General features: G+C 46.1%; 3 protein-coding genes across 3 annotated transcripts; 1 reads left to right on the plus strand and 2 right to left on the minus strand.

The window, feature by feature from the left end:
• Nucleotides 1–16,099: 16,099 nt before the first annotated feature.
• Nucleotides 16,100–18,829, plus strand: SERTAD2 (SERTA domain containing 2; the record flags this gene model as incomplete). The annotated part of the gene is made up of 1 exon (XM_082480526.1): nucleotides 16,100–18,829. The coding sequence occupies one exon, from the start codon at nucleotides 16,100–16,102 to the stop codon at nucleotides 17,042–17,044; it is 945 nt and encodes a 314-aa protein (XP_082336652.1). The 3' UTR covers nucleotides 17,045–18,829.
• Nucleotides 18,830–40,951: 22,122 nt separating this feature from the next.
• AFTPH (aftiphilin) lies at nucleotides 40,952–88,971 on the minus strand. Its single transcript, XM_082480802.1, has 10 exons — nucleotides 88,716–88,971; nucleotides 74,891–76,691; nucleotides 63,743–63,894; nucleotides 63,101–63,227; nucleotides 62,724–62,780; nucleotides 60,327–60,449; nucleotides 53,841–53,901; nucleotides 52,089–52,172; nucleotides 48,064–48,187; nucleotides 40,952–42,181 (listed from the first exon to the last, which is right to left on the minus strand). The coding sequence occupies exons 2-10, from the start codon at nucleotides 76,658–76,660 to the stop codon at nucleotides 42,037–42,039; spliced, it is 2,643 nt and encodes an 880-aa protein (XP_082336928.1). The 5' UTR covers nucleotides 76,661–76,691; nucleotides 88,716–88,971; the 3' UTR covers nucleotides 40,952–42,036.
• A 22,869-nt stretch (nucleotides 88,972–111,840) lies between these two features.
• Nucleotides 111,841–118,161, minus strand: LGALSL (galectin like). The gene is made up of 5 exons (XM_082480549.1): nucleotides 118,091–118,161; nucleotides 117,851–117,922; nucleotides 117,573–117,661; nucleotides 116,937–117,114; nucleotides 111,841–114,257 (listed from the first exon to the last, which is right to left on the minus strand). Exons 1-5 carry the CDS (start codon nucleotides 118,121–118,123, stop codon nucleotides 114,114–114,116), a joined length of 516 nt encoding a protein of 171 aa, XP_082336675.1. The 5' UTR covers nucleotides 118,124–118,161; the 3' UTR covers nucleotides 111,841–114,113.
• Between the last annotated feature and the right edge of the window lie 25,551 nt (nucleotides 118,162–143,712).

Raw genomic sequence — 143,712 nt, forward strand, 5'->3', positions numbered from 1 at the left:
CTCGGGAGGCTATAGCCTCCCTCCGTTTTCCCAGCAAGAGAGGGGGACTTCAGGGTGCCCCTAAGAGTGCTAGGAGAGCTAAAAAGGGGGAGAGTTTCACTCGGCTGGAGCAAAGCTGACATATGGCTGTGCAGGACCCGCTTGGCTGGACCTTTCCAGGCAGGGGTTTGGTGTTAGGGATTAGCCTGTCTTTTCCCTGAGCAATACTCGGGGCTTCCTTGGGAGCATCGCCAGCAGGGTGATACAGGCGCCTGGAGGGGGGGGGGGAGGGTGGCTCTTATGAGCAGCAGGGTGGTTCATTTTTTGGAAGGGACAATGAAAAAAAACCAAAACTGTTTATTGGGATTTCCTTCAGGGTGGGGGAACGCTTGGGGGAAAAAAATCCTTTTGCGATGCTGCTTTGATGATTTAGAGCATTTGCTGCTTTACTTTGTCAGGATCTGGAAAGATAAGTTCTCCTTCAGCCTGAAAATAGGAGTGCAGTTACCTGCTGTCATTCTTGCGTTTTGTGAAGCACATCTGGAAAACCCAGGGCCACTCTTGTTGAAAATCTATGGAGGGGTTCATGTGCTCTCCCCTGGGACCCTCACTGGCTGATTTACAGCTACGGGTCAGCTGCCGATGTAAAATAAAGCGAATCTGCCCATTTCATCTCCATCTGGGGGGGGGGGGGGGCTGTCAGTCCTTTACCCGAACTTCAACGCAGCACGCCAATGCTGTTGCGTGTGGCAGTCTGTGTTGAGACAAATCCAGAGCTCTGGGGATCAGGAAAGTCCAGGCTTTTTCAGCTAGTGCCCAGTGAAGTCAGCAGCGGGGTGGCTCTCACTGCTGTCAGTGGGTGCTGGATTTGGCCACCACAGAAATATGCTTATTGCTCAAACAATGGTGGTAGAGGGCTTGGCTGCCCCCTAACATCAGTTTTATGCTCATGTCTCTCAAATGGAGTTAACAGTTTCTATTTGTGTGAGTCGCAATGACACTTGCTTTTAATCCTGATTTTTTTAGGGGTTCACCTGCATAAAATACTCAAGCCAAACGAAGGTGACTGTGCCTTACGGGCTTCTCACAGGGTACAAAATTGACAGAGGCACTTCAGTTTCCATCTAAGCGCATGGGAAGCTTTCACGTGGTAAAGCAAACCATAGAAACGAATGCTGTTTCCTTAAAAGTTGCTGCTGCTTGTACTTATATTGCCGTAGAAATGAAGCAGTTGATTAAGCAGGGTAAGCTGAAAGTAGCCCTTTCTACTTGAAGTTAAAAATGCATGCATTTTTACATAATAAGATGGTATCTTTGGAATCTGATTTAACATAATGAGCGAGTGGTGGTGGTAGAGATAGGAGGAGGATTAGCAGTTTGTGCTGCCAGACAGGTACCTGATGGAGTGTTCTAGGGAATACTTCCATTGTCCAAGCAAGTATTGCAGCATGGAACGTAACAGCTGTAGCTCTTCCTCCTTTCATGACTGATCCTACTTCCATTTAAGTTAGTAGCAAAAACCACCCACTCCTTTTCTGCAGGAACTGGATTGGACTGCTAACGAATGAAGCTAGACTTTGTGCATATTAAAAGACCGCTTTGATTTTCGTGTCGAGCTGATTTCTTTCTCTGAAGCTGATTAAAAACAAACAAAAAGAAACTCGCTCGCTGTAGGTACTTCAGGTTTTGTCTGTAGATGAAGCAGTCTTAAAGAGCATTAAATATGTCTGTAGGTGCTGAGTTATTAAGAGATGTAATTGCATTCCTTTATACACCTGCTTCTTTTAATGGAAAAGATGAAATAACGACAGTTTCTCAGTGTTTTGGTGGAAATAATAATATAAATAATCCAAGCACTCGAATTGTCTGCCTGAGAGGCATCAAGGAGTTTGAGATAATGTCCTAATATCGAGGAAAACCTCAAATTTCGTATTCTAATTTTTTGGTTCTTTAGCTTCCGTGAAGTACAACAGATCTTATGCAGTATCTAGTTTGAAGGATTTTACCATCATTTACACAAGCTGCTTTTACTTTTCCAATAAATAATTCATAGGGAAAAAAATATATTTTTTTTTTTTTTTTAGGAACTCTGACTTTTTTCACACTGATGTAAACCACTCCTGGCACAGTTTATCTCTGGCAGTGCTAACGCTAGACAGGTGATCCAAAATACTTATGACTATTTTTGCTTTTATGTAACATCTTGAAGTGTAATCTGTCAAGCAAGGAGAATGCAGTACTTTGAAAGTGTAAGTAGTCTTCAGGTGATCTACTTTTTATAAGGGCTGGGTAGCAAGAGAGACACTGTCTTTTAACTCAGTTTTATATGTGTAACCGGTTCATGAGGAGACGGCTCCAGTTGCAACGGTTCCTTAACATGCACACACACACATACACACAGATCTGTGCCAGAAATGGCAGCTTTCAGTTACCAAGTCCAAAGATCAGGAGCGTTCCAAAGGAGAGAGCAAGGTCCAGCTTACATTTAAGCAGGTTGGCAGTAAGCACGGATCTCTAGTGCAGATGAATCTTTTGCTAATTAATAGTTTGGCAAATGCCATTTTCTACAATCTGAGAACAGAGCTCATTTTCTTCAGGGGGATATAATTGCGTGTTTTCTGCCGCTTGTTTTATTTCTAAACTTCCATCGGTCAGAGAAACTGTGCCCTCAAGAAGAAGTGCCTGTTTTCTGTAAACGGAGAGAGACCCTCAACACGTGTTAGTTCTTCAATTCTTTTATAAACAAAGTCAATTTTTGTGTTTGCTGTAGTGCAGGCTTCAGGTTTGTTCAGCATTACCAATGCAAACACTATAACAAAAAACAAGATAACAATGCTGACTGTTCAACACAAGCGGGGAAAGAAAACCCCGTAAATGCAGTGCTGACTTTGCCGTTGAGTGTGCTGAAGTCGAGCAAAACGGAGTCCAAAGCAAACCTGTGGCTGGGAGACGGCAGAGATTTTGTGGAAGAAATAGGCCTGTATGTCCTGCGGCTGTATGGCACTGATCACAGCAGGGTCCCCACCCTCTGTCTCACGGCTGTATGGGTATTCAACGGTGTGTCATTGTGCAGAATAGAAACCACAGGCGATGTTGGCTTCACTGATGGCTCCCGATGACTGTGTCAGATGCTCAGTGTCATTGTGAAGTGCCCAGGAGGAGCTGTGAAGATGTGCTAGACCTGCAGCTGGGACATTCCTCCGGCACAAAGGGGAATTCCTGGGTGGGGAAGAGCTGATCTGAGGGGCATTTCCAAAGGAGAGCAGGGCTGGTCTCCAGGGGCATTGGGCGGTTGGCGGTACAGCCTCATTGGTCTTCAGAAATAGCCTTAAGTTGTGATGAGGAGCAAGGTGGTTTGAAAGGACAGAAGAAGCTGTCAAGTCACCAGAGCGCCGGTTTTTGGTTTTCACGTGTTCCATCTTTGAGGGTGGAGGCTCAGCTAGCTCAAGTGACACAGCAGCCACCACCACATCAGAGTGACTGTGGATTCAGGCTGCTGCAGTGATATTAAAACCGTACTCAAGAGTCCTGCGTTAGGCGAGTTCAAACCATTATTCTTCCAAATAAGGGGCCGGGTTCAGAACTCTGCTTTGCTTGTTGTGTAAAACCGTAGGTGTTGCCATATAATGTCTGAAGTTCCCAACCTATATAACGTGATCAGTGTTTTGAGGAGCAGTGGGCTTAAAGTCGAATTTCTCATTAACATGGCTCTGGAATTGAGTTTTAAGTGGCGTTGAATGACACAAGTCTCAGTCTGTGTAATTATTAGGAGCCAAAGCCTGTTTACTTTGCTTTCACACCAGTCAGATGTATTGGATTTCATCTGACAGCTTCTGCTTTCAGTGAAGTCAGAATAAAAATTGTATTCTTAAAATAGTAGAATACAACGAGAAAAGTGCAAATGGGGTTGTTTTCTTCTAACGTTACTTTTAAAACTGGGTGGTATATGGAAGTAACAGAAGAAAGAAGTTCCCTTTTCAAAGGAACCCAAAGTTGGTGTAAAGAGCTAAACTCTCCCTAAAACTCGCTTGGATGATCTGTAACAAATGAAACTGTTTTCTTCATCCCAGATTTTTCCATCCCCTTGGGAAACCCTTGTGCTGTTTGAGCCACGTGCACCTTAATTATCAGCTGTTTTCTTACAGTTTCTTATAGTAGCCCGTACCATTAGTTGTGGAAAAAAACCCCTCCTGTCGTGCCAGACAGGCAATAAGGTTGAGTGAACTGTGCTATAGAAAAGAACCACCCATGATCGGAGGTAAACTATGCGGATATATGTTGGGGTGGAGCTTGGAAGGAGTGTGGAGGGCATATTTGAAGCAGACTGTGCAACTGCTACAGCAGGTCTGACTAGTTTGAGATGCCTAAAGGCAGCTTTGTCTTAACTTCAGGTAGCTGCAAAATGAAGTTTTAAAACCTAATTCAGGAATACATCATCATCTTCCAGTGCCTCCACAAACTCTTTACTTTTCATGTGTTTTTACAGGCAGTCTTTCACCCTTGGAAGCAGCGTTTAATAGATACATGTACACGTGTGTGCATATCATTTGCGTATTTTTAAAATACACATTTCATCAAGATAGGAGACTGGTGTTCGTGCACAAACCACAGTGTTTTTTTTAAACAGTGGTAACATTTTGCTTTCTTACCACTCTGTGTATGTATGTGAGAGAGAAGCCGCTCTATTGAAGCATTTTTATTTTTTTCTTATAGCATGATTTGGTGCCGGTGGGTTTTTGTGCCTTCATCTGTCCCTGTGTAGGAGGAGTAACTTATACTTTATTAGTCTGTGCTGCGGTTGGGGGGGTTTTTGGCCAGTGCTACTTTCATGCTGGCTGTCCCAGGGGTACAATAACCTGCTTAGGTTACCCTCCTGTGATCTAGCTCACGGTCTCCCTTACCCTCCTACTCCATCTGTTTGGCCAAATTGGCTCTTCTAAACAACCCTTCCCCTTTCCTCCCCCAACTAAAGTATTCACAAATAACTTGCGAATGAATAGGAGGGAGAGAATATTTTCTGTGTGTGTAACATGCAGGGTAAGGCTTCCTGTTGCTGCTGCGCTTCCCCTCACCGGCAGTGGAACATACGTGATACATATGTGCTCTGATGTGTGTTTTGGCTTTGTTTTTGGGTTTGGGTTTTGTTTTTTTTTTTTTTGGTGTTAATTGTGGGGAAAATCAGTGTAATACTATCTGGGGTGAGGCGAATGGGTTGTGCCTGACTGAAGATGAAATGAAGTTTAGGACATTTAGTTCAGTTTCCTGATCTCTTCTCCTTCTGTATTTTCTACTCCCAATTTCCAAAGACTTAGTTTGTGGTTAAGTTTGTTTGTTCCATGTTAATTGACCTGTACTAAGCCCGCCTTAAGATGCGGGTTTAATACACGTGCTTTTAAAATATGCTATATAAAAAGGTGTCCCTGTATAAGTTTAAATGATTTATTTGAGTTTTAAATTACTACACATAAAAGTTATGTGGATCCCACAGTGCCTGTTTTAAAGGGGATTGCTTTAGTGTAGTAGTTTTTATTGTGAAATCAAGCAGGTGCCACAAAAAAAGGGATCTCTTTCATCTCCCAACTTGTAGCTGTTACAGGTTGAGAATAGTTCAAGGCTGGCCAAAGTTCCCTCTATCAGTTTTCAGAAGGCTTCTTCGCTGGATGTGAAAACACATGCTGTATTTCAACAGCCACAAGAGCTTTAGTACACTGGACTGAAAGGCCAACAGTTATCATCTTGTCTAACATCACTTAACACCATCTTAGCAAACTTTCATGTCAAACTTTAACTACCCTTTTTTTTTTTTTTTCTTGTTTTGTTTTGTTTTCACTGGTGGTGGAGAAATGTCCAACAGCTTTTCTACCTCGCTAAGAGAAACTTGGGGGTGGGTGGGTGGTTTTTTTTTTCACAGAATATACTTGTTTGAAGGGCTGCGTTCATTTCATTTAAGCAAAAATGTTGAAAACAACTCATGCTGCTTTTCAAAATGCCAGGGAAATACCTTCTTTCTTTTCTCCCCTTTAACTTTCTGTAGCGAGAAACTGGTTAGCAAATAAAACCTGCAGGCCAGAAACGAAAATGACTTGTCATTGCTGGGATGTATGTTGCGTTTTGCAGTGTATATTTCTTTAGAGGTGTTTTTATTTTTTTTTCTCTCCTCTTCTTCCCCTCCCCGCCATTTGCTGCTTTTCAGTTTGACTGCGATAATTTATTCAACAGTGTTTTCAGAGCAATAACCTACTTTTTGGCAAACCATTCAGTTCTTTCCACAGTAGCGTGGGTATTTTTTTCCCCCATGTGTTTTATTAAGGGTCTGCGACAAGGGGGAAAAACAAGGTATCTTTGGGGAAAAGATGCTCCAATACACTTGAAAGCAAGGATTCGATCCAAGTAATTATACATATATGAGAAAAACTCTCTCATTATACACAAAGGGGTTTTGTCTCTCTTGGATGCACGCACAATTCTCATTAACCTTTGTAGGAATTATACACATCCAGTGAAGATGGGTCTACAATACTCAGTACCTACATACGCTAAAAATATCAGTGAGACCGTGACGTGCGTGTGCCGATAGAGATGTCTTGTATAAGACAATGTTGCCGTAATCTATTGTTCAGAGCGACATTGCAGGGGAGGAGGGATGTATAGCCGGTCTTGCTATTTCATCATTCTCCCTTAGAGTCTGACCAGTAGCATCTTGTCATTATGGGCGTGTAGTTTTAGCAGTGAAAAGGCAGCGTGTGTTTGCTAGTCTGTGTCACTTTTCTGGTGGCCATGCTAGCTCTTTCAGATTGTTTTGAATTTAATTTACAAGTGAGGTGCCTCTTTTTAGCCGGCGCTTTCACTCTGGCCGATGCCTGCTGGCTCTGCAGTGGGAAGAAAGGGAAGGCAGTCAGCCCTTGGCTGATTTGGGCCCTGAAGCCGTATACAGCCATCTTAATTGCTGCTGTTCCACTTGGAGAGATTATGGCCTTGGTTCTCCCAGCACAGAGCTGTGCGCACCAGCTCCTTGCCCACTGGTGGGTAGATTTCGTCGTGCCGTGGTCCTGCTTTTGGGACAGGCATCTGCTTCCAGGCAAGGAAGCCCAACAGTGCTGGACTTGTGAAAAGAAACTGTGATTGAGGAGCAGGGGGAGCTTCTTGGCTGGTCCCTGGGAGGCTTGTGCGTAGAAGCCCTTGCATATTTTTCGGGTGACAACAAGCAGAGTCTGCTGAATAATCAGCTGATCATGGAGTAAAGTCGGAGGAGCTGGCCTAGTGCTGCGCCTGGCTTTACTTACTCCGGCTCTGATGCCTAGGTGTGTGGTGCAGCTCCTCGTTCTTCAGCTTTTGGGTGGTGGCAGCAGAGTTGCTCAGCCCGTGTGTACGCAGCATAGTATAATTTGATTCATACTCAGCAGGCCTGGCCGCTTCCTTAACGCTGCCACGTGGAGACCCGAACTTCAGAATTGCCTCCTCCCAACTCTTTGGGGTGGCTCTTTGAAGGTGAGAGTCTCAGCTGAGCGGAACCCTGGTGAGGAGGCTCCCCCCGCGGTGGCTGCTGTGAGGAGACGGTGCCTTCAGCCATCCCGGGGAAGGACGTAAAGAGGATTCTGGGTGGAGGTCACCCATGGAGAGGGGCAGCTTTCCTGAAAATCCCTCTCCCCGCTGTGACTAACCCTAATGAAACAACTCCTGGTAGTGGGAAGGAGGGAATACTGCACCCTGGTTGGGCTCAGAGCAGGTACCGCTGGGGCTGGAGGTCAGCGGGGCTGCATCTGTCTGCGCCAGGCCTGCGAAGGGCTGGGGTGGCGTTAGCAGTCGTAGAAAGCTCGTTTCATAAAACTTCCAGTTAAGGGCAAGACCAAAAAAGGGCAGGCTGGGGTCGTGTTTGCATCTGCTGGGCGCTGTTGTAAGGATGCTGATGGGAAGTCCTGTCTTGAAGCAGAACATGTGAGAATTGACATTTTGGCTGTGTTGAGACCTTTGAGATAGAAATGACTTCTGCTGGGCAATCCAAACCTGTTCTTTTTTCCAGTAAGGAGAACTGCCTTCCTATAAGTGAATAGAAATGTATTTTGAATAAATGCTTCCCAGCTTCAGTATGTTACAGAGCTATGGTTCCCCTCTTGCTTCGTTCTGGAAAGAAGTTGTCGGAGTCACTCAGAGCTTTTGCTCTTGACTTCAGCCTCGCCACTGGTTTGAAATACCCCTAGCTAGCTTTCCACGCACAGGACCTGTGCGGTCTTGTTCACCTTCTAATTCTGCCAGGGTAGTCTTTAATGGTTTAACGAGCTAACAAGTGCTCATCTGATTTAAACTTGCATTACATTCTGCTACCCTGATAGAATTCCTAATATTATAAACACCCTTAATAACACAGCTATAATCGAGAAAACCTGCTCTCCTTTTTCCAAACAATTACTTAATGAGGCAGTAATTTATTCTAAGCTATATTTATTGGAGCCCATTCCAGCTTTTATCAGACATACTCTGTTTGGTGTGTGCAGTTAGTCAAAAACATTAAAACTGCTCCACTTCTTCCAAGGGAACATGTTACATTTAGCAAACTGACAGCATTAGAAACTGTTTCCAATTTAATAGAAGCATATGTTTCCTGCAAGACTTAACACACTACAGAGTCGGAGATTGCCTTAGACTGCGGCTTTGCCTTTTTTTAGTGTGGTAAAAAGGAGCTGGAAACCGAAGGCAGAAGTGGAGTTCGTAGTCGTGTTTTGGGTTGGTTTTGCTGGATTTTGTTTTTCAGAGAGCCTTCTAAGCAGAGCTTCGATGAGCTGCAAGTTTAAGAAACTATCAAGAAAGCAGTGTGGGCGGCGCGCGGAGAGCTCTCGCTCCAAACACAGTTTCTGATCATTAGCAAACAGCGAGAGCTTGCTTTGCCCTCTGGGCCTCAAATAGTACAGTATGCAACAAGGGAGAGCAGGCAAGGCACGAGGATGGAAACAGTAGGATCAGATTACAGTTTCAAAATATCGCTGGAACACTTTGGCTGGCGTTACGCTATTGACTTGCTTTATAATTGCATTGCTTATTTGTCGGAGAAGGCTTCACCTTACTTTGTGATTAACGTGGAGGCTCATTCAGGGAGGGGGGGCCTGGGGATGCCAAAGTTGAGCCCCACGAGAGCTGCGTGACTTCAGATGCTCCTCAAACCGGGAGGAGGTCTCGCCTCTGCTTGCTTCTGGAAGAGCTGAGGTTCACCCATCCGCCACAGGAGATGGAAAGAGTTTAGGTCCCTATAAAATGTATGTAAGAAATACCTGCCGCTTACAGTTACTGCTGGCACCACCAGCCTTGCAGCGAAGGCTTGCGAACATAAAAACAATTCCCTCTACTCTCTGGAAGCACAGAGCTACCTAGGAGGCCAATTTTTTGACATAGCTCTAAAGGAGAGTTTTATAAGTGCTTATTAAACCTCACTCAGTTTAGGGGAAAAAAAAATGCTGCTAGAATTAATGTAAAATGTAAGTGTTGGGGAAAACAAACTTTGTAAATGGAGAATGTCTGAGCACTGGGTCTGGAGAGGACAGAAACCTCAGCACAGCTCCATTCCCTGTACCTCTTGACTAGGATTTGTTTTGTCACTCACGTGTGACATGAGACCCAATTCTTACCAGGCAGCGGTTGTCAGGAGTCCTCTCTAGCCAGGCAACATGGATGTGTTACACTCCCAACAAGTAAAATCTGCATCAGATCCTGAGAAACAGCCTTGAAAAAAAAACAACCAACCCAAACCCAAAAAACAAAACTAACCCCACAGCACCCGTCAGTGTACAAATTGCAAGCCAGCTGCAGCATATTGAACGTAGCCATGCGTTACTGCGTGGTACACGCTGTACTAGTTCCCAGGGATGCTGCCGTGCCAGGATTTAAAGACCCCGGTGTCAACAGATGAGATCTGCAAGGAGGGGTGATTTTCAGCACATGGTGGCTGTCACCTCCGAACATCCACAGTGCTTTTCTGCTCCAGTCTTGAATTAAACCTCCACACCTGGGCCGTTCAGCTTTCTTTCTTGTTTTGAGCCAGGCTGGGAGAAGGGTGCCAGATTTATACTGGCTTTCCCCTCGACTGTTTCCCTTCCTTTCCAGCTTTGAATGGGAGGAGGATGCCTGCGCTCTCGGAGGGCGGATCGGCTCCCAGCTGCCGGGGCAGGTTTGCTCTGCTTTGCCAGGATCCTGCAGGCCAAAGAGCATCGTTCTGTGCTGGGTGAGCCCATGGTCCTGCCCTGAGGAGGTTTTCCTGAGAGGCAGCCACTCTCCCTCTCTCTGCCATACCCTTGGGGATGTGGAAATGGGGATGGAGAGAGAGAGTTTTACCTGTTTGCCTCCCTAGCTCTAGGGGACAGATGCTTGGAAGTCGTGGGGACTGGTGACAAGTTCAGGTGGTCCCTCAGGCTGGATCCAGCAGCACTGAAATGCCTCGTGGCAGCCCAGCCTGCCTTTGCTAGCTCAGAGGATCTAGTCCTCATCTTGCCAGTTGAACCCAGTTGGCACAAAAGGCCTTTTTATTTTGGTCCTGCAGCTATCTATGCCAAACCCTGATCCTGCTGAAGTCAGTAACAAAACACTCATTGACTACCGTTGGGCCAGGATACAGCCAATGCAACCCTCAAAGATGAGGAGTGAGGGATGGAGGAGAGGAAAATAATATTTCATGTGCCAGAAGTGACACAAAAAGTGCTTGCATAATTTACTGGAGAGAGTCTCCGAGAAACCCTGGTGAGGTTCATTTACACCTGAGGTTTGGAAAACTTTGTTTTGGGAATGAAATGTGCAAATTCAGTACTCTCTTTGTGGTTTGGGGGGCTTTTATTGGGGGGCTTTTATGTTTTGTTTTTTTTTTTCTTTTTTCTTTTTTTCTTCTGTGTGCATATGTGTGTGAAGTAGTGTTTTGTTTTAATTCCCCCAAGTTGCCTTTTTCTTTCTCTCTTCCCCCCCTCCCCTGTGGTTTTAATTACCTGAGGTTTCAGAAAATAACCGGTCCTTTCTTAAACGCCACTTTTTGCCCGAGCCCCTGCTGCTCACATCTCTCCCTCGACTTTCAGCTGTGTGAAGAGGAGCGGTTGCCTGTGGGCTCTGCTTTTACCTTTTCGAGCAACGTGATGTTCATTCTAGAAGTGAACCTTGCCGTATTAAGCTGTTCATCACCAACTGATAGGGTGGCGTAAATCTGTGAGTGGAAATGTGACTTCTTAAAGATCCTTTTCCACCGTCCTTCTTGGTGTTTGGTTCCTCTTTCTTTTTTTCCCTTCCTGTCTGCCTCGATGAGTGAGGAGGGACTAGTGCGTTGTGGAATTGATTTCCAAGAAAAGCCCTCAGTCTTGAGAGACGTTTTAAACTAAACTGTTAAAAGCCTTTGAGAATTAACATTAAAGGGTATTTTTATTATTGGTGAGATAACCAAATCACTTTTCCCCCTCCATTTTTATATATCTAGTGCTTCCCTGTGCCGAACTCCCAATTATTAAAGACTTCAGAAATAGTCCAGCAGTGACAAGGTATAATGTCCTAAGTACAATTGATAAATATGATACTTCTCTCATGATGTGCGCATACCTCTCTCCTCTGGAGAGCGGAGGATTCGTCACTAAGTGGGCTCAGAGACATGGTCAGGCATTTCACAAGCTTTTCTGTGTTTAATCAATGATGGTTGACTCCAGAGAACCCCCTGCTCCAGGCTGATTATCTCTTCTGCTGAGCCCCAACTGCATTTTTTTCCAGCTCTGTCTGAGGAGCGTGCAGAGGCAACGAAAGGAAGCTAAATGACATGCAAATGAGAAAAATATATATTACTTTTGTTTTTCAATTAAGAAAAGCCAACTCCCAAACAATGCTAGGGTTTCTCTGGCTCTGAGGCGCGTGCAATCGCCCTAAATGGGCAAAAAAGCAAGTTGAATCTTTCTTGGCGACAACGGTTCAGCTTTTGGGCCTGGGTCTTCCAGAGCTGGAGCCAACTGGTGGATAATATTGGGGAAGATCTCCAAGTAACTCCCCCCACCCTGATCCCCGGATAAAGGCAGTTTTTCCGTTGCCTTTTGTCAGCTTTCTGGTTCCACATACCTAAGTAACATTGAAAACTTAACTCGCATACCAAAACCCTGCAACACCCTTTATTAAAACAACAACAAAAACAAAGCGACATCCCATCTCGGCTCTTAATGCTTGGCCCCAAAATGACGTTTGCTGGCAGAGGGATGGAAATGCAGCAGAAATACATCTGGCTGAGATTGCTGCTCAGCCAAAATAGATGCACAAAAGGCTCTCCATGGACATGACCCTTTATCGCTGCCCATCCAGTCTTGCGTTTTGGGGGGGTTGCTGTTGTCCAGCTGTCCCCATTACAGCCGTATGACTTGGTAGGCCAACTCTATCTTCTGACACTTGGAAGGGTGCGAGTATATCTGATTTTACACTGATTTTGGCCAAGCCTATCTGCAAGTTTGGTGTTTTTGGTTTCCCAGCAGGAGCTTTGGCTGGAAAGGGTAGGAGCAGAGTTTTTGAGATGAACAGAACTGAACCAGATCAAACATTGGCATTGTACAGCTTGCTCTTTTTTTCCTTTTTTTTTTTTTTTAACGTTGTTCAGTATCTTAAGCCGTACAAAATTGATCTCTTTAATGTAGGCGTGAAACTGTTGGTTGAAGGAGGGAAGAGAGGGTTTGAACTGTAAAGAACAAACAGGCAACGTTGTTTTTTGGAGATCTGGAGAAAAACTTGCAAGCCTGAAGCCTGTTTGTTTTTACCAACTCTATCAGTTGGTCTAAAAAGAGACCACCTCCTTGCTTTGCTTAGAATGAATAAAGTGATTTATGGAAACTGGAAGAAAATGTTTTTACAATTCCCATTTGCATGCCAGAGGAGGAGGGGATAAAAGAAAACTCTCTAAAGCTGAGAGTCTAGAGGGGTTCATTTGAGCCCCCGTTTTGGGGAATAAACCCCCCTTGCTTCAGCTGGCATCCTGCTTTGCCGCTTTAATAGTTAAACTCACTTTGGAGAGCATTTCTGGGGAAAAGGAAACTGAAAGCTGCGCTGAAAAGCTCATAGGTGAAGTTGGGAGTTGCCTCTTCTATTTTATCTTTTAAAAGGACAAGCACTGAACCGAGCTATGTGAAGATCGAGTGAGATGCGAAAGCTCGACAGTCATGCCTACAGGAAACCTTGAATCATTTCTAAGCTTCCTGGAAAATGATGTAGTGAGGTTATCATTGTGTTTACTAATGATCCCCTAGCTCTTACCGATCAGCTTAAAAAATGCCCTAACTGCCAGCACCTCAATTTTGGATGCAGATGGGCTCAATTGGGTTCATTTGAAATGCCTGATGACGTCCCCTGACAATCATAATTAAAAATTGAGCGCAGGGAACAGAGCGCAGCCACCTGAACGGTCTGTTTTCTTTATTGCAGGGCGGGGGGAAAGGTTTGCTTTGTGCAGTGACTATTTCTATACATTCCTTGCAGAGCCTGAAAAACTTCAAAACTCTTCTAGTCCCCAAGCCATTTAAAAATTTCTCCTTTAAACAGAGCGTTGCGGAAGGAGTGTTGGTATGTCTTTAGGACAGAGTCTGTCTTTTTTCAGGGGGAGGAGATAGCAGGAAAGCTGCTTGCTCTCCTCCTGACCCATTGCCGCTTTGAAAACGTGCTGGACTTGGGCAGAGGTTTCGATTCTTGCTAGCCTGGTCCTCCCTTTCTTGCTCTGTCTCTCTGAAGTGGAAGGAAGCATGTCCATCGTGAGCATTTGAACAGCAAAGCTCCCCCTCTCACCCCCAACCCACGTGCACAGCTCTGGAGTAGTCCATGGAAGTGACACTAGGGAGCAGAGAAAAACCAGACTTCGGTAGTAGTGCTAAATTTCAGAGGTTTTTGTTCACCCGAGATTCCAGGCGCAGGGATCGCTGGTAGCTGGCCAAGGAGCTTGGATGGCAGCCTACCCGTTCCTCAGCTCCGCTCAGCTTGCTCCCTATCCCCCGCCTTTCCTTTTTTAATTGCATAATATGCTAGAAAATGATCTGGATTTGGGACTTATTTTTAACCAGAAGAGGCTCACTTCACCCAATCTGATTGTGGATATAACATCCAGCAAATGCTTTCTGAAGCTCTTTCGGTTTTGCATTGAAACCCTGACTTTTTTTGCCCCCTCTCCTGCTTTGTAAAGGTTCTTTTTGCTTTTAAATGTTTGTCAGCCATTCTTGGGGACGTTTGCAAGCCCTCACCTACCTTGTCTGCCTGCAAAACCGGTGTGTGGTGAACAAATTGGTGTTAGACCTGCCTGGTGCAGTAATTTCGCAGGCACGGGTCCCATTTGGGGAACTGGGAATTGTACTCAAATAAGAACGGCGAGTTTTGTCTCCTAGACGATAGCCGCATAATAAAGCTTGTATGAGAGGACTCAGGTTCGGGGTTAAAAATCTATATCCCTGTTGCAACTTCTCTCTGGGTAGCTGGGGCTGGAAAGTACTGTTTCACCCAGGTAATCGCAGATATTTCAACCCCCCAAACCCCAGCTACTCACCAGAGATGGGTGGTGGTGGGGAGCAGAGGGACCCTCACACCCTCCCCGTTCAGATGTGTAACGTCACAGCACAGCAATTCCTTCATTCCTCTGCGTTTGAGGGTGGTGGATCTTCATGTCACAAAAATAATGGTGACAAAATGAGGCTGGGACTGTGCCGTGTAGAGGAGCATTTCCAGGCGCTTTGAAACATGCTGGAAGAGCCAGCACCAGTGATTGAACTGCCCTACTTACTCTTAGCTCAGCAATTATTTATGATTTGGGGCAAGTTTGGTAAAATTCCCTTTGTTTCCTTCTTCAAAGTCTGCTATCTGACCAGGAGAAAAGCACATGCGTTTACGCTGATTTTTTGTTCTTTAGCAAGCCCTACGGCATTCTTTTGTTCTCAAATGAAACCTGACATGGATGCAGTCCTGAGTGAGGAACAGGCTTTGATGGGGGAGAAGCAAAGACAAATGGTGCAGCTGGAGCGATGTTTGTTCTGTCTGTGGCAAACAAACTCCCGAAAAGTCTTACTGGAGGAAGCAAAGGCTGTTGGCGTCACCTTAGCCAGGCAGAAGCTGAGGCAAGGATTTCAAACACTGCTGTCTGAAAATGCTTCCCTCCCCCAGAAGAGCAGGGGGGGTGGTGGGAGCAGGGGTGGCATCAGAGCTACCATTGCGTGCACAGATGGGGATGCAGCACATCCTTCTCCCCACCAGTGTACTAGGGGACTAGGGGTGCTCCTGGCGACCCAGTTCCTGGAGGAACCAACTTCAGGAGACACCAGACTCCTGTGAAGCTTTCTGAGGCAGATGCCCCTGTCCTCAAACTGGGACCCAGCACAGTCAGGATGGAAGGCCCTGGCTGCAGCAGCAGAGTGTAGTGCAGAGAATGGTCTTGGAGATGAGACTAAAAGACCTGATGGATCTTCTTCATCTGTAATGTATCTGAGTGCAATAACTGCATTTCCTGGGCTAGTTGTTTTTATGGGTTAAATAAACCCACGAGGTCAGGTGTGCATATACCCTGGTGTGCCAAAGGGTTGAGTCTCCTGACTTCACCGTGAAGGTTTCACTCACTATACAATTGCTTCTCCCCCCCTACAAAGACACTTTGGAATAAAAAGGGTAATTCATTGTAAGAACCTCCATGTATTCAGTTTGTATTCCCAGGCATAGTACTGCATCAATCAGGAAATGTAAAGGAATGTTCAATATCATATCTGTACCTTGTGCACCTGTGTACAGGTATTTGGGGACCATACGCTTAACCTATGCAAGAGTGACATTTGCTGCCAAGGGTGCAAGGGCTTGAGTTTTATAGATGCTCTTTGAATTCCTGCTTGGAATTTGCCAGCGTTGCCGTGCATAAACATGATGGACGAGAGTGCGGCATTAAGGCAGCTTCTGCTTCCTCATCCGGCTGCTGCAGGCCAGGAGTGAGTTCTTTATGTGGACAAATTTCCACCTGTGGCTGTTAGGGGTACGTGAGGAGGGGATGAAGTGGCCAATCTGTCCACCCTTCCTGTGCGAGGGAGTAGGTGGGCTGGGGTGGTGATTTGAGGGGGGAAGAACAGGCTTCAGGCTCCGCTGGCTTCATCAGTCTCTTCTCTTTCCTTTCAGATATATGTTGGGGAAAGGAGGAAAGCGGAAATTTGACGAGCATGAAGATGGGTTGGAAGGCAAAGTGGTGTCTCCTACTGACGGTCCCTCTAAGGTGTCTTACACCTTACAGCGTCAGACTATCTTCAACATTTCCCTTATGAAACTTTATAACCACAGGCCATTAACTGAGCCGAGCTTGCAAAAGACAGTTTTAATTAACAACATGTTGAGGCGAATCCAGGAAGAACTCAAACAAGAAGGCAGCTTGAGGCCCATGTTCGTCACCGCTTCGCAGCCTGCCGACCCTCTCAGCGACAACTTCCGTGAGGCTCAGCCGGCGTTCAGCCATCTCGCCTCCCAGCCCCTTCTCCCCGCCGACTTCGTAAGCACTACGCCCCTGGAGTCTTGCCTCACCCCAGCCTCTTTGCTTGAGGATGACACTTTTTGCACTTCCCCGACTGTCCAGCATGATGGTCCCACCAAGCCACCACCTCCCACTCTCCAACCAGTAAAGGACAGCTTCTCCTCAGCCTTGGACGAAATCGAGGAGCTTTGTCCAGCACCTACCTCCGCAGAGGCAGTAGCAGCCGAAACAGCAGCCCATGACTCTAAAGACCACCCCAATGAGTCCACTGTTCAAAAGCCCGAGGGCCTCCTGGAGAGTAAAACGGCTGAATCCAAACTCATGGACTCGCTACCTGGCAACTTTGAGATAACAACTTCCACAGGTTTCCTCACAGACTTGACCCTGGATGATATTCTCTTTGCTGACATTGATACGTCCATGTATGATTTTGACCCCTGCACGTCTGCCACGGGGGCCGCCTCAAAAATGGCTCCCGTCTCAGCGGATGAGCTCCTAAAAACTCTGGCTCCATACAGCAGTCAACCAGTAACTCCAAATCAGCCTTTCAAAATGGACCTCACAGAACTGGATCACATCATGGAGGTGCTTGTTGGGTCTTAAAATATAGAAATATAGCAACCTTTTTTTTTTTTAAATTTTTATTTTTAAATTTTAATTTTAAGTACCAATATATACACTTGGTAGTATTTCCATAGTTCCTCCCGCCCCCGATTCACAGCACTGTGCATGCGTCCTTGCTTGCCTTTTTTTGAAAAGAAAAGGATCACACTAGTTTTTTGCTTCGAGCAGAGTTGGAGTGCCTTCATCCATGTATGACCACTTCTAATGTATTTTTTTTAAAGTGGTTCCTCACGGAAGACCGACTATCCTGGTATAGGAAAGAATATGTATTGTAGACAATGTTATGTTATTACAAAAAAAAAAGAAGAAAAAAAAAGAAGAAATTGTAAAAGCTAAGCACAAGGATTATGTTGGGGAAAGCTGTAAAATTGCATGTGCATATTTGTCTATTTTTTCTATAAGTTTTATTGCAAGAGGTAAAAAATTTTATTATTTAGATAATCTCAATACCATTTTAGCCCTGTATAGGTTGACTTAGCAATTCAGCCTTTTGGAGGCATTAACCTGCTCCTCTTTAAGTGTTGCATTTACATGGCTGTTTAGAAACTGCTGCCCAAATTTATTTTATATTTTTGTACAGATTCTGCAGTTTATGATATTGTTTTTTCTAAAAACAAATGCTGTTTATACACACAAAAAAATAGCTATTTTGATAGGATTTGCTCACATAGTTCCTGCATAATTCAGATGTACAAGAACCACTTGTACTTTTATACAGAGTTGTAAAGTTTTATATGTGTATGGTGCAAAGAGAAAATTGGATCAAATAAGCCTGCAGTCGGTTTCTCTGAATGCAAACAAACAAAAACAAACAAAAGTGCTTTAAGAAAGGGCTGGGAGCTGCTTCTGTAGGAGTTTCACAAGTGTTTGCTCCCTGCTGTCCCCACTGCGCACTACTGTGATTCCTGAAACTTAGAGCCATGTCCTTTTTCCAACACGTATGTGAAGCAGTTGGCAGGAAACAGTTGTGGAACTTCACCCCAAAGAGGTCCCGAGCGCCACCGGGGCGTCCATCCCACGGGACGTGGAGCGCCTTAACACGGCAGCAGATCAGCACTTCCGCACCCGAAGCTCCTGGGAATGGTTTTGAGTGGGGTCGAGGGGGGAAAACGTGCCTCGTTGCCCACCAAGAGCCAACCTCTCTCCGCCATCTTCCTGAGCGACGGGCATACGCGCGGAGCGGGCAGAAGACTGGCATTGACGGCGTCCACTTCGCCCTTTCTTGGAGCATTTTCTCCTTCCCTCTCGCCACCTCACTGTGCTAAGTGCTGAAAAAAGGCAACTTCAGTATTACTGCAGTGAAGCTCATCTCTTACCTGCACTGGATGGACTTGCTTTAATATCCATTGCTGTTGAAACTGGAGCCCGTGTTACAGCACTTGGCATCTCCTGTGGGGTTGGTTTCTTGTATCAACTGCGTTACCTGCTTTACACTTTATAGACCCGTTTTACAATGAATACACAGACACAGCTTTCTATGCATGGTCCCATTCCCCATAACACCTGAGAAGTCTTCTCATTACTGCACCAACAGCATTTTTTTAAGTTCATTGTGGTGTACATTTAATTTAAAAAAACCCAACAACAAAGCCAACAAATATGTTTGCAATGTATCATGCCTATCGCTGAAGTCGCTACGGCATTTTAGTTTTTCAATGGTACTTTAGCTGTTGAGCGCCGGTTACAACCTATATTGTTGACATGCCTATGGCTTCTTTAGGAATAACTTTTATATTTATTTAAGAAATTTTAAATTATGTTTTACGTCATTTGGCAATATTCAGTCTGTTCTGCTCCCTTCTTGTCATGGATCAAATTGGGTCTTGTCTGCCTTTTAAGGAGGCAGCTTTTTTAGAAATTGGCACTTTAAACCAGGCCATAAATATTTATTAGTATATAGATAGATAGATGTAACATAGATATGCACACAGACACAGTATAAAAGCAAATACATTTTGCAATGAAGGAACTCCTAATCAAAATGAAATGCGTCACGTACAATTACGAAACGCGCTTCTGGCTCCTAATTCATCGGCCAGGGTGAGGTGTGCGTGGGGGGACACAGCTGGTGGGGGGTGTGTGGGGTGGGTTTTGCTTTCTTCTACTTTCCAAGCCGAGCTCAGCGAAGCAACGGGCTGCTGAGGGATTTGCAGTTCTTCCCTTACGCCAACTTAAAAAAAAAAAAAAAAAATTATTACTTCAAACAGAAACCCATTGACTAAGCGTAGCTTTAGGGACCATCGGAAGTGAGGGGGGTGGGGAAGGAGCGGAGGGGTGGACGGCTCCATTACGCGCCTGGCAGCAACGGGAACTTGCTCAGCCACAGTCCTTGGCCTCTGGAGGAGAACCAACAGCCCTGCCGGCTTCCACACCTCTTGTAACTGGAGTAACTGGGAAAAAAACATTAGCCGTGCCAGAGTTGTGCGTCCGTCTGCGCAAATCTGTAGGCAGGTGTAACATCAGCACTTTCACAGGGTACTGTGGTGAGTGCTTGCCTTAGCATGGCTAAAAACTGATTTACAGCATGCTGGAGTTGCCCAGGTTTGGGGTTTTTTTTGGGATTACTGATGCATGGAAGAAACAAGTCCCGTATGCGAGGCGGAAGGCGACATTGATGCCACGTTTGGGGAGCTGCGCTGTGAAGCAGGGTTAGTCGGCGTTTCTGGATCCACAGGGCAGGAGATGAGCTCTACATCCACTTTACCACAGGGAAGGCGGTGTCTGTGTATCCTTGGTGCTGAGTCCCTGCAGGAATCCCAGAGGACATCACCATACCTGACTTACAGGGTTAGGGAAGAGGTTAGTGAGGCTGCTGTGGGTCTGTAACCATGGCAGGTTCCAGCTGTGGCTTCCTCCCCGCATGGTCACCTACTGTCTCTAGCATGGCCTTTGCCATGGTCCTAACAGCAGCCACAGCTGGAACATCTCTTGAGACCTACACCAGGGATGGAGAGTGACATTAATGTGCAATGAAGTGACAAGATGGGAGCAGAATAAGAGAGCTTTGGATTTGAAGTGATTTTTTTTGTTTTGTTTTTTCATAAATTATTTATTCTTTTTTTTTTTTCTTCTGTAAATATATTTATTTTATTGTGAAGCTAACAACATCTGGATTGTAACATGTACAGAATGTATGGTAGGAATGTATTCTCTTGTAGGAATGTAAATCTGTATGAAAAAGGGTTTGGGAGCCAGATTCAGAGAAAATGAATTGAGTTCCAGTCAGGATATGCATGGTTCAACATGACTTCCCCCTCTCGCCCTCCCTCCCCCTTTTTTCTAATATGGGTCTGGTTGTTTGAAATATGCAAAAAACAAAAAAAAAACAAAAAAACCAAGGTATGGATGAGGGACAGGTTTATGTTCAAAATTAGTCCTAGTCAGGTTCCTACCCCCATCAGCTTCTCCAGATGGGCCTCCTCTCCTCCCAGCACTCGGCTGGAATCTGCGACAGAAGCAAATGTGGTACTCGCCATTGCACTGGGATGGTAAATGTTTTGGGAGGGGAAAAAAAAAAAAAAAAAGTGATTTATTATTAACACCCCCAGGAAGTCCAGCTGAAGTCCCTGGGGCTGGAGGGCTGAGGAAGGTGGGAAGATGTTCCCTCCAACCCAAGAAGTTGCTTGAGTCTGAACTACCCGCGTTGCTCTCTGCGTCCCACCAGCCCGTCCTTGGGCACCGCAGATCCCCTCCAGCGCCCGAGGGGACCCCACAGCCCCAGTCTGCAAGGGAAGGGGAACGTCCCTCTTCAGGAGAATGTCATTGAGCGGTGTCACACGTCAACATACCAATCTGGCACCTTCCTCGCAGTCGGCTGGAACAGCCAGACAATAAAGCCACCGGCGGAAGCAATCGCTCTAAGAATAAATTTGGACCTTGTGAAAGGTAATTTGGTTTTTGCTCAACACGGTATGGTAATAGCCTGGGTCGTTTAAAAACCAATGTTTCGAATCCAAAGTTTACACTTTTATCGCCATTAAATTGAGTAAATCTTAATGGGTCCTGTCTGACAAACAGTTTAATTCACTCCAGTGGATTGTGAACTTCTCGTTACAGGTTTTCTTTTGGTTTTGGGGTTCCCTCCCCCCATCAGGTTTCAGTATCCTGCTTTTGTGCAAGTCGCTTTCAGCGCTTCTATTAATTAATAAGACAATGTTTTTAAAGAAATTAGTTTTTTTTTTAAGCACTTTTTCTTTTCCTGAAAATAAGCCTAATGCAATTTCTGGAACCTCTTTAAAAAAACCACAAATTGCAGCTAAAAATCCCACCCTCGACTCCTATCTAGTTCTGAGCGTCATCCATACTAGCGCCTGCAAAGGTGGAAAAGGTGTAAATAGCGTGACATGTTCAGTGCATGATTGTTTGAACAGGGCCTGTTCTTGTCAAAAAAGAAAAAAAGAAAAAAAAGAAAAAAAGGAAAAAAAGGAAAAAAAAAAAGAAAAAAGGCTGTATTTCCCCTTCCCCTCCCACAGACCTTAGAGCTGTGCCTTTTCTATGCAATATTACAGACATATACATCTGAAACCAGATTACTGTATTCACATGTAGGTATGGGCTGTAATCAAAAACCAATTGGACAAATGTACATGGAAATGAGCAGTCTTACTTTTGTAGTTTTATATTATACAATAAACAATTAAAATAAAAGTCTGGCTTCATTCTCTCCCTCCACAAAAGGGGACGGTAAGGGGACAGAGAGGGTCTCGCCCATGGGAGGTGGCAAGGGACAAGGGAGGGACAGCCCAGTCTTGCCCCATACAGAACAACAGAAATGTCACCTTGTGCGGGGCCTGTTCCTGGCGCGAGGCTCTTGTCCCCAACACAGGGATGTCCCCTCGGTGGCTGTGTCCTTCTGTGGCCGTTCTCTGGCTACGAGTGCCAAGGGATGCTCAGCTCTACCGCGGTGTGTGCAGCGTACCGGGGTTTCTCCGAGAGCAGGATCCCTCTGGTTTTATAACGTATAATGCAGCATCCCTTCAGGCATTAAATCCCAGCAGGAAACATCTGATACCTTAATCCACTGCTTCATTTATCGGTGCCCTCTCCCCGCCTCCCTCAGATGACCAGTGTTCGCTTTGCTTTCAGGGCCAGCCAGGAGGGACATCTGGCCCCCATCTTTGGCTCAAGCCTTTTGCGGCGCTAAAGCGGCGGGTGCAGCCCAGGAGCGTCCTTTGGGCTGGCCCTGGCTGCGGTGCGCAGCAAATGAGTCACCCCCCTCCCTCCCTCCCGTCATCATCCCCCCCCTTCCCCCCCCCCCCCCCCCCCCGCCCCTGCCTCTGCCAGCGCACGCTTCGCTCAGCCTCCTACAGCCACAGAACCGCGACTGCTCCATTTTGGATTTATGGTCAACCGAAAAACCAGATGGAAAAGCAGCGAGCTTTCCCCCGTCCCGACGTGCCGCACATAGCATCTCGGCTGCAGCGAACTGGCTCATGTTACCAGTGCGGTGGCCAGCAGCAGCGTGGGGCACGGGGCCTTGCGCAGCAGCTGCCGCTGGGGGACAAATGGCTGCGGGGACACGGGAGACGTGGAATAATTAAAGCTGGCCCAGGGGGATGGAATTTCTGTCTCCTGGGTAAGGGGTGAAACACGGCTGGGACGATGGTGTGACGCTTTCCCCAGCGTCTCCGCTCCCTTCCAGGGTACAATGCCGCTTGCCCCGCACAGACAGTTCCAGTTGTCTGTGCATTGACCTGATGCAGGACACGCGGAGATGCCGCCGTTGCCTTCCCAAAGCTGCTCCGGTTTTGTTGCCACCTACCTTTTAAGAACTTGTTTTCTCACTTGGGATTCGTTAGTAAGTGATGCCCCCAGCTCAAACTATGGCTTCCCGCCCACTCCAGACCTTCCAGCAAGGGCAAGCTGGGCTTTTAAAATGGGGTACCCTTGCGGGTGAGTGGGGAGCTGCACCTCCCTCCAGTGTCTGCCCCGAGCTGGAGAGCTCCCCAGCAGCCACCTGGCATTTCTCCCCAACCAGCCCCTGCTCCCAGCTTGCTGGAGAAAGCAGGTTGAAGGTTCGGCACAGGGACCGGCCTGCAGTGGATGAGGTTCAGGTCTGAGGTATCGCACACTGACACCACACCGGAGGAGAATGGCGCTTCCCTTGTTACCCAGGAGCGGGGTCTCCAGGCCACCGCAGCACTGAGCAGCAGCTCCTCAAAGGCATTGAGACTACCAGCAGCAATGGCCGGGAGCTGGCCCAGGGCTGCATTCAGCTCTGCTGCTGCCCGGCATTACCACAAGCTAATGCAGTGACGGCACAGCAGACAGCAGCCACTAAGCTCCTCTCTGGCCCCAAATAATTAGAATCATAGAATGGTTAGAGTTGGAAGGGACCTTAAAGATCACCTAGTTCCAACCTCCCGCCATGGGGACACCTCCCACCAGACCAGGTTGCTCCAAGCCCCGTCCAACCTGGCCTTGAACACCTCCAGGGATGGGGCAGCCACAGCTCCTCTAGGCAACCTGGGCCAGTGCCTCACCACCCTCACAGCAAGAATTTCTCCCTAATATCTAATCTCAGTCTCCCCTCTTTCAGTTTAAAACCGTTAATTGGAAGATTGGAGGGCTGCTACAGCCCAGCAGTCACCAGCTTTCACAAACCTCACAAACCACCTACATGCCACGGAGGCAGAAACACACTGAAATGCAGCACCGAGGAAAGGAGGGGACAGCAAGAGACATCCTTGTCCCACCGCACTCCTGCTGCCCTCGCCCAGCAGAGATAACGCTCCCTGCCTCTACCCTGCATGTCCAACCCAAGCCCGCAGGGACGCGTGTTCCTCCCCTTGTTGGCAACGGGAACGAGCCCCGCTCCCAGCCCACGCAGCAGAGCTGGCTTCCCTGGACCACATGCATCTCCTACTCACCAGGGAAACCAGAGAGGGAAAAAGCCATTGGGGAAAAAAAAAAAACAAACCAAAACCCTCCAGGCACAGGCAACACTTCGCAGAGCAGCTCTGACCCACAGCTAACCCATCAGCTGAGACCGTAGGGATGCGGGCTCCACCATGGAGCTGCGCAAGGAGCTGTTTCTTCCTGGTCCCCTCCTGCCCCTTTCCTCTGGGTTCCTTCACTGCTGAGCCTGCGGTCCTGCTCGCCTCCATCGCTGGTGCTTGTGGGCTCCTCTCTCTGCCCCGGTCCCCACGGGCATCATCTGCCTCCTCTTGCAGGCAGCTCCCTCCTTCCACAGCTCCTCACCCTTTTGAAGAAACTGCCTTAGCAACTGGCAGCAGGCCAGCAAGATCCTCCCCCCCCCCCCCCTTCTCCTCCAAATAACGAGACGGCCAGGGAGGGGGAAGGAGCTGCCAGACCTCCTTGCATGCTGTGGCCACAGGAGCCAGCATCCCTATGGACCACGGCAGTGGGCTGGGCACACCTGCCAACTTCCAAACCTCATCCTTGGGGACTGATGCTCCAGGTACACCTGGTGCTCCGGGGTCACGGGCAGGGATGTTTCTTTCTAGTCCTCCTTCCCTCTCCCTTTTCCAACCCCAAAAGCCAGCTGATTCCTCCCCAAACACCTCCAGATCCAGAGCATCTGCCAGGGAAGGCACATCACAGGGCACAGAAGGAACAGGTTTTAAATTGCCTGTTTCTGCAAGGATTTCCTTTCATTCTTCTGGCCCTGCTGTATCCACCTCATGCTGCTCTCCCCAGACTATTTCCTCTCCCATTTCCTCTCCTTTTCCCCCCATTCACTGGGCTTCCTCCCCCTCCCCTATTCCCCCCTTGCGCAGTTTGGCCTACAGCCTTCATTACTTGCTCCCTTTACGTCTCCCTTCCTGGTGCGAGCAGGGCTGCCGTGGATTTTTTGCTTGTGCCGAGCTCCACATCTATTAGAGAAGGGGAAAAAAAAAGCCACAAAACTCCAGAAGTTTGCGAGAAGACAATACTGTAACATCACTCTCATCTTCCCTGTGTGCTGCCTTGCAGCTTGCGTGGGGAAAGAGATTTTCAGGCTGCTCCAACCAGAGCGTATCACATCACTCGCAATCCCTTGGTTTAATAATGCGGTCAGCCCAGCTCCTGCTGCCCGCTCCTGCTTGCTGGGGGGGAATTGCACTGGGGTGGAAGGCGCAGGAGGGACGAAATCCTCTTCCCTTTGCTCTATTGGCATCACCTACCACCACCTTTTTCCTGCCTCAGGCCTGCCAGGGGTTAATATCATTGAAGCCAAGGTGGCACCTTACTTCAATTGAAGGTTTCCTCCTAAATACTAGAATCGCAGAATGGTTTGGGTTGGAAAGGACCTTAAAGACCATCTAGTTCTAACCCCCCCGCCATGGTCAGGGACACCTCCCACCAGACCAGGTTGCTCCAAGCCCCGTCCAACCTGGCCTTGAACACCTCCAGGGATGGGGCAGCCACAGCTTCTCTGGGCAACCTGGGACAGGGTCTCACGACCCTCAGAGTGAAAATTTGTTTCTTAATATCTAATCTAAACCTCCCCTCTTCCAGTTTAAAACTATTACCCCTCCCTTCAAGCATTGTCACTCTAAGTGGTCTCATCTCTTCCCATCCTGTTTGGTGAAGCCGATCTGCCTAATATAACCTTAAATTAAGGGTGGAGAAGTCAGGGAAGCAGGAGGTCCCACTGGGGGGAAGAAAAAAAAAAAAAAAAAAAAAAATCAGGAGAATTTCAGCCTTAGGGCCACCAACCCTGGGGCCTTGAGGGATGCGGATGAGGGGGGGCTTTCAAGTCTTGACTGTTTTAAGCAGCCGCAGCAATTTTTTCAAGCGAGGCCAGGCAGCTGGCTCAGAACACAGACACGAGGGGCTATCGATTTCAAGAGAGCCATTTTTAAGTGCAGCCCTCCGTAGGGCTGGGAGCGAGTGACTAGAAGTCTGCGGTGGCTGCTGGGAGGGCTGCCCACTGCCGGGAGGCCTGGCCCGTCACAGTGGCATCAGCTGATGCCCAGCCTGCAGGGATCAGCACAGGTTCTGCGGCAGCTTTCGCACCTCCTGCCTCTGAGAAACATGAAGAAACTGCTTTTGCTGCTCCAAAAGGGACTGAGGGTCACTTCAGCCCCTGATGGCTGCCCCCAAATAGAGAAGACGGACAAGTTAACACTCTTGTGTCAGGGGTGAGAAGCACCTTTTCTCAATTTGGAGAACACCTGTCCTGTACCTCCACTTTTAAAGTAGGAGACCACCTGGTGCAAGTGCACTAGAGCATTTTACTTCCCTCCTTGTGACAGGCGCCGACCTCTGTGAATCCAGCTGCAGGGACACAGCTTTAGGCTACACCAGGGTTTAAGGTCCAGTGAGCAGAGCTGCCGGACCTCAGCTTCCATTGGATGAAAGCAAGAGCGGGGTCTGGACCCAGATCATCTCCCTCTCCAGGAGGAAACATGCACCAATGGAAGCAGCAGCGATACCCAAAACCCACACAGGGACTGGCCAGTGTAGCCCAGAGAGAATCCAGCTTCAGCAGTAAGACTTGATCCCACCTATGGAGCTTCCAACCAAGGAGGGGCATGGAGGTCAGGACAACTCCAGGTTCTCAAAAGCCTTCAGGGGGTTACCTGTGGATCCCAGTGGCCTCCTGCTCTGTCTCCTGCCCTCCAATGCCATCGCAGAGGGAGAAAGCGAAGCCCAGGGTACACCATCAGCACAGCCCTGAGCTGGCCGTGCTCCAATGGCGTCACAGTTCCTCAGACCAGTTCCTCCTGCTGACAAGGCTCACAAGCACACTGACTCACCACTGCCTTAGCCGGGGAAGGAAAACTGGATTTTACTGCTCTGGGAGCCAGGTTGCTCCCACCTTGCAAAAGAGAAGGCTTCAGGTAAGCAATAGGGCAGAGGAGCTGGGGAAAGAGCTGAGCTTGCAGTTTGCTCTTGGATGCAGGTGACAGCTCAGGCAGAAGTGATGCTACCCCTGTTTGGATGACACGCCCGCCCACCACCACTTAGCAACAGCCTCAGATATACACAGCAGCTCTCAGCAGAGTTCAAAACACCCCCTCCATCCCTCCAGTGCTACGGATTACTCCCCAAACACTGCGCAGCCTCGCCAGTCTTGCTGCTTATTGCTACAAACCTAATTCTGGATGGTTACATTCATCTAAACGAATAGCCCTAACGCAACCAAATAAAAAAATCACTTAATCACCTCTGCCACTCAAATTGGGTTATTGAAAAGCCTCGATTTAATGGGTCAGGGATCACCAGGATGCTCAGAATCACTTGCGGAAAGGAGTACGATCATGATTTGTACATTGCTGCTGCGTGATGGGGCGGCACGTGGTGCATGGCAGGGGCTCCTGGGACGGCAGCGATACAGAACGACGGCGATACAGAACGACAGCTAGCAACGTCTGTAAAAATTGCAAGCTGCTGACAGATGCTGCGGGAACAAAGCGAGGGCCAAAACGCATCCAGTGAATCATCCGCTACGAATCAGTACAACCAGTTTGAAGTCCCACACCCCAAAGCAGCAAAGACAACCCGGGGAGGACTGTGTAATCCCAGGCAGAGGAGTGGGGGGAAAAAAGGAGAGGAACGTGCCGGGCAGGAGGGACGGCTCTCCGACACGGATGAGCTCCGAAAGGCAGCGAGTCCCAGCTTGCTCCCTCCTGCGAGAAACTCTTGTTCCTGCCTCCCCTCCCACGCCCCGTGCTCCTGCCGTGACCTTCCTCCCGGCACGGCTGCTCCCTCCAGGCAGGAGTTGGCACCCAGAGATGAAACAGGAGCCTAAAAAACAGGCTCCCGCAGGGACTGGAGGGGCAGGGGATGAAGTGAAGGAGACTAAGGAAAGAGAAGGGCTCCAAGGGCATGGGACTTGCTGCATTGGAACATCCTCAGAAGGGAGGGGGAGGGGAAAAAAAAAACCCTGACCTTTCCACAGGCTGCTCCTGGAGGATAGTGAATCTGCTTGGCTCCTACTAACTTCATTTCACGCCTTGACCTGAGCCAGGGTGAGTGCTTTCCAAAGGCAGGGAGTAAATAAATAAATATATATAAAATGAAAAATAAAGAATACCCCTCTCTCCAGTTAATCCCAGCCGGGCCAGTGCTTTCCTGGCCCTACTCACCAAGTTCAGAGCGTGCGCAGCGGCACAAGGGGAAAACTCCAGCCTCAGGAGCACTTAACCCACTGAGCCCATTTTCTTGTGCTGCTCTAAACACTAAAAGCCTTCAACCAAGAGGCATCAAGATTTAAGCTTAAATTAAGATTTCAGACGAACAGCAGGAACAGACCTATTTAGCGCAACTCCATTCCCTCCAGCAGCCTCACAATCTGTACCAGGCGAACAGGACCAACAATTTCCACTTACGGTGTGTGTTCTGCAGGAATTAATCTGAATTTTTTTTCCATCAGCATCAGTAAAACAGGCAATTTGGTCCCGTCATTCCCAAACGCCCTGTGCCATCTGCAGATAACTCTTTACCCAGGGAAAACACACCCTGCTGAAAAGGGTTAAACCAACCTGTTTTAAATAAAGAGCTCTGTGTTATATACAAACTATCGCCCAGAGTTACCATAAGAAAAGCACATTTTAAATGTGGTTTTTGACTGCGGTTAACCCTGAAATTAGGGACTTTATCTTTTCTTGATTATTGCACTCATCTTTTTGAAGGGTGGCTTGTCCCCGCAGCCGAGCTCCACTCCGCCGCTTTAAAACAGCTCTGAACACGACGCCTTCTCCCTAACGCAGCCTTCCAAAGAGGTTAACGTGCGCCTTCTGCTTAAAACAGGTCCTGTGACTGTACATCGGGGCCGGCAGAGTTAGTACCTGCCACGCAACGAGAATAAAGTTAGAAACGTATTTTGTAAAACACCGCCTCCTTGTTAACCCCTAGGGAGAAAAAAAACCCAGGCGCTCACTGATGGTTTACCATCTCAAACAACCCTGAGAAGCATAATAATTTACTAACATATAAATGGAGGGCTTAAGCAGCAGCTGTGCTATATAAACAGTCACTGGGGTGCTCTGAAGTGTCTATCGGTATATGGCGTATAAAGCTGGGTGAATAACTGATTTTTCGGTTCGCTGGCAATCCTGAAAAAATAAATAAAAAAAAAAAAAAAGAAGGTTCAAACAACAACAAAAAATATTCATTTGGGGTCGACTGAAACAAATGTTTCACTTTGACTCTTCAGCCCTTTACAAAAAGTTAGCTCCGAAGATCATTCAAAATGAAAAGCTGCTTCAAAGAGAAAAATCTCAAAGCCTTTCATTTAGAAAATACTGAAACAAAAGAGTTTGGTTTTTTTTTTTTTTTACTTTTCTCTCCAGAGGAAAAAAAAAAAAAAAAAAAAAAAGAGTTCAGCAAATCAAAACAACTCATAAAATATTTTCATTTTGCCAAGATTTGCCTTTTTTTGCTCAGGATTTTACCCAGCTCTAACACAACCAATTTGCACCTATAATAACTTAAACAGAGACATTAGTAATCCTGATGAAATACAGGCTTAAAAAAAAAAAAAAAAAAAAAAAAAAAAAAGGGAAAAGAAGTCTCAGCCACTGCACAAATGTCCCGAAACTGAAACCCAAAAAGAAGAAAGTAAGCTAAAAGCCACTAAGCTTTTCTTGGCTTGGCAGGAGAATCTTATTAAGTCTCTGAATTGTATAGTCACAGATTTGGGACGTTGTAAAAATTAAATTAGTCTTACTTCTTATTAGCAAGGCAAGAAAGGAACGGGGAGATTATGATACACCAACTGCTATTGTGAGCCGATTTTTCAGCGTGTTTCTGCTATTCTTCTGTAAGCCAACAATTAGCGGACGTTCTCGCTCCTCTCGTAAAGGCAGCGTTATTTTTCATCTCGGGATGCAGGTTTCCCCACTCTCCACTCAGAGTAATGCAATTCAAGGATTTAACGCCACGCCACGGCAAGATTCTCATTTCATTTCCCCGATTTGTTTCATGTGAAGCCTCTGCTTGCTTGTGCTCTCTAGTTGCATCTACCTCTGCAGCAGGCAAAGCGAAGAGCCAGGGCAGCCTGGAGTTAAATCCTTGGGATACAGAGGAAGAAAAGACATCCATCCACACACGCTTCCAGAAAATGGGATAGCCTCACCCCCACCCTACACCTCCTGGTTTGCCTTTTGCTGGGAGTTTAATACTGACTTGCTTGATGGCTCCGATGCCTTGAACGGGGGGACACAGGCTAGGACAGGAGTGGTGCCCAGAGAAATAGATGGGATTAATCCAGATTTATCTACTTTTTTGTTCAGAAAGCGATTTGCTTCACACACCGGGGAAGAAGTGGGAGCGAGGCGATGTGTTTTTCTAGCTGCTGTATTTTTAAATTAAGCCAGGCTTTAGCACAGCCTGCCTTCGTAATTCACAGCTTTCCAGACGTCCCACTGCGCTCCTCAGCGGAAACGGTAGAAAGCGAAGAGCAGATATTCCAAACGTCACACCCAGGTCTGGTTTTAAAACAGTAGAAAACAAAATAAAAGCGGCTTTTCTCTTTCATAATCACACCAGGATGGGCAATGACAGTTTGCTGGAAATTGTTTTAACAGCTCACAATGAAAGCAGCTTTGAACCCAGAGAAATCCTTGGAAGAAAACAAAAACCAAAGGCAGAACTTGGATCATCTCAAAGCACAACTACGCTATGAAACTGTAGCTTTCCAAGGACAAACTCCAAAGCAATATTTAATGAGCCAGTACCTCCATTTATCATAAGCTCATTTGAATACTGGGAGCTCTAGCACCAGATAGCTCCAGCTTCAGCCAAAGATGACAGGATGTCATCCCTTTCCCTTTCCAGTTTACAACATCCCGCAAGACACCCGGGGAACGCTGCACTGGAGGAACAAAGAGCCCTTGCTCCAAAATCTCCCCTCACAGCCTTTTGGAAGCTTGAGTTTTCCCCTTGTCAGACGTGTCCCAGCCCAGGGCGAGGACACACAGCCTCCCAGATCCAGAGCCTAGAGACTCACTTATTTCTTAGAGAACTGCAGGACTTCAGAGTACCAGCTGCTGAACACCACCAGGTGAAACCTACAGGAGACGTGATGTGGTGCTACTGGTTTCCCTTTCAGCCGGGGACAAAGGGCTGAGGTTCTGTAAGCACCCAAAACACCAAAGATAAGCATCTCCCGTGGGCTGCAAAACCCCGAGCAGTGCACTCAGGAGACGCCTCTGTACAGGACCCTGGTACCAACTTAAATAGCACCCAGTACCTCCCAGAACAATCCCAACTGCACCAAATATCACATATATCTCTGTGTATCTCTCACTGTGTGTGTATGACCATATATAACTGTCTACGATCATTATATAAAAATCAGCTCCTAACAGCAAACTCTAGACAGGGAAAATGATCTGGGCAGCATAAATTACACAAACAAAAGCAAACGCAAAATCCCTACGTAGACACTTCAATTGAAATTTTTTGCTAGAGAAGCCAGTCTTGAATTTATCAGCCTCTTCTTTGACCAACTCCAAAGTGGCAGGAAAACAATCACACTGTGACTGTCGTGTCTCTCTTGACCCTGGCATTTGAGCCAACCCTCCTTGCAGGGAAAGGGCGCCCGTAATTTGTGAGCTGCACTTCCGCAGCTATGAGAGCAACTGCAGGAGAGCCTTTACCCTCCCCCTCTCTAGGAGTTAATTAGAATTTCCCAGGTGTGGGTTTGTTTCGCAGGAGAAGAGCAAGGCTTGCCTATGCCTTGTTTTTCCTCTTTTTCCAGCTCTATTTTTGGGGAACCTAGAGCAGCAGCAGTGGGGTCTGCGGTGTTCCGTCAGGCAGGAGAGCAAAGCACACCACGTTGAAAGTAGAGCATGAACTCCCTTGTGATCCTGCCAGCGTTCCCTTGTCCGCCTCTACCTGTTTGGGTTGCTGAGAAGAAACTAGAGCCTATTATCAGGCCTGCCTCTTTGTCAGGTGTTTCTTTGATGTAAATTCAACCATGATCAAATCTGCTGATGGCAGCAAACAGCCAAGGAGTAACAAACATGCAAACTGCACAGTGACCTGCAGAGATTAGAGCAACCCCGGCTGTAGACAAATCGGGAAGATTAAACACAAATGAGCCACGAAGTCTTGGGAGAAGTACCAAGGGAGACAAAAATAAGCAATGCAGACAGAAGAGAACAAGGCAGACCAAAGACTGAACAGACCCTACTAGTAGATAAATCAAAGCCTTCCCCCACCTCCCAACGCTTTAGTTTTACCCTAATGCTTCTGCTCCAAGGAAGTCAGTGCTAGGCTCGCAGCAGGGAAGCAGGCTGAGAGAAACCCTTAGTGCATCTTTGCTGTATTCTGCCTGTCACACCACTGTCACCGCAGAACCAACTCAGCCCTTACAGAGGAAAAAAAACAGGCTTTTTCCCCCCTTTTTCTTTTTGCTTTTTCTTGTCTCCCCCTCTTTAAAAAAAATAATAAAATCATGTGCCCGTATATAATGTGATGCAATCCCATGGCTGGGCAGCTTCTCCTCCCGCTTTACATCAGGGATGCGTGCACTAAGGTATGGTCCAGAGTTCCTCACACGCCTCACGCTGTTCGAACACACTGCAACTACATCCCTGCCTGCAGCACAACAGCATCTTGAAAGGTTTCTTTAAAATTTGGAGTGTGTGGCTATTCTTTTGAAGGTGGAAATATTTCATTTGGGGCAGCATAGTATAGGTCTACATTACTTCATTTTTTATCTGTTACCAGTAGCGATGTCATCACCGTGCAATCTCTCAGATTTGAGGACCAATACCGATCTAGGGACCACTTAGCAGTATGCCAGGTGGTATAAGGGTATTAGACACCTAAATTCATCGAGAAAACAGAGCACCTGTGAAAGGAGTACTTTTTCCACTAGCCAGCCTTTCCACAGCTAAATGAGATCTGCTGCCTTATTAGAGGCATATTTATCTTTCAAATCCCATCGTTTCTGTACCCCTCTAAAAAATGAACTTTTCTAGCAGCAACACCAAGAAATCTGTAAAATTCCTCCTGCAAACATGTTAAAATCCCCCTTGCTGCCATATACCACAGCTTTTCCCACCCATCGCTTGTAAACCAGGGCAGTGACATTGTGTTCACACTTGCAAAACATGAATGAATTTTCAACCCTGCTGATCAGGAGCGGCGGAATAAGATCAAGATGTCAGCGAGGCAGATTTCTGCACATAAGGCCTATTATTTGCTAATGAGATTTCAGCTGCGATCCTCCCCACTCACATCTCCGAGATCAAAACACACTTCAGAGATCGGAACGCTCAGAAACAGGTTAACAGCAAGCCCTGAACTACCTCCCCTAATGCTGCGGTGCCACTGGGCAGCGCTCAACCTCACCAGTGCCTGGTCTAAGTTTGCACCGGTCCAACTCTGGTCTGACTATTTCTTCCTGGGGGTTCAGTCTATTTTCCAGCACATATACATGACACAATACAACCCAACATGCAATACACCAGCTTAGCAGAGCCATGATGCACATGCAGTTTACAGTTTCAAGGGGACAAGCATGCATTTCAGAAGGCAAATGCCATCCTTCTCGCCAGGACGGAGGTAAGGTCTGCAAGTCCTGCAGAAATCACTCAAACATTTATTCACCAACCCTGTCCCTACATGCAGGACCCCCGGATGCTACGCTGCACTGCTCATGCAGGTCAAGGGGAACTATGGTACTAATAGCATCTGAGGGGCTGGCCCCGTCCATCTCAGTTTCTTAAAACCTGCACAACTCAGAGGTTTAAACCCGAGCAGGGCTCAATTGGAAAATCCAGATCCTTATCGCATATCCACTCCCAATCTCAGGGGGAAGATGGCTTTCACGAAGAGGAGGGAATTCAAGCATGCTTGCTGCAACATTTCAGTAGTTTCTCGAGACAGGATAACCTCCAAAGTGCCAGCACAGTCCTCCAGTGCGCTGCATGAATGAAACACTGCGAATAGGAGCCCTGTGCCAGCTACAATGGTCCTAACAAGTTGGAAAGGACCAAACTCCCTACCTCTTTGGTCCCGGACTGGGGGAGAATTGGCTCAGGCCGGCTCCTGAATGAAAGAGCAGCTCTCCTAATGACTGAGCTCACACTGCCAGCTCACTAAGGAGCTGTATTGATTTGAAACCTAAAGGACAGCTGTTTCTGCCTCCCTTTCCACCCTGCTTCTTCCTCCCTGGCCAAAGGAGGAGGAAAGTTGCCAGAACAGACTTCATCTAGGTGGACAAGGAAAGAAAGAGAGGGAATACTCCCCCTCAAAAAATGGAAAAGGATGGAAAAAGGTGCCCTTAAGAGCACACAAAGCAGCCACACAACTGCTCACTTTGCCATTGCCAGAGGGAGGCAGCTCAGGCCAAGAGAAAGTGGAGTAACCTGCAGTACTCCCAACAGCTGCAAAACACCCTTTGCCAGCTGCGTGTTGATTCTTAACTCACTTCAGCATTAACTAAGTGACAAAAGGCTTTAGTGCTCCTAAAGAAAACACAGTCCCTGCACTCAGTAAAATAACACAGCCATAAAAAAAAAAAAAAAAACACACACACAAAAACCCCAACCCTCTTTTTGGTAGTAGAATTCGTGTGCAAAGCAGTTTCGAGTCCAAGTTGATGAGATCTGGACAAAATGTTTGACGAGATTTGGGGCTGGGGAGGGAAAGGAAAGGGAGGGTTTGAAGGTGTATGTGATGCTTCATGTCTGCTTTTGATTTGTTTCCAAAACGGCCACGCTTTTGTATTTGTGCTAAGGCTCCCTGTAGTTTAAGAGCCAAAATGTGATCAGAAAGGCCTTATGGACCCTAAGCCAACCTTTGCATTTTTGAGCAAGCCCATTAGATACTTTCCACTCTGCTCTAAACTCCTGTGGAAGCTGCTCCCAGAGTCTTCTCCAAGGCTGTCATGAGGAGCTGAAGGGCCTTAGGAAGAGATCCAGTGGAATTTGTTGCCTCGTCTTCTGTAAACTCCCTTGGACTGGCGAGCATAAAGGAGTAAGAAAATCAGCAGTCCAACTACTCGTGGAGTGTCTGCACACAGCTGCCAGTGTTCACTTGTTCTTTCCAGGCAGCCTCCTCACATCCTTCTTTTCCACAACTGAACGAGACCTGAAAAAAAAACAGCTCCAACCACAGCAAAAATTACAATTCGGTCAATATCACAGCTCTGCACACCTGAGTGACAGCTCAAGGGGACACCAGAAGAGACACTAGACTGAACCAATTCTGCCATGACCACGCACATGTGTCTTCTGCATATCCCACTGTACATCAACCTGCCCCTCTTTGGAAAAGCACGCTGGGATGAAGCTGTGTGGCAGGAACAGCAGGACTGCCTTCCCTTTCCCTGTGTCACTGTGGCCAAGAATTCTTGCTCCCCCAAGCAATAGGGCAGATCCTGATTAGCACGTTCTTTCGGATATTTATACGAACAGGCTGCAGTTAACAATTAGAAATATCACCAGGGCTAGCACTGGAGAAGCCAATTTGCCCATTTCTTTTACTACTAGAGTTGGACTGTTACAGGTAAATTCCTCAAAGAGGCGCAAAGTGCTGTAACAATGCCACCAAAAGCAGTTGGGGTGGGTTGGGAGGGCTTGTTCTCCCCAAAATACAAGTCCAAAAGGCTCACCCCTCTGCAGAGCCACGCCAGCTCCAACACAGCGCGGTTCCTTAGGACGGAGCTGAAGACCACAGTGGGTTTGTACCGCAACAAGGTATTATGGCACAAGGTGACAACTACCTGAGGGATGCTGGACAACTCCTTTTCCTGCAAGGAATCCTCCCGAGCAGCTGGAGGCCAGTCAACAGATTAAGGTCCGCTCCAAAGAACTTGCTTTTCTCCCCTTGTGTAATGACTTCTGAAGACCAGCTCAGGGCAGACAGCACTTCCTGCCATTTAAAAGATTAAGGCTGCCTTGAAAACCACAGCTGGCTTCAGTAAGCTACCCTCACCGCAGTTCTTTGCTGTCTGAGGGAAACAAACACCGAGTGTTTTACCGCTTAAAGATTTAAAAAAAAAACAATCAAGACACATTTCATTGGAAGAGAGACAAAGACACAGACAAGGCTGCAGAGCTGAAAACTGCCCCTCTGCTTCCCCTCCCTCCCCATTTAATAACTGCATCGCTTTAAATATGGGAGGCGAGGCTCATGCAATGACAAGTACAGCAGGAAACCTACTTGTATTCTGAGGGGACTTGCTTGCTAGACCTGGTGTCAACCACGCAAATGCTCGCAGCATGGGGCCACATGTGCACATGTGCTAATAAACCCCCGATGGCTCAGTCCTAATGAGGAAGGATCAACCACAACAGCTGAACCACCAGCATTAGCAGAGGTGTAGCAGGTCAGCAGCAAATGCCAACAGCGAGGACTCAGGTGGAAGCCCAGCAGAGGACCTTAGGGCAGCTTCATTTTGATGCCTCAGTTCAGTTTACTGCACACATGGGTGCATATTCTAAAGATACAAAACTATGCCAAAACTGATCATTAAGCACATGGAATACCACGCGAAAAGACAAACACTCAAAAATATCTATGATGCCTTAATTTTACACTCCTTTGAATTAGCCTTTCGTTAGAGTCTCATTATTTTGTTTTCCACGGGACCATAGTCTCTTTTTACAAGTAGAAGTATTTTTTTGCCCCTTCACACTCTACAAGTAGTCCCAAGCCTTATTTAAGGCACACAATCCAATTCCTACATGGAGTATAGTACTAGGAACCTCTGCACGTACATGGTGTTAGGTGAGTAGGGTCCCGACAAAAATCAGTGGATCTGCAGAGGAAGATTCAGAGCCACTAATATAGGAACATATTTTTCTTCGGTGACCATACAGTGAATCCAGACATAAGACAGTGAGCATTCCCCTATGCCTTTGAGATGTGTGTGATACCTATATAAGCCAAGTCCTTCTCCGATGTTGCTGACAAACTACAAGGATGAGCATGGCATTTCAAACAGAGCTGATCTCCACAACCTTGCTGTAATGCAGGGATAACGATGTATATTACAAGTTTAAAAACAGGCTGACAAGATGAAAACAAGAGCTCCAGCAGTTTCGGGTGTTTAGCACATGCACCTGACCCCTGGTGTCACAAAGCCCTGATCGTATATCCAACAAGCAAAGCTCCTAACTGCTTAAGATACATCGTGGAGCAATTAGCATTTCTGCACATCCCAAGCAGGCAACTCATGCTGGGCACCAAATGACAGAAATGCACAAGTGACCTCCTGCAAAAGAGCCAGCACAGCCAACTGCTTTGAGCCAGGAGAGCATCATTTTCCACTGTGCCTTCTCTGGAGTGTCCACATAAGGCCATCCTTTCTCTTTAGCTACAAGAAGCTGGGACCCTGCAGAGAAGAGTTTCACTATGCTACACTGATTCAGAGAATAAATCTGCGCAGGGCATGAGGCAAGGATGGGGTGAAGACAGGACGATATGTAAGCAATGACTGCCACGTTGCAGATGCACAACAGGACTGAAGCTGCAGTTCCAAATCACAGCAGCAGAGCTTAGCTTCTGAGGATTTGATTTTATACCTACATTCTGCATTTATAACGTGCCTCCTTATTTAAAAATAATTTTTAAAAAAGGTCTTCTAACATGCAGACTTGTATCGATCCTAAAACATGCACCGGCTGCTGCATTTAAACCCTCATGCCTGCAGTCCAACTCTCTGCCAAAAATAATTGATAGCAATAGCGGGCTGTTGCGACACATGCAACTTACACTCACCCAATGGGTTTGACACATTTTCTCCGCAGTATAGTGACACAGAGACTTGGGTCTCTGAGGCTCAGTTCCAGATTTTGGAGAAACACTGCCAGTGGGCACAGTGTGTGCGCCTGTAATCCATCCCAGGTGCTCTCTCCTCTCCAAATGCCCCTGCTCCTCATGCTTGTATCCCACTTTCTCCACCACCTGCTCTTCCTATAGCTATCCCAGCTGCCTACACTCAGAGTTAGGGTTCTGCTTCACCTTCTTATTTCCCCTACTCAGAGCTTATCAGCTCTTGCTTCACATTTTCTTCCAGCTTCTTCCCACCCTGTTTTTAGCCCTCTGAATTTGAACATCTTGTTTCTCCCCATCTCCTTTCATGTTCCAGGTTCACCTGAGGGAGCAGACCAGGCTGCTTGCTGCCTTTAGAGGCTGTGCTTTTCAGCACAGAGGCCCAACTTCTCTGCTATTGCAGTAGATGTTCCTAGCAGGTGCTACACAATTACTAGATGCCACGTGCTTTTATAAATTATATTCAAGTGTATGCTGCAACTATCCTGTATTTTCAGACTGCTCTGAAATTTAAGAGATAATTATGCAGAAGTACAGAACTGGCACAAAAAAGTTGCACCTAGATGTAAACGGTCAGGCCAAGGCTGATCCATCTTACACGCACAGAGCTAAGCCTCCCTTGCATCCTATAAAGATGACTGGATATTCAGCCCAAGCACAGCGGTCCTGCAGTGCAACAACAAAACTTTCCACATGCAGATTCCATTACCAGGTAAAATTCTGTACAAGCCAATGTGATGAAGGGTTAACTTCAGTATACGCTAATTGCATTTGAGGGCATTTACATACATTATTTGTAAGCTTTCTTTTTGGCATCTCAAAATTAATCTGCTGAGCTAATGGTATTCTGAGAAGGTCTTAACGTTTCAAGTGCTGTGGGAAGTACAGCACTGCTAACACCTGCAGCAGGTGGTAACGCTCCCCGTAAGTCAGCGCTGAACCACTGAGCATCAGAGCGCAGTCTTTTGGATAATACAGGCAGAGTCCAGCTCTTCTTAGCAGTCATTCAGGGGCCCGCAGCTCGCTTCACAGTGTGAGTTTTGGACTTTGCTTCATGGCCACATTCCAACTCAGGCAAATTGCATTCGAACCAAGTGTCCTCTGCTGCTTCTGTTCAAAGAGCACAGAAGCGCCTCGCTATTAAATGACACTAGTTCTCAGAGTGAATGTGATACGCACTGACATGTCTGATGACAACGCACAGCAACACGTATGTGCGGAAAGTATCAATTACCATCCTGCCCATAAACCTACCAGCAAGATTAAACCAGATAAGGCACGCTGTGTCAATGGGAACAGCATGGAAGGACAACCCCACAGGGCTGGATCTGCTAGACAAAACTTTCTGCATAAGAACAAAGCTGCCTGTATAAGATGGGGAGAGAGAGGAAGAGGAGCCTGCCCGTCCACCCCGCAGTCGACAGGAAAGAAGGGGGCTTAAGCTAGGAGACAAAAAGCAACACTATGCTTTAAGGCAAGCAGCATCCACCTCCAAAGTCTGAGTTTAGATGGAAGATTTATGTCTTTCAGCATCGTGAAGGTTTGCAGGATGCAATTGTTGTTTTTTTTTTTTTTTTTTTTTTTTGTTTGTTTGTTTTTGTTTTTTTTTTTGAGGCAGGAAGAACATGAAACCGCCATAAACACACTCTAGGTAGTACCAGGTTTCACAAAGTTTCAGATTGGTACATCAGTCACAACAGAAATCTTCTTCCCCCCCCCCCACCATTTCTTCCCCCTCCCCCATCTACAGCAGGCTACCAGTACGGTGCTTGGAGACTGGAAGACAAATGGGCAGCTGCCTCTAGAGGCAATTGTGAGGAGACTAAAGATCAACTCGCAGCTGGCACTTCCACCCCCACTTCTCCTTAATACTTCAGTCCACTTGCTGCCAGACAAGGATCATGAGTCAGCTCCTAAACATATTCTCCCCGAAACAATAGCTATAGCTCTACTGCAGCTATACCGCTACTCTGGCTCTGAGGGACACGCCACCATTATGAAAACAAAAGGACCGATTTTAACCTACAGCAGCCCAACAGCAGAACTGAGTGATACAATAAGATCACACTAAAGAATACTATGCTAAACCTGTGAGATTAGCAAAGCTAATTTTGACATGAAACACGCATGAAGTCAGTGCAGTAGTGAAAATCTGCAGAAGGAGCAAATAGAAGTGTTTTGGGGGATATATGGTAAATCAGATGGCTTTTGCGTAAGTCTTTTCAGCAACAACAGGGCGCAGTTTGATACCACAGCATTGTACATTGCAGCACTAATTGGAGGGCAAAGAAGCCAATTTAGCCTTTACAAATTAACTTTATCACAACCGCAGGAGCTGCTCTCACAATTCTGAGTGGCCACCGCCCACTGAAACTCCTGCGTTCACAAAGGTGGAACTCCAGCGCTCATCTCCCGAGAAGACTTCAAGAGGACTCCCTACAAGGAAAAAGCTTCCTTCGCAAGGACATTTCAGCTTACCAGCTAATGAGATCAACCTCAAACTTTAACTTTTCTGACTCAAGTGCTGTCAGATGATAAAGAATTCAATAAAGACGTAAGAAAATGCATTGGAGATTTCTCAGAACTAGATGTTAACTGATGAACTGGTGGTGACTACTGAACACTAAGTGTTCTGTGCACATAGAGAAGGTGAGACACAGAGAGCCTATGCCCATGCAAAGCACTCAAGAATTATCAGCACCCAGAGCATGCCTTACCTGCAGACGGTCCACCAATATCCTCTGAAAAGATGCTGCTGAAAGAGCTACAGTGCAAGCTAACAGATTAGGAAACTTAAGCAAATGCTACATTTACATTTTTATTTCTAGCAAAGAAATAGGCAAAATCAGTTGTCCTTTCTCACCTCACCATAATTTGTGTTTCTTACAGCCGAGTTATCGCTGAAGAAGTCTCTAACCCAAAATATTGACATGTCTTGAGCCACATCACTCTACATGCCAGAAGGCAAGCTGGAGACAGAAATAAAAGACCACATCACAACACGTTCAAAGAGACAGGACAATTAAAGGGAAATCTGCTTCTCCTTCTGCAGGATCCCAACTGGTGTGTTTCGTGGGACTGTGCAACACAAATTAGAAAGTTCTACTGTTAATGCAGTACATCAATTTTACCATCAACAGAAATGGAAATAATGTATACATTCTGTATAAAAAGATAGCAGACTATATACATATGTATCTTTTAAATTATTTTATTTTGTGTAAGCTAAAAGGAAATTTACACACTTAAATCTCAAAAGACCTTGGGCATGCACATTGACCTTTTTAGAGGTTCTTCTACATAGCTCTCTTTTTTCCATAGGAATTTCCCCAGACATTTACAACCCATAGTTTTTTACTGTATATACAGCCTAAAACCATAGCAATCTATGATTATGTCATTTTACACTGTGCAAAATCAAACAGGAATAGTGGTACAACAGAACATAAAAAATTTTAAACAGGTAAATTTCATTATAAGACATTCATATAGTTTTGGTCCTTCTTTTCCAAATCAAACTGATTAAAAGCAGACAACCTTCTAATGACCCCCACAAATCAAGTGTTTAGACAGTGATCCATAACTGGAACAAGAAGTTACTGACAGCATACCTTTCAAAAGGCTATATAGTGACAGAGCCATACTATTGAAGTTTTAGAACATAAAAATTGATCAGCCAACCAATCAACCAGGGGGAGGAGGGGGGGGAAGGGGAAGAAAAGGAAAAAATACATCTTAAGCTTGTTAAAACAGAAGAGAAATTACTGGATTTTAAAGAAACAACAGCTGAAAACCTGCAAAAGGGACAACCTAACCTTTTGGGTTTTTTTTTCCCCAGCAAAATGAATTTTAATATATGCAGGAAAGAAAAAGATGCTCAATGCAATCTGAAAACTTTTAAGGGGGACTTCACAGATTGTGAAGATTGACATTTTCATTATGTGTTTCACAGATTTTTTAATTTTATTTTTTTTTTTAACTTTTTAAAGTTTTGTAAGAAGGACACCACCAGTGTATTTCACAAAGACATAAATGTATACACCCCAGCACAACAAAAAGAATAGATCTTCAAAAAGATTTACCCCCAATTATTTACATTTTTCTCTAATATAAATTTAGGACTCCAGTATGTAAATAAATATACATTATTATGTATACCTTTCTAGTGCTGCTTACCAACAAATCATCTGAACTTGATTTTTTTTTAATTAAAGCAAGATTGCTTTTTATGACCCACAAAGGGAAGAAAAAAAAAAATCAATAGAAAACGTCCAATTCACATCACTTTAGTCTACCTTTTCTTGGCAGCTTGTTGAAGGTGTTAATGTGGCTGGGAACATCAACACCTTGGCATGCATGAAAGTTAAGTCAGGAAGGCTAGAAATCACCTTGGCAGCCTCTTCACTAAGATGTTCTTCCTTTTTAGGCTTCCTGTTGAGAAGAAAAGAACAAAGTGCATTAATCCAGTACCTGATATCCCTCGAATCACTGAAAGAACCACTGATTGAAGCAATGTTCTGGCAGTTTGTCTCTCACTAACAGGCATGTCTATAAGCTACCTGAAGGTAGTATAATGTTATAATACCTACCTGCCTACCAACAAAACGTTAACATAGAAAGTCAGCAAAATGTTCCTGAATATTGTTGCAATAAGGAAAAAAAAAAATCCTATTCAGATGCTGATTTTTAGATATTTTTCTTTTTTTTGCAGGTTCCAGCGTGCCATTCTGGGACCACTCACTTGAAGAAACAACCATGCCCATATTCTAGGGATAAGACAATAGGAGCGTTAGCTCTAAACTACCTAGATCCAGTATAATCTTTCAAAATAAAATGTAAAAATCTTGAAATGACATTAAGAAGTTCCTAACTTACTTCTTAATACTTTTAAAATAAAGAGAAGGTACTTATGCTGTGTTTCCAACATGACTGTAGTCAGATTAGACATCAAACCGCTCTACATCGTGATTCACAACCCCTTTTTTTCCCCCCTAGGGCTCATCAGCAGCAAAAGGTGGCTCACAACTTGTAGCTACTTGCTTTGAAGTGCAGTAGTACGTGTAGCCATAATGATACAAACAGCAGTCTGGGAATCACTGGTGTTTACTTTGCCTTTTGCATTATTCACAAGAATTACTGAGCGCAAATGAATAAAGAGGTCTGAATCCCATGTCGCTTGGTTTTCACTATTATGCAAAATCCTCACATTTCCTAAGTAAAATGAAGCCTGGGTCACACAGCAACCAAAGACCCCCTTCCCCTGCCCAAACACCCATACTTTACAGACACCTGGCTTATCTTTGAAGAACGCTACCTGTTACTAGAAATACTCAGTTTTTCATCAAAAATTATTCCAGTTCCAAAAAGGCACCTGCTACACCCTGTAATGACATTAGAAATTCTAGCTAAATAAGCTCCCTAATCTTTGGGGAAAAAAAAAAAAAAAAAAACAGAGACAAAAGACTCGAACCAAGTAAACTGCCTTTCCCTAGAACACTTCTGAAATTTCCTTTCTAATCTTGTCTTAGCTATAAACTTTAAAATGAGCCCATGAGAGGGCAATCACCACTCTGATCACGAAGCAGCATGTACTTATATTTCCTTTTGTCAGCACCCATCAGGATCGTTTCCTGAACTGATCAGAGACCAGGGGAAAGCAAAGGGCTACGTGTTTGATTCAGCAGCAGTCTCAGAATTTCTTTACTAGGAGAATAGAAAAAAGAGCTGGAGTCAAACTCATCCTTGACATCACTGATCATTGTGTTGACACTGAACTATCACTTTTGTTTGCTACTTGAAATCTCCACTTGATGAAAGATCTCTAGATGAGGCAGCCTAGATACTGGCTTTCCTTCACTAGAATAGCAATATTTTCTTTTCTCTGCTGCAGTGGAATTTCATGAGCCACTGACTAGGCAGATTACCAAATTCTGGGGGATAAAGAAAGCTGTGTGCTGGATTTACTGAAGGAAGAAGCAGAGAGCCAGCATGTGCCTCCTCTAACAACCTCATGGTCAGCTCTGTTTGCACTCGAAGGACTATCTCTGAGCTGTTGAAATGTGGTTGTCACCCACCACTGTTATCAGTATCTGGTGCCACTATTAGTAATCACTTACCACAAGCCTCTTAAAGGTACAAACTCCTGATGAACAAGGACTTACAGCTAACAAAGGAGTGTTTGACAGAGGAAGCCAAAGGAAGAGGGCTGACTCAGAGATCTGCATTAAAAGGAGTTCCTGTAATTGTTAATCAGGCACCAAGAAGGAGCTCACACACTCCTTGCTATTTATATGTCTCTTCCTCTTCTGCTCAACTGCGGCACATGAAGCAATGGCACTGCTGGGTCGCAGAGGCAGTGCTGCATTTTATTTGGTGGTCATACGCAGGACCTTTATCACAGGATGATGCTATTGCTCTTGCTGTACTAGCTGGTCTCTGCAACATCACTGCAGAACATGCGCACTAGTGAGCACGGTCAGATGTGAATTGCACCCAATCACTGAACGCTCCCCTCCTGGCGGGAGGCCCTTTGCAATAATTTATCTACTAAGTGTGCTTTGTAAAAAGTATCTATAAAGGAGGACAATAACACAGCAAATGTTATTTAACTATGACCAAGTTACTGCTATAGATACAATCACTTGCTAACGAGGCTCAAAACCGTTTTTTACATCATCTCAGTGCAGAGAGGGATGAGACAGCCTGAAGTCTCCATTCTTTGATGGAATGGGGCAGGTTCCTCTAGAAGACAATAAAACTGGACACTGCAAGGACCCTTTCTGGGTAACAGTCAGCCCCTTCAGTAGCAAACAGCAGCAGGGCAAACCCTAAAAATTACTCGCTAACTCTCTAATCTTAAAAGACAAAGTAGCATCATCACTGCAGACTGTTTCTACCCTTATAACTTACCAGATTGCCTAACAACCATAGTGCTCTTTTGATATAGGCAAGAGAAAGAACCATGTCAGGTACATTAATTTCAATCACCACTTTTGCTGAAGATGTTCTCAATGTCAAGAGATTCTTTTGCTACACCTTGGTCTACAGGGATCCACTGCAGAGCTTCTCTTAATTTCTAGCTACCGTGGCTTACAGAATAGACACCTGAGTAAGTGGATTGTCAGTGGCAGCTGTACTACCTCTGCCTGCTTTGGAACCAGATGTTTTGATTACTAAACCATTAACAGACCAAGCCCTCACTCAAAAAAGGGTCACTGCCTACTAAGGTATTAAAACTACCTTTTCCAGAGCACTTTGGCCCCATCCATCTCTTCTCTTACATTAGGTTACAGTTCCTCCCAAGACAGAGGAAAGAGGGGATGCCCTTAACCAAGCAAATAATTGCAAGTCCCTCTACCTGCTGGCATGAAGTTTCCTTTTCAAAGGCACGTTAACTTTAAGCTGCAAGAAATTAGGCAGACTGACAGGCAGGAAAGTTGTTGGACGAAAACTTAGCAAGAAATAGGGAATGCTTTGTTGATGTGTCACTCACACCTCACTGGGGGTTTTGCATTCCAGCCCCTTCCTGCAGCCTTCAGTCTTTCAGGACTTCAGTCATCTCTCACTTTTGCCAAGGGCTTTGTGGATAGCACCAGCAAGGCCAGGCTCTAACAGCAACAATGAGTTGATTAGAGAAATGCACTTTAAAAATCGCTCTGTAATTAAGAGTTAGCCTGCTCCATCCAACACCACCTACAAGGAGTATTTCCAGTTTAAATGAGGGTTTCGGCCATATCTTGGAAAGGTATCAGTGCTCTGCTTTCCTTCAAAAAGACAGCAGATGAACTTCTGATCTCTGCCAGTTCTGTGGAACTGGGCAAGGATGTGGAGTCTCGCTCAGTGGAATGCTGCACTGGATCCCTGACCTTCAACACTTACTGCTGCTGCCAAGGTTTCAGGCTCAAGCTGAGGGGGCAGTTTCCCCTCCTCTCCCAAGACTTTCTTTCTGGGAAATTGACTTCCCAGCTTCAAGAGATCAGTTTGGAAGCAAAAGACAGGACTATTTCAGACAAAGATGACTCTTCACATGGCTTCCCACAACGGAACAATGGTATTTTCACTCTAAACTCTATGCTAAAGATCTTGAGTTCAGACAAGTTACAGACATGGGATAGCCTCAGCACAACTGAAGTTGCCATCGAAGTGGTGTTAAAGCCACTGGCCACATCTTCAATTACCATGAATGGCTAATAGTCCCCATTTCCAAGTTTCTGCAGGAATGTCAAGCTTCTTGAGCTGGCTATACCAGCCACTCCTATTTTAAAGTCTCTAGTTCGTTAAAAAAAGACTAAAAATCTCAAAAGAAAAACAATTTTATTAGAAAAAGCTAACATACTGCACCATATTTGGCATGCTTCTGAGATAAGACCTTCTTATATCTCTGAAGGCTTCTAGCTTGAAAAACAGAAAAATAGACTGCTTTTCTTTCAGAGAGCATGAAATCAGAAGAGAGAAAAACACACTTGGAATTTTTAAAAGTAATTTGACAAAAACATACAAAATGTATTGAACAGTGAAAATAGCTGCTTTAAAACAGCTAATCCTTGTGCGTGTCTGAACTTAACCGCAATGTCCCAGGTCCCCAGCCTGATGTATTCCTACAGCACAGACCTCGAACCTCTTCCTATCAGTATGCAATGCTTCCCAGAACAAGGAAAGAACTTTGACATCTGGATAAAGAGCTTTAACAGAGTAAGAGCTTTCAAGTGCACCATGGAAGCATTGGGAAAAGCCCCAAACCCCTCATATCAAAAAAGAACAATACAGAAAAGTGAAGGTCAACATTCATTTAAGCAAAGCAGACTTCCCTGTTCCTTTGTAAAGAAAAAGTAAGCTGGGATATCTCAAAGCAAGCAAGCAGGTACAAATCTATGAACGGAGATAAAATAATTAATGATACATCTGGAATTCGTACGTCCTGCTTAGAATTTGTGGTTACTTTTAAATTAGACTTACAATACATTACAAAAATATTTCAAATGTAACCATGTTTTCTAATTAGTGGAAGTCAAACTTCCCCACTAGTGGATCTTCAGAAAGGGTACGTGCACTCTATGGATAGGAAAACAGGCAATCCAAAAGCCCAGACACAAAAAATCAGCATTGAAGTGCGGAGTTCCCTCTACTGGTTCTCCCTCGAAATTTCACGGCTTGTTGATCTTTTTTATTCAGTGTTCACTTTGAACATTTTCACTGCAGGAGAACTAGCAAGATAGTTTTCTCAATGAAAGAACACGTTTTAAAAGAGCTCTTTAAAACTATAGTTTTAGTAATTTTAAGAAAGCCAGCTATGTCCCACCATTACAAATTGCTACGTTTGCCACAACTCTTCAACTGTGCCTCCTCTGCAAGTGCTATGCTGCATGGAAATGCATCTATTTAGTTTCAGAGTGTCAAATAAACCCTAAAGCTCGTTTATAAGCGAGGCTATGTTACCATCTATTACTTGCAAAACAACTAATATTTCTTGCATGTTAAAGCATGCACTTCCTCAACAATAGAAACTTTTTATTTGGTAAGAATCACTCAGCAATTCTTTAATGGGCACAGACATTAATTACATGTTAAGACAGCCCAGGATCCTACTGCTAAGATGTGTATCATTCAAAAAATAAATGTAAAGAATACAAGCTTATAAGTGGAGAAACTATTCTGTACTGATTCAACAGGCCAGACTTCAAGGAAGACATCTGACATCTAAAGCCTTTCAAATAGACTCTACCTATAAAAAAAAAGAAAGTACAGAAGAACTTCATATGAGATCCATGAAGGACATCCTAAACCAACTACACGCTTGTTCCTGAACTTGCAACAGCAAAATCAATCTGTTTGGTCACTGAGGTTTTGACAGGTGCTAGAAATATACTGGAAGGGACAAATATTGTCATAATTATTAGTGAGTTTTATTATTTTACTTGTGCAACATTCCATATCTATAAATTACAAAGAGGACCAAAGAGAGTCTTCCGTCAAAGTCCTCGGTCACTGAACTGAGTGGTTAACTTTACCCTTCTGTTCTTGGGAATCAGCTCTGTCCTTCAGAAAGTCGCTTCTTCCAGTTCCTTCTTTGGCTCTAGCTTTTCTGGTGATCTTGTCCTTTCAGCTCATGAACTGGTTCCCATCTTATTTTAGAGTTTTATGATAATTTGAAATATGAACTACAGTACTATGAGTTTCATATTTAAATGTAATTATTAAATTGAAGCCTTTTGATCATTTGAGAACTTCTGACCTAAAACAGCACACACATTCACTCCTCACATTTTGTGTTACCCTTAGAAAAAGAAGAAAAAAGTGCAACAAAAAGTATTTACCTTGTGGACGTGCTTGCCTTCTCCACAGTGGACATTAGTCTTGCAAACGCATCAGTCACTCTGTTGCTTGCATTGGAAGTTTCCAGTTTTGAGGTTGTCAATTCATACAACTCAGGATCCACACCTTATAGTATAAAATGATAATCAGTGATGGTTGGAGGCAAGTATAGCCATAATTAGCCACAGACCAACTTGCTAGAGACTGTTTTCTGTAAACATCTGAATCATTTTTAATTTCAAGATACATGAAAAGAACATGACAGAACATGTCTGCATTTCTAAAACATTGTCGTCTCTCCCCACCCTTTTTCGGTAGCTTTTATCGCTGCACTACAAAACACACACACACTGGATCAAGTCTGGCATACAAGGTCTCAGTCTACGAGCAAATAAAACAAATTTGATTTACCTTTTTGAGTGAAACACCTGTAAAAATATCAGCTGTGTTAAAATGGATTGTTTCGATGACTTCAACTCTTTGTATTAAAAGAATGCCGCATGTTAACAGGGACCAACTCTTTAACGAGAAATTAAACACAACACTGGTATGCATTAGAGTGCATTTACTATCTTGCTTTTCACAAGAGGTTGTGCTAAAAAAATTTTAGGTGAGAAAAAGCAGCTTTTACAACACATACAAGTGGAATGGCATTAAAAAAGCTACATACTAATATGTATAACTCTACCAAAATTTGTAGTCTATGCTCCCTTTTCATCTTTCAAGTATTTATAACATTGAGTATCTGGATATTTCAGCCTTGATTTCCTAGTTTCAGATATCTTAAGTCAGATGCTGAATTTTGACATCACATATGTTGCGAATGGATTTCAAATTTTATCAGCAGAGGCCATTCTGAAAACAATGGAAACCTGCACCCCCAAAAAATACATACATATGGGTGAAATTCTACCTGTTTAATATCAAGCATCACATCACAGTAGGAAGTAGCTGTAAAATTTCCAGGTATTAAGTATGTTTTCTTTAAAAAAGTTTCTAGGAATTAGAATTACCAAAACAAATCAAGGGGAAAGACTGTCACAACACATTTTGTCAGAAGCATTTTAAATCGGTGATATTCCTCTAGTTACAGTTTCAGCTATTTTACGCTTCATGGGTTTAAATGAAGTGTGCATACACACCATCCACAATTATATTTTTCAAAACCGGTGTAGAATTTTGTACAGAAGCATGGTGTTTTATTGACAATTTTAACACTAAACAATTTTAACACTAGTGCCAGCTGGTTTAGACAACACAGAAGCATTTTGTAGTACTGCGGAACAATCATTAGACACGATGGTCCCATGTAGCTACCTAATATAAAAAACAGCATTTATAAAATTGATGTGTCGATGATTTTACACAGTTTACTCGCCTGGATCAAGACACTTTTAGAAGTACTTCTGAAATACCAAAAGCTTACTAAATAATAATAAAAAAATGCCTCTGCCTATCGTCCTGTCTTTTCCACCCAGTAATTGCAGTACTATGTGCGCCAACAAATGAGGTTAATAATCCTCATGCCTGCTTTGCATGAGCTCTCCCCAAGCAGTGTCTTGACCATTTGTCATTTGTGCCCAAGTGAAGTACTCTTTCATTGTTAGGAAATTAAGCCGACCAAAAAGTAAAATTAAAAAAATCATCTAGTTAAGCTGCTGGAGCTGGGAGGGGGAAGATTTGCTCCATCTCATATGAGTTGATTAGCAATTAATCAGTTCTCTTTTCAACCTATTTTTTTAAGTCTGTATTTTCAAAGTCAATTTCATCCAGTTTCATGCAAAACATCAAAATATATACTGCCCTGAGACCAGTATACCAAGACTTTAAGTATTGTCAGATGTTTACAGAACTCGGAAATAGGAAAAAGCCCAGCTATTCCATGAAATACCCACTTTCACATAGGGAGAGGAAGACTTGAAGAAATACACTTTGACCTGCAGAAGCCTGCGAAATCCCATTAAGGTACAAATTGTAAAACTAATTGAAACAAGGAGTCCTTTGACATGCAACTCTGCAACAAATGTTTAATGCAACCTTATAAGTTACATCATTTAGATATTCATGTTTACGGTCCTGAATTCATTTTCATTGTAGTGCAATGTCACTGCTCAATTTACTGTTCTTTAGGAACCACTTACTCAGCTACATTTATGTTAAACTATCAACATGAAAAATAAAACAGTACACTAAATCTGTGGGAACATACTAGAAATGAGTTAACTCCCTGTTCATGATGTAGAATGCAAATTTTAATAAGAAGCGATTTTGGCTGCTGATGGAATCAGACTGAGAAGAATACAGCGTAGAGCTATAGTGAGTAAAATTAAGGTCTTCAGAGAAAGAACAAACTTCTATTACTGATAAGTTTCTTCTTTAAGCCAAAAGATCTAAAAATTTGTCTTTCAATTATTTTAGTTATTTTTAAGAGTTGCATATTCTCTGTTTTATTTGAATCATTAGAGAATACTTAAGCAAAGCACTGCAAAACCTTAATGAGATATTGAAGGAAAGTTAGCCAACCAAACCCCACACAAAGCTCCTAAACACACACACAAACACACAAGCTGCAAGCTAAGAAACAAATGACTTTCCCAGAAACAAGTCAGGAGGAAAGAAAAGCCAAAACCAAAAAACCTCCAAAAATAGGCACTATAGGGCATACCACGGAAGGAGGTAATACCTGTAACTTGATGAAACAACAACAACATTAAAAAAAAAAAAAAAGCAATAAAACGCTAACAGAGTATCCCTCCAGTAATCAGTTCAAAGTGTGCACAGCATCAGGACACAAGAACGTACCCAACTGCATGAGCAGTACATGTACGGGATAGATTTGCACACACTTAAAAGAATCTGTAAGACTCAAGCATCTTGAATTTGCTACCTATCACTCGCACGAAAAACCTGCTGTCTTTCATCTGATAAGGACATTTCTCAAGGGTGGAATAAAGAGACATTTGGAATGTGGTGCCATAAAATTGCCTTCAATGTTCAGCTTTCAAAACTAAAAAACCAGGTTTTTAAAAACAAAAAATACAACAAAAATTATAAGCACTTATTTGAAAAGCGGGAAAACCCCAAACCTCTTAAAAATTGATTTTTTTAAATTAAAATCACTGAGGGGAAAAAAAACCCTTCTTATGAAGAAAGTGATTGTCAAGGCTTCAGGCATTGTATTGAAAGAGCATTTGCCTTATCTACTTAACCTATGCACTGGGAGAAATCCCCAAATTGTTTCCTTAAATTCCTGCAGAAATTTATTCGAAGTGTAGGTTTTCACAAGCTCGTGCAAAATACTCAGAGCACGTCAAAACCATGCAATAAATGCATTCAATTACTTTCACGTATTATTCAATGGAGAGAGTGGTGGTTTTGTCTCCTTTTAAGGGAGTAAGTTGCAGATAAAGTGCTTTGGTTTTATAATTAACATTCATTAGCTTCTGATGTCCTACAAACATGCAACTATCCTTGTATTTGTTATGAATGTTGTTAAAACACTTTTTTCCACTATTAGTAGTTCACACAAAGCAGAAATTTACAGCTTCCTGGTACCAGTAAAGAGCAGCGGGGTTGTGATACGTTAAGCCCCATAACTTTATATTCACACATAGCTTCCAAATAACATCATAATCCTATAATTTGGAGGCACTTGTTCAGAAGAGAGAACAAGCCTTATTTTTTGGGAATCCTCACATCTACAGCATTTTTCAATTTTTCTTAAGCACTTAGAAAAGTTAACTTTCAACATTTCTCATTTGAAACAAGTGTTTTAACATCTTATTTGCAAGAGCCATTCATTCCTTCAGCATGTGACACATACCGAGCTGACAGTACCTTTTAAATACCTCATACTCGATACAAAACAGAGAACAGAACACAGATTAAAGGAAAAAAAATGCAGCAGAAAGACACTGTAGAGAAACGCAATGTAAAATTTTTCCTTGTTTATAGGAAAGTCAAAGTGATGTGCTCATGCTTTTAGTAAGTCGTTATATTACAGTTGTGGTTTTAACACTCTGCTGACCTGGGATTGTGGTGGTGCTGCTAGAGCTACTGTCATCCACGGGCCCAAAGAAATCAAGGTTCAGAAGAGTGGAACCTCCACTAGCTTGAAATTCAGTGACCGTGTTGGTAGGCAGCCATATAGAAGGTAAGCCAAGGGAGGGGTTTATGTGTAAAAAGGGGTAAGACACACACTTGAACATGCAAGTTATAATTAGTACTCAGTACACAATTTAAAAATCGACATGAAAACAATGCTTACAGTATTAGTTTGTACCTTCTAAGATGTTAACAACTTAATTCAGCGCACATTTCCTCATGTACAATGCAGCAAGGAAATCAACACTAGTAACTTTAAAATAGATATATTTATTTCAATCTAAAAATGAAAGAGAACCAGCACGACCCAGAGAGAAAGATGTGATCAGTTAAAGGGAAACAATATATAGATCAATCGATAGTTAGAATATAGCAGGCTTTTTCTCCCCTCACTGAAATCGAAATCCATTCTTTCATCAGGAAGACTTAGCAGATCCCCAAATAGCAAAGAACGAAAAAAAAAACCCACAACCTTTAAAGCTTTATTTAGCAGCTTTAAGCTATTAATTATCATTATCTTCAAGCAGTGTGAACACAGGCCAACAAATGCCACTTATTTCCAGTTCCTCACTGGTAAATTATACTGTTCCCCTTTAGTACTAAAACAGAAATCAAACCAAGATACATTTTAAAGAAGTTGTTTGTTAAAAAGAAAGCATGATGATTGACTGAAGTAATAAGACACCAGACAACAGCAAAAGGGTCCATCCAGGCTTTCCTTCAGCACCATGATATTGCTATCCACACTCTTAACATCCCACATGTTCTGAAACAACACCGTGAGGCAACACCAGTGCAGTAAGAGATGCAGTTTATTTTAGCCTGCTTTTGAACAACTTGTGTGTCATGAATTAATTGCTGTTAGCAGGGTCTCCTCGTAAAGGTATCTGTTTCTTTACAGGTTTCTAGTCTGTCAATTGCACAAGTTTGCAAAACTTGTTTTATTTCCTTTGCATGCACTTACATTGCTGAGACTGGAGGCGGTGGCACAACTCACTTTGCTATTAAAATAGACATGAGTGAAGGGTCTTTTATGTGATAACTATATACATTTACAGATACAAATAAGTTGGTAGCTACCTCTTTGATTTCATGTATGTCCTATAATTAGCTCTTGAGTGTAAGCAAAAGTGATAACAGATGAAGTCCCATTTTTGAAATATAAAATTACCTGTAAATCTGAAAACTTTCAGCTCAAGAAGTGTATCTTTTGCAAACAGTTTGTGGTTAAAATATTGTGCTTTGAAGTAGCCACTCTACACAAGTTTGTCATTCAAAGGACGTCTAAAGAGATAGTTCATTGGTGAAAAATACTTTTAAGAAGTAAAACTTGTCAATCTAAAATGGTCATTTGTTCAGAGTTTCATTATAATCTGCAGTTATGTCTATAATGAAGTGTTAATATTGCCAATGTGTCATTAGCATACGGCAGGAATCTAAAATAATACTTAGTATTTTTCCAACTACATAATACTTCACGTAGGGGCACAGTTAATCAGAAAGAAAGCCTGAATTTCCAAAGTTAGGAGTAAGAAATAAATATTATATATATTTATATATATATGTGTGTGTGTATATATTAAAAAAAAAATAAATCAGCAGATAGATGTTTGTCTGAACTTTGTAGCTTTCTTATCTCTAGCTCTGGTGCTAGAGGCTCTACGGAGAGACGTACCATCTAAAGGGTTAGTAAGGCCACTGCTACTCCAGTCAAACTGGACAGGTGGTAGAGATTCCTAGAGTTGAAAAGTCAGAAATCAGATTTTATAGTCAGTTCAGGTTACAACAATGCAAAAGCAGTTCAAACAACAGATTCTTTAGCGTCTAAATACTACAAAGACAACTAAATGAGCAAGCTCCAACTTTCGGGAGGCGTGTATTTTCATAATATGCACAAAAGATTCAAAGTGGATCTGTTCTACCACAGGAAGTCTCATTAAATTCTGAACAGTACAGATCAGGTAACTTCTAACTCAAACAGGATTTGCAAATTAACTAAAACATATGAATTGGATAAAAAAAAAAACAACAACCTTAAGACATAGTTGAAAGTTAAACTACTATTACTTTCATGGAAGATGAGGCATTTTGCATAAAAAGTTATGTATACACAATTACAGGGCAAATTTAGAATAGGGTTATTAGTGAAAGCTGTCTGTACATCCACCTTTGTCCTGATTATATACAAAATCACTGTTTACCATCACATAGCCCACAATTCTTGTGGTTTCTTTTGCTTTTAAGAGACATAATCCCTACATGCAAGGGACAAACCATCAACATCCTCCCCACACCTTTTAAAAAATAAAACAAGATAAATCCAGTGACTTATTAGCCTCTAAGAATTAACTCATTCCAATATATAAGCAAACAATCAGTAACAACGCTTGAACGAGAGGAGCATGGAAATGTTGACTCCTTTTGGGAGCCCATCTTTGCCTTTTTTATTCCCTCTTGTTAATTCTTTTGCGCACACGTGGGTAAATCAAGCAAGCAGCAGGGACCAGGCTTTACAGGGAAAGTGTGTTCAGGTGCAGCATGACTTGCAAGTGCTGTCCTCCTCTATTCTGAGGTCACAAACTCATGGGACAGTATCAGAAATGTCTGAATTAAGTTGGATCTTTCTACTTCCGGGCATCACATTTCTGCTTTCTCCCCAGTGAAGTCAACTGTCAAAAAGTACTGGGAAAGGACATGCCTTCGACTTCTAACAGAACTATCACACTTATGGAAGAAAAAGCAATGGGAGTTCTCTACAGCATTATTCAAAAATGCATCACTAGTTGTCAAGCTTCCAGTGGCTGAGACGTACCTTCTCTTTGCTTTTGTAGAAAGTCAGGCTTTAATTTTTTATATATATATATATATATATATATATATATATATATTATTTTTAAAACTTACAGCTATCCAATACTGAAAAAAAATGTGTATTCACGAATCAAGACACTAGCAACCTGAGCTAGTTTTGTACAACTAAGCTAAATGTAAAAGGCTTTTGCTAGGGGATAGATGTTTACAGAAAGAAACGCGAAGGGAGCTGGAAATTTCTGTATTTACTTATAGTAAATGCCTTGCCTAGAAAAATCTTTCCTACCTAATGACTTGGAAATATTTCCAGTACTGAGCACAACTAGAACAGTCTTCACTCCATGGAGCTTAAGGAGCTGATGCTACACTTTTTACTCTGCTTTGGTAATGAAATTACTGGCATGGAAATGATTTGCATGGAAACGTAATGTTAGCAGTGTGGAAGTTACACCTGATGAAGTAATGATCACTATAATCAGTAGCTTGTTTAAAGTTTGTCACATCTGAAATATATTAACATTAAAAGGGGTTTGTACAGGGGGGAAAAAAAAAAAAAAAAAAAAGAATACGACAAATTAGTAGCTTTCTGCCCTGAGGAAAATGAACTCAAATTCTCAAATTGAAACAAAGTAGCTTCCTACCAATTCTCACTTACTGAGGAAAAACACCCACTGCATTTTGTGTCAAAAGACTGAGTCAGGACTGAGGAGTGCGACAGAACTGCATGGAAAAAGCACTACCAATGGCTGGATAAACTTTTCCCTTTAATGATGACTCAATTCTCAAATTTGCCAAGTAGAGGACAAAGGATGCGATGAATTCTTCCTAAAATGGGGGGAAAAACAATAACCTGCCTCCAAATCAGTGAGAGTATACTAAGTATATTAGTCTGCTCTGTGGGAGGAGGTAATTCTGCTGACTTCAACCACTTGCAGAGAGGGAGGTGGGAAGTAAAGAAGCCCCCATCTATACAGGATGCTGGCAAGCCCTGGTCAATACAAAAGCAAGCAAAGTGAAAGGAGAGGGCAGAGGGCAAAAGTCAATAAAACAGAAAGGGAAAACATTCTGTTTCTAGCGACCTCAGCTCTAAGAAAAGTCACTATACTGGGACACCTGAACACAGCATGGAAATGTCAGACAATGGGAATATGCCCTGCAAATGGGAATAGAATGTTTTGTCTTTCTGAGATTGCAAGGTTGCTGAACTAACGCATTTACAACCAGTATTTTAGTAACACGCTTTGAGGAAAAGTGCCCAATCTAGAAGGATATTGAGAATCAGGGCAAACTGCTCGCACTCCTCCCTCCATCTTAGATTACAGGACACAGTACAGAAATGAAAAAGTATACTCAGCTCTCAGACTACAACTCTGTTAAGGAAGTGAGAAAGAGGAAACTAAAATGCCTGCTGGTTTTACTGCATCATATTTCACTTTTATCAAAGTGAGAGATTTTTTCACACAGTAATTTTAGAATGGTATTATGCAAGAGCTTTTCTAATCCAAAGGAGTTAAATGTAAATGTTTGTCTCTATGCCAATAATTACCCAAAGAAAATTAAACAAAGGAAAAAAAAAGTATTTTTCTGTTTAAAAGCTGGGGAAAAAAAAATAGAAGGGCTTGTAATACAAATATAATACCAATATTTAGATAGATCCCACATATGAGCATCGTAAACATTTCAGAAAAAGGTTTACATGGAAGCAATTCATATGTTTCATTGTGTGTATTCATTGGCAAAATTATGATAGTTCTGAAACCTATTTTTCTCAGACACCACCTTTAAGTGACTGTCACATCTGATAGAATAGTAAATTCTGCAATATCTCTTACCTGCAAATCTTTCTCTTTTACTCTGTCAACAAAGCTACATACATTCTTGGATCTTTCTTGTATGTATAACTGGAGAGCAGTTCCATGATGGAGCCTTTGACTGGTGGCCAATAATATGTGAGTTTGCATCTGTCATTGTTAGAAGTCCTGATGGTCCCTTATGTAATTAAAAGTGTTTTTAATGACTGTCACCCCATGGGGTTTAATTAAGGTTCAGTCCCTAATAGCCAGCAAGTGTAAGATACATATTTCTATTATAACCTGATCTCTAATTCAGTACCTTACATGCATGCAGATGTGTTGTAATAGGCACCCAGAGAAAATAATTATTGGTAATTTTCTTCTAGAAAGGTCTGGGTCACTCTAGATTTCTATTCCAATATAAAACTTACTAAGCAAAACCAGGTAGGTAAGAAATCCCAAAGTTATCCTGTATGCTGGGATGAAGCTACCACTAGGCTCTACCAAAGAAACACAGACCCGAAAAGAGAGAAGCGGATGCTTTGAAGCAATACCAAAAGAGCAGAATTATCTAGAGAACTTTTGGCAAAAAAGCCAAAGAGAAGAAAGTAAATAAACTTTAAAACCAGAGAACAGTATCAAATCAAGAGAAAGGGGTCAATATTAACTCCAGACAGCAACCTTTTTAACAAGCACTGGTACATATTTTAATCACGCTGCCTGAAGACTTGGCCATGGTGTAGAAGCCCACTGCAGTAGACACTGTAAAACAGAAGAGAAGGGTACCTATCATGTTTCACAATCAAAGGTTGCCTATTTGAGCCTATTTTTCTTACACCTGATCTACCTTGATAGAGCCTTTTACTTCAGACCTGTGAAGCCTCTGAGACCCCACACTTAGATAAAGGCATCAGTAATCAGGGGATTATTTCATATTCTGTTGACTCCCTTATAGTTATGAGCACAGAGGAACAGAGAAATAAGCCCCACAATTGTCAAGATGAACAAAAGATCAAAGAAGAATTTAGACGCTACCTTCAAATATAAAACAGAACAAGTCTACAATAGTCATCTTTACTATATAAACTAATATGATAGATCAGTCAGTGACTTAACTTGCTTAAGAGGAGAAATCATCATTTCGAAAACCTTGTGCTTACAGCTTAAATGGCTCAGATGGAAATTTCTCCACTGTATTTCCGCAGCCTAACCAACCCAGTGAGATCCTCTGCGGGGAAGGAGGCCAAAACATACAGTTTATATAATAACTAGAAAAATTATTGCAGCTCATTTGCTGCATTTTTCCTCATTCTTTTGATTTCTAATACTCGCTAATTTACATCTCTGCATGCTTTCCTCCATTTGCCTACAACCAAAAAACTAAGGAGGCATTTCTGTGTTTTTACAAATACTCTTTCTGCTCCTACTTCTGCATTATCACAGTCCTTTTTCCAAAATCTTTTTACCTCTGCAGGAAGTCATACATGCAACACGCACAGACACTGAGCTGTACACAAGTCGCTTAAATGCCAGGCTTTCAAAGGAGAACTCTTCTCCTTTTCCTTAAGCAAAGCATAGGAATCTATTAACCACAGCCTCTCTTTTCAACAAGAAAGCCCATATGCTGGTTTCTGAATATAAGAATGATCAATCATCATTGCCATCTGAAAATGGAGGAATTTAGAAGTTTTACCCAGTTCACGTGTAATTACTTAGTTAAGCCTAAAGATACCTAAGTTATTGTACCCAAACTACCTGTGTTTAGAATAAGAAGTTTCAGGGTCCACTAAAATTGCATTTCCATTGCATATTTACCAGTGTTTATAGCAAATTTCCTAATGGAATGTTTTCCAAAGTTTGGGCACATCAACTCAATACCACTACAATCTGGAATATTCCTAAAAGGCAGTCTGCACAATGTGAAAGTGAAGCTGGATTTTCCCCAAAAGCAAACAGGAGCCACCAAACATTAACAGAAGATGAGGCCAAGAAACAAAGAAGGTCTCCGAAGTGGAGAATTGATTGTTCATGCCCTGAAACTTTCTGAACATCACTTAACTGTGGCCTCTGAGCATTCTTAATGGTTAAAGTTCTAACTCATCTCTTCCAAAAAGACAAATACTAAAATAAGCTTTTGGGGAAAAAATAACCTAAGGCCAGCAGTGCAGACAGATAGAAGCTTCTTGTGTCTACTTATGGACCACAACTATTGAACTAAGATGGCCTTGTCAGAACCAGCTATGGGACAGGATTATTCAACTGTGACGAGTAATGGGAAATTCTGCTGCAGGAATACCCAAAAGTACAATTTCATAGTTAAAAAAAAAAAAGAGACTTGGATAAGTAGAGGTTCTTATTTTTAGCACTCAGCACTATGACTGCCAAGCAACTGAGAAAATGGCACATGTCATAGATGCTGCTACTTCAAGCTCTTGCAGCTCTCTACATTATGTTTAGTGTACGGTTTAATCTGTTCTCCCCTCTGTAAAAAACAGAACTTTGAACCCTTCAGAAAGCCAGCGAACTTTTCCTACTTTGTTCATATGTAGAAATCACACAAATGATTTCTTCAGCTCAAAGTGGCTGCAATAATTATTATTGCTATCTTTTCTAATACCCAGATCAGCTGCTCAGTTCCACTATAGTATTTGTGAGAAGCAGCATAGGGAAGCATCACCAAATGTGTTTATTACTATATAAACCAACCCCAGTTCTGAGACCACTGACATACAGCTATTCCACAATGAAAGAAAATTTCTCCTCTGGTACAAGCATGTCAGTTTGAGCTCTGCACTATGGCAGGGTAAAGAGCGCAAGGAAATTGCTACACCTGGTTTTAAGGTTAGGTGTAGCACAAGGATAATTAATTTTGGAATGCATCCAATCAGAAGTCACAAGCATAGCAGGTAACTAAAGATGCTGGGTAGATTAAACAAGACCTGCACTAAGGAGGGACACAGCTGACTCTCTGATTTTGTGCCGAGGACCACTGTAGTGACACTGAAAATGAAATGCCTCTGCATACCCCATTAGCTAGTTGCCAACCACAGACATTGCAACATGCATGGCATTAAAGTGGCTTTCTAACATCATAATATCAAAAAAACAACACCAAAACAGAATTTGTGGAATTGAAAAGCTCACTCCTACACTCCTCTGAACTCATTTTGTATCAAACTCCTACAATAAGCTTCAGAAAAAGCAAAGATGAAAAACGTTAGCCACAGGAAGGACAACTGTAAGGTTACATTTAAAATTTGTGGAAGTAACTGTCTGCTGCCTTTTAAAGAAAATTGCTGTATAACAGCAGATATCATCAGGACTGTTAAATGCTGGCCACCAACTGCTACAGTCTTATCACAGGGACTCCCTTCCAGTCACACATGAAAAGTAGATCCAAGAGCAGGACTTCAATCTGACACAAGGAACACCTGCCCTTTACATACAGGTCTCTTTGAACACACTATCTAGATATTTTAAATATGAAGGAAAAGGCAAAGCATCCCATTGTTTCCCTCATTCTTTCTTTTGTCTCCTCCCCCTTCTCTGTTTTTTACCTGGAACTGATCAGATGTACACGTGTTCATCTCTGGCGATACAGGAGGTGTCTGTCCTATTGAAGCTATTTTTTCTGCTGCAGATATTGGTTTCAAAGGTTCCTTGGTAGGCTCTAACATACCCTAAGTAAAGAAATAAATTAAAAAAAAGAATAATCAAAGTCACACACACACACAGATACACACACACATATTCCAAGAACTAGAGACGCAAAAAAATAGAAGATACATGACCAAGTAGTACTACCCTCAACTAGGGGCTGGGGGTTAACCATACATCTCTGGGACTCTTTCAGTGAGGGGGACACAGAAGGAGATGGGGCAGGAGAGATAATTATTCTGGCTCCTTAGGCCTAATAAACATTTTAGAGCCAATAACAGAAACCCAAGTGCTTAGCTGGAGCTTACTTTCAATAGTGTAATTTAAGCTGGAGGAAACAGTCACTTGATAAGGTGACGTCTTCTCCTCCCAATTGCGTGTAGACTATTCCAGAAATATCAAATGGCCCATCAAAAAGGTACAACTGCATTCATTCCATTTCAACAATTAAGTTACTCAGAAGAAACAAGTCAAATTATCAGTTTGCGGAATGACACCAGGAACAATAATTACTGACGTGGAAATAAATGCATTAAAAAGGAATCAGAAAATAATTAAACCCACTTTTTAAATTTTAAGCAAACTGTTCAAAGCTAAATAGTACTATGAAAAATGTTGAACTCTGGTGTTCCTGAATGAAATTGAGGAGGAGAGAGAGATCTACAGAAAGACCAAAGTTTGCACTGAGACATGCAAACCACCTCAGAACAATGCAGTATGAGAAAAGAAATCCCCAAATAAAACCATTGGATTTGCAACTTAGCCTATTTTGAAATAATTTCAGGAAGCTAGCCACCAAGATCATCTGTCCCACAAACATTTCTACAGCAGTTAGGAGAGCTTAGAATTTAACCACCAGTTAAATCAATTCTTTTGGACAGCGGAGAAACACACGAAGCAGTGTGGCAACAGAAAGCCGTAAGCCACTTTACTCCTAGCATCATCTCTATCCCACTTATCGTGTGCACAAGTATGTAAAAGATTTAGGAGATAATTAATCAGCAACAACAATCTGTTGCCAAAAAATAACTGCACGTGTTGTGTACAAACATAGTCTTGCTCACAAATATGTTATGGGATTAAAAAGGCAATTGCTATGAGATGTTTTATCTCTCTGTATCAGAAGACCATGCTTGCAGCCAAAGAAGTGCATGAGCTGAGCTTGATGCATCAGAAAACAACAGCTTTAGAAACTGACTGCAGAAGTGGCTCTATAAAATTAACCTACAGATTAAATTGGCTTAATATCTACCAAACAAAATTGTAATCTTTTAATATTCAGTTTGTGAATGACCATATAAAAGCGTATGTGTATATAAATATATGTATATGTTTCCAGAAAAAAAAAAACAAACATATTTGTTCTGCTCAGACTAGCAAAAAATGGCAAATCCTATATTCTGAATGTTTTTACTACTACAGACATTGCGCAGAGTCTGAAACGTCAAACAAAATTACAGAATATCGGCTTAAGCGAGAACAGTTGATCTTACTGCACTAGGCTATGTGAGTTTCCTTAAATCTACAGAAATCTAAACTATGCTTGCTATTTTTATCAAGCACAGGGCAACACAACAATACTGGCTATACAACACTTCTCATATGCATAAATAGCTCAATATATATACGTGGGTTATGCCAATAACACTGCAAAGCACTACCATGCACCTCTCTTGACCTAGGGATACTGAGATGCAATCAACTAACTAATAAACAGTCTGTCAGAGAAACAGTTGCAAACACTAATACTCAAGAGCGCTAAGAAAATCTCCTACACCCATTTCATGGTATACCATAAGTATCTCGCAGTTCTCAACCTTCCTTTGAACAACCTGGTTTCCTTTGTCATTTTTGACAGCTATTTAACCATCTAGTTTCTTGTGTCAAGTTTTAGTGGACATTTTTTACATCTATACCTTATATTTAATGGTTAAAATTCAGCAAGAAGAACTTTTTATTAGTGCATACGTATGAATACATTATTTCAACACTTTTTTTCTTTTTTAGAAAATGTCTCAAACTGAGCTTGGACAGGTAGCCCACCTTATCAGATAAATAGGTTGCTCTATGAAATAAGGAAATCAATCCCTTTAATTTAAAATAAAGTATCTGCTTGCACACATAATGAAAACTGTGTATTTGAGGATTCTTTTCTAGCATTTCAAGTGATGCCAAAGCCATAATTATGCTTACAAAAATATCTTTCAGCATACTTAGCACTTAATGTCATTTAATATATTACATTATATAACGTTGTTGGAACTATAGCAAAAAAAATAATGCTAAAAAAAGCTTACCAGTCCTGCTGCATACATGGGTACTATAACAGGCTGTTTCTTGTTGCCTGTAAAGAGCTGATAAAACAACAAAAAAATTTACTTAAGAGTTTCTGTGTCAGTGATGATAATAATTTTTCAGCGTTACATAACTGTACAAGAATAATATCAGAGAATAAATACTATGTTAAATGTAACACAGCGGTTAAAAACTAACGCAACTTTTAACATTAACAGGGCTTATAAAAAGTTAAGCTGTGAGACGGTCTGTCATGAAAAGCTGTGTTTGGTGCAGCTATGCAATTAAGAGACAAGCATTCATACACAAAGACTTCCACCTGATTCCACGGTTAAAGCAGCTCCAGTATTTAGAAAGCAAGTTTTATTGACAGACTCACAATATTTCTTGTGTCGATTCCCAAGGAGCACAAAAGCTTTTTGTTGCTGTGGGAGCCACCCCACTGGTATCTCAGTCCATATGCATCATGGATATCCTGCAGCTCTGTCCACATGTCCATCACTTCCCTATACAACCCATCATAAATCAAGTTATCAACAGGAAAAACAGCTTAGCAGCCTTGAATATTTATTCTAGTTTTTAATGCAAGTGACTTATCATACGTTCCAATTAAACTTACACTGAAGCACAACACTCAGGGGAACTAAAACTGCACAGTGTTCTCAGAACAATTATAGTTCCCACTTATTATTGGAAAATGATGTCCACAGCAGACAGGATGTGGTCATCACATGAATAAATATAGCAATTTATATAAATTCTAACTAACAAGACATATTCTGATTAACTCAGAGACATCACTTAAAGAAGATAATATGCTGCTGACTAAGTTGATACGCTAAGTAAAATACTCCTGGTGTATGCAGTCACTGAAAATAATCATTCTGCTAGATAGTTAATTTTTACTCTATAGTTTTTCAAAACGCTTGAAGCAAACAACTCATTTTGAATTACTGCTATATGTTCCCAAAGATGACATGTTTCTACTTCATTTTAAGTTTGTTGCATTGTGGCTTCTTACCCAGTATTTGCTAAGGTCTCCTCAGTTGTCAACTGCTTTTCACCTGCTTCCAACAAATGATACAAGGAACTTATTTCTTCTTCAATTTCAAGAACAGGCATGGAAGGAAAACAGACTTCAAATATTCGTTCCAGACGACTTAGCAGTGTTGTCTATATCAAAGAGAAAAATATTTACGTCAAGTGTTGTTAACTGCTTTAAAATTATAAAAATAAGTGAAGATGGAAAACAATGCATAGCTGATACAAAGTTTCACTTACCACAAAATCTGTAACTGTCAGAGGATTGCAAGATTTTTTATAAGCACCAAGTACAGGCTGCTAGCTACCGACAAACAGTAAGGATCTTGCCCTCGGCAAAGTGAGTTCTTACAGAAGAGTTCAGAATAGTTCTCACCAGAATCACTCTTTTTTATAAAAAAAAAGATGCACAGTAAGTATAAAGCTATGTTTACTTAAAATGTGTTATAAAGTCTCCAATTCTACACATCCTAAGGGTTTTACTGAACACGTTTTCAGCAAGCTTGGTATACAACATTATCTGAAATATGAACTGCAAACAATATCATTTCACTTAATGACGATGCACTTCAAACTTCAGGCACAACACATTCAGGAGACAGCTTCACTTCTTGCAAGATGTACGCAGTTAAAGGTCTTGCAAAACTTCGCTTGATATGCAACATGCTCATGGTGTGATCATAACCTTGAAAATGCTCAGGAAAAGCTATTTATAGCCCAAAGACTGCACACTTCCTATAAAAACTGTGGGTATCACTGACTCAGATGTAGTAAAACTGTCATCCCCAGCTTCATTTGCTACAGTTCATGTGACAGTCAGGTATAACACAGAAGAGCAAAGACTAAGGTGTTTAAACATATTGTTTGTCCAAAGTATTTGTAGTATTTGTTTTGTACTTCTCCAGACCAAAAAACTAAAGGAGAAAATGAATTACTTAATGCCTTAATTTCTTGCCCTAAAACCCATTTGTGTGTTTTCACATGTTAAGAGTCTGTTCAATTTAAGTATAATTTCTTCCCAGCAATTTCCCTTTCCTCCCATTCATGATTCAGACAGTTGATGCCGAACGCTGTGATCCTGTGGGGGTTAAAAGCCAACCTTGGCAATGTTTTTATCCTAGCCAAATAACTTAAAACAACAAAAAAAATCCGCACAAAGTTTTATTTTAGCTGTGTAAGAAGCCAGCTAGATAGCAGCGTGGTTTGCATAACCACAACTTTATCAACATTACTCTCATCTGACCTTCTTTCTGCTGCCTGACATTATAAATTCACAAGAGTATGCAAACACAAATACTCAGAAGGTTTGCGGGAGGCCTACGGATCTATATTCCACGGGTTTGAGACATTAGACAGGATTTCCTGCTTCTCACAGAAGTTGCAACCATGTCTTGATGTCGCCATCACTTCAGTGTCCCTTGGGAGAAAGAAAACTTCGGCAGACAAGGTTCTTCGGTTTCATAACACAGCAAATGTCTCCTGCTTTTTTCTTCACCACTGTTGGGTAGGATAAGGTCTCAGCAATATAAAGAGTGTATATTGGTATTAACGGTTTCCAGGCATTTCAATTCCACAGCATGCACTAGAGAATGCTCTGATCCTTGCCAGCCTCGGCAGCTAGATTTAATATTAAAAATAATAAAAAACCCAACCCTCAAACAACCTCCTGCCCTCACAAAAACAACAAAAAAATTTTTTTTTTTTTTTTTTTTCAAGCTTAGTATGCTGCTTCTTTTTAAGTTCTTCCTTTATATTTCTGCCTCTTCTCTATGTTGCATTTCCATATAGCCACAGAATTTCAACTTTATTATAGCCCTATGAACTGTCTCAGACATCAGATGTACCACTGCCATGGAATATATTTTTTCACTCAGTTCAACCCATTAACAATAGGTAACTGGCAATCTCTTAACATTTATTAAAAAGCACCAACTGCAAGGTATGCCTATAAAAATGAAATTAAAGCCATTTTTTTCCCCAATGTACTTGTTTTTAACAGCAGCACACGAATTTCTCTTCTTGCTAGGGATAGGTGATGCCAGGCTGGCAGAAAAGGAGCACTTCTATCTTTCTAGTTTGGAGTTCCACAACAGCCACCTCTCCAATGCTCTGCTGCACCCCAGACAGGGCAGCACTCAGCAGCTCAAACACCCGCTTTCCTATGGGGGAAATGGAAAAGAAACCAAGTAGGCAAAAATCCCATGAGCATCCCACAGCGCGTGCTAGTATAGCTATGCCAGCAGAGCCCTCCTGTGGAGATGCAGTATATTCCAGGAACAAAGCTGAATTTACAAACAGAAACCTCAGACAGAGATTTTTTTTTTTGTGACAACTGAAACGATTTAAGGTTTGGAGAAGAAAGACTGGTAGGTGGCAGTTACATATTTTAGTTAGACCAAGCGATACAGCTGGGACAAACCTTCACGCATCAGAATATCTGCTTCACAATCGTAACAGTTACCTACTACATTTCTCATTTGAATATTTATCTGAAAATTTGCCTTGTCTCTTGTCTCAATTAAGCAAACCACTGACCATGTACATCAGAAATATGGTACAGGAAACATAACACAGAGGCAAATGCCATGTTATCAGAATATCTTCATTCTGTACTGGAGTCAGGATGATGAGTTGGGAAATGGGAACCAACTCCGTTCAGTCTATTCTCCCTGTTCAGATGCTAGCTGCAAAAAGCAGGAATATGAACTTGCTTAGAACATCAGCTCTTCAGTTTTGCTACATATGAAAGAAATTCCTGATAGGGACGGCCACCAGGTTCAGTTATTTGCAAAGCATGTCAAAATGCCGTAATTATTTATATATATATATATGAAACGATCTGAGTTACACAGCATACCTGAGTCACACTTTTTTTTTCCCCCCCCTCTTCATTACCTCACTGCTATAGTCTGATCATAATGAGTCATGTTCTACAATATGTAATTTTCCTTTTAATCATCTCTTAACGCCCAATCATTTTGGCCATCCAGTAAGCTACAATACTTGTCACGCTACTTGTAGGCTGTTTTGTGTTTGTTGACGAGAACTAAGACACTAATTTACATTTTTAGAAAGTAAAACTAAACAGTATTCCAGATTCAAGCCTACCATTTCAGCATACAAAAGCATACTCTAGTTAAGTTTTTATAACTTAACTTTGCCTACAATATATCACTTGCCCTTATCTTACATGAACAGGTGATGCTTACTTCAGTTCTGTAATACAGCAGGAACATGTATCCCCAGTGAAAAGGAAGAGGCAGATGAAAGGCATTGTATCAGAAAAACAGGAAGGCATCACGTTTCTTGGGAAGGATCAACATTTGAGAATGTGCTGGTGACTAAGAATATGCTCACTTAGGTAATGAAAGAATTAACAGAAAGCCTCTAGGAACCAAGCAGCATCTCAGCACCCTATTTCAAATCTGAGCTTAAGAATTGTGCCAAAATTTCAGGAACAGTTTAATTATAGCACTTTTTACACTTCCTTTCATCTTTTCTAAATTTCCAGAAATGCTTAGCCCTTATTTATATATGATACAGAAGAACGGTTTCCATAGCAAACCAGAGTAATTAATTCTTTGTGTGCAAATGGACACAGGGACGAGCGTACAAAAACACATCTCCCGGGCAGTGGCAATGTCCCTAAAGGCAACAGCTGAACTTGTTCTTCTAATTGGTAACGAAATCCTGTGGTCACAGCTCCCAGGTATAAAGGACATTACTGAAATTTTGAAATTAGTGGAAACGTCCACCTTGTACAAACCTCAATCTATTGTTTGTACAAAATAGACTGCAAGAAAATATTACTTCTGTCATCTACAGTAGTGTCATGTCTTTCAGGGTAAAAAAAATCCCCCAAAAAAAAGACAGGAAAGAAAACAAGTACTTTTCTCCACTTTTTATGTGGCTAAAAGCATTTGATACCCAAGTGTTCTCCACTGCCATTTGAGAAGAGTAATCCTTGAAAGCACTTACTGAAGATGTGAATGAAGGCTACAGCTGCCACTCTGAAAATTAACTATGATTCTCCAAACAGTGACAAACTCAAAGCCCCATAGTTTCTGTGACCGTGTAGAAGTTTTGGGTAAACACTTAAGATATGCGGTAATCACCAGTGTAATAGTTAAATTAATGAGAGTATTTAGATGTTCAAGTCTTATCTGATAGAAAAACATATGAAAGGAGACAGAAATGAGCATATGAAGGATCCAAGATGCTAGATGTGTAATTTAGGAAAGGAACAAAGTCCATATGGACATGATCAGCTTCTAGTTAGAATTCAGAAGCCGAGTGAATGCTCTCAAAACACAGCAGAACAAAGCTCCAAGGCCAGAAGCCAAGAAAAGAAACTGATTAATCAGAGAGATTTTATTTATTTATTTTAAATCATGGAACCCACTGCTCTGGAGAGTGCCTAGCACTGGTTCTAATGACCATTTTAACAAAAATAAAGCAGAGGTTAAAGAAGAAAATCCCTTTGCCGGGTTTTCTAACAACTAAACTATATTTTCAAGCAACGCATTTGCCTGCAAGGAGCTAAGTCACCATATACTTGCTGTACCTTCACCATATGTGTGCGTGCAGGGGTTAGGTGCGTTTTATTTGTTTATGTATTTGGAGGGAGGTTGGGTTAGGTTTTGGGGATATATTTATTTTTAAGAGCTAAACTACATGACATTAAGATAGGGGAGCTGAGAAACTGATTTTAATGGATGCAACTCACCGTGGTGAACATACCCACCAATGTCAGTAGGTCTCAACATCTTTTGGACTCAAGCATTAAACAAAGCTTAACAGTTAACACACATAACCAAACAAACAAATCATTAAGTTCCTAGTTAAGTGGGGGCAGTTTTTTCTTTATGGACTGCTTAAACTAAGAAACAGTTTCCCTTCCACATAGCAACGATTTATTTCTTTCCCTGCTGCGCAGGCTCTGCTTTGCAAAGAGAACGCCTTCTCAAAAATAATGGGAGGAGAGCTGCAGGCAGAAAAACTCCTGAGTAAAAAAAAAAAAGCTAAGCTTACGAAGAACACTAGTTTAACTACTCATGATTCAAATGTGATGGCTTTTCTCCACCCCCCTTGAAAAGCAGATGAATTTAAGATGGTGCTATACATTTCTCAGAGGTAAAACATGGAATTGTTTCATTTTCATCACCACAAGTAATTTATAATGGAAACACTGGTCCTAAACCGAGATTTACAAGCCAGGAAGAGGATGCCACAAGAGCTAAAAAACCTCACCAACACAAAATGAAAAGTAAGACTTTTTTTACAATAATGTAAAGAATTAAAGAAGGCAAGGATGGTCTCCAAATATCTCCAAAACTTTTTTTAAAACAGTAACTATAAAGGTCTTGAGCTCAACCACAAAGCAAATCTGAAAATCTAGTGGCTTGAGTAAGAAGAACAATACTTCTCTGCTCTTTTTACTGCTTGATACAAGAAAGTTATAAACTGCAGGGAAGTTCAGCGTAGAAATGTGAAGCTGTCTCCCTCCTTGCTGGAAGGCTTGCACATGTATTCTCTCTCGGCTGAAGAACGTATCAAATCTTGCACCTTCCATGCAGGCAAAGTAAAGTTTAACAGCTATTTATCTAGACTACACAAAGCTTACTTCCCATTTCAGTTGGACACTTTATTATTATCTAGTGGTGTCGTACTAACTTTTCAGTCAGGCTCCGAGAGGAATTATAGTAGACAAAACTTAAACCTAGAAGATGGAAAATAATTTTGTTCTGTGGTACATAGACAGAAATGCTAAAACAACCCCCTCCTAAACTATTTTCTTGTGTAAGATCCCCTTAGCCAGCCTGTTCTGAAATACAGCACTTATGGGCTACTTTTAACGGTCTGGTTTTTACTGCTGCACATACTTAAGAACTGTGCCATGGACTTAAAAAAAACCCCAAACCTTTCCAGACTGATGTATTTACACTGCAAGCTGTTACTCAACTGTCTAAAACTTAATTTAGCCAACGCTATCTTCATTTATCTTAGTGAACCGGGAGGCTGAAGTCTTTACGGACATAATTACTTTTTTCCAAGAGGATGACTTCATTCATTGCTCAAGACAAAGTACTGTCAAAGTGACGGTGATCCAGGGTTTTCTTTGCCTTGATGCATACTTGTGGATTAGTAACTGTATATCACCCACACCATCCAATTAATTGCAAGAGGTAGAGCCTGTGAGCACAGGCTCTCTAATAAACAGAGAATCTTAAATCCAATGTTGAGGACTGTTCAGGTTTCCCTTTCTACCAAGCTCTTTGGCGAGGCAGACACGCTGGAGGGGAGGGATGCCATCCAGAGGGACCTGAACAGGCTGGAGAGGTGGGCCCAAGCCAACCTCATGCAGATCAACAAGGCCAAGTGCAAAGTCCTACATCTGGGTCGGGGCAATCCCAAGCACAAATACAGGCTCGGCGAGGAATGGCTGGAAAGCAGCCCTGAGGAGAAGGACCTGGGTGTGCTGATTGACAAGAAGCTCAACATGAGCCAGCAGTGTGCAATCACAGCCCAGAAGGCCAACCGTATCCTGGGCTGCATCAAAAGAAGCGTGGCCAGCAGGTCAAAGGAGGTGATTCTGCCCCTCTACTCCACTCTCGTGAGACCCCACCTGGAGTACTGCATCCAGCTCTGGAGTCCCCAACATAAGAAGGACATGGACCTGCTGGAGCGTGTCCAGAGGAGAGCCACGAGGATGATCTGAGGGCTGGAGCACCTCTCCTATGAGGAGAGGCTAAAAGAGTTGGGGCTGTTCAGCCTGGAGAAGAGAAGGCTCCAGGGAGATTTTATTGCAGCCTTCCAGTACCTAAAGGGGGCCTGCAGGAGAGCTGGGGAAGGACTTTTTACTATGGTATGTAGCAATAGGACGAGGGGGAATGGCTTTAAACTGGAAGAGGGCGGGTTCAGATTAAACATTAGGAAGAAGTTTTTCACTGGAACAGGTTGCCCAGAGAGGTTGTTGAGGCCCCATCCCTGGAGGTGTTCAAGGCCAGGCTGGACATGGCCTTGGGCAACATGGTCTAGTGGGAGGTGTCCCTGCCTATGTGGCAGGGGGGTTGGAACTCGATCTTCAAGGTCCTTTCCAATCTAAACCATTCTATGATTCTACGATTTGTTAATTTGTAAGAGTTTTGGCCTTCCAAACAAGCCACTATTCATCTCCTCCTCCTCTTGAGATGCTTTTACTCCATGAACACAGCTAGGCACAGCCGTATTACACACTTACGTGATTACCATAGGTAATAACTGCTTTTGTGCTTTGCTGCCTAAGTCCTATATATATTCTTAATGCCCAACACAGCAGAGTAACCTTCTCAGCTGACTAACGTTCACGACTATCTCATGGGAAAAACTGTGCTACGAGCCTTATATTCCTTATAAACATAACTTAGTAGTGTGTTATGTCATCACATGAAGGGGAGTAATGCACATGGCACTGTGCAGGTTCACTCAAAACCTGTTAGATCAACGAGTTCACCCACCACTACATCCTAAATCAGTTTTAATGAACACAAAAGCATATCTATATTTAATGCAAACCTGCCACCATACTGAAACCAACTACTACATATCTTTCAGCTGAAGACAGACATTAAATGACTAAGGTATACAGTAGTATTAATATGAGTTCAAATACAGTTTGCGTATCTGTGCCCATTGGCCTTTGAAACCAGAACCTTTTCTAAGGGGTTACAAATTTTTTCAGTAGTTTTAACTGAATACCATATACCATGTCCTTTTTCTTCTCTCCTCCACCCAACACTACTGAACAGAAGAGGTCAGCATGTTATGTTTCTGATTGTGTGCAGGATTCAGAGAGCCTAAGACCAAAGGCAAAGGAAAAAAGACATAATGATCTTTTTGCCACTACATAGGGTCATTTCTGTGACCTTTTTCCTCTTACTTTCTTCTTTTATAGTCTATATTTTATAAGAAAAATCAGATTTATTAGTTGAATTCTAGCAAAGTCAAGTTTTTAATTAAACATTAAACCAAACCCACAATCTTTAAAACGGTTTGTCTGACTGTTTACATTATGATCAAGATCACATAGAGAAAGCACAAAACTTTGCTGCCGCCTCCATATCCAGAATACACAAACTAAGGAAACAGAAAGGAAAATACGCAGAGACCATTGGCAAGGGAATTTGAGCAACTGGTAAACAACTTTCCTTTCATGCTGCATTCTGGATGCATGAAAATTGCCATATACATCACTTCCACATTTAAACAGTAATGCTGCTGGCCAAGTATATAAGAACAGAAAACTGAAAAGTCAGGAATTACATTAGGGTCATTCTGCATATACATCATTCAGAATTATTTCACTACCACATTACAGTGACTCTCCTAGCCTCAACATTACAGATCAAGTGTACACAATATCTTGTAAGTGATCCCAGTTCACATTTAGCCTTTGCTGAGGTCTCAGTTTTCACACTCATCTCAAGTGCCTAACACACACAGTATTCTCTCTTGCACAGCCTGCTCCCTTTAAGTTGCTATAGCGAGTGCTTTTTAGATCTGCCAGCAATACATCAATGCAAGTGCTCTACTTCTCCTCATCCTGCTTTGCTCAGTGTAATAAAAAACTTTGTTCACTTAGTTCTCCCTAGCTCTATTTTGCAGGCAAGTGTTTTGCCTCAAACGGCTCCAGAACTCAACTTTAATATATGGGAAACAGAAGATCAGCAAATACTTTAAAATGCTGTATTTTGTGGTTTGACCTCAGTGACATCCTCTTCAGGAAAAGTAAGGAAGCCCATCAAAATCTACATTTAATTTTACTAAGATTCTGCACTCAAAGTACTGGGACTGTCTGCTGGCTCATGTTGACTCAACTAATCTCAATGTTTCTCACTGCAATTTACTAAACTCTGGCTCAATGGATTAAAACCAGAATTACTACTTAAGATTAAAACAAAGCTTTTTTTTTTTTTTAAATATAAAAAGGTTTCAATAGATCCTTCCAAAACTTAAAGCACTTACAGAATACAAAGTAAGCTTTGAAAATGTGTAACAATTGTTTCAAGAGTTAACTGAAAAAAAATTATGTAGCAACTAACAGTCATTGCAAGGCTAAGGAAACGATTGCAACAGAGAAAACATATCCAGCTCAACTTCCTCTACAGCTTATTTGTGTAAAACATTCTTTGGGTTGTACTTCCTCACTGGCAGGGGAGGCAGAACATCACTTTATATCCAAACAGTCACAACGGGCTGCAGTTTCAAGAGAAAGAAGAAGAAGAAAAAAATTTAAGTCTTAAAGTTTGCTTTACAATCTAACCAAGCTACTGTATGACTTCATGACAGATCACCGAAAAACCTCCATTGTAACCTGGCTTTTATCTGTTGTTCAGGCAGAATCAGGAGGGCAAAAAAAATTACAGAACCTCTGAATGTTCTGCTTTTATAAACATCTACATTCCAAAGTGTTTTCTACTGAAACTCCCTCATAAAATAATGGAAAATTCTAAGTAAAAATTAATGTCTGAAACCTTCAGGCTATCCCTTAATAGCATGATTAACTAGAAAAAATGGATGATTTACTAGAATCACCTCCCCATCCCCTTTCTTTGTCGGATTCTTTCAAGTGACAACAGGAACAATTTAGATTAACTGCACTAATAACCTTAGTGCTCTCCAATTTTATGGGTGAATGACCAACAGAATAGGTAACAACAGATTTGTGCTTTCAACTTGAGAAATGGACCCACACATTCAGGTAATGATGAGCAAGGTTTTGCATAGGCACAAAAATCCACCTGCAGGTTCACTTGCAAATCTTTTCTCGGCTCATGAAGCCACTTTGAAATTTGGTGTGTTAGTCACTGAACAAAACGGCAAGAAGGATGTGTCAGGAGCCGAGGCTCACACCTTTTAACTTGACAAGAAATCAGAGCTGAGCCCCAAAAGCTCCATTCCATTTGCTGATACTCTCAAAGCTCTGGCTGGCACATCCTTCTTCCGAAAAGCCGTTTCACCTGTCACCGGTAGGAAACGAAAAGAGGCAAGGCTGTCACCAAGCCTACATGAGGTCCTGGAAGACAGGACTTACCCTATTTCCTTTGACTGCCAGAGAAGATCCAAACCTTTTAGACACATATTACCACTAATACCCTTTATTGCTGCTGTCGGTGCATGTTTCAAAGAGACAAAGCATACTCTGAACTGCTCACATGGGACAACATGATTAAAGAGAAGTACTGAAGAGAATTTTAAACTCAAATTGTTGCTCTGAATTTTGTAAAGTAATACTAAAAATTGTCTATGTACAAACAGGCACAGATCTCAAAGATGACTGGTGAAAAGACTTAGGAAGGAATTAAGAATTAACACATACTTCGCAAGTAAGGTAGAAACATTAGGGGGTGGGGGTAAGAAATAAACCTATCTACTTCACCCTCCCCAAAACTCCTAATTAGAAATAGCAGCAGCTTTAAGAAATTATCAGTCTTATTTTTGTGATGCTCTTATAACGTGGAGCTTCCCACAATGAATGTATAACAGAGACTTATTTTAAAATAACTTTTAAATGGTTAACTTCCCAGGAGTTGGAATACCAGGGACAGAACTCCACAGGTCAAAATTTATCATCCTCTCTGTTCTAAGCAAATGAATGCAGCTATTTACAAAACGAGTCACCATTTTAGATCAGATTTTGAAAACATGATGGAGAATGGTGATGAAAAGTTTTGGGAACCAGTAATCTCAGCTGCCAGTCACACCATTTTATGAAAAGGCAACATCAGAGTACCACCCCGGCAAAAGGCAGTAAACTATGAAGCAAAGGAAGAACTATCACAGGCTCTGAAATGTTTATGATGGCTTATTCCTTTGATCAGTTTATGTAAAGGACCACATATAAATGCACAAATGCATACAGGCTCCAGCATACCCCACTCATTTTTCTGCGGGAAGTAACAGTGCAAAAGATACAAGATGCAAACACAGCATATTATTTCATACCAGCCTGTCTCACCCATCAAATTAAATCTCTCCCACAAGACAAACAAGGACTATTCAAACATTTGTTGTACGCAGAAGCGGGAACCAGGAAGAGCTGTATGCACAAGAGCAGAACAAGATTGAACAAGACCAACAACACCCTTACCTGAACTGAAGGTGCTGGCTCTTGAGATTGCTTACTGGTAGTTCCTTGGAAAGATGCTAAAGCAAAACTGTCAGTCTTGTGCAATACTGGACCATCAATCCTGGCAGATGCATCTGTCCTATGTGACTGCCATGTCTCTTTTCTGTGATGAGATTCACCAGCTTGTTCATCTCCAAAGGCAGCCCAAGAACAGCTGTCTTTTTGTTCATCTTCAAAAGCATTCCAGTCTGTAGCCTGGTTACAACCTGCTGAACTGAAGTCCGCAAAGTCGTCAGAGTCCTGAAAAGCAACACTCTCATCTTGAGGTTTTGGCACTGAATCAAAGTCTCCAAATTCACTATCATCACCATTTTCTACCTCAACAATATGCTGGAAGTCTAAGCCTGAAGTTTTACTGGCAGTATCACATTCTAAAGTGTCAGCAGTCTGATTTAGTTCAGCTTGATCCAACCTTGCTGGCTGCTGAGAAACAGTACGTGTGTTCCTGAATTCACCAAATTCATCATTAGGTTCGCCAATATGTACAGGCTGTTCAGAAGTTCCTTCTAAGTCTAGAGCATTTACCAATTCTTGAGCATTAATGAAGGTGGGAGATGCACTGCTGACTGAACCAAAATCACCAAAATCATCGTGTGTGTCACTGCAAGCTACAACATCAGTACTACTCGCACCATTCTTAAGATCTTCAGAATCACCCAATTTTTCTCCTGCAAGATCACAGCTTGGGCTTTGGATATTATCAACCTTGACATCCTCAGTTCCCGAAGAGTCATCAGGCCTAGTAAAATCTTTGCCGTTCTCTATGCCATGCTGTCTTCTCCTCCCACTGCGTTCTCTGTTTTCAGTAGTGCATATTGAACTTCCAGTTGTTTGAGACATACTAGAAATTGCAAATTCATTATCTTCTAGTGCTGAGGGGCCCTGGTCACAACTAATTTCTGAAATGCAAACCTCTTCTTCAATACAAGTTACTCTGTTTATTCTGTTGTTCTCCTGAATGCTCAGAGAGTCTCTCTCATTAAGGACACTGCATATTGTAGGTCCTATTCCCTCTAAACAGATTGGTTTTTTGTTTGAGAATGTAGCAAAATCTGCAAAGTCTTCACCTGAGCTAGGCATTGAGTTCAAATTTTGCTCAGTACTATGGACACTAACAGTTTTCAGTCCCTTTGAGTCACCAATACTGTCTAGATCTTCTGTTCCCTGAGGATTCACAGGGTCCAATGCTGCAAATCCATTTGTTAGAATCTCTAGACATGGAAGTTTCTCACCATTACAAGCATCTATTTGCTCATCCTGGCTCTCAACTGCTATACTAGTTCTAACGACACGAGAAGAAAAACCCTCTGATTTCCCAGTGTTGTCTCTTTGTTCCCCTCTTTTGTTTACATCTTCTAAAGCAGTACCTGAAGTTCTAAACTTAGATTTTTCTTTGCTGGTACTAGTAGCTGACATATCAGAAAGTTCCTTAGTAAGAGTAGGAAGCTCTGCAACACAGTCCTTATCTTTAACATTTTTAACAGATGTGAAAGTTGCAATGCTAGCTACATTGTCGGAATAATCATGAAGTGGGATGAAATGATTTGTAGGTATAAACTCTTCCTTTGGATGACCATAGTCCGGTGTATCAAAATCAGCAAAAGCTACACCAGCAGTGCTTACACCAGAAAATCCTCCAAATTCTCCAAATTCATCTTCATCGTCATCATCAGCTCCATTGTCTAGCGGTGGAGGGGATGAGGAGTACATTCGAATAATATCTGGTTCCATTGTTTAGTTCCACTTCAAAGTTAATGTATTTCTATAATAGAAAAAGAAGAAAAGTAGTATATTAGAATTTGGCTAGCTTTGGCCATCTCCTATTTTTTTACTGTTTCATGTTTTATTTTAAAAGTGTGCATATAGGTCAATGTCCATATTAAATGTTAGAAAGGAACATTCCCCAGACCCATTTTCTAACCAATTCTTTTGGTTTAGAAGTCACAGAGAATCTGCTGGGGACAGTTAAAGCCTCTTGTAAACTGCTACACGATCATATTCTCAGCAGACAGTGCTGAAATGCCAGAACACAAAACACATCTGTCTTGAGCTGTTGTGTAACACACTGACACAACTAAACTCAGTTTTAACCCGTCCGTTCTCTACCTCCCATTACCAGCAATTCATAAAATAGCCAATGATTCTGACCCTTTTGCCACACTCATTTGCGCGCTCAATTGACTGTGTGACAGAAATTAAGCCACTTGATGGACTGACCATGCCACAACAGTCATGTACGTAAGGCACTTTCAGTACCACCAAGGATTACAAAAGTTTCCATAAACTTTGAAACTGTGAAGGAGCAGAGGAAGGAACTGCTCTTATAATCATAGAATCGTCTAGGCTGGCAGGAACCCTTAAGATCATCGAGTCCAACCATCAACTTAGCACTGCCAAAACTACCACTAAACCATGTCCCTCAATGCCACATCTACACAGCTTTTAAATACCTCCAGGGATGGTCATTCAACCATGTCCCTGAGCAGCCCATTTCAATGTTTGATAACCCTTTCGGTGAAGAACTTTTTCTTACTATCCATCCTAACCCTCTCCTGGTGCAACTTGAGGCCATTCCTCTTGTGCTACCACTTGTTAGCCGGTAGCTATGATCAACTGCCGTACTGTTTTAAGTTTCTTTCTACCAATTCATGGGTTTCTGTTAGGTCTCCCTCTGTTCTTTGGATTTCATAACTGCGAGCCAACATGCTGTCTCCACAGCTGCTGCTGCCAGCCTGCTTTTGTCTTATGAACTGCCAGTTGGGAAATACCACTATGAGCACCAGCAAAGCCTAGAGCAAAACAAACTTCTTCATCAAAGCTTATTCTCAAAAGCAGAACGAAGCAAGATTATCCATAAAATATTTAAACACAAATCACTAAATCAGTGGAGAAAAAAAAAAAAAAGTATTCCCATGGCATAGATAGAAACAAATTAAGGACTCCATCTTAACCTTGCAAATCATTACAGTAACAAGCAAGGTATGGATGGAAAATTTTCTTTCCTAAAGAGTGACCATGATTTTTTCAATATTGTGTGTAATTAATGAAGCAGTAACTACTACTATTTACAGACTCACAATTGTACACACCACTTCACTTGTTCATACCTTAAAGGGAGAGCTATGACCAAGCTCTTTCCATTTCAAATGACACTTGTCCTGAACACATTGTAACAACATACTAAGCATTATCTACAGAAAGAGAGTCAAAACAACCTCTATGTATTAGCAAGTATTTGACTTTCTAACCAGAAGAATTAAGTGCAGACTTTACAATACTAGTTCTGAAACACAGTTAAAACATGATCCTTAACTCAAATGTCTATAGCAAATGACTTTATACATGCACCTAAACATCAGCACACAAAGGGTATAACAGCAACAGATGAAGCTCTGTAGTTCTTCTCAAGCACAACGTACCACAGCACTTGAGCCAAATAACTCTTGGTATTTGCCAGGCAAGTCTGGCATCTTTAAGGTGACTAACATACCTACAATTTTTTGTAAAAAGGGTTATAAAAGAACATCATGCTTATCAGATGAAACCGTGAAGTAATTGTAACATCACATGCAAACTGAAGAAGACTGCAAAGGAATTTTGTTTAGAATAAAGAGTAAGTTGTCAACAAGCTCCCACGTAGGCTTACTCAGCACCAGCTGCTTAAGAAGGTATTTGAGAGAAGAGCTTCAATCTCTTATCTCAGAGGCCTCATCTCTCGAGAGCACTCTCCCTTTTACATCAAGGTCTAGCAATCACCATTTAATGCCATACGTGAATGCAGAAGATCCTTTCCAAGATGTTTGTAGAGTGTGACTCTGTGTTCCCACTGAGATCACTCCAACCTGTTTACTTTCCAAGCTTCTGGGTTTCCAATCCACTAAATATGGTATCAGCATTTCTTCTTTGCAACTATCAGAGCAGCCATTCCTTCTTTATATCCAGATTTTCAAGATCTACGGCAGTCAACCATCAACACTAAGATTAAACACCCAGTATATCCAGACTACAATTGTTTTCTGAATGTTTTGCTGCAGGGGAAGAACCATATGCTACCCACAAAGATATGCCCTGGTAGGTGGAAGTGCTGGTTGTTCTTTTGTACAGAAAAAGACCGGTTATGTAGATGTTAGTATGTATTAGCTGCACTCATCTGAAGGCACCTTATCTTGGGGATAGCACTATTCAAAGTTATTCTCCTATAGCTGGTTAAAACAGGGAATGGCATTGTGTCTGGAATTCACAGCTTCTAGGGTCATGAATCATTAGCTCTTTAGTAACACATGACATTTATGAGAAAGAACAGAGAAAATGGCATCAATTGGGATGGGACTCACTCACCCCCTCTAATTCCTGGAAAAGGGAAAGGATTTCTTGCTTTCTTTATTTAAAAAAAAAAAAAAAAAAAAAAAAAAAAAAAAAAAAGAGTGGGTTTGTTTGGTTATAAGAACTCATCCCTTATAACTAATTTAGAGTGCACAAGCCTCCAGATGAATCTCAGTATACAGCAGCATAAATTTATTATTAAACTTCCCAAAATTTAACAAGAGTCGTTACACCTATTTGGAAAATTCAGTTGACGCTACATTTATCAGCTTACCCCATGTGACAAAAGCTGAAGAGACTGTAAAGGCAAGAAACTACTTGAAACAAACAAAAGAAACCCTCAACAATATTTCAAGGACAGCACTGACTGGATATAAGCCTTCATCATCCCAGAAGAAAAAGGAGCTTGAACAGAACCAATAAAATGGCTGGAAAGAAGGAAGGTGAAAACAAAAGAGTCTTAAAAAACACACCCCTGATCGGCTTCTGGGGAATAATACTGGTGGGTGGGATAAACAGCTCCTTGACCAAGACACCAAGTACTATGATTGAAGCTACTGCAACCTCAACAGTAGTTTTATCACATGATTAGATGTTTTATTCTTTATTAGGCAGAGATGGTACAAGCCCTCTAAAGCACATCTCTAAAGCCATTTAGAAAAAAAAGATTTTAAAGTAGAAAATGCCAGTTCTACAGCATGTTGATTTACACTGGAAAGAAAAAGCCATATAACTAAACCAATAGAAATTTGAAGCAGAAACCCAATTACAATCCCCAAATATTTCAATTACTCTCAAACAGGTAGTCTATAAAACATTACACACAAAGTCAAATGCTTGTGTGCTGACACAAGCTAAAGCTGGGAAGTTAATACATTTGGTTTCGAAACCAGGATTTCTGAAGTCCACAAGATCCAACCTTGAAGTTCTCCATGCAGTATGAATTATAAAGATCAAGTTTAACACAAAAGTATCATACTATATATAAAATAACTCGAAATGGATACAGATCAGATTTTTCTTTTTTTTGAAACATTTTTAAAATAATCAAGCCATGCAAGCCATTATATTCAAGTAAAAAGGAGACTAAATCTAGGTAGACCAACCTCCCCTCTCCCAGAAACTTTCTTTTTATTGATGAAAAGTCACAAGAAGGGCAAGAAAAAACTGAAGACAGAAGCAACCTCAAATTTGTTTCCAACTGGCACATACATAAACTTACAGCCCTGTACATAGAGAATGACATTATAGTTTTGCTGGCTCAGTAATAAAACAAATCCACATTGTACTCCCACAGCCTAAAATTTTCTAAAATCTTGAAAAGTACTTTCATCAGCTGCAACTCTTCTGCTTGATTAAGAAGCACTGCCAGCTCAGTGGCCTACCTAGATTACCAGAGATTACATTTATGAAGAGAAAATAGATGCAGGAGGATGCTGATGAGGCTTCCAATTTATGCATTATATAGGCCAATATTACTTAAACAAACTAAATAACAAAATTGCAGTCATCATGATTCAGACTAAACAATGAAGCCTAACTAAAAAGTTGCTTGGTTTTTTTTTTTTTTTTTTTTTTTTTTTTTACAGTATCTCAAAGACATATCTTAACACTATGAATCAGAGGCCTTGAAAGAGACTTGTGAACTTTCCCCTTAAAAAGAAAATTTGTATATTTCACCAAAAGCATGAATGTTTTGCTTTATTTTTAAACCTTCTCAGATTTAGAGGCTTGTATAAGTTGTTTTTCACTTGAGTTATTTGAAATATCACATTCAGATCTGTATGAGCTCCATCACTTGACATCAGAAGATCTCATGCAAGAAATGCCAACAAAAGTTAATTCTTAACCTGCATTGGACATGCTTCCATATATTATCCGTCATAACAACTCTACCCATATTTTTTGTTGACCATTTACTGCACTATTACCTTAACCTCAGCTAAAAATAAATCATAACAGAGTTGAGAAAATCCTTAGGGGTGAGGATGATCTAAAAAAAAAAAACAAACCCCAAAACAAAAAAAAAAAAACAACAAAACACACACACACCAAGAAGCAGCATTCAGAAAACACACTGAATAATGTGAACGCAGCAAGCACCACAGTCAAAGGGAATTTACCTACAAGACTCCTTTTCTTTCCAGTTAATGTGAAAAAAAAGGGAGGCAAGGAACAAGAATTGTAGAGACAAGCACAGGACAAAGATAACATGAAGAGGCTGCATGTGGGAATGAAGCAGACTGCCAAAGCCCAACCAAACATGTAGGAAGATCTCTGACCATCTAAAAACTCCTCTCCTGCAATTTCTGCCATAGAGAAGAAGAAACTTCCTTCAATTTTTCATTTCAAAGCACTTTTAAAACATCACAGGAATCATTTACACAGCAGTCCAGTAGCACAATACTCTGCTCCAGATATGTTTCAATAACAGATGCCAAAACAGGATCTGCAAGGAATATTAATTGTGCAATCATAGATTTGATAGTCTACTATGTGTTTAATCAGTTTAACCCATAAGAACCAATTGCATAATCAATTGTATAGACTTGTGCATATTTTTTAAAAACGTCAGCTATTTCTGATGACGTAACAGCTGCATTTTAAAAGCCAAAGAGCTCCAAATGTATGAAGCTATATCATATAAGAGCGTATGGTTGTTAACACAACTTCATTGTTGTTTACAGAACTCAAAAGAACATGATACCGAAAGTGAAACTGAAAGTGAAACAGAAGAAAAAGTGTCATATCAGTATTCCCCAACCCCTTTACTGACTCATTAGTGATAATTTTTTTTGGGGGGTGGGGGAGGGAAGTGTTAAACGGGGCATAATCCAAATTCTCCTCACAATATCAAAAACAACATGGGAATTTTTAGCCTTAATGTAGTTTTCTTCAGAAAGAAATTCATTATGATCACCTTTCTCAACTTTCAAAAGTGTTCCACCTGCCCACCATAAATTATTGAACCAAATTTGTTATTATCCACTGCAACATTAACATGGAGAAAAACCACAGGTCTGAGAAAAACTTTGTTCATTAATCCATTTAGTTAATCCCTGCTTTGTCTGGCATCTCAAATAGTGGCCAAGAGCTAAAACTGTGGCTTCATCTTTTGTAGTACTTTATACCCAACTCAGACATATTCTTGGTCATGACATTAGGCTATATCATTTTGTAAACCTGGTATTTTAAGTGATGAACCCAAAACATGATTTCACTCACAAAGCAGAATCTGAACAAATCTATGACAGATATGCAGATTATTCATCATCCCCATATTTTTGGCGGGAACTGGCTCCCAAATTTAAAAGTCAGCTACGAAGTTAACATGCACTTTTGCACCTATCTGTTCATTAAAACATTCTTGAAACATGCAAATTTTAAACAAATGGAAAACACTGATTGTTCAGCACAATAGTGAGGATTCTGCTTTGAGGCAAATTATAACAGTTTTTAATTGCACGTAACAGAGCAGCTACTTCCATGATTTGTAACACGCAACAACCCAGGTTTCTGGCAGCAGACCTTACACCTTGAAGTGAAGAGTCTTAAACAGTTTAAGCGTTCACATTTAGAATGGATTATTTTAGCCACAATCACAGATTTATGTTGACAAGTGTCAGCAAGCTTTTGTGAATCACCATAGTTTATAACATTAGACTGATGATGGTTTTTCATCAATTCCTCATGACATGCAGTTGCCCAACATTTTCCAGAAAAAAACTATTAAAAAATTGCATTCTCTTTCAGATGCTGCTTTTTCTACAAATAAACTGATTTCAAAACAAAAATACCCAGCTGAAAACACTAATTAGCTTTCTTGCTTCCATGTGTTTCCTTATATTCACACTTTGACATTCATTCTGAAGGAATTTCACAAATTTCTGTATCATAAATATAAAACCACTGTTAAAGCCATGCTATAAACGTAATTCACCAATACACTTGAAGTACCTATTGACAATTTACTTTAAAGAAAAAACATACAAACATTGAAACTGACCAAATTAACCAGCAATTCTGTTACTGCAGCTCTTTGTTTAAACCTTTTTCTAAGGTCTCAAGTATTTAAGAAGGTACCTCAGGTTAATTTGAAACACTCAAAATAAGAGAGAAACTGGAAATCGGTAATACTGGAAAAGATTAGAGTAGTAGTTGATGTAGGTTGTGAGAGGGCAAGAATTTGTAAAAGCAAAATGCATACCCTTTTTTATCTCAAGCCACTAACTAGGTTTCTAAAACATCAAACCAGAGTATCTTATTATTTGCTTGCAGTAAACAGGGAACAATATCTGCTTTCCTCACACATGGATCACACCCTTGTTCATTACCTTTTTGTAGAATAATAGTAACAGTCTAACAAAGACATGGCAGCAAAGAGAACAATGTGATTACACACACAAAAGCAGGTATAAATAGTTCCTTCTGTGAGCATCTTCTAGAGCAAAACTTGAAATAGCATGTTTGGCTCTTACATAAGACCTAAAAAACATGGAGGCCACAAACAAAGAGTATCTCTAAAGAAATATTTGAGACATGTAAACTCAAAAGAAGCAGCTGCTTGTAGAGCAGAATGCTCCCTTTAACTTAAGATGAACACTAACAAAGCAACGGATAACCTCTCAACTGTGGATTATTCTGAAAGCAAAGCTGAGTTAGGCAACCCATCGCTTAAAGCATAAAGAAAACAAAATAATCAGAAATGGCAGGATCAAGATCTCCCTGACAGAAAGGACAATGTTACTGAAATGCCCTACAGTAAAAGCCTTGCAATGGCAAAGGAGATGGATTCAAGTCATTAGCTGCTAGCATCTGATCTTTCCAAGAACACTTAACTCTTCTACTGCAAGGGAATTCCTCAGGCAGATACCAAAAATACCGCAGTAAGGACCAGATTTAGACTCCTCATTACAGCAAAATGTTGGCTTCCAGTAGGAAAAGCTGTCCTCTTCTGTTAGAACTTTACCTTTTCATTGGCTGGTGAACAATGGAAAATGGATTTACAGTCTTTCTGCATCTGAGAACTTATTTTTAGAAGGGCTGTTGTAAACGAGGAGAGCTTGTCTGTTAAAACAGCGTTCCTGCAACCCAAATCCACTCTAGAAAGAGAGTCACTGTCCAGGCTGAAGTCAATATGTTCTTAAATTGCTTTTATAAGCTTACTATTATTTTTGGAATAAGTTACCAGCAAACAAAATACAGCAAGAAAATGTTTACTTCATAAAGCCTCCGAGAAATCAATGTTTTCGATTTTGAATCTAATGCTGTTACAGCCAGAAGGTCCATTACCCAAAGCAGGAGTTTCAGAGCACTTTTTTTTCGCTTGGACATATATGAGTTGAGGAAAACAATGTTCTCCAGTTCCAATAAGGCCAATGTATCTAAGCCTTATTTCTCATTACCCAACATTTGGAATTAATCAATACCACTGTGCATTACTGCGGTTTCCACAAACAGCGAATATGCTAGACACCTTCTATTAGAAAGCGCTGGATGTAAAATGAACATTAAAGTAACAAAACTCAGGAGACTGCCATCAGGATTCAGGCACTTATTTCAGGCAGCTCATTCTTCCTCTTACAATCCATCTTATACAAGATTCAAACCTCTCTGACAGTGCTCCTCTTCCTCTCATCACTGACAATACAGGAAGAACAAGTCAGGTGGCACAAATGTGGAATTTAAACAGATCCGGGATATAGATGTCTTCCTTTAAATCTTGTTAAATTATACAACGAAGCGCCCAAATATACTTTCACTAGTTGTTTCTCCCCATTTCATTTAGGCTTAGATGTAGAATCTAAGGAACATTTGAAAAATACGAATCTAAATGTTATGTTTATGAAACACTTTTCGAATCAAGAATAGCATCACTTCCCCAAAACCAAGACCAGGTTATTTTTATAAAGTTACTATAAGAAAAAGATTTAATGTTTCAACCCCAAATCTACTGACTTGCTTTAACAGCTGCAGATAAAGACATTGTCTGTATCTAAATCTGTAAACAGTGGGGAAAATGTTGTAAGAACAAGCATGTTTTTAATTTATACAGGCAAACACATCTGGCTGGGAAAGTTTATCAAGTTTAAAATCTGGCTCTGTGGGAACACAATATTTGTGTCCAATGTGCAGCACACATCCATACAATATGTAAAGACAGATGTCGTAAGTAACACATAACTGCAATGCTTTCATTCTTGCCATTTCTTAAATTCCTTTTAAAACAGCATTCCTCTCAGTGAGAACATGTATTTCTGGATGTTACCCTGAAACATGTTAGCTGGGAACCTGTTCTAAATTAAGATGAAAAGATGCTGGATTAGAAAGTATTAGAACTAGATCACTTCAGGCCAACTGTTCTCCAAGATTTATTTACAGACTAATATGCGATGGAGAGCATACAAACCCTTCAAACTTCACATAGACTACAGCAAAGAGCAGATTACAACTGCCCAGAGGTGCACTCTTATGGTTCTTCCACAGCTTGGCAGAGGAAATACAGCTGCATAGGGCAAACAACCATAGGCCTTCCTTCCATCGCTGCAAACTTTTGCTTGCTTTTAAGCGAACAAATATTTTCTTCAACATGCAGAGAAGTAGGTGAGAGAAAAAAAAAGAAAAAGAAAGAATAAAAACCACCCCTGACTGAAGCAAGTTAAACACAGATAGCAAGAACAGGCTTACATTATTCATCATTTATCCCACCTACAGACATTATCTCATATTAAAAACACAATACAGGAGGGACACCTAATACTCCAAAGAATAAAATCTATTTTCCATCCATTTTCAAGAGACATATGAACTTGAGGTTTCACATTTCCTTCCCCTGGTACCTACTTTCAAACGTACTAAAGCGAAGACAAGATTTGCCCTTCCTTGTGGTTCTTCCAAAACAGGACTCTTGGATTTGAAAAACTGAAATTATTGCCTTACAGAAGCAGACTCACTACATCACCTTGCCACTGGTACCAATACAGAAACACTCCTTGCAGTATCAATCCAAAACTTTAACTGCTAAAGACATTAGCATGGAAGAAATCTACTGGAAATGAGACTGTCAGCGTTCAAACACAGCACGTTTTTTGTGTGCACAGGAGCAGCTCACACAGTGTGTTTTCTGCACAAAGGAAAAATAAAATTAACAGACAAGATTGCTGAAACCTAGCAGTGAGAAGGATCTAAGACACTTCTCTTAAGAGGACTATCCAGAAAAGTTATGAGTATTTTGAATCCCCAGGAAAAGCATGTCATTGCACTGAAACATTCACAGACATAGTTTAAATTGTCAAACAGTACAATAGCACAGAAAGGAATGAACATCTTGTCAGAAAAGATAATGAGTATCTGAGAGAAGATTATGCTGCTCAGTATACTGAAAACAACCAGATCCAGCATGTGTTTCTTTACCGCTGGGTTTCCAACTGATACCACTACATATCCGCAACGAAAGCTCTATGAATATTTCAAGAGGAAAGGGCAAAGAGTTGACAGAAGTCCATCTAAGCTGCTCTATTATTTCCACTGTGAAAGACAAGTCTTTTCAAAGCCCTTAAAGTTTCAGAATATTATTTTATGTAATTAGGGTGTTAAAATGCACACATTAACTTAGTAAGTTACTAAAGCAATCCTTAAGCATAAACGGAAGACAACGCTCTGTCTTCATCAATAGAAATATGTAACACAAATATGATTCACTGTGTATAACTCAGAATTTTATAGACTATTAAATCCTTTGCTAAACAAACCCATGATCTGAGCAAGAATCAAACAAAAATAAAATAATAATAACTAAAAAAAAATAGTCAGACAGCATGGACTATCTACTGAGGCTGAGATCCTTCAACTGTTTACTTATAAACAAATTAAGGAAGAAAAAGAAGAGGTCATACTTTCACATGACCTTAGAAGGTCATACAACATGTACTTTACGCAAACATCATGTGGAATGGAAACACCATAGCCACATTAGCTTTTCTGAAGTCCCTTTACTATACAGTTATCTCATATTTTTAAGGTTAAATTCTCATATCCTCAAATTTATGCTATTTACTTTCACTGATATGAAAGGAATGTTTAAAAAAAACAAACAAAACCCACCAAAACACAACCCCAAAACCCCAAGCCACAGGTACTTCACCTCTTCCCCTGGCTCTCCCAATTAATGTTATATTCCTCCAGGTACACCTCCGACTTCAGGATGAGGAACCGCAACCTATACATTAGCTGTATGAGCACGCATAGAAACTTCTGTGTGCACCGACAATACAACCTAACATTTTTATGCTTAAAGTAGGCTAATTGGTTTTCCAAGTCTAGCTCATATGTCCAGAGAATAAAACAAGGAGGCAATACTTTTAATTTCGTCCAACCTCCAAGGACAAGCCCAGTTAAAAAGCAGCATCCATCAAACTCACTTTACCACAGACTCAACAGCTGAAAAAAATCAGTTCTAATGAAGCACATCACGCTGTAAACTGTGTGTGAAAACAAAACGTACAGGACCAATGCAGTACAGCTCTTGTCAACGACGCTTCTTCCACTCGCTCCCTTCATTTATGAACAGATGTTTGCTTTAAAAGGAGCGCCAAACTTCTGAAGGTTTCAATTCCTGTGCTGAAACTGGAAGGAAGGAAGGAGCTGTCGCCATCAAGAAGCCAACTTACTGATGCTGGGAAGGAATCCCAAGGTTTAACCCTTGGTTTAAGGAATTGTCTGCTCTAAGGAAAAAAAAAAAAAAATGAATATTTTGGTTCATCAGGTAGTCACTTATAACAGCCGACTGAAGTGTCAGGACCTAATGAGCATTTCAGCAATTTTAGAACAGTGTTAGTTCTAAGGAAAAAAAGAAAACAACAAAAAAACCCACCCAAAATAAAATCATCGCCCTGCTTCAGCGTGTCATCTTCAGAGGCATTTAGCAACTGACAGGCTTTACGCCCCTTAATAATAATAAAAAAAAAAAAAGGCAAGCTTATCGGGGAAAAAAACAAACCTAAACAGTCAGGACGGCGGAACTTCTCGCACCACACCACCCAGCCCTCCCCCAAAATCGGGGGGCTGTGTATGTGTGTGTGTCTCCTCACCCCACCAGCACCGCCATACCCCGAGTCCGGGGCCCGCCACCGAAGGACAAAGCCTCCCGGCCCCGCCACGGCCCGTCCCCTCGCCCCAGCGGCGGGACGAGCTGAGGGGAAAAAACGCCTCAGAGAAGGGGGAGCGCTGAGGGGAAGCACTAACGGGCTTCACCTTCACCGCCACCGCCCCCCTCCCCCGGGGACGGACGGGGAGCGCGATGCCCTGACAGGCCTCGGCCGCCACAGGCCACCCCCGGAGGGGGGTCCCTCACCCGCCATCGCGGGGCAGGGGGTGCCCTTCCTCAGCCAGGCCCGGGGAAGGGGAAGGGGGGGTGGGCGGGGGGAGCCAACCGCTTGGCGGTAGCGGCGCCGCCGTCCCTTACCTGCAGACTGCGCGGGGGGCGGCGGGCATGGCGGCGGGCAGGGAGAGAGTGTGGAGGGAGAGTAGAGGGAAGGAAGGGAGGGAAGGTAGGTAGGTAGGTAGGAAGGAAGGAAGGAAGGGGAGAGGGGACGCGGTCGGTTATCTGAGGCCTCCCGCGGTAACCGCCATAGAGGGGGAACCCATGTCACGGCGTCAGGAACCGCGTCGCTTCACGGCCCGGCCCCCTCCCGGCGGCCACCTCCTCCTGTGTGTCCTCCCTCCCCCGCCACCGCCACCGCCCACTTGGCCTCCCGGCAGCCAGCGCGCCACAGCCCCCGGAGCCGCCACGCTTCCAGGGGCGGCCAGGCGGGGCGGGCACGGAAGTAAATTAATAATAAACGAGCGAATAACGCCGCTGCGGTGACACCTACCTCCCCCCCCTCCTGCCGCCGGGTAAGGTAGGCGGGGGTTGAACCGCGCCGCCGCCGCCATCTTAAGTGCTGGCAAGTCCCCCTCCCCCCAGCGCGGAGCGGCGGCCATCTTGGACGGGGTGGGGGGCGGACGGAGGGTTGCGGCGATGCCGTGGCCGCCATGTTGAGCTCGGGAGGAAGAGGGCAGCGCCGGGTTGCGGTGTTTTCCGTGCCCTGGCGTAAGCAATATAAGGTGTTTTAATTTTAAAAAGCAATTTTTTTTTTAACTTTCCCTCCAGGGGTGTCACGTGGGCTGCGCCAGGTTGAAGCCCTGCGCTGGGGCTGCCTTGCGGCCCGTGCCCGGGGCTCCTGTTAGGGGATCCCGTGAAGGGGGGCCGGGGTCGGGCGGGAGTTCGCCCGCGGAGAGGCGCCAAAACCAGGCGGTGACATAAAAAAAAACCAAAAACACAAACCTGCCCCATCCGACATAAAAGCGGGGAATTTGGGGGCGAATCCCCTTCTTGCAGCTGGCCGGCGGGGCGGGGGGGTGCCGGGAGGAGAGGCGGCCGGAGGGCTGCCCTTCTCTCCAGGGAGCCCCGGCAGAGTCCTGCCTGCGCTGTGGGAGGGTTTAATTTCCAAGTCTTGAGGGTTAAGCTAATATTTCTGCGTAGGAAATTGTTTAGTGCAAAGTTTCACCCCTTTGATGTCTAGGGGGGTGGGAGTAGTCTGATCCCATATGTCTGATTCCGCAACCCTGTTTCCAAATCCGCCTCTGGAAGGGGCTGCCATACCACTCGTTCCACTTTTTATGTCTCCTTGTGACCAGGGCTAAGTTCCTTCAGCTGCAGAGTTTGCGGCACGCTTTGTCCAGGTGGAGTCCCTGTGAGCCTGTCTGCATCGCACCGAAGCCTCGTCGCCGCTGAAACCTCGCCTGCCCAAGTGAACCACCCTCAGAGAGTAGTGTGGTACGAATTTGTTTCTGGAAAAATAGATTCCTGCGTGCCTGAACCTCATAGGTGAGGTGTGCATAGGCCAGTGGCAAGTGCAACGCCAGTCAAATCACGCTGTAGCTTTCTACAGTTTTGTTTGGTTGTTGGTTGTGCAAAATCTGTAAAAAGAAGTAAAAAGACCGTCAAAAAAAGACATCCAGGGAAATACTCAATTTTTAAAAATAACTTTATATATATGTGTCTTATTTCGCCTTTTTCCCAAGGAGAAAATGGTTTGACCTCACAGGTGAAAGAACGTTTACAGCAAAACCACTAAAATGAAGTAATGGGAAATAACAACACATGCATGCTTCCATTTTTCAATTATTATTTTTTTTTTTCTAATACCTGTTTACGCTGTACTGGTGATTATTGTCAGAACTACCAGGACATGAGGTTGTTAAAAATGCATAATGTGGTTTTAAATAATGTGCAAAGCCTGCCATTCATCCTTTGGCAGTAGTGAACTGAACGTTGTACAGCAGTTACAACATGCTGGCAAATTACAATAATAAAATAGTTATCAAAGTGTAATATTAAAGCTTTGTTCCTACAGAGGCTTGAGCAAACACACGGTAGTTCAGCTGAGGAAGGCTTAAAACAAGGCTACTCATAGAACTTTTCATGTTTGAGTTAGGTTTGTGGAATAAAAATGCCTCAAATGCATTTAAGAGTAATTATAATTAGTCTTCTAATTTAATAAGCAATCTAAGGCCTTTATGAACCACAGGGAAATTATATTGCTAATACAATGTGTCTGTTACATTAGGAATCTGTTACAGTAGCTGAAGATAATAAAAGGTGACTATTAATGAGGCTGGGTGACTATTAACGAGGCTGTATGAGTATTACATTTTGCCACCTGGTGGCTGTTTTCTTTTTTTCAGTTTAGTATCAGAAATGCAGCGTAAAGCTTGTGCTGACCTGGCAGGACAGAAGGCGAAGCAGTGGGGGAACAGAAAGGTAGGGCAATTTAGCAGTCAAATATCTTTGACCTTCACCCAGTGTACAACAACATGTTTTAGAAATAGTAAGGGTGCAGAGAGGAATCTGTAAAAACAGTGAAATACTTTGTTGTAAAGTATCAGACAAACTAGATCGTTTCTTCCTATATCTGGCAGTAGCCATTAAGTTCCAGGGGCCCAAAATATACCTCAGTGTGTGGTGTTAGTCCATGAAGAATTGTTTCCTGTACCACCTGTGTTCAGTCGATGGTCATTGGCCATGAGTGTTAATCATCTTATGGCAACATTGTAAATAATATAATCAGAGGAGGTAATTTAACAATTATCTTCTGTTATACAGCTGATGTATCAATGGTTTGAACCAGCATGCAGAATAAACACACTGCCTGTAAACTTGCCAGACAGCAACCTGAGCCCTAACACCCTCAAAAAAAAAAGTGTAAAGCCCTTCTGTGGAAAAGACGAAAGCCACAAGCACAACCATGTACCACAGAGAGCCAGAAAAATCAACCGTGTCAGTAATTAGGTCCTAGAATAGAAGGAAATTTGTTAAGTAAAATTCCCAGATGATTTGAGGAAGTGACTCACATCCTAAGCTACAAAGAAAGGCAGAAAATCCCTCCAAATGGTCCCTGCCAGTTTGACCAGAGGGAAATTTCCTTCTCTGGTGGTATTCAGTAGTTCCTAGGACCAGAAGCTTTAATCAGTATGCAGTTTTGAGTCTGTAAAATTAATTTTACTTGAATGCAAGATCAGATGAGAAGTAAGCGTTCCACATTAAAAAAAATGAAGGTGATCTTCGCTTAGGCATAGTGGGAATGATTGACAAGATGTGTGGGATTTCTTTAGTCACTCCTGCGTAAGCTGTGCTGGTTGAAGGAGATTACATTTGCTTACGAAGGCAGACTGACTCTTTATAATAGCATTAGCCATATTATGTATTAGTTCTGTGAAATGGAATCCATGGGTTACAACACTAATTTCAAGGTTATATTTTCAACATATGAAAGTTGCTTTTACAGAGTTGCATGGATTGTAAACACTGTATGGTATTTGGACATTATTCTAGAGTGGTGTTCTATCCATTTTCAAACGTACAGTGTGTGTTTGTTGTTGTGTTTTGTTTTGTTTTGTTTTTTTTTAAGCATATACTTCCAAGCAATTTATTTTCTTGCAGCATGGTGAAAAAACGTTCTGATTGAGATATCAGTCTCAACGTGAAGGCCCTCTGCATAACGCAATAGAAGTTTTAAGTCAAGCAGGACTGGTCTTGGTAGCTCCGAGGGCCGGCCTTGACTTGTTAGCTGCAGCAAAGCGGCTTTATCAGTCGCTGCTGCTGAGTCCTAAACTGTCAGGAGAGGGCGCAACCATCCTAGAAGTCTCAAATGGAAAAGGGTAGCGTGGTGTGTCGAGATGATTTAGAAGGGCTGTCTCCCAAAAACCCGCATGGTCTGGAGGCTCAGACACTCCTCCTGGGTTTGGAATTGAGGAAGGCAGGGAGAACTTGTTATGGTCTACATGCATGTCCTTCATAACACTTAGTCATTCATAATTCTGAAGAAAATTGAGTATTTATAGGGAAACAATTACACTTTTTATTTCTCATTTTGGAGTTTACAACGTGATTCCTGGATGTAACTTTTAGTTATACTATAAGATGTACCATATATTCTGTAGTGTAATGCAGAGTATCTTCTGAAAGATGTTGGTTTGATAGCAGTGGATAGTGCAGTTCTTGTTCTTTTTTCTTCTTTTTTTTTTTTTTTTATTTCAAAAGTATGTACAGTGCAACATGGCTCCTGGCAGTGCAAGCTTTTTCTGGCTTCCCCACTCAGTGTATGGGGAAGAAACTTGCTCTAATCAAAGACTAGATAAATCTTCAAACTTCAGGCAGTTTGCTTCCCTCTCTGCTGTTTCTGGCAGTGCTGCTGAGCAGAAACTACATAGTTGGTTTTCTGAGAAATTATCATGCTTGATTTTTCTGTCTTTTTTTTTTTTTAATTCACAATTGGATCGGACATTTTAAGGTTTGAAATTATCCATAGCATGAATTTAAAATGGTCTTTGGATCTACTAAATCATTTCATTTCACTAGTGCCAAAGGCTTTCATTTGTGCTATTATCAGTGCAATGCTAACTACTTAAATTTTTCTGTGGAAATGAAATATAAAAAAATCAAGCAAATTGAAAACAGGAAATCAAACCATTGCAATTTATCTTCACAGAAAGTTTTGACTTTTTCCCATCCTGATGAGAAACTGAATTGGAACATTTCTCTGAAATGTTTTTAATTCAGTAAAACTGCATTTATCTTAGACCATTATAGCTGAAATAACCCCTGCTACTGCGTTATTGAGCAGAAAGAGCTTGTCTGACTGAATTCACCAATCAGCCTCAAAAGCTTTACATGAAAATTGTTTGTGGCTGTGGTTTCATAAGGTGGGCATTATCAAAGCTAGCTGAAAGACTAATGCGTGCTTTCTGCTGGCTTCTAAATGAGCAACAGTTAGTAAAAGAAAAATTCTGCAGCTAAGTTAAACAAAGCTGCAACTGAGCAGAGAATGAACTAAAGCAGCCTCTTACTAAACTCCACTGCTGATCTGTCCTTTGGCATCAAAAGGTGGCAAAACAGATCTACAAGCAGCTGATGCTTGTTTCTTTGAGCCGTGTTTGGTGCCCTGAGCTCCATCCAGAATCAGTGCAGACTGCCTGGGTCTTCCAGAGGGCACTGCAGAACTCTTGTCTGCATTAGAGCTGAGGGAGCTGGGAGTGCCTCTTAGCCCCAGGGCATTCCTCAACCACATCAGGGACCCCCTTGTGAAGAGCCCATCTGGATCTGTGAGCTGGCTGTGCAGCAGAGATTCTGAAGATCCCCGTTCTCTGCAGTTCTAACAGCATCTGAGTTAATTCCTGCTCCATGTGGTCTCCACATGTCTCTCTGCTGACAGGGAAAAGGACTTGCTGAACCTGGCCTCCCCATGTTAAGTTAGCTGTTAGATAAACCCTATGTGGTGGTCTCTGCTTCCTCCCAGGGCTATAGTACCTCTCAAATCTTTTCAAAGACACTGAGATACTCTTCTAAACATCTCAAATGCCCACGTCTTCTGCATCAGTGCTACTTCCTTTAGCATTGACCTCTGGGCATGCAGAATGACCAGGCACTGGTTTCTCTTGTTTTGGGAATCCAACAAAGGTGTCTTAGTTTTTCCCAGCTCTTCAAGGAAGGGACTGTCTCCATCTATTCTAGTTGCACTGGCCTAAAATGTAAAACATTGTAGGAGATATTTTAGATGCAACATAAAAATCTTCTGTTTGGAGTGCAAGTTTGTTACTGTTTTATACAAATTTCCCTAGCTATCTTTACTGGACTCATAATTATGAAAGCTACAAGGCATTACTACAGCAGCAGCCCGTGTTCTTGTGATTCACAGACCATTAAAACTCCCAAAATTGTCTTTAAACAATCCTCAATGTGTTAACGACAAAGAACTCTATGTAGTTGCAGAAAACGGATGAAATGGCAGTTATTTTAGCGGAGTCTTAGGAATCTCCTACATCTGAAGGGCATGTAGATTCTTTGATTTTTAGCTCAGACTTATTTGGGCGAAGATACGGTTGCTGACAACGGAGTTTGTTGGGAGGTTTTTTTGGTTTGTTTTGTTTGTTGTTTTATTCTAAGAAACTCCTTTCGGAGTCTCAACCACATTTGCAGCTCACTGGGAGCCTCTAATGAACATCCAGGCTCACATTCTTGCCATCTGAGGGCTACCCAGTGGATTAACCCTCACATGAATGTCAAAACAGCTCCATTTTTCCTGCCGTGGTCTAGACCACATCCTCAAAGTGGCAGAAGTTAATGACTTCAGTGTGGCAATACTACACATGCACATACTCTCAACATATTTTTATATGTAACTCATCAGCAGCATGTGCAAAGTGTATTTTAGTGTGTGTGCATTTTAATGACAGCAAGGCTTGTCAGAAAAGGCAATAGACAAACCAATGTAGTAGGCAAAAACTGGCAAGCTGTTGGCAGTGCTGGCGTGTTCAGGTGTGAAGGAGATATAACAAACTTTAAAATGAGTGCAGGCTGAAAATGATCTGACTTCAGCCCTAATGTAATTGTGTTACTCAGGCAAGCAGAGAGGAAAAAACAGCTCACAAGTGTATCAGCCCAGCAAGCTATGGACAGCCAAAATGATGTACAGGCAACACATACTATTTCCTCCCAAGGCTGACAATACTTCCTCATTCTAGAAGGTGGTATTGTGCGAGTACCTCAACTGTCAGCAGGAAAGCAATATTTCTAGTGCACTCAGTAGCAGAGCAAACCTTTTCAGGGTGACTGATTGTTTTTTTTTTTTCCATACAGGCTATAAATGCAGAAAGCCAAAAAGAGAAGAAATCAGACTTATTCATTTCAAGACAGTACCTTGCCTTTAAGAGGCCTGGCTTGTGAGTTTTGTACATTTAAGATGAAAAGTGCTAAAATTGTTTGAAGACCATTATTCTGTTTTAATGATCCAATTTATTTATTGGATAAAGGTGAGTTGATTTCCATAGCCACCCTCCTTCCTTGTGTTTCAGCTGCTCTTTGTGATGACAGGAGTCAAGAGCCACCAAACACCCTTGTAGATCAGCTGGTAGGAAATTCAGAGGGACAAACTACTAATTCTGTGTATGAGCACTATTACAGCAGTCGCTTGCATACTGAGCTGTTCAGGGTAAGAAGATATATGCCCATAATCTCTATTAGCATCTATTTTTAGGCGGTTTTGTTTTGGTTTTTTGTTTGTGGTTTTGTTTTTTTTTTGAGGTTTAGGAACACTGAAACTTACATCTACAGCTGTTTTATATATATATATGTGTGTGTGTGTGTATATAAAAAAAGACCTGCAATATCCTGTTGTAATCTCACAAGTTAATTTCACGTCTGTATGTCAGTGAAATTCAGGTGCCTGGTTCGGATGTTTTGGACAAGTTTTCCTCATGAACCGTTGTTGTGTGATTGGCAGTGATGCATATCAATACAAATAATTTGAGATTTTTTTTTTTCCAAGGATCATGCCCTTTTCTTTTTACAGTGAGTGACAAAATGTCCATTAAACATAAGTGAAAGTAGGATTCAGTTCCAGGCTTTAAAATGGAAATGGCTGTGTTTTTTCTGGGTTAATGACAACTTCTGTCTCAAATGCAGCTGCCACAAAAGGAAGGTGGTTTCTTTTGCAGATATTTGTCAAAATTCTCGTTGTCTTTCAGACTCATATCTGATGCCTGTTTTCAGTACCACATATGTCAATTTTACCCTCTGTCATATTTTCCTGCAGTGGGTTTGCTTTCTTGATCTATGTTCATTGAGATGCAAAGCATCTGGGAAGTAGGCACAAAGCAAGGGTAGATCTCAGGAAAATGAGATTGCTTTCTGGAAAGCTCTTATAGGAGAAATATATGAGATTGGCCATATCTGGTCCTAAACTACCTGACAGGGTTGTTGTCATAGGTAAATTATAAACAAGAAGACAAAATCTAGAGAGAAAGTACCATGCTCCAAATAGCCAAAATGTTGTTGAATACTGACAGCTAGTTGAAGCCCTAGCTGCCCCAGAGTCCTGCATGCAATGCACCAGCAGTCAGGATGAGACCCTCACACAGAGGGGTCCCCTGCTGTTATCTCACAAGCAGAAAGAAGCAAAGCTGAACCCCTGACATTTGTACAAGGAACAGGCAGAATGCGGGAAGGAGCAGGCAGAAGGGAGTGCAGAGAGCTGGTCAGGGAGGATGACAAAGGCTAGCACAAAGACAGCGGGGCAGATGGGGAGGTGATGTCCAACCCCCACCCCTTCAATATCCAGGACCAGTCAGAGGTCTCTTGAGAGCAGCCAAACGGGCTCTGTTGCCACAAGGAGAGCTAGGAAAGATGAGATTAGGTAAATCCAGGTGCCTGAGAAATCTGTTTAAATTCACCAGGCTCTAAGTAGGAACCTTCTCTCTAAATTGTGCCTAACTGGGTTTCAGTGCTTGGGAAACAGTGCTGTCCCTAAGCCAGCTCCTTGCTTCTAGTAAGTAAATATGATTCCAGCAAGCTTACATGGTATCACTGATGTCCTCTGCAGGAGCCCTTGCCAGGGGGCGTTTCCCCTTGCCATTCCCTGCATGTCTCTACACCAACCGTACAGTCTACGTGCAGCCCGTGTCATTTCAAGGGAGATAATGTACATCTTAGCAGGGAGCTGCAGCCATCCCATCTCTAACCTTATTGAACTCAAGGGGTGTGCGTTAGTGGTGAATTTGGCTTATGGTTTTCAGTTTTTAACCACTGAACTGAAAAAAGTTTAATAAGCACAATAAACCTATCAATTTATAGGGTCTAGTGCTTGTTGCAAGGAGCCTCAATTCCCACCGTAGCTGAGAGGGCTATTTTAGAGCACCAGCTTGGACTCTGTACCCTCATCTGGCCAAAGAGGGATCTGAGATCAAATCTAGATGTTGAGGAATTCTCATACCCCCATGCTTCCATGTATGTGGTGCTAGTGAGTTGGAAACATGGCTCCAAACAGCACCAAAAACTCCAAGATCCCTCTTCCCAAGACAAGCTGATTGCCGGATATTTCAAAGGAACAACTTTGTCTTGATTTTCCTACATTTATGGAATTGTTTATAATGTAGGCCACAGGGTATTTGCTGTTTGCTTGGTCAGATGTAAGTCAGCAGTTCAGTGGATTTAAATGAAAGGCTGATGGTGACTTACAATCGGTTTGCATGGAAATGGCATTGGGCCAGTTGTGGAATGTTATATGAGCAGAGCAGATGTAATTATTTCCAAATTTGGCCACAATCCATATTTTATCCATATTTAACCATATTTTGCTGCAAAGGGGCTTGTCTTCTTTGACAAGAAATCCCCTAGGCAGAGAGCATATCCTCAGTAACTCACTGTTTATCCCATACTGGGTGGAGTTTCCAAATTCTCTTCTGTGGAGGAGCCAAGATGCATGACCCTTGCTAGTGATGCAGCTATCTCCCAAAATCAGGCCTCTGTCTCCTTGGCAGCCTGTCTCACTTAGGAAACGCTGCAGCTTATAAGATAATTCACAGTTCTCTGAGCAGCAACTAATTCTTGATACAAAACCTGTTGGCAATAGCCTGGATTTTTTTAAGGAGCAAAGACTTCTATGCATATCATCACATGGAGCAGGAGGGAGTTACAGGAGCACTGTAGAGATCTCTCACCAGTCAGGTGCTTGTTCTGCTTATTCAAACAGATGGTGGAATGTGAACCAACTTACATTAAAAAATAATGTAGGCATTTTAGCACGTGACCGCCCCCCCTCTAGCACATCCTCTTGTACCTTCTGGGATCATTTTATCTGACTTGTGCTGATGGAACTGGGTTGCTATCAGATGGCCCTTTGCAGAGTTGCTTCAGGATGAGGAAGATGTAGACTGCACTTGCTGCAAAAGCTGGTGCAAATTGACCTATTCTTCTCTTCTCATAGCCAGCCAGTTGGGGATGGATGGTGTATTCACTTTGTGGCTGCAGAGCCATGAGTATTCTGATCTCTTTTCCCCTTATAAATGTCTTCAGATGCAGTTTGACAGCAGGTTACACTGAGAAGATTTTTCCACTCTGCAGTTCTACACCATCAAGACATGCTTAAATTATCCTACAGGCTGTGCCTTCAGAGAGGCCTCTGTTACTTACACATCTCTGGTTTTGGCTGACAATTTATATGCTGTTACTAGCTAGGCCACTTCTCTGGAAAGTCCCCCTTTCTCAATCTGACAGAGATGCAGGCAGACACAGCTACAATTCTGTGCTACCTAAAGAAACCCAGGGTGATAACCCTCTACAAAGCATGACAAAAAGTCACTGTGTGCTCAGGTTTGCCTTGGGGCTGGTTTGCTTTTACAGAGCTGGACCAGTTTCTCTTGAGTCAGATTCTGTTATATGCAAGGTACTGTGGTGCCTTTAATTCAGTTTAAGAGTGAATCAGATAGGTTTCTTCCCCCTTCACAATTATTACCTTGTTATTGCTCTGTTTGTTAACGTGTATTCTGGTAGCATTGCACAGCTACCAGCATGCCCCAGGGCCCAGTGCAGTAAGTGTCCGTGGTGTGTTTTTCTCTCCTGATTATGTAGGAGGAGTTGTTGCTGCATTATAAACTTATCTCTACATGTTCTCAAGGCTTATTCTTGCCTGCAGAAAACTTCATACCCAAAAAGTGTCAGGCCTGGCTTTCTGTGGGATAGGCTGGACTGATACACCCTGAGCTGAAAGATGACTGTTTCTTTATCTGCACTGGGATTGATATGAGGGAGCAGATAGGTCAGAGCTGTGTTGGACCCCAGCCTAATGCTGGCCCTAGGTAAGGCTCCACAGCAGTCTCGAGGTTTCCCTTGGGAGTCATAATTTGGTTAGAGTAAATGTGATGGTGAATGAATGAGTCCCATGAAGAACAGGAAAGAATCTCTGCAGTTGTGGCAGCTGGCACTGATGTGTGGAAAATACATAGCATTTGTGTGAGCTTTTGAGTACTGATTTTAATCCCATGTTTCTTTCTGGCTGATCTAATACCTTGATGTTGAATTCAACCATTTCACATCCCAAGAAGCAAACATCGCTACCATAGGACCTTCAGTGCACGAAGGTGCTGTTTGCATTTCCCATTGCACTCGTATCACTCAGCTATGAAAAAAACAGAATCACTCTTTTACCAGGGCAATGGTTGCTGGAAGAGAGGGGTCTCCCAAGGGATTATAGGTTGTAAATTTCTCTATTGGTAGAATGCAACAAGCTGCAGTGATATCTACCTAACACATATATGTAGGCTTTGGACTTAATAGAATTAAAAACATTTTGAAGGTCAGGAATAAATCTGTGTGTGACTGCCTGGATGTATTTACACTTTTCTTGCCAAGGACAAAAAGACAAGAAAGTGATACCTGCTTTTTTGGTGATTAGTATTGCTTGTCTGCATGAAGATTGTTTTATCTGAGGCTTTTGTGCATGGTCTTTTACAGCTACTGGGCTGCTCCTGTGTAAAATTCCTTCAGAGGATACTCCAGAGGAGCCAACTGCAATTAAAACCCAAAAGGCTGTGTCCCAATTGTTCTTAGACATCTCCTCCTTTGACTTCCGTTATCTTTAAATTACATCTTTAGTGCTGTCACTCTGTCAGATTAGAACCACCCTTGCCTAGACCTTTGCCCATGGAAGGTTTAGTACAGCCCTAATCTAGTTAGGAATCTGAAGGTTTTCCCCTCATTTCCTTGGGGTGTATTAAAATGGATTATCCCGATACGAAGAACAGAAAATAGGCAGAAGTAGAAAAAAAAGATTCAGGCTCTGAATCTCAGCTCAAGAGACCTCACCATCCTGAACCCCACTGGCAGTAAAAAATGCCTGTAAATGCAAAGTTTTGTATCTCTGAAGTCTTCATGTTTAAAAAAAATAGATGAGCATATCACTGTCCACCTAGTTTGCAGTCCATCACAGTCTTTAGCCCTAAATCTTTGGTCAGTCTTTAGTTGGACAAAGTAGGCAAGGAATTCAAAGTGAGTAAGAATACATCAGGACTCCTGAGTTTAGCTAAGACTTCATATAAAAATAATATTGTCTTTGAAAATGAAAAGCTTGTGCCCTACATCTGCTGAGCAAGGGGTTTCATGCCCATGTTTTTTTCCTGCGTGCTGGCAGATTCACAAAATGGGATGCATTCTGACTGTGGCTAAATAAGCAGCTGGAGGGCTGTTATCTCTGTGCAGAGACACGAGCCTTTTCCCTTTCTGTTTTCAGGCACTCTGCTCGTTCCCCCTCCTTTGTAGGGGCTGCAGCCTTATGGGAGGGTGAGCACGTTCACATACATCATAGCGTTGGTGCTAGCTGAGCCCGAGCTCAACAAATTGTTTCTGTCCCATTCCCCCAGAGATTGTCACTTAATAATTAATAGCTGGTATTCATACCTTTGGATAAAGCACTGCAAAATACCTGTCAGGCTGACTTGGACTTTGTGTAGCCTGTGATCATTCACCCATCTCTGGCATTCAGCCATTTTGGAGTGATAAAATGTAAGCTATGCACAAAACTGGCAACCCAAAACAGCTGAGGTCAGGTTTGTTTGCTGCTGTAACTTCCTCGACATCAATAGAGTACCAGCATTGTTTCCTCAACATTCAGGAATAGGAGACCACCAAGGACTGAAGGCTGAATACCGAAACATTTAGCATTCCCAGTGCTGTTTGCAAAGAAACCCACTGGCCAAGAGCTATTTGGCAGCTTGGATTCTGAGAAGGTGCTGTTCTGTGTCTCCCTTTATATGCTGGTGCCAAACAGTTCAGAAAGGACAGGGATAAAAAAATTACCCTGTTCAGTCTAAGCAAAATGATAAATCTGCTGTCTTGAAATGCGATTCTGCTTTATCTCGTTTTACTTTTGGCGGTAAGTGGAAGCATGTGGGGTTTTCCTCTTGCCACCTGTTTCTGGCAGCGCAGGACCTGCTTGAAAGCCACTGAAAGTTTCCATAACCAATAATTACTTATAGGAAACTCTGCTCTCAGCAGTAGGGAAAATAATTAAAAATAAATAAAGGTCACATGTTTCTAGAGCTCTTTCCACATCATTTAGTGTTTCTAGTTGATAGAGCATATTGTGTTTCTTACTCCTACGTATAGAAGATGCTTGTGTCACCTGTGGGATGTGAAGAGGGATGTTGTGCAGGCGCTGCCCTCAGTCCCTCAGTTCCTTCCAGGGCTTTTTATTCAGATGTCTTTCCAAGTCTGACAGGACAGGTGAACCCCTGTGGAAGCAGAATTGCAAGTGTTTTCTTTGTTCTGTGAGTGATGCATAACCCTCTGCCTTCAGCACTGAAAGCCCTTTCTGTTCTTCACTTTCTTAGGGTGGTAGTTTCCTTCCTATTAGCAGGTGCTTAAGGAAACATTGAGTCAGCTATCTGTGGCCTGTTGTTTCCATCTCCCTCTATTTTTTAAAAGAACTTTAAACACAGGGTGTGTATGTGCGTGAAGGGGAGATCAGGGATCTACATTTGTGTGTTTGGTAGAAGGCGAGTGTCCTCAAGGTCCCTTTATAAACATTGGAGCTCAGGCCTCTGGAAGACCATTTGAGGGCATCAAAATTGTCTCTGCTAAGTCATCCTCTGGAGAAGTGTCTCTCTTTCCACTGCCTATATAGGCAACCCGCAGAGACCACACTGAATTACGACAGCTGAAATTAGATGCTGCAGAAGATGGCATGAATACCCCTGCAGTTTCAGCTACAACTCACCCGCTAAAAAGCTTCCGGTTTCCCCATTAATGTAGCCACTCAGCTGACCTAAGCAAAAAAAAGCAGTCTTTGCAGAAAAATTGTGCATTAAGCATCAGTCTTTATTGCAACAAATAGCTCTTTTAAATCCTCACCCTAGGAGCTGTTGACACATGTTTGAGTCACTCTACCACCTTCTCCCAATAAACACGTGTGTAGTTGTATTTGTGTATACTAGTTACATGTTGCTGTGGAAGTTTTGGCATGCTGATACGTATCTGCATGCCAACCCTCACAGCCTGTGGCTTCATGGCCGTGTATGGAAGTTCACCTGTGAAGGTATCCAGAATTTCCCTTTGGATCTGTTTGAGGTCTAAACCAAGCAGCTCAGAAGAGGGCAAGTGGAGCTGCTATGTGCCTGAGATGGGTGGCAGTGTCTGGCAGTGAAAATTGTGGCTTCCTGTTTTCAACCTGGCTCACACCACCCTGAATGCCGTGAAGGACGTTTTTTCCTGCCTTGCCCTCTCCAGAACAAGATGTTCCCTGTGGAGTGGTATGCTCTGAGAGGCCAGATCTGGCTATTCCCTTCCAGCACGGCGGTTAGAAAAAGGTGGCTTGAACATAAAGGAAGCCACAAAAGTTATTTGGGGGCTGGCCAGGGGCAGGTGGGAACAGGCTGAGGAGATGGAGGTCTGTTTGGTCTGGTGCCGTGGCTATGGAGATTCAGTGTCTAAAATCCCTTGTGGGGAAGGAATGACATGGAAGGAGACATTGCCTGCAGTTAACTGGGAGGGTTGCTGGAGGCCAGGTGTAGGAAAGCTTGAAAGCACACATTTCAGCATAATTAGAGGCTTTTCTGAAATGAAGATAAAGCTTGATATGTAAAGTCTGTACACTTGGATTTCATGTTGCACTACACCCCCTGGAGTAGGCCTTTATCTTACATTTACATCAGGATGTTAGGCAATATACCAGCACCTGCAATTTACTTTGACTGTGGTGATTGTTCATTCTTACAGTGTGGATTGAAGCCATGTGCTAAAATGTTTTAGAAAAGTTTCCAGTCTGGTATTTGGTCATTAGGTTGAAAAGGACTGTGTACCTTGAAGAAGGTGATAATAAATATGATGAAAGTGTATTCAAAGCCAAATGATGCTGAGAAGGTAGTTTAGGGTCTTCTCTTTATTCATCCACCTATTAAAGGATGAAAGGGCATATAATAAGACAGAAAAGTGGTACATTGAAGGCAGACAGAGAGGAATTTTCTTTGCATGGAGTGTATTGCCATTCATGAATAATATAAGCATGCATAAACATAACAGGATTCTGAAAAAGATCAGGCATTTAATAGCCTCCAATGCCAATTACTTACAATGCAATCACTCCAATATCAGTGATAAATACGTAAAATTCAAGACTATTGAATAGGTTTCAGACCAATTCTACTAAAAGAGAATTTATAGAAAAATCTGTCTGGGGCAGGCTATGCTATAGCTGTCCACCACAGCATCCCTTGTATTGTCCTTCAAAACACATTCCAGTTAGTACAGCCAAAGACTGTGAACTATTTGGACCGCCAGTTTTATCAAGTATAATAGTCACCATGCTCCTGTGGTGGTCTGTGATCATCAGTTTATTTATATCGTATACAGCAACAGTTTACTGGAAGATATCTGGCATTCTGACAGCTACCTGAATGGCTGCTGAATGCTTCAGGTGTACATTAGTTATTTCTTCTACAAGTGAACTGAAATTGGGCTCTACTTAGAGCCGCTTGGCTTGGTGCTCAGTGGAAGGGTTCAGACTTTGTTTGATCCTGTACAACTCCTGTCTAAACCAGCCCAATGACAGGACTGTTAACCTGGCTGATATTATTCCCAGAGAGTCTGAAACAGCTTCTTCAGCTTTACAAGGCATATAAATGCCTTGTAAAGGAATTTACGAGACATGTAAGTTCCCAACAGATGCTGCTGCACATCTGCTCTGCACTGGCAGCTCCTGGTAACTTCCCACTCAACTTTGCTTACAGGCAACTTGGCCCTACCAGCTGTGTGCCCGCATCTGTACGGTTTTGTGCCAGCCATAAGCCTTGCACTTCTGCAATCTGGATAAGTTTAATGAGCCAGGGAGCTCTGCACCATGCCCTGTTGTGCAATACGGACACCCCAAACACTGCCCGCTGGCAGCTGGGACCCAGGACTGAGCCCTTGAAAGATAGCTATAGATGGCCATCAGTTCTCTTTACTGGTACAGAGATGTAATTTCACGTGTTACGGGACCAGGTAAAGCAGGAGAGATATGCACACTCTGACCTGCAAATGCATCATCTCTTCATCCTGGAAAGTGAGATTCTGCTTTTTACCAGCTTCCCTTTCACACTGGCCAATGTGAGCCACACAGCTCTCAGGGGACACTGTTAGAGGGAAAAACGCTGTGATTGTCAGTTGCTTAACTTCTGAGCTGTTCATTCCTGCCTTTTCTTCCTACCCCAAGCAGTGCAATGTTTGCTGGCACTGTCCAGGAATTCATCTGTTGGCATTTTAATATGCATGTGTACGATCATCCAATTGCTACAATTACACTGTGGGAATCTTGTTTCTAAAAATACACCAGTCTCTGCTGCTCTCCAACACTAGCATGTGATAATGTATTGTGTTCCCTAGTTGCCAGTGACACGCAGGATGAAGGTAATCAATACAGCTAGTAATAAAGACAACAATTATAATTACAACTGATTTCCCTTTCACTTAAAAACATCATCTTCTAGCCTGCATTATCACAGCTTCAGCTGTACAATGCATTAAAACAATCACGTGCTTCCCTTTGCTAAATAGAATCCCGTTATTTTGCCTGAGAGCATCTTTTGAATAGCTCAAAGAGCTTAGGTTTATTACAGGAACCCTCAACCAGTTCATACGCCGGCAGGTGCTTGGTTGCTATCAATCAGTGTACTTTCACTGAAATTGAGAGAGGTCTACCTGTTTGCATCACTCAGGATGTGATTGCTGTATTTTGTCTGGGAAAATGTATGTGCGCATCATCTTTTGAATTCAGGTGTAGCAAACAACTCCCTGCTAGGAAACCTGGTCTTCCATGTTCCAGCTTCTTTTCTGCATTATTTAAATTGCAGGTGAAAGCACTGTGAGTCAGTGGAGGCTACAAAAAATTGACGGAATGTCATTCAATTTTTACTATTTAAAAAATCATATTTTGGAAGGATTTTGGATTACAAATAGCCCTTCTGATCCCAGAGGAGCTACTCACAGTGTATGGCATTACTCAGTCTTACTGTTGGATAGTCTGTTCCAAAATAACGTCTGCCTGGGGAGTGAAGGAGGGCCTGGGAGTCTGAACTTCAGTGTTGTAGCCAAAAGTCACAGTGTTGAGAGCAAATCAGTGTATTTCAAATTACAGCACTGATTGCTGAGAAACTGTTATTACGTCTCTGTTCTTCTCTCTCCCCACCTCTAGTATAACAGCAGCAATACTAGAAATGGCAAGCAGCATTTGTGAATTAACACGAATTATAAAGTTTGTCAGTGTTTTGAAGTTCTTCAGTGAGTGGCGCTAAATAAAGCACACCTTGGTCAGTGTCTGTAGAGGACGTATAAAGCTCTGAAGCCAGAGGAGAATTCCTCTGGCTGTGGGGTTTCCAGCAATGGTTTTCTCTTGTGGAGAGGACCCTCAACCTCTAGGAAAAGGCAGTGGAAAGAGAGGGGAAGGGATGTGGAAGCTGTAATAATCCAGAGCTGCTCCCAGCTTTGCCCCTCTGTCTGTTTTGTAGCCACTGTAGCTCATTGTATCTTTCTTCCAAAAATGGGGTGTAAAAGAAACCCCACTACTCTTGTTGCAGCCTTTGTACTTTTAAATTAAAATATTTTGTTTTCCCCTGGAGATTGTAGTGAATCTGTTGCTTTTCCAAGAATGTTTCTTCTACCTAGAGCCATATTCTGTCCTTAGTTTGGGGCTGGGTCTCTTCTAGACGGTGATTATCTTTCCCATTGAACAGAAAATTTCTTAGAGAGCAGCCAGGAAAGAATCCTCTTTGCCTCTTTGAGCATGCAGTGCTGGAGCTGCTACTGTAGCTTGTCATACATTACAATACTGTCAGCACTGGCTTTTCTCCCGTCACAAAGGTTTTTGGAGCCAGGCGAAGGCAGAGCCACTGAGCACTCCCGGAAACCTCCAGCATCTCCATCAGTGCTTGGCAACAGGCTGCTCCGCAGCACGGAGCTCTGCCTCTCTGCTCGGTTGAAGCAACTCCTGCCCATGGCCTCTGAGCACCGAGAGAGCATGGCTCTTTGCTGTTAATAACAGATTGCCTAGTACCAAAATCCCCATTTTCTCTGCTGCTAAGATTTACTGTTCATCTTCAATGAAGCTTTTTCTAATTAACCAGGCTTTTGTTCCTACCTTTCAGTGTCTCAAGGAAGCCCTGTTCTGCAAACCAGGAGTCAGCATAGCTCTGTTTCACTGTCACTTCTGACTGCTGAGGGGGACTTGTGAGTCTCCTTTTCTGCCTGCTGGGAAGAAAGCCACTTTCTTCTCAGGGTCTTCCACTAAATCATGCCCCCCGCCCAGCATCACAGCCCTGGTCTAGCAAGGCACCAGTGTGGAAACTGAAGCCTCAAAATCTGAACAGGATGAGAAATGTGTAACCTTTGCAGAATGCTGGAGCCAAGATGATGTTTCAGAGCCAGCCTCTATTCTTAGAAGAGTGATGAAAGTCATAATTCAAAAATAAGATCCAGTGCAGTGCTAGCAAAGTGTCGTATTCGTGGTATTCCTGTGAGTAAATCCCTGAGCATGAGTTGGCTTGACTTCAAGCTCAGAAACACTCCACCAAAGTAAGGCCCAGCTGTGAGGTGTCCATAGTGCCGATCTGAATGGGAGAGAAATACACATGGCACTTGCCACATCAGGTGCTCTCAGTGGAGTGGGCAATCCCTTCCCTTTCTTCCCCCCAAACTCTTGCCTGTAGTTTACTCAGTACTACAGGTCAAAGGAGAGCTTTACAAGGGCCTCTATAGGACTTAGCCAATGCAAGTGGTGAAATTTGATGTATATATTCCCCCTTTTGAAAATCCTCTCAGGCACTTATGTGGCTGCGGTTGTTCTGCTGTCTAGTGGAGACTAGATGCTGCATTTACACCATTCACAGCCATTTCTGGTGTGCATCTAGGTTATGTAATGCTGTGTTTGAACTCGGAATCTCTAGATGTCTTAACATACCCCCTTTTTAGGGTCATGTATAGTAAACAAAGGGCCAATTTCAGGCTGGCTTTGAGCAGGGATGGCCACCAATCCATGCTCATGGGTTAGACCTGGGATGAACTGTGTGGGGAACATCTGATTGATAGTCATTGTATTGGGAGAAAACCCACAGAACAAGCTGCATTCAAATCCTGTTCATCTGCTGCTTCAGTGCTGTTTGGATTTTGAGGTTTCCCTCAGAAACCTCACTCATTTGTACAGCCACAACTAGATGTAGGGCCTTATCCTTTCCCGTTTGGGTTGTGCAGAATTTTTCCAATAGCTTTAACAGAAAGAAGCGGAGACCTTAAAGTTTCCTCTTGCACTTACTCAGGTCAATCTGAACTTTAGTTAGGATCATGCCAACAAGTGAAACACTGGATCTCATAATAACATATCTCTGGAGCTGATCTGGTGTTTTTACTCACCATGTAACCCTCACCCATGAATCCAGTCCCACCAGAGTGAACTTGAGCGTGTGTGTATGTGTGAGTTACACTGCTGACGGGCGGTTTTATCCTATGCAAAAGAAGTAATCGGCCATTGATGTCTCACGTCCTGGCTGTAAGGTCCGAGTCGTGCCTGTTAGTTCCTGAGGCTTACACTGCCCAGTGATGTCAGCGGGAGTCTTGCATGAGTAAGCAAGCTATTCTTTCCTCTAATGAAATTATTGTTCTGTATAGTGTGTTTAAACTGTAAAGGAGTTTTACACAAGCTGCACGTCTCATTCCAAAATTTCACACTACAGTTTTATGAGGGAAAGAGTGAGTTACCTCTGGAAAACAGGCAGAACATAAAAGAAGCCAGAAATTAAAGAAGTCGACAGGGTGTGTGGTGAGCATTAATAATTCAGATAAAAGACAGAACAACTTAGTGAAGATTTCACATTTTATTGTTTTTAAAAGTTCATTATGAAATTGGCACAACACATAAAAATAGATCTGTGATGAATGATACATATTACTATTATTGCCCGGTTATTTCGTGCACACCCTCACTTTTAAAAATCAGAAGGTGATGAATATAAGACATTTCATCAGCTAACTGTGAAACCAGTGTTACTGCTTTCTGCTTTCTGTTGATTCTGTCAAATGGATAATGCAGACAGAAAGTCCTCTATTCATACTTAAACTCAGTTTTAGAGTATGCCCCAGCTGAAAATAACTGGAGAGGGAAAGCTAGAAATACCCCTTTTCTTACGGACCTATTTCCATGAAAGTCAAAAGGATTTTTGCCATGGATTTTAAAAGCAGCAGGATATAGTTATTTGTTGACAGGCGGACGGAGAGGCCTAGCAACAGAAGCTAGGGAGGACCTGTGGCAAAGTATGAGTTTATTATTTTGATCTTGCACACGCTGCTAAATCTCCTTGTTGTAGTAATTGTGTATGTTCATAACAGCAGTGATTGCTGGGAGGAGCTGGGAGGGTGTATCAAAGCCAGATAAAGCGTCTGCAGCTCATTTTTTCTCCCCATTTGTGTTGGCCTTGGTTCTAACCCCACACACCATTCATTGCAAAGTGACTTTTACTGGTGTGCCTTCTGATCCACGTCAGAAAACCAGAACAATACCCACGATTACAAAAAATCTCACCCAGGTCACTACCTGTTCCTAGGCTTGTGTGGCTTTTCTTCTTTCTTTCTCTGCTTATCATAGTGAGCATTTAGGGCTGTCCTCAGCCTGACTCTAGTTCCTCATACTGTCATATCAATTCCAGGGATGCTGGGAGGTTGCTTAGAGCCACCACTAACTGGCTCTGCAGTTTTGTGCATTAAAAGGTCGCTGTAACCAGCCGTAGTGTGGAAAGCAGCGCTGTGGATTTCTGCAGGGAGCACCTCTCGTGGATGGGAGGCAAGATGAGCCCCGCATCAGATACACTGACTGAATGTCTGTGGCGGAAAAAAATACCTTAGCGGCATGGCTATTCCTGTTATTTATTTGGGAGCCTCTTTCAAAGAAGGCAGGTAGGAACATGAACCCGTTCATGCTTTTCAGACTTGTAAGCAACGCTGGTTTTTTGCTGTGTCCTGGTATGGGGTTGCAGAAGGTGTCAGCCAAGAATGTGGCAAGTGCCCATCCCTGGGACACTGTCATGCAACTCCACAGCCTGTGCTCTTGGCTGGCTCTGAAATGTCCACTACCTCTCTCTGAACTCACGCTCCGTTAGGACTACAGCACATTCATGCTACCCCAACACTACCACCAAGCTTGAGAGTGCTGTGGCTACTCATTTCTTGTTTCCTCTACAGTGAATAGTTTTAAATCGCAGAAGATAAAAATCTCAGTGCTGCTCCATACATTAAAATCTCAGTGCTTCAGTCTCAGCCTCACAGCGGGAGAGTGACAGGGGTGGAAAGCTGGCACAGCAGAATGGTGAATCAGGCTCTCCCTTTGGTTTTCAAGCTGTTTACTCAAAACAGCCCTTGAGAAAGATGCTATGCCTCAAGCAGATGTCACATTCAACCGGTTTAGCAATATTACGCCTATTTCTTCTCAAGCTAGTCAAGGAAGGGAGGGAGAATATAATATATGTTAGTGCAAGTTCACATAGACAACATATGAATATTTAGTACAAAATGTTCTTTCAAGGTGGGGCAAACATTTCTAATTGTGACACGAAAAGAAGGTATTTTGTAACAATTTTAACAACTTGGCTGTGAAAAAGCATTTATGTGAAATATGTTTAGACACAGACTACCTCACATGATACTGAAGTATTTCAAGGCTCTTTCTGAGTAGGCAATAACATTTTTTTTTTTTTAAATTAAATCAGTTTTATCACAGCCAATTCCAAATGTAACTAAATAATTTGGTCATGGGTTTTTTGGTTGTTTTTTTTTTTTTTTTTTTTACTTTTTTCCTCTTTGGAAAAAATAAAGCTATGCTAAGTTGAGGGATTCCACTCCACATGGGTTTTACCCATTCAAGGCTTCTTTCATTTCAGAATTCATTTCCTCATTCACAGGAAACCACAGAAATACTCAGCTAATAAATTCTAGCATAAGATTTCAAAAGTTGGTTCACACACTCACTTAGTCCTGAAGAATTGCAGCTTCCAAGAAGCTCAGACTATTTGTCCCTACTGAAAAACATTTTGAAAACCTGGCCCAATTTGGAAACAGTCTTATTTCGGGTCTGGTGGGGCTTATATCCAAAATGAAGATCTGAATAATCCCTAAATTGTGGAGACCAAACAATTCAGATGATATAAATTTTGCAGCGCAGTCTCGCATCTTAAATGCTTGGATTTGGCTCAAAGTCCAGCTGAACAGAAAAGTTTAAGGCCTCGGTTTTCTCTGACTTACACTGTGCATAAAAGTGTTCGGCAGTAGCTTCTGAACACGATCAACCAATGTAAGCCAAGCACGTGTGGAACAGCCCTTGGTTGTATAGACATCATCATTCTTTCGCCCACCATAGGCTGGTACTGCCCAAGAGCAAAAGGCAAGTGAAAAGGCTTCCAAACTGATGTTAAATAAATGTGGAAGCCTTAACAGTGACGTTCTGCCCTTTCCTGAGCTCTCAGCCAAACCACAACCCACCAGTAGTGAGTTTGCAGCCCTTCTTGCCTCGAAGCCTGGCTCAGAAACCACAATAGGGCAGAATCAGGTGGTGGGCACCGTGGTTGGTGGAGTTATGCAAAGGCAAACCCAGAATTGGGTTCAAAAAAGCATTTTCCCGAGACGGAGAACTACTGGAGCAGGAACAAACAGGAGCGCCCAGCATGGAGGGTGGGAACAGAGGCAAGGCAGTATCACTGGGCCCTTGCTGCTGACAGAGACATCACACTTATGGTGGTGCATTGAGTTCATCTTATCGTCAGGCACTGTGCTGCACCCAGCCTATGCAGGATAGGAGAAGTCCAAGGGCTGTGCTAACCTACTCCTGCTACCAGGAATCCTGAGCAGCTGAAAATTTAAGTCAGCCAAACGGCTTTTTCTGGGCTACAGTGAAGGCATGGAGGGGAAGTCTCTACTGGTGTTGTGGTCAGGGAGATCCCTTTTGGTTTTGTGCTACTGTAGGGTCATGGTGCTACTTAACACTCTCCAGCCTCCTACTTATGGCCCACTGGACTAGCACGACAGCCTCGGGCAACGGCACTGCATAAGCAAACCTGGCTTTACAGATCTAGCTGGAGAAAGCACTAGGCAGGGAGGGTGCGAAATATCTCTCCAAACACAATTAATCTTCTGCCTGCATCCCCTTTGGAACCACAAACATTTCCAAGCTGGAGAAAAACCCAAACACCTCATGTAGAAGCACCTTTCCCTTGGATTTTTATTATCATCATCATCACCATAATTTTTAAGAATATATTTTGTACCGAAACACTGTCAGCATTCTTTATACAATGGAAAATGACACAGTCATCATGTAAAAGAGTAAAAACAGAGCAAGATAGGAACATTTCATATCAAGATTCAATTTGGAGTACAAATAGAATCCGATGTACAACTTAAAAGCCACACACCAGATAAAAACATCATCTGGAAAACAAAAGGTTCTCTCTTAATTTGGAAAAAGGAGGAAAAGTCAGGGAATGTCAATGTTAAGGCTAAAAATTCCATTTTAAACTTGTATTTTTTAGCTGGCAGCCTGATTCTTAACTCGTCTGCAGCAGCAGCAATGCTCCCCTAGCTTTACAAAGAGATTTGCACTTGCATGAAATAAGAATCAGGCTTCTACGCTGAGAGGACTCTGATTGACCCCAGCAGGCTTTGGACTAGAGCCACAGTTGGAATTTCAGCTTGCAGTCTAAGGCTTCTTAACTGCAGGCCAAATTAGCGCAAAATGAGGCTTTACAACTGGCATTCTACCCGTAACTTTGGATATTCCAGTTCTGGTTGCTTTAAACCACAGCTTTATTGCAGGTTTAACATAGTTCTGTTTGTGAGATTCTCTCTCTCTTTTTTTTTTTTTTTTTAAATACTGTGCTACAAAGGATGTTTTTGTATTCTGTGTCTTAGAAAGTCCCTATATTACATGTTTTCAAAATTGCCTAAATATATGTTTATATCATGATTATAACTACTCAGAAAGACCTGCTATAGTCTATTGTGAGCAGCCAAGGAAAAAAGTGTATTTAGTCCTAAATAAGTCAAGAAAAGTGGCTGTGTTCATTTATAGTGTAGCGCAATGACTGTGTTTATATAGCTATACCTACTATTTTAAAAGCTACTTGAAAAGTTATTATTCATGTGCAGTAGCTAATTTTCAAGCATTAATAACTTGGCTGTCTAGACAAGTTTTAATTGTCATATCAAAGGCCGAATATGTTCTCAAACAAGTGCAAAAAATCTCCCATCTCCCTTGGAGAGAGGCTGGTTCTCTTTTTGAACTAAGAGACTACCAAATTTAACTTTTTCTCAGGTTATGAAAGCACAGTTAAACCTACAAAATTTGCTGTTTAAGTTTTTAAAACAGATCGACTTTAACTCAAACCTATCCTGTGCAGCAAAGTTAGTAAGCCCTGAAAAACAGTTTCTAGTGAATATGCAAAGAGTTCCTCCCACCCCCACCAACTACCATGCCTGCATTTTCCCAGGGCCTAGAGGGCTCCATTTAAATGTAACTAAATGTTCGATAGGAAACATGTTTTTTCAAGAATGATATGTAAAGTTTACCCAAAGAACCTAAGACATTTTGTACATTCAAAATGTTTACACTTTGCTGTTCTTAACTGTCAGTAAGATTGTTCATTTTTACTAATAATACATACAATGAGTATAAATAAATAAACTACAGATAAGCTTTAAAAATTGTATTAACAATACATTGTGCAAAAACTCGTAACGATCTACATTCTATGCAAATACCCTGACTAAAATATACAGGCTGTGTCCTTGCACCCTCATTCAGTTTTTGCACAGTCCTTGGGCCAAATCAGCGTCTGGGAGCAATCAGCAAAATTCCATCACAAGCCATGGAGGTGATGCCGATTTACACCAGCAGAAGAGCTGGCCCCCAGGTGTGTGCAAAAATCCCATAGAAATCAGTGGGAATTGTGCTTGACTAAGGACTAGACAGTTTGATTGTACCCCATTAAAGTGAGCAGGAGTTTTGCCATTGATTTCCATGGAACCAGGCTCAGGCCCCGGGTAAGGACGTCAGCACATGGCCCTATGTTGTGCTACGCTACTCCACTTCAGTGCAGAAACAATATTTGCAAAAGAAAAACTTTTTTTTTGTGTTTGTGTGTGTGTGTCACTGCTGTTCAGTAACCAGTTTTAGCACTGCATTTCAGAAATTGCCTTTCTGTGAGATTTGAAATGAGACTGCGAGTCTCTCTGAATCCATTCCAATTTGATTATCCAGCACAGGTGAGCTAGTTTGATCCAAGAAAAACGGCTCAATGTCTATTAACCAACAATGTTCTTCATTAGGATAAACAACAGCCCGGTTCATCGGCACAGGAGTGAAGAACTGCATGCAGAAAAGGAACGAGGCAGCCTTCCTACCATAGCTGTGTCCAGAGCCGGCTGTCACTTCTCCAAACGGACAATGGCACTTGAGCTGGTTTGGAATCTGCAGTCCTAACAAGCTCAGCCAAGTTTCGTAAGCTGAAGATCTCCGTTTATCTTTATCGTGTCAATTGCTGACAGTGTTTCGATACGGTGGTAAAAATCAAAGAGCTGATGTCCATCCACAAATATTCTAAACCGGGGATGCTCGCAAAGTATCTCAACCTGTAAAAACAAAATGACGAAGCATGTTGTTCACAGTGTAACTGGGAAGTTATTTCACAGCATACAAAGAGCACTCCATTAGCCTTCGAGTAGTGTTGGTGCGCTTACACATTTTGCTACTTATGTACCACGTAACAGCCAGACCAGTTTGCCCATACCACACCAGTTGCACTATGATGGATCTACTCTTACTTTACAGGGATATTAATCCAATCTCACGCTGTCCTGGTGGGAAGGACTCTGGAACCCAGTCCCACTGGTATCAGGGAGGTTTTGCCTCTTGGAATAATGCCAGAAACAAACTCCAACTGCTAATTCCAGGGGGAAGAAATTGTATCTCCGACTCAAATCTTGCATTCCTTGCTACAGATTTTTTTATTGCTGCAGAACAAAGGGGCAGTTCCCTCTGCAATGCTTTCCACGCTTCCGTTAATTTACTGGATGGGAGTAAACACGAGAGGAGGGATAGGTTTGCCCTCCCTTCCCACAGGTACTCGCAGAGCCGCTGCAAAGCTAAAAAGCTTTTACTATTGTGGCTGCAACCAGCCCAGCACTCCCTGTTGGCCTAGACTCCACACTGGGGCTGCAGCAAGGGAAATGCGGTGCAGGATGGCTTGAATTCAGCTAGACACTTCGCACGAGGCACAAAGAAGATCAGGGAGGGACACAGCTCATCCCTCCTGCCAGAGCGCTGCAGAAATGCTCTGGAAAAGCAACAAAGCCTGGAGCTGAACAGGCTTGGACAGGTCGGGAGATTCCTGATGTTTGGGGTGGCTTGAGAGTGTGCCCTGTAGTTAAGCTTCGCTGGAGCTGCCCTGGCAGCCAAGGGATACGAGGGCACAGAACACGCGCTTCTCGTACAGGCCGTTGGAGACCTCCAGGTCCAGACAGGCTAAGAAGAAAATCTGCAGGGAAGCCACACGTAAATCCTGGGTCATTTCAAGAGGCTGGTAGTCTGGAGTGAAGTGCTGCTTCCAGGCACTTGACTCTGCTAATATTACAGCGTATAAAAACAGGAACGGGGCCAGCAATAAACCCAGCGAGCCAAAGCCTGACTGACTGAGGGCACGTTGCAGTGGGAGAAGTGGCAGCAGACAGTCCGGGAGAACTTAAGCTCCTGGGGACCTGGTAGCGCACCATGTACACAGGGACGTGCCCGTGCTGCTGTGTAGCTCCTGTGTCACTGCAGCAGGTGCATCCAGCCTCAGGCCATGTTATGTAAAAGATATGGTTAGCCTCAACGCTGCTTACCATCCTTTTTTTTTTTTTTAAAACACCCTGGGCCACGTCAGAACGATAATTGGACTGGATCACAAGTAATTGGCAAGAACACTTAATAGTCTAATTTATTCACTGAGAGGGAGACCATCAAAGTCAATTGGGGGCCTAAATTCCATTTGTGCATTTGGGAAAGAAAATGAGGGTGGAAATAAAAAAAAAAGAAGAAAAATAACAACAGCTCCCTTTCTACAGTATCTCATGGCAAACGTACAATATTGCTGTCCTCTAATGTCAATTGTCATTAGCGGGACACCCTCAAAACCCGCTCTGGGTAATTTGTCTGGCCCATGCACCACCCACTGCAGCACTGCTCTTGGCCAGAGCAGGACCAGGCCCCCCAGCCCTTTCAAGTGCATTTCCCACATGCACCAAAAGGGCATTTCCAGCTCTGATGGGAGAGTTTGTAGAAGCGAGTAGGAGCGCAACCGATTCCCAACAAAACCAGTCATAAAGACCCTCTCAAAGCCCAAGTATCTGGTGAGACGGTGAGCTTTTGGGGTTGGGGGGAGATTATCTTGGGGGCAAGATGGATTAGGAGAGTTTGGCAGCTGGTCAGAGCATCGGCATTTAGCCAGAGGGGCCAGCGAGGTTTCATAAGAGGGGCAGGGAGGAGGAGGAGGGTTTTTCTGGGTCAGCCGCGTGGAGAAGGCATGCAGCCTTTTTCCCCCCCTCTCGATGTAGTGAAGCCGCTGAGAGAAGCAGCCCTCTGCAGCTGCATACTTTGTTAGTCTTGATTTGCAAAGACATCTTCACATAACCATAAACACCACAGATGGGAATCTGCTTCTAGGTCAACCCAGTCCATCCCCTGCACCACAGCATTTCCACCTACACCACTTTCAAGTGACTACAGACTTAAATTTGACGGGAGATTTAATCCCAGGCTTCGGAAGAGAATACCACTATTGCTTAGCTGTTTAATCTGCTCACACGAAGAGCTATGGTCAACCTCAGCGTAACATCCCTGGAGACAAAGGATGAACACGATCCTTATTAGCCGCACTAAATTGCAAACACCGCGTCCATTTAAAAAAACATCAAAACATACAGCAGTCCCTCCAAGTATTTACATTCTCCAGTAATAACTCATAATGCACTAATAACATAAAGATACTTTTTTTAATTTATAGCTATAAAACTAAGCTGAGGAAGTGCGCTTTGTCACGCGGTATTACAGCCTCCCACTTGTAACACCCCGCTGAGGTATTCACAGCCCCATCTGAACTGCCTGCAGCAGCGGGATCTGCGTGCAACTCCTGATCCATACAAACAATTCTGCAACTGGAGGGGCACAGGCTAGACCGCAATTTCACGCAAGGCAAGTCAGGTTCTGCCGTGACTTTTGTCATATTACACTTTATTGGATCCGGTGTGTGCTGCTGTCATCCTGGTACTCACCCTAAAAGGCTGGTCCGGTATAAATGGAAAATAAGGAATAGATGATTGCTCTTCCCCCCATTCTCCAGCAACACAAGAGTTTCTGACAAACTGTCTGTCTGTAAACACGGCTTTCAGTTCAATAGCTACATCCGCAGGAGGATCTTCCGACTCCCCGCAAGTCAGGCTGATGCCGAAGCTGCAACACAAACAAACCGGCTCTCATTCACTCAGAAACAAGCAAATCGGCCCCAAAATGCCGCCAGTCTCATTTCTCAGCTTATTAAAGCCACTGACAGTATAGCGGCAGGGGGGTGACAGCTCCCATTCAGGGAATGCTCCAAAAGCTCAGCAGGGACAAGATCATGGTTATAGTGTGTATATATATATGTGTGTACATGTGTGTTGTGCATATATATATGTGTATATATATGCTCCTTTACTCCCAAGTGACACGTCGGGAAAACAGAATCCCTTAAAGAAATGCCCCCTCTATGGGTCAAAGGAGAAATCAGCACTCTATATTTATAACGATAAAAATAATCCTTCTCCAGAAAGGAGGGATGTGTGTGGTCATGTGTGTCCGTGCGTGGGGTTCCCCCCCCCAACTCGCCCCCCTGATCCCCCCCCCCCCCCCTTCCGCCCCGGCTGCGTTACCTCTCGGGGTTGAGGTCCACTATGCCCATAACTAAGATCTTCTTTCCTGGCCTCATTCCTCCTTTGATGTGCCCACAGAAGGGGACGATCTGGAAAGGACAGGGGGAGGGGAGGTGGGGGGATGACCAGGGTCACTCGGCATCAGCAGCGGCCGCCCTTGCGCAGCCGGGGGTAAAGGGTTTTAAAAAAACCCACAACAACAAACAAACCCAAACCACAAATAAACCTCCACCACCCCCCCCCCCCAAAAAAAAAAGACCCAAATAAAGGTGATTTACCAAGCGAGGGAAGTACACATCAGCTTGCACCGGGGATCCCAGGGAGTTGTTTAAATGCCCGTCCTCTATTTTCTGCAGGTAGAGAGGAGAGCGCTGAGGCTGAGGCGTTCACGGCCCCTCCTGGCAATCCCCTTCCCGCCGTGGGGGGGGCCCTGCCCGCCCCTCACCTTATCCCCAGCCCCATCCGCATCCCGGTCCCCGTCCCGGAGCCCCGGGAATGGGGGGTAAAGCGGCACTCACCAGCGCGTCCCGCTCGGCTACGGTCCCCGCCATCTTGTGGAAGCGGCGGCGGCGGCGCTGGGGGACGGGGCGGAGGGGGGACCGGCGGGGGCGGGGGAGAGGAAGGGAAGGAAGGAAGGAGGGGGGCCGTGTGGCAGCCCCGGCGGCTGAGGGGGCAGCGGCGGAGCCGGAGCGGAGCCGGTGCAGAAGTAGGAAGGCGAAGAGGAGGAGGAGGAGGAAGAAGAAGAAGAGGAGGAGGAGGAGGAGGAGGGGAGGTGGCCGGCTCTGCCTCGCCCGGCGGGGAGCCCAGCCCCTGGCCCGGGGGGGAGCCGGGCAGGGCGGGGGCTGCGGCTGCGGCCGCCGTTTCCTCCGCGGTGGGGCCCGGCCCCGAGCCCGGAGAGACACTCGGACCCCAGCGGGGAGAGACCCTCGGCCCACCCACCCCCCTCCCCGAGGGGAGACCCCCGGCCCGGCGGGCCCGGCCCCGCTGAGGGGAGGCGGCGGTGATGGTGGTGGTGGGCCCGGGTCTAGGCCCTGGCAGGGCCCGAGCGGCCTCCGGGCTGGCGGCGGCCCGGGGCCCCCCTCACCTGGGGCCTGCAGGTGCTGAGTGCTCGGAGAAAGGGCCACAAGAGCCCCACGCCCCGTATTTCAGGGAACACATGTATTTCTGAGCTTTGCAAAGAGGCTGAGTGGGGCGTCTTGGCTAACCCGCCTTCTCCACAGGGGAAGAAATGGTGTAGTGGTGTGTGTGTCCCCCAAAAAATGACCCGTCACCCAGCTCCTCCTCAGGGGGGCCAAGTCCCTGGAACGGCTGCTTTGAAGGGACACATCTCACAGGGCCTGTGGCAGCAGGCAGCTGCTGGCATGACCCGGCAGCCTCCCGGCCAAGTCAGGCAGCAGTTCCTTTGAAATCCTCTCCTCGCCAACCTCCTCCTAATGAGGCGCGGTAATTGCATAAAGCTTGTTAAGAGAGCGGGCAGCTCCTGTTTACATGCCGTGTCCGTAGTTATGCAAGGTGGCGGTGTCGGCGGCTGTCCCGCTCTGCCGGCAGCACAGCAAAACCTCCGACTGAGGCCTCCAGCCCTGCGATGACAGGAATCCCTCGCCTTTACCGCAGCGGGAGTGACCTGTCCTGGCAAGCACGCTGTAATGATCCTGTTGACAAGTTTAGGGTCCTGGGGGGAAAGGGGAATTGAGGAAGGCTTTCTTCTCACTTCCTCACTGCTGGGATTTGGTGGCATGAACCAACGCGGCACGGCGGCCTGCTTTCTTGGCAGGACCCTGGCGCCGGTCGTTTGGCTTTTCTGTGCCTCTTAACCTGCGCGTTGGGTTGGGTCGGGTTGGTGAACATCGCTGTTGTCCCTCCTCTGAGGCCCCGTGGGGATTAATTACTCGCATGTTGAGTAAAGTGGAGTGGAAGCAGCGAAGTCACTGCAATAGGTAGGGTTTCAATACGACGGCGCATGTCCATTGGGAAACACTTGCATGCCATTTCAGAAATCAAGAGCTTCTGAGAGCAAGTACAGATTGTGCAAGTGTTTAGACGCTTGGTTCCTTTTTCAGTCATGCCCACTAATTTGGGGATGTTTTCGTCTCTGAGTGCCAGGCTGGAGGTGGCTCATAGAAGCCGATGTTTGTGCTGGAAGTCACTGACTGAAGTTACGGCTTCTTCAGTTGCACCAGCGCAGGGGGACACGAAGGCAGTGGGCGTCCCTGTGGCCGGGGTCTCAGCATAAGAGAACCATGGGGCTGTTTTCTTCATGCCAAAACCTTCCTCAGATAACCACCAGGAGGCTGAATTCACCAGCAGGGCAGTTAACACAAAACCATCGCACGTGAGAAGCAGTTGGCTTTCCAGTGGTGAGCCTGACTGCCTTTGCAGGTTCACCACAAAGAGGAACTGGAGTTAGCTCAATGGTTTTGTCAGCTCCTGTGTGCTGCTCGTCTCACCAATGCTGATGCCAGCTGCGTTATGCTTTTCATTTCTTTTTTTTTTTGTTGGCCTAAGAGAGAACAGAAATCGCCCTAAGCTTTTTTTTATTTTTATTTAGTGGTATGGTGTTACACGATGCCCAAAGAGCTCTTTTCAGAACACCTTGTCTTTTCCTCTGCTGTACAGGGAGTCGCTTTATTGGCTAAAATTAAATTTATTGGACATAAAATCAGGCCAGCTGGTTGCTTGTGCCAAAGCATGAATTCTTGTGAGGAGAGAGGTTATCATTATGTCTTTGTTTTGTAGCTGGTTTTAATTGAACTTCTTCATCTTGAAATAATTAAATAGCAAGCCTTGGCCATTTGGCTAGCTGCTTTGTCTTGTGTTTGTCTTTTTTTGGCGTGTTTTCCTAAAAGTAGCGCAAACACAACATTTGTGTTGCTGACCGTGGAAAGATTGACTGGAACAACCTACAGTGTGAAATTATGATGGGAGAGGACGTTCCCATGTTTTTAAGGTGCTGGTGGTCTGTACCTTTCTGTTTCTGTGCCATGTTCTCCTCTCGCCCCATAGCAACCTAGGAAGACATTAAAAATCCCGTTTGCACCACAAACAAGGAGAGGCAGCCGGAGTGGGAGCTTCGCCGCTGTCCTACCTGTGGTTTCTCCTAGGGAGGCGTTCTCCTGCAGAAGAGGACTATCTACCTCTGCGCTGCCCAGCGGTCTGTGGAGCAGGGTTGCATTTCTGGCCAGCACTGTGCCTCTCCACCCACAGAGAAGCTTCCTCAAGACCCAGCTTCCCAGCAGGTTCCCCTCTGCAAAGGGCTGCAGGGTGAGTGAAAAAAACACTAAAAAAGTGGATTAAAGGCCTTTGGTACTCACTTGTCTATCTCAATACCAAGTGGATTAGCTGGACATCGAAGCTCCTATGCTTTTTCTTCTGTTCCCTCACCCGTGTAGTCCTTGTTAAATCATCTGCACAAAATGGACCCCGTTCAGTATTTGTACCAGCCTTCTCCATAGGGAAGCTCTTGGGGTTTCATGCTTGAGGGCCGGAGCTTGCAGACCTTATGGTAGTAGCTGGAGCATGACATGATAAGTATTTGTGCTCTGCTGAAATAACGCTGAGGTACAAGTTACTGAACTTGACTAGTTGACCGGGTACAAAAAACCTTCTGGATAGGTATTGTCTTCTGTTTCTGGGTTGGTACAGCCCTTCTCTCAGTGGGAGCCTGGGACTCTTGAAATACTGAGAGTTGTATAAGGATTAAAAAGAAGTGGCATGGTGTGAACACCATTTGGGAACAGTTAATGATGTGCCCAGCCCAGCCACCAAAGCCATTGCTGAGAACTGGCAAACCCAGAACTTCATCTTAATCCCAGCACCTTCTATCTTGCAGCCACTCCCTTTGATGATTTAAAAAGGTGTATCTAATTCTTTGCCAGCCTTCACTGGAAAGGAATGCAGCACGATGGCAATTTTGGTGTGGTATAATTACCCTGCCTTTCTTGCCCCATTACCACTGACATTGCTCTCCTCACGCCTGGGTTTATAGGCTGACTTGTACAACCTCTCTGGTTTGTTTTGCTTTGTTAATGACGTCAGTGAGAAGATGGGAGGTGTTTGCTGGTTTCATGGAAGCTTCCTTTGGTTTCTGGGTGGCAAGGCACCGAAGTCCTGTTTTTTGGAAGACTCAGAAAAAGCTGAGTAATACGATAAAGGAGAAGGTCTGGGAATAAGTTTGATTCAGTGGTTGGAGCCGAGTGTTTAACAGTTCAGAGGAGTTCCTCCTTTTCAGAATTACTGCAGTAAAACTGCAGTGCTGATAAACAATTATTTGGGTTGGGTGGGTTGTTTTGACCTTTGTAGCTTTGCCACTGCAAATCTTCAGGCAGAGGTTGCAGAGACCAAACCCAACTTTGCATAAATATTCCCTGGGTGGGTGGCCAGGGAGAAGGATAGTGCTGAAGATGTGTCGCGAGGGGCTGGAGAGCAGAGTGGGAGATGTTGCACTTGCCCTGTTGCCGTGTGGCTTTGATGTGTCCCGAGGACGGATTCCCCTGGCACTGCATACGGAGTCTAAAGTGCAGGGTGCCACGTACCTGCGGAAACGTTCGTAAGCTTGCCCTCCCACGCTCACCCGTGGGAAAGACAAATGACAGTTATCGGTACGGACAGCGTGGGGAGGGTGTTTAGCACGCCTGTGTGCTTTCACAGGCTCATGCTGTCACATCTTCGTGGATGGAGGAGGGAATCCAGGGGTAGGAGCAGCAGCACCCCTTCCTCTTGACATTTATTTCATGTGGCTTCCTCGTTTCTTGTTGCCTCCTGAGTTATTCTGGTCTGAGTCTTGCCCTTAGGGGTTAAAGCTCTGGCTGTGTGTGAATCCAGTGGAGAAGTCATTTTTCTGGGGCTCTCAGTAACAGAGGTTGTGCAAACTGGTGTTCAAGGAGATGGTCCAGGTGAATGAGTCCTTTGGTCGCACACAGAACTGCTGCACATCCGGTGCAGAACACATGCATATCAGAAATATTTGTCTTGCAGATTGTTTACTGGAGTCTACACCAGGAACCGAGAGCACGTACATAAAGGCATGTCTGATAAGGCATTACTTGCTCGTTGAAGGCTGTTCATGTTCAGGATCTTTCGGCTCTTCTAGTCCTTTCTACAGAAAATTGAGGTCCAAATGCATCGGAGGCTGGTCTTTCCTGCTGTGTCTTATTTGGAACTTCTTTGATATTATCATATAGCAACAATTTTATTGTGAATCTCATAATGTTGGTCCTTTTGTCTTTCAGTTTCAGCTTTGAGGTCTTTATCATTTCACAAATACCTGGCTCTTATTTTATTCAAGCCTTTTTTTGAAGAGGAATTTTCTAGCAATTTGAGAATTTGGCTACTTTCCTAACAACTGAAATCTAGCAGGAATTAAAAAGGACCATTATATACATATATTTAAAGATCTTGTGCTTTTCAGTCCGACCTCATGATTTTAAAGATGGAGATTCGTGGCTATGATGCAGCATGTCAAAAGGTCTTCTTCCTATGTACATCTTAAATAATAAGTGACTGCTGTTTATGCTCTTTCTCCCCGTCTCCTAGCAAGAGGTGCCCTTCCCATTTTGGAAAGAGAAAAGATGCACTTGTAATCCTCGTTGCAGTGGCCCAGGGAGACCTGCAGACATAGGGTGGGACTGACTGTGAATGCCCCAGGCACGGGCATGGGGAACCCACACACACCCCTGACCGAGTCACAGGAGCTTAGGGACCTCCTTGCAAAGCAGGTGACCACACTGCATAGCGGCTTATTGGAAACCCCAGCCACTAAAATGCTGGCAGTGAAGGGAAGACCATAGCTATGGAGCACCATGAGGCAGGACCGAGCACAGGACAAGGCAGTGAAACAGTTTGATGTTCAATTCCCCATGGCCACAAGAACTAGTCTTACGGTCACGTTTTAAGGGACTTGTTTGGGTTGTTGTTAAAATCCTCCTGGCCTTCACTGGGCTATGACAGTACTTGACGCTGGTGAAGGCTCAGCCCCAACGAGCACGTCCCTGGGCTCCCAGGGCTGTTTTCAGCGCAGGCACAAAACACAGCCCCATACCAGCTACTGGGAACGAGTGTCGTGATTGAGCTCATGGAACGGTCACGTTTGGGGGCTTATTTGGCTCCGTGTTACAGCCGTCCTGGGCTCTGGCAGCACTTGAGGCTGGTCAAAGTTCTGCCATGATGGTCCCAGGCCAGGGGCACTGCCGGCAGGTGGAGGGAGGTGCTCCTGGCCCGCCACGGTGTCCTGCTCGGGGCTGCCCAGTGCCAGGCAGCCACGGCCATCTTGGAGAGAACCCCCAGCCCCGGCCCCCCCAGGCCCCTCCCACTGTCCGTTGGGGTCCGGCTGTTGGTCAGTTGGAGCCAACGGCCAGCAGCAGCAGCAGGACACAGCTGTGCTGGCACGCAGCAGCGCCCGCAGGAGGCAGGGTCTGGGCCAGCAGCACTCACCCGGCACCCCGCTGCCCATCCTTGCCGTGTCCTGGGTGCACGGCCAGGGCCCTCCTGTCCCGGGCAGGATGGGCCAGGCCAACTGCTGCTGTGGCTCCAGGTGGGCTTCCCTCTGCGGCTCACGGACAGGCGGGCACGGCCAGGCCCAGCACCAGTGGCCTGGCTCATGCTCCGCTCCGCTCTGCTCTGCTCTGCAGGGAGGCTCTCAGCAATGCCGAGGCGGTGCTGAGCACGGACGTGCGGCTGAGCCGGGGCCGCAGGAGGAGCGAGAGGCGCCTTCTCCTCCTCCCGGAGGAACTGGTGATCGCCAAGTGGCAGTAAGCCCCTGCCAGCCCCTCTGCCCGCGTGCCGGCCCCAGCCCTGGCAGCAGGGCAGGGACCCCCTGGCAGCAGCCCTCGGCCCTAGCCCCACGGTTCCACATGTCCCCATGTGTGTGCCGAGGGCAGGCAGGGGACAGGGCTCTGCCCAGGGGGACCCCCAGGAGGCCACCTCCAGCTCAGCGCCAGCCTCTCCTCTCTGCAGAGGCGGCACCAGCCTGCGCCCACAGCTGCGCCTGCCCCTGGACCAGCTGTGGGTGCTGAGCGGCCCCCAGGAGGCAGTGGGGCCAGAGGCAGGCGCGGAGGAGCATGGCAGCGTGGAAGACGGGGCCACCCTCGTCTTGGCCTGGCCCACCGGCTCCTGCCTGGCCACTTTCGGGTGAGTGCTGCTGCCCAGTCCCATGGGCGGGCTGCAGAGGGTCCCCGGTGTGCCCACACCAGCCTGCCCATGGCCTCTGCCCGGTGTGCAGAGCCTGGGCAGGGAGCGGGCAGCACACTGGCAGGGAGGGATGGGACCCGGCCAGGTCCCATGTGCCCCGCTCCCCTGCTGGTGCCCAGCCGGGAAGGGCAGAAGCCCCCCGGGCTGGGGGACAGCGGGGCCTGAGGCTGTGTCTCCTCTCTTTCCGCAGCTGCCAGGCGCTGAAGGAGCTGTGGTTGGGCACCCTGCTGGGGTAAGCTGGGGGGATGCTCTGGGCGCTGCTGGACGGGGGCACATGGCTGCCCCGCTGGGGACAGCTGCCCCAGAAGAGAGCAGAGGCAGCTTGGGGCTCCCCCAGCTCTCGCCCTCTGCTTTCCTGCCATACAGGACCCCCGAAGGAGCCAGGAGAGCCCGAGTGACCCGGCTACCCTCGCTGCAGCTGCTGCAGAAGGAGCTGAGCCGCCGACCTGCCGTGAGTGTCCCTCTGCCCTGGGCCCTGTCCCTGGGCACCGCTCCTCCAGCCCGGCAGCAGAGTCGCCGCCGCTCACCCCCTTCCACCGCTTCTCTCCTGACCAGTGGAGGACATCTCCCAGCGCCAGGAGCCTGGAGCGGCTGCTGGAGGGCCAGGCCAAGGTGAGAACGGCTGCCTTTCCCCCGCCTTGGGCTGTGCCGGCCATGTGCGGCACCTGGGCAGAGCTTGTGCGGGAAGGAGGGAGGCACAGAAGGTGGCGCGGTGGTCCTCAGGGAGCGGAGAGGCTCGGTGAGCCAGCAGCAATGCCGGCATGTCCTGGCTGGTGGTGCTGGGAGGAAACCTGCCGTGTGGGGCAGAGAGCGCGGGAGGGCAGAGGGTCCCGGCTCGGCCACGCTGGGGCTGCTGGTGGCAGGGGGCAGCTGGCCAGTGGCCCTTGTGGCTGCGGGTGCCGCTCTCAGCACAGCCTGCTTCTTGCAGGACGATGCCAAGGAAGGACCTCCGAGGATGGCATCTGGCACCGGAGGGGGACTGCGCTGCTCGGCAGGTGAGCGTGGGCAGGAACGGCGATGTCCTGCATGCAGTTGAGCCTTGGTCACTTGTGCCTTGAGTGTCGCCATGCAGGTCGAGCAGCCCAAGGGAGGCCGTCGGCTGGAGGAGCAAGGACACCGGCTGGGCAGCGGCCGCGGGACGGGGTTGGGCGGGGACACGCCGGCTCTGCCACTGCTGCCCGCAGCTCGGAGGAGGGCAGGGCGAGGGCTGGGCCAGGCTGTGCCACTGGCATGGCACCGGGCGGTCTCCACTGAGGGGCTCTCGCTGTGTTTTCCTTTGCAGCAGGAGGCAGCGGCAGGAGGAGGAGGAGGGGGCTGCCCTGGCCCTTGGCTCTGTGGCGCAGCCCGGCCGCTGCCCAGGCACCAGGGCAGGCGGGCTCCGGCTGCCGCAGGGCACTCTTTGGCCAGCCCCTGGCAGCCCTCTGCGGGGAGGAGGGCACGCTGCCCCGGCCCATCCAGGTAAGGCAGCCTGCAGAGGGGGTGCCCGGCCCCCCAGGGGCTCCTCCACAGGCAAGGCAGCTCCTCACTCGCGCCTTTCTCTCCCGCAGGAGCTGCTGGCTGTCCTGCAGCAGGAGGGGCCGGCCACGGAGGGCATCTTCCGCAGAGCTGCCGGCGCAACGGAGGTGCGACAGCTGCGGGAGGCCCTGGAGTGCGGCGCAGACGTGGAGCTGGGCAGTCAGCCTGTGCTGCTGCTGGCCGTCCTCTTGAAGGTGAGCGCTTCTGCCCTGCCCTGCCGCGGGAGGAGCTCCTGCCTGGCCTGCAGGGTTCCAAGGCTCAGCCGGAGCCCTTGGCCGCGCAGGACTTCCTCCGGAGCATCCCTGCCAAGCTCCTGGTGGTGGACCTCTACGAGGACTGGATGGCGGCCATGCAGAAGAGGAGCGAGGAGGAGCGGCTGGAGGAGCTGAGAGCGTAAGTGTGGGCAGCGGCCGGGCTGTGGAGCAGGAGCCCCGCGCGCTAGCCCACAGCCCCTGGCAAGCTGAGCAACACCGCCGCTGGCTCCCACCTGCCTCGGGCCAGCCTGGGCTGGGACGGCGATGGGCTGCCACAGCTGCTTGAGGAGTCTGCTTGGTGTTCCTGTTCCCTCAGGGTGGCCCAGAAGCTGCCTGCAGGCAACCTCCTCCTGCTGGAGCGGCTGCTGGGCCTCCTCCAGCACATTGGCCGCCACGCTGCCACCAGCAGGATGAGCTGCGGCAACCTGGCCATCTGCCTGGGGCCCACCCTGCTGAGCCCACCCGACGAGGACCTGCTCCCGCTGGAGGCCGTGCTGGAGGCGACGCAGAAGGTACGCTGCGTGGACCGGCCGGCCGCAGCCTCACCAGCTCCTCAGAGCCCAGCTGCTCCCAGATCCCTGGCTGCCACCTCTCTGGAGTAGCTGCTGGTGGGCTGATGCATGCGAGAGCAGCCCCGCAGCCCCAGGAGCCTTCTGCGCAGAGCAGAGGCATGGCTGCGCAGTGGGAGAGGCTGCTGGGTGCGCTTGCGGGCAGCAGAGCTGAGAGTGAGGGGTTGGGCTGTGCAGGTGAACGCGCTGGTGCAGTTCCTGGTGGAGAACTGCAGGGACATCTTGGGAGAGGACACCGGCAGCCGTGGCCGTCCAGCAGCCGAGGAGCCACAAGGCGCCCCGCAGAGCTGCAGAGGTACGAGGAGGGACTGAGGGTGTTCCCGGGCTGGGGCTGGGGATGCCAGAGACCTCAGCAGGGTTTGCGGCGAGGCTGGGCACTGAGGGTCGTCCTCTCAGCCCCTCTGGTCCCGTGGCCTCTGCTTGGCCCCTGTCTCTTGCAGCACGAAGGGTTTGCTGTGCGAGAGGAGCTGAAGCCGCACATGGGGCATCGGGGGTCTGAAAAGAGGAGCGGTGCGGGGCTTTGTGGGGGGCCTTGCTGGAGTAGCGTTTGACTTCCAAAAAGTCACTTGGCTTACGCGCTTTTTCTTTCTCTGTCTGCCTTTGGAAGACCAAAGTGTCCCTGCAGTGACGGCAGACACCGAGCATCGGGCAGAAGCCTTGCCACAGGCAGCCCCGTCCCTGCTCGGTGTCCTCAGTGAAGGTGGGGGAGATACGGCGGTGGAGTCTGAAACGGGAGAGGTATGTCAGGTCCCAAACCCTGGGAGAGCGTGTCTGGTGGAGGAGGAGGGCAGCTGCTGATGCGGCCGCGTCGCTGCTGCACCTCTGCCTGTCAGGAGAGCCGGTATGTGTTTGGGGTGTTCCCCCACCCCCGGGATGGTGTCTGGTAAGGCCAACTGGCAAGGGTGGTCCTCCAATGCACTGGGCACGTGCTTAAGCCATCAAAATGCCCACAAAATACCTACAAAAAGAGAGGGGAGTAGCTGTCAACTTCAAAGGGGTTTTGCTGGGGTCCTACTGTGTCACAGCTTCACCAAGTCTCTTTTGGGGGGCTGGGGGGGAGTGTGTGCAGTGTGTCTGAGCCCAACCAGCCCAAGGGATCTCCTCTGGAGAGCTAAGGTCGCCACGTGGCAGGCAGTCCCTCACCACTCCAGCTCGTCTCTTGCCACCTCCAACCTCACATTTCTGTCATAGGCACCTCCAGCTTTGCCTCCAACCACTTCCGAGATCGCCGCGGGATCCCCGGAACAGCCAGAAGAAGTGGAGGAGCTTTCAGGGGGAAGAAGGTAAAATGAGCTGCCTTTGGTGAAAATCAGAACTGGCTGCGGTGGCTCCTGCCTCTCCGTAACTACCACAGAATCACAGAATCTCCTAGGTTGGAAAAGACCTGTTAAGATCATCTAGTCCAATCATTAACCCAACACTGACAAGCCCACCACTAAACCATGTCCCTGAGCGCTGTATCTACACGACCCTTAAATACCTCCAGGGGTGGGGACTCCACCACTGCCCTGGGTAACGCGTTCCAATGCCTGATGACCCTTGCAGTAAAGAAATTCTTCCTAACATCCAATCTAAACTTCCCTTGGTGCAACTTGAAACCATTTCCTCTTGTTCTATCACCTGTTGCTTACAGGGGCAAAATCACCTCCCTGGTCCTACTGGCTACGCTAGTCCCGAGACAGGCCAGGATGCTGTTGGCCACCTTGGCCAGCTGGGCACACTGCTGGCTCACGTTCAGCCGGCTATCAAGCAGCACCCCCAGGTCCCTCTCTGCTGAGCAGCTTTCCAGCCACTCCTCCCCAAGCCTGTAGCCTTGGTGGGGGTTGTTGTGGCCAAAGTGTAAGACCCACACTAATTCCAGCGTGGGATGGAAAGGTTTGCAGGTTCTGCCCAGGAGAAGGAGACCAGAAGAAGCGGAAAGAGACATCAGGCCCGGGTGGAGGAGAGTGAAAGCTGCGTGGAGAAGAGGAGGAGGAGGAGGAGGAGGAGGGAAGAAGTTGCCGCGGCTGGAGCGAGGAAGCGATGCAGGAAGGTGCGGAAGGTCAGGAAGCCCAGGTGTGTACCAACCAGGCGCTGCTGCCCATCGTTCCCACCTCTGACCACTGCTCTTGGCCAGCCCAAGTGGCTGTTGGGGGGCGGTGAGGGACGGTGCTGCGCAGGGTTTGGCAAGCACTGCATGGCAGCTGCCCAGGGGCTCCCGATAGAGCTCTGCTGCATGGCACAGGGCACTGTGCATTTCCGCACATGCACGGGCCTCCAAGGGCATTCCCCTTGGGGACACGGCGCCAGAGCCCTCCCGCAGCCACCGCCGGCCACAGCTCTCTCTGCTGGGCCACCAACAGTGCCTCGTCAACGGTGTTCCCCAAAGACGGGGGAACAAACTCCGTCCCCTTCCCACCGGGATGGATTCAGCAGAGCTTTTGGACTCTGTCGTTGCAGGTGCCGACGCGTTTTCACCGCCTGAAGAGCTGCGACTCCTGTGCCCCCCCGAGTTGATGTTCCCAATAAAATGAGCTGTTGTGTCTTCTGAATGAGTCTGTGACCTGGTTTGAGCGACACAGGGCTGTTTTCTCGGCTAATGCTTGGGAAGACTGCACTTTTAGAAGACTCCAGTGTCTGAATTTGGAAAACGCATAAATTAGGAAGTTTGCTGTGAAGTTCTTTCTTCCTCGACGGCTGCGATGCTGAGAACTCCTTGCCCCTGTGCCGCACCCCTCAGCCCTTCCCTTCCCTCCCGAAGCCGCAGCGCTCGCAGTGTCCGACACTTGCTGTCCACTGCTGGGAGCGCACGGCTTCCTACGGGTAGGACGGGCTGAGGAGAGTCCTGGTGTATTTCATGTTGGTATCGGGATCCATACGGGTCTTTCAGTGTTATCCATGTTATTTATTTTGTCTCATTTTATTAAATCTGTTTATTTTTCGACCCTGGTGTTTCCTCGTTTGTTGGGGATTCCCCTTCCCGGGTAGGGAGGGGTCATGGGGTGACAGAATGGGTGTCTAAAGGACACTAAAGAGTAGTGGGTTCCTCAAACCATCGCAGCCGGCCTGAGGCTGTTGTGGAGCGGGGAGCTGCTGGTTTGGGATGCATTCTCCTCGGGGAGGAGTGTGGGGCCGTCCCTTGTCCCAGCATCCTTTCCCACGGGCATCGGGGCTGAGCTAAGGTGCTCGAGGAGCGGCGCCAAAGCTCAGAGTCACACCGGAGGGGGGAGGCTGGAAGGGACCTGCGGCGGCCGACTGGTCCCACATCTGCTCGAGCAGGCTCACCTAGCGCAAGTGTGCCAGGACCATGTCCCGTGGAGGGTTGGGGATCTCGCAGGAGCCGCCCCATGAGCTGCGAGCGAGGGCCAGACGCAGGCAGGGCACGGTGGCCAGGAAGGGCTGGAGGTCCTCCTGCGGCCACCGTCCCCTGCGGCTTGCTGTGCCCTGCAGCCAGCCGTCCTCCTCGCACACTGCTTGTGGGGCCCTTTCCTCAGCCCCCCCTCACTCCTGGCACTGCCAGAGATTCCCTTCCACGCCAGGCGGGATAAACGCCGCAGCTCCCCCAAAAAGCTTTGGGAGGGGCTCCAAGAGCAGGCGGAGTGCCGAGGCTTTGGTGCCTGCCGGTGGGACGCCCGCAGCGTGACGGGGGAGGGAGGATGAGCCCTCGCACCCTCCGCAGGGAACTCTTTTGCTGTTGTGGGCTGTTGTGGTCGGACGAGAGTTAGCAGGGCTCATTGAGAACGCTTTAAACCAGGTTGGAAGGGGGGCGGGGATGTAACTGGGCTCGCTAGGCAGGCGCCCGGCCGTAGGAGCTCAGCACTTGTGGGGCAGAGTGCTAGTATATTTGAGAATCGGAAGGCCCACCACCCCTCTAGGGCAAAAACTACACACTCGTCGGCCTCTCTGAAATGCCTATACACTAATGCGCGCAGCACGGGGAAACAAACGAGAGGAGTTAGAGATCTGCGTGCGGTCACAGGGCCACGCTCCCATTGCAGTTACTGAGGCCTGGTGGGATGTATCACGTGACCGGAACACTGTCATGGAGGGCTATGTTCTCTTGAGGAAAGATAGGCCAGCGAGGTGGTGGAGTCGCTCTTCATGTGAGAGAGCAACTGGAATGTCTCGAGCCGTCCCTGGGGGCGGACGAAGAGCAAGTTGAGAGCTTGTGGGTAAGGATTAAGGGGCAGGGTAAGAGGAGAGAGAGACACTGCTGTGGGTGTCTGTTACAGGCCGCCTGAGCAGGATGGGGAAGTTGATGAGGCCTTCTACAGACAGGTGAGAACCGCCTCACAGTCGCAGGCCTTGATTCTCATGGGGGACTTCAACTACCCTGACATCTGCTGGGAAGGCCACACAGCTGGGCAGGCACGGTCCAGGAGGTTCCTCCAGTGCACTGATGATAACTTTTTGACTCAGGCGGTGGAGGAGCCCAGCAGGAGAGGTGTACTACTGGAGCTAGTACTGACAAACAAAGAGGGACTGGACTCTGCTCGGTGGGGTTCAGCTGTCCCCGCTGTGTCCCCTCCCTGCACCTTGTGCACCCCCAGCCTGTCGCTGGCTCTCAGCCTGAGGAGCAGAGAAGCCCGTGGTGCTGCGCAGGCACTGCTCAGCCCCAACCAGCACGTCCCTGGGCGCAGGCACAAAACACAGCCCCATACCAGCTACTGGGAACGAGTGTCGTGATTGAGCTCATGGAACGGTCACGTTTGGGGGCTTATTTGGCTCCGTGTTACAGCCGTCCTGGGCTCTGGCAGCACTTGAGGCTGGTCAAAGTTCTGCCATGATGGTCCCAGGCCAGGGGCACTGCCGGCAGGTGGAGGGAGGTGCTCCTGGCCCGCCACGGTGTCCTGCTCGGGGCTGCCCAGTGCCAGGCAGCCACGGCCATCTTGGAGAGAACCCCCAGCCCCGGCCCCCCCAGGCCCCTCCCACTGTCCGTTGGGGTCCGGCTGTTGGTCAGTTGGAGCCAATGGCCAGCAGCAGCAGCAGGACACAGCTGTGCCGGCACGCAGCAGCGCCCGCAGGAGGCAGTGTCTGGGCCAGCAGCACTCACCCGGCACCCCGCTGCCCATCCTTGCCGTGTCCTGGGTGCACGGCCAGGGCCCTCCTGTCCCGGGCAGGATGGGCCAGGCCAACTGCTGCTGTGGCTCCAGGTGGGCTTCCCTCTGCGGCTCACGGACAGGCGGGCACGGCCGGGCCCAGCACCAGTGGCCTGGCTCATGCTCCGCTCCGCTCTGCTCTGCTCTGCAGGGAGGCTCTCAGCAATGCCGAGGCGGTGCTGAGCACGGACGTGCGGCTGAGCCGGGGCCGCAGGAGGAGCGAGAGGCGCCTTCTCCTCCTCCCGGAGGAACTGGTGATCGCCAAGTGGCAGTAAGCCCCTGCCAGCCCCTCTGCCCGCGTGCCGGCCCCAGCCCTGGCAGCAGGGCAGGGACCCCCTGGCAGCAGCCCTCGGCCCTAGCCCCGCGGTTCCACATGTCCCCATGTGTGTGCCGAGGGCAGGCAGGGGACAGGGCTCTGCCCAGGGGGACCCCCAGGAGGCCACCTCCAGCTCAGCGCCAGCCTCTCCTCTCTGCAGAGGCGGCACCAGCCTGCGCCCACAGCTGCGCCTGCCCCTGGACCAGCTGTGGGTGCTGAGCGGCCCCCAGGAGGCAGTGGGGCCAGAGGCAGGCGCGGAGGAGCATGGCAGCGTGGAAGACGGGGCCACCCTCGTCTTGGCCTGGCCCACCGGCTCCTGCCTGGCCACTTTCGGGTGAGTGCTGCTGCCCAGTCCCATGGGCGGGCTGCAGAGGGTCCCCGGTGTGCCCACACCAGCCTGCCCATGGCCTCTGCCCGGCGTGCAGAGCCTGGGCAGGGAGCGGGCAGCACACTGGCAGGGAGGGATGGGACCCGGCCAGGTCCCATGTGCCCCGCTCCCCTGCTGGTGCCCAGCCGGGAAGGGCAGAAGCCCCCCGGGCTGGGGGACAGCGGGGCCTGAGGCTGTGTCTCCTCTCTTTCCGCAGCTGCCAGGCGCTGAAGGAGCTGTGGTTGGGCACCCTGCTGGGGTAAGCTGGGGGGATGCTCTGGGCGCTGCTGGACGGGGGCACATGGCTGCTCCGCTGGGGACAGCTGCCCCAGAAGAGAGCAGAGGCAGCTTGGGGCTCCCCCAGCTCTCACCCTCTGCTTTCCTGCCATACAGGACCCCCGAAGGAGCCAGGAGAGCCCAAGTGACCCGGCTACCCTCGCTGCAGCTGCTGCAGAAGGAGCTGAGCCGCCGACCTGCCGTGAGTGTCCCTCTGCCCTGGGCCCTGTCCCTGGGCACCGCTCCTCCAGCCCGGCAGCAGAGTCGCCGCCGCTCACCCCCTTCCACCGCTTCTCTCCTGACCAGTGGAGGACATCTCCCAGCGCCAGGAGCCTGGAGCGGCTGCTGGAGGACCAGGCCAAGGTGAGAACGGCTGCCTTTCCCCTGCCTTGGGCTGTGCCGGCCATGTGCGGCACCTGGGCAGAGCTTGTGCGGGAAGGAGGGAGGCACGGAAGGTGGCGCGGTGGTCCTCAGGGAGCGGAGAGGCTCGGTGAGCCAGCAGCAATGCCGGCATGTCCTGGCTGGTGGTGCTGGGAGGAAACCTGCCGTGTGGGGCAGAGAGCGCGGGAGGGCAGAGGGTCCCGGCTCGGCCACGCTGGGGCTGCTGGTGGCGGGGGGCAGCTGGCCAGTGGCCCTTGTGGCTGCGGGTGCCGCTCTCAGCACAGCCTGCTTCTTGCAGGACGATGCCAAGGAAGGACCTCCGAGGATGGCATCTGGCACCGGAGGGGGACTGTGCTGCTCGGCAGGTGAGCGTGGGCAGGAACGGCGAGGTCCTGCATGCAGTTGAGCCTTGGTCACTTGTGCCTTGAGTGTCGCCATGCAGGTCGAGCAGCCCAAGGGAGGCCGTCGGCTGGAGGAGCAAGGACACCGGCTGGGCAGCGGCCGCGGGACGGGGTTGGGCGGGGACACGCCGGCTCTGCCACTGCTGCCCACAGCTCGGAGGAGGGCAGGGCGAGGGCTGGGCCAGGCTGTGCCACTGGCATGGCACCGGGCGGTCTCCACTGAGGGGCTCTCGCTGTGTTTTCCTTTGCAGCAGGAGGCAGCGGCAGGAGGAGGAGGAGGGGGCTGCCCTGGCCCTTGGCTCTGTGGCGCAGCCCAGCCGCTGCCCAGGCACCAGGGCAGGCGGGCTCCGGCTGCCGCAGGGCACTCTTTGGCCAGCCCCTGGCAGCCCTCTGCGGGGAGGAGGGCACGCTGCCCCGGCCCATACAGGTAAGGCAGCCTGCAGAGGGGGTGCCCGGCCCCCCAGGGGCTCCTCCACAGGCAAGGCAGCTCCTCACTCGCGCCTTTCTCTCCCGCAGGAGCTGCTGGCTGTCCTGCAGCAGGAGGGGCCGGCCACGGAGGGCATCTTCCGCAGAGCTGCCGGCGCAACGGAGGTGCGACAGCTGCGGGAGGCCCTGGAGTGCGGCGCAGACGTGGAGCTGGGCAGTCAGCCTGCGCTGCTGCTGGCCGTCCTCTTGAAGGTGAGCGCTTCTGCCCTGCCCTGCCGCGGGAGGAGCTCCTGCCTGGCCTGCAGGGTTCCAAGGCTCAGCCGGAGCCCTTGGCCGCGCAGGACTTCCTCCGGAGCATCCCTGCCAAGCTCCTGGTGGTGGACCTCTACGAGGACTGGATGGCGGCCATGCAGAAGAGGAGCGAGGAGGAGCGGCTGGAGGAGCTGAGAGCGTAAGTGTGGGCAGCGGCCGGGCTGTGGAGCAGGAGCCCCGCGCGCTAGCCCACAGCCCCTGGCAAGCTGAGCAACACCGCCGCTGGCTCCCACCGGCCTCGGGCCAGCCTGGGCAGGGACGGCGATGGGCTGCCACAGCTGCTTGAGGAGTCTGCTTGGTGTTCCTGTTCCCTCAGGGTGGCCCAGAAGCTGCCTGCAGGCAACCTCCTCCTGCTGGAGCGGCTGCTGGGCCTCCTCCAGCACATTGGCCGCCACGCTGCCACCAGCAGGATGAGCTGCGGCAACCTGGCCATCTGCCTGGGGCCCACCCTGCTGAGCCCACCCGACGAGGACCTGCTCCCGCTGGAGGCCGTGCTGGAGGCGACGCAGAAGGTACGCTGCGTGGACCGGCCGGCCGCAGCCTCACCAGCTCCTCAGAGCCCAGCTGCTCCCAGATCCCTGGCTGCCACCTCTCTGGAGTAGCTGCTGGTGGGCTGATGCCTGCGAGAGCAGCCCCGCAGCCCCAGGAGCCTTCTGCGCAGAGCAGAGGCATGGCTGCGCAGTGGGAGAGGCTGCTGGGTGCGCTTGCGGGCAGCAGAGCTGAGAGCGAGGGGTTGGGCTGTGCAGGTGAACGCGCTGGTGCAGTTCCTGGTGGAGAACTGCAGGGACATCTTGGGAGAGGACACCGGCAGCCGTGGCCGTCCAGCAGCCGAGGAGCCACAAGGCGCCCCGCAGAGCTGCAGAGGTACGAGGAGGGACTGAGGGTGTTCCCGGGCTGGGGCTGGGGATGCCAGAGACCTCAGCAGGGTTTGCGGCGAGGCTGGGCACTGAGGGTCGTCCTCTCAGCCCCTCTGGTCCCGTGGCCTCTGCTTGGCCCCTGTCTCTTGCAGCACGAAGGGTTTGCTGTGCGAGAGGAGCTGAAGCCGCACATGGGGCATCGGGGGTCTGAAAAGAGGAGCGGTGCGGGGCTTTGTGGGGGGCCTTGCTGGAGTAGCGTTTGACTTCCAAAAAGTCACTTGGCTTACGCGCTTTTTCTTTCTCTGTCTGCCTTTGGAAGACCAAAGTGTCCCTGCAGTGACGGCAGACACCGAGCATCGGGCAGAAGCCTTGCCACAGGCAGCCCCGTCCCTGCTCGGTGTCCTCAGTGAAGGTGGGGGAGATACGGCGGTGGAGTCTGAAACGGGAGAGGTATGTCAGGTCCCAAACCCTGGGAGAGCGTGTCTGGTGGAGGAGGAGGGCAGCTGCTGATGCGGCCGCGTCGCTGCTGCACCTCTGCCTGTCAGGAGAGCCGGTATGTGTTTGGGGTGTTCCCCCACCCCCGGGATGGTGTCTGGTAAGGCCAACTGGCAAGGGTGGTCCTCCAATGCACTGGGCACGTGCTTAAGCCATCAAAATGCCCACAAAATACCTACAAAAAGAGAGGGGAGTAGCTGTCAACTTCAAAGGGGTTTTGCTGGGGTCCTACTGTGTCACAGCTTCACCAAGTCTCTTTTGGGGGGCTGGGGGGGAGTGTGTGCAGTGTGTCTGAGCCCAACCAGCCCAAGGGATCTCCTCTGGAGAGCTAAGGTCGCCACGTGGCAGGCAGTCCCTCACCACTCCAGCTCGTCTCTTGCCACCTCCAACCTCACATTTCTGTCATAGGCACCTCCAGCTTTGCCTCCAACCACTTCCGAGATCGCCGCGGGATCCCCGGAACAGCCAGAAGAAGTGGAGGAGCTTTCAGGGGGAAGAAGGTAAAATGAGCTGCCTTTGGTGAAAATCAGAACTGGCTGCGGTGGCTCCTGCCTCTCCGTAACTACCACAGAATCACAGAATCTCCTAGGTTGGAAAAGACCTGTTAAGATCATCTAGTCCAATCATTAACCCAACACTGACAAGCCCACCACTAAACCATGTCCCTGAGCGCTGTATCTACACGACCCTTAAATACCTCCAGGGGTGGGGACTCCACCACTGCCCTGGGTAACGCGTTCCAATGCCTGATGACCCTTGCAGTAAAGAAATTCTTCCTAACATCCAATCTAAACTTCCCTTGGTGCAACTTGAAACCATTTCCTCTTGTTCTATCACCTGTTGCTTACAGGGGCAAAATCACCTCCCTGGTCCTACTGGCTACGCTAGTCCCGAGACAGGCCAGGATGCTGTTGGCCACCTTGGCCAGCTGGGCACACTGCTGGCTCACGTTCAGCCGGCTATCAAGCAGCACCCCCAGGTCCCTCTCTGCTGAGCAGCTTTCCAGCCACTCCTCCCCAAGCCTGTAGCCTTGGTGGGGGTTGTTGTGGCCAAAGTGTAAGACCCACACTAATTCCAGCGTGGGATGGAAAGGTTTGCAGGTTCTGCCCAGGAGAAGGAGACCAGAAGAAGCGGAAAGAGACATCAGGCCCGGGTGGAGGAGAGTGAAAGCTGTGTGGAGAAGAGGAGGAGGAGGAGGAGGAGGGAAGAAGTTGCCGCGGCTGGAGCGAGGAAGCGATGCAGGAAGGTGCGGAAGGTCAGGAAGCCCAGGTGTGTACCAACCAGGCGCTGCTGCCCATCGTTCCCACCTCTGACCACTGCTCTTGGCCAGCCCAAGTGGCTGTTGGGGGGCGGTGAGGGACGGTGCTGCGCAGGGTTTGGCAAGCACTGCATGGCAGCTGCCCAGGGGCTCCCGATAGAGCTCTGCTGCATGGCACAGGGCACTGTGCATTTCCGCACACGCACGGGCCTCCAAGGGCATTCCCCTTGGGGACACGGCGCCAGAGCCCTCCCGCAGCCACCACCGGCCACAGCTCTCTCTGCTGGGCCACCAACAGTGCCTCGTCAACGGTGTTCCCCAAAGACGGGGGAACAAACTCCGTCCCCTTCCCACCGGGATGGATTCAGCAGAGCTTTTGGACTCTGTCGTTGCAGGTGCCGACGCGTTTTCACCGCCTGAAGAGCTGCGACTCCTGTGCCCCCCCGAGTTGATGTTCCCAATAAAATGAGCTGTTGTGTCTTCTGAATGAGTCTGTGACCTGGTTTGAGCGACACAGGGCTGATTTCTCGGCTAATGCTTGGGAAGACTGCACTTTTAGAAGACTCCAGTGTCTGAATTTGGAAAACGCATAAATTAGGAAGTTTGCTGTGAAGTTCTTTCTTCCTCGACGGCTGCGATGCTGAGAACTCCTTGCCCCTGTGCCGCACCCCTCAGCCCTTCCCTTCCCTCCCGAAGCCGCAGCGCTCGCAGTGTCCGACACTTGCTGTCCACTGCTGGGAGCGCACGGCTTCCTACGGGTAGGACGGGCTGAGGAGAGTCCTGGTGTATTTCATGTTGGTATCGGGATCCATACGGGTCTTTCAGTGTTATCCATGTTATTTATTTTGTCTCATTTTATTAAATCTGTTTATTTTTCGACCCTGGTGTTTCCTCGTTTGTTGGGGATTCCCCTTTCCGGGTAGGGAGGGGTCATGGGGTGACAGAATGGGTGTCTAAAGGACACTAAAGAGTAGTGGGTTCCTCAAACCATCGCAGCCGGCCTGAGGCTGTTGTGGAGCGGGGAGCTGCTGGTTTGGGATGCATTCTCCTCGGGGAGGAGTGTGGGGCCGTCCCTTGTCCCAGCATCCTTTCCCACGGGCATCGGGGCTGAGCTAAGGTGCTCGAGGAGCGGCGCCAAAGCTCAGAGTCACACCGGAGGGGGGAGGCTGGAAGGGACCTGCGGCGGCCGACTGGTCCCACATCTGCTCGAGCAGGCTCACCTAGCGCAAGTGTGCCAGGACCATGTCCCGTGGAGGGTTGGGGATCTCGCAGGAGCCGCCCCATGAGCTGCGAGCGAGGGCCAGACGCAGGCAGGGCACGGTGGCCAGGAAGGGCTGGAGGTCCTCCTGCGGCCACCGTCCCCTGCGGCTTGCTGTGCCCTGCAGCCAGCCGTCCTCCTCGCACACTGCTTGTGGGGCCCTTTCCTCAGCCCCCCCTCACTCCTGGCACTGCCAGAGATTCCCTTCCACGCCAGGCGGGATCAACGCCGCAGCTCCCCCAAAAAGCTTTGGGAGGGGCTCCAAGAGCAGGCGGAGTGCCGAGGCTTTGGTGCCTGCCGGTGGGACGCCCGCAGCGTGACGGGGGAGGGAGGATGAGCCCTCGCACCCTCCGCAGGGAACTCTTTTGCTGTTGTGGGCTGTTGTGGTCGGACGAGAGTTAGCAGGGCTCATTGAGAACGCTTTAAACCAGGTTGGAAGGGGGGCGGGGATGTAACTGGGCTCGCTAGGCAGGCGCCCGGCCGTAGGAGCTCAGCACTTGTGGGGCAGAGTGCTAGTATATTTGAGAATCGGAAGGCCCACCACCCCTCTAGGGCAAAAACTACACACTCGTCAGCCTCTCTGAAATGCCTATACACTAATGCGCGCAGCACGGGGAAACAAACGAGAGGAGTTAGAGATCTGCGTGCGGTCACAGGGCCACGCTCCCATTGCAGTTACTGAGGCCTGGTGGGATGTATCACGTGACCGGAACACTGTCATGGAGGGCTATGTTCTCTTGAGGAAAGATAGGCCAGCGAGGTGGTGGAGTCGCTCTTCATGTGAGAGAGCAACTGGAATGTCTCGAGCCGTCCCTGGGGGCGGACGAAGAGCAAGTTGAGAGCTTGTGGGTAAGGATTAAGGGGCAGGGTAAGAGGAGAGAGAGACACTGCTGTGGGTGTCTGTTACAGGCCGCCTGAGCAGGATGGGGAAGTTGATGAGGCCTTCTACAGACAGGTGAGAACCGCCTCACAGTCGCAGGCCTTGATTCTCATGGGGGACTTCAACTACCCTGACATCTGCTGGGAAGGCCACACAGCTGGGCAGGCACGGTCCAGGAGGTTCCTCCAGTGCACTGATGATAACTTTTTGACTCAGGCGGTGGAGGAGCCCAGCAGGAGAGGTGTACTACTGGAGCTAGTACTGACAAACAAAGAGGGACTGGACTCTGCTCGGTGGGGTTCAGCTGTCCCCGCCGTGTCCCCTCCCTGCACCTTGTGCACCCCCAGCCTGTCGCTGGCTCTCAGCCTGAGGAGCAGAGAAGCCCGTGGTGCTGCGCAGGCACTGCTCAGCCCCGACCAGCACGTCCCTGGGTTCCCAGGGCTGTTTTCAGCGCAGGCACAAAACACAGCCCCATACCAGCTACTGGGAACGAGTGTCGTGATTGAGCTCATGGAACGGTCACGTTTGGGGGCTTATTTGGCTCCGTGTTACAGCCGTCCTGGGCTCTGGCCGCACTTGAGGCTGGTCAAAGTTCTGCCATGATGGTCCCAGGCCAGGGGCACTGCCGGCAGGTGGAGGGAGGTGCTCCTGGCCCGCCACGGTGTCCTGCTCGGGGCTGCCCAGTGCCAGGCAGCCACGGCCATCTTGGAGAGAACCCCCAGCCCCGGCCCCCCCAGGCCCCTCCCACTGTCCGTTGGGGTCCGGCTGTTGGTCAGTTGGAGCCAACGGCCAGCAGCAGCAGCAGGACACAGCTGTGCTGGCACGCAGCAGCGCCCGCAGGAGGCAGGGTCTGGGCCAGCAGCACTCACCCGGCACCCCGCTGCCCATCCTTGCCGTGTCCTGGGTGCACGGCCAGGGCCCTCCTCTCCCGGGCAGGATGGGCCAGGCCAACTGCTGCTGTGGCTCCAGGTGGGCTTCCCTCTGCGGCTCACGGACAGGCGGGCACGGCCAGGCCCAGCACCAGTGGCCTGGCTCATGCTCCGCTCCGCTCTGCTCTGCTCTGCAGGGAGGCTCTCAGCAATGCCGAGGCGGTGCTGAGCATGGACGTGCGGCTGAGCCGGGGCCGCAGGAGGAGCGAGAGGCGCCTTCTCCTCCTCCCGGAGGAACTGGTGATCGCCAAGTGGCAGTAAGCCCCTGCCAGCCCCTCTGCCCGCGTGCCGGCCCCGGCCCTGGCAGCAGGGCAGGGACCCCCTGGCAGCAGCCCTCGGCCCTAGCCCCGCGGTTCCACATGTCCCCATGTGTGTGCCGAGGGCAGGCAGGGGACAGGGCTCTGCCCAGGGGGACCCCCAGGAGGCCACCTCCAGCTCAGCGCCAGCCTCTCCTCTCTGCAGAGGCGGCACCAGCCTGCGCCCACAGCTGCGCCTGCCCCTGGACCAGCTGTGGGTGCTGAGCGGCCCCCAGGAGGCAGTGGGGCCAGAGGCAGGCGCGGAGGAGCATGGCAGCGTGGAAGACGGGGCCACCCTCGTCTTGGCCTGGCCCACCGGCTCCTGCCTGGCCACTTTCGGGTGAGTGCTGCTGCCCAGTCCCATGGGCGGGCTGCAGAGGGTCCCCGGTGTGCCCACACCAGCCTGCCCATGGCCTCTGCCCGGCGTGCAGAGCCTGGGCAGGGAGCGGGCAGCACACTGGCAGGGAGGGATGGGACCCGGCCAGGTCCCATGTGCCCCGCTCCCCTGCTGGTGCCCAGCCGGGAAGGGCAGAAGCCCCCCGGGCTGGGGGACAGCGGGGCCTGAGGCTGTGTCTCCTCTCTTTCCGCAGCTGCCAGGCGCTGAAGGAGCTGTGGTTGGGCACCCTGCTGGGGTAAGCTGGGGGGACGCTCTGGGCGCTGCTGGACGGGGGCACATGGCTGCTCCGCTGGTGACAGCTGCCCCAGAAGAGAGCAGAGGCAGCTTGGGGCTCCCCCAGCTCTCGCCCTCTGCTTTCCTGCCATACAGGACCCCCGAAGGAGCCAGGAGAGCCCGAGTGACCCGGCTACCCTCGCTGCAGCTGCTGCAGAAGGAGCTGAGCCGCCGACCTGCCGTGAGTGTCCCTCTGCCCTGGGCCCTGTCCCTGGGCACCGCTCCTCCAGCCCGGCAGCAGAGGCGCCGCCGCTCACCCCCTTCCACCGCTTCTCTCCTGACCAGTGGAGGACATCTCCCAGCGCCAGGAGCCTGGAGCGGCTGCTGGAGGGCCAGGCCAAGGTGAGAACGGCTGCCTTTCCCCCGCCTTGGGCTGTGCCGGCCATGTGCGGCACCTGGGCAGAGCTTGTGCGGGAAGGAGGGAGGCACGGAAGGTGGCACGGTGGTCCTCAGGGAGCGGAGAGGCTCGGCGAGCCAGCAGCAATGCCGGCATGTCCTGGCTGGTGGTGCTGGGAGGAAACCTGCCGTGTGGGGCAGAGAGCGCGGGAGGGCAGAGGGTCCCGGCTCGGCCACGCTGGGGCTGCTGGTGGCGGGGGGCAGCTGGCCAGTGGCCCTTGTGGCTGCGGGTGCCGCTCTCAGCACAGCCTGCTTCTTGCAGGACGATGCCAAGGAAGGACCTCCGAGGATGGCATCTGGCACCGGAGGGGGACTGTGCTGCTCGGCAGGTGAGCGTGGGCAGGAACGGCGAGGTCCTGCATGCAGTTGAGCCTTGGTCACTTGTGCCTTGAGTGTCGCCATGCAGGTCGAGCAGCCCAAGGGAGGCCGTCGGCTGGAGGAGCAAGGACACCGGCTGGGCAGCGGCCGCGGGACGGGGTTGGGCGGGGACACGCCGGCTCTGCCACTGCTGCCCACAGCTCGGAGGAGGGCAGGGCGAGGGCTGGGCCAGGCTGTGCCACTGGCATGGCACCGGGCGGTCTCCACTGAGGGGCTCTCGCTGTGTTTTCCTTTGCAGCAGGAGGCAGCGGCAGGAGGAGGAGGAGGGGGCTGCCCTGGCCCTTGGCTCTGTGGCGCAGCCCGGCCGCTGCCCAGGCACCAGGGCAGGCGGGCTCCGGCTGCCGCAGGGCACTCTTTGGCCAGCCCCTGGCAGCCCTCTGCGGGGAGGAGGGCACGCTGCCCCGGCCCATCCAGGTAAGGCAGCCTGCAGAGGGGGTGCCCGGCCCCCCAGGGGCTCCTCCACAGGCAAGGCAGCTCCTCACTCGCGCCTTTCTCTCCCGCAGGAGCTGCTGGCTGTCCTGCAGCAGGAGGGGCCGGCCACGGAGGGCATCTTCCGCAGAGCTGCCGGCGCAACGGAGGTGCGACAGCTGCGGGAGGCCCTGGAGTGCGGCGCAGACGTGGAGCTGGGCAGTCAGCCTGCGCTGCTGCTGGCCGTCCTCTTGAAGGTGAGCGCTTCTGCCCTGCCCTGCCGCGGGAGGAGCTCCTGCCTGGCCTGCAGGGTTCCAAGGCTCAGCCGGAGCCCTTGGCCGCGCAGGACTTCCTCCGGAGCATCCCCGCCAAGCTCCTGGTGGTGGACCTCTACGAGGACTGGATGGCGGCCATGCAGAAGAGGAGCGAGGAGGAGCGGCTGGAGGAGCTGAGAGCGTAAGTGTGGGCAGCGGCTGGGCTGTGGAGCAGGAGCCCCGCGCGCTAGCCCACAGCCCCTGGCAAGCTGAGCAACACCGCCGCTGGCTCCCACCTGCCTCGGGCCAGCCTGGGCTGCGACGGCGATGGGCTGCCACAGCTGCTTGAGGAGTCTGCTTGGTGTTCCTGTTCCCTCAGGGTGGCCCAGAAGCTGCCTGCAGGCAACCTCCTCCTACTGGAGCGGCTGCTGGGCCTCCTCCAGCACATTGGCCGCCACGCCGCCACCAGCAGGATGAGCTGCGGCAACCTGGCCATCTGCCTGGGGCCCACCCTGCTGAGCCCACCCGACGAGGACCTGCTCCCGATGGAGGCCGTGCTGGAGGCGACGCAGAAGGTACGCTGCGTGGACCGGCCGGCCGCAGCCTCACCAGCCCCTCAGAGCCCGGCTGCTCCCAGATCCCTGGCTGCCTCCTCTCTGGAGTAGCTGCTGGTGGGCTGATGCCTGCGAGAGCAGCCCCGCAGCCCCAGGAGCCTTCTGCGCAGAGCAGAGGCACGGCTGCGCAGTGGAAGAGGCTGCTGGGTGCGCTTGCGGGCAGCAGAGCTGAGAGCGAGGGGTTGGGCTGTGCAGGTGAACGCACTGGTGCAGTTCCTGGTGGAGAACTGCAGGGACATCTTGGGAGAGGACACCGGCAGCCGTGCCCGTCCAGCAGCCGAGGAGCCACGAGGCGCCCCGCAGAGCTGCAGAGGTACGAGGAGGGACTGAGGGTGTTCCCGGGCTGGGGCTGGGGATGCCAGAGACC

Source organism: Vanellus vanellus (genome assembly GCF_965231255.1).
Source record: "Vanellus vanellus genome assembly, chromosome: 3".
NCBI lineage: Eukaryota > Metazoa > Chordata > Aves > Charadriiformes > Charadriidae > Vanellus > Vanellus vanellus.

Coding starts and splice junctions, on each gene's coding strand:
- AFTPH (XM_082480802.1), bottom strand. CDS start 76,660: ATGGAACCAGATATTATTCGAATGTACTCCTCATCCCCTCCACCGCTA. Junction 62,781..63,100: donor GAATCGACACAAGAAATATT/GTGAGTCTGTCA, acceptor TTGTTTTATCAG/CTCTTTACAGGCAACAAGAA. Junction 60,450..62,723: donor CCATGTATGCAGCAGGACTG/GTAAGCTTTTTT, acceptor TTCTTTACTTAG/GGTATGTTAGAGCCTACCAA.
- LGALSL (XM_082480549.1), bottom strand. CDS start 118,123: ATGGCGGGGACCGTAGCCGAGCGGGACGCGCTG. Junction 117,662..117,850: donor ATGTGTACTTCCCTCGCTTG/GTAAATCACCTT, acceptor TGTCCTTTCCAG/ATCGTCCCCTTCTGTGGGCA. Junction 114,258..116,936: donor TACCGGACCAGCCTTTTAGG/GTGAGTACCAGG, acceptor TTGTTTTTACAG/GTTGAGATACTTTGCGAGCA.